The sequence below is a fragment of the Strigops habroptila genome, chromosome 6 (assembly GCF_004027225.2).
Source record: "Strigops habroptila isolate Jane chromosome 6, bStrHab1.2.pri, whole genome shotgun sequence".
Lineage (NCBI taxonomy): Eukaryota > Metazoa > Chordata > Aves > Psittaciformes > Psittacidae > Strigops > Strigops habroptila.
This window is the reverse complement of record NC_044282.2, coordinates 69,390,851-69,535,029: the sequence shown is the minus strand read 5'-3', so window position 1 is coordinate 69,535,029 and position 144,179 is coordinate 69,390,851. Positions and strand designations below refer to the sequence as shown.

The 144,179-nt window shown below is 42.8% G+C and overlaps 1 protein-coding gene and 1 long non-coding RNA gene across 7 annotated transcripts; both read left to right on the top strand.

Moving 5' to 3' along the window:
- Nucleotides 1-48,330: 48,330 nt before the first annotated feature.
- On the top strand, nucleotides 48,331-96,306 carry BTBD3 (BTB domain containing 3). 6 transcript variants are annotated; one of them, XM_030490216.1, is made up of 8 exons: nucleotides 48,331-48,453; nucleotides 48,618-48,739; nucleotides 50,625-50,752; nucleotides 55,254-55,449; nucleotides 86,154-86,418; nucleotides 86,967-87,057; nucleotides 87,531-87,649; nucleotides 91,930-96,306. In XM_030490216.1, the coding sequence occupies exons 4-8, from the start codon at nucleotides 55,419-55,421 to the stop codon at nucleotides 92,960-92,962; spliced, it is 1,539 nt and encodes a 512-aa protein (XP_030346076.1). In that variant the 5' UTR covers nucleotides 48,331-48,453; nucleotides 48,618-48,739; nucleotides 50,625-50,752; nucleotides 55,254-55,418; the 3' UTR covers nucleotides 92,963-96,306. The 6 variants fall into 6 exon arrangements, with proteins under 6 accessions (XP_030346076.1, XP_030346075.1, XP_030346079.1 ...); XM_030490215.1 differs by lacking the exon at nucleotides 48,331-48,453 and having other exon boundaries at nucleotides 48,542-48,739; XM_030490219.1 differs by lacking the exons at nucleotides 48,331-48,453; nucleotides 48,618-48,739; nucleotides 50,625-50,752; nucleotides 55,254-55,449 and adding exons at nucleotides 68,476-68,648; nucleotides 71,737-71,853.
- A 15,987-nt stretch (nucleotides 96,307-112,293) lies between these two features.
- On the top strand, nucleotides 112,294-114,041 carry LOC115609851. Its single transcript, XR_003992011.1, has 2 exons — nucleotides 112,294-112,454; nucleotides 113,735-114,041. It is a non-coding gene; the product is annotated as an uncharacterized LOC115609851 (long non-coding RNA).
- Nucleotides 114,042-144,179: the final 30,138 nt, after the last annotated feature.

The following is a 144,179-nucleotide window of genomic DNA, read 5'->3' as shown; positions in this document are numbered from 1 at the left end:
AGGAAAATGTCTTTCATTATCCTCTGAAGTTGGCTTCCTTCAGAAACAGGGAATTGGATGTATAATATCCTTGTGTCCATTCCCGACTGCCAGTTCTCATGTCCCCCAAGGCTGTAACAGTCCTTGAGGACTAAAGGGCTCCTGGATCCTTCTATTTTGTCTCTTCTTTTGACAGCTTTTGGTCACAGCTCTCAAGAGTCCCCAGGTTCAATTCAGGTGTTTAACATCAAAATGAACTTCCCTGAGAAAATCCCCTCCAGCCCTGGATCCACTGCCAGGGAACAGCCTCCAGATCTCAGACAGGGCTCACAAAGGTGATTTAAGTTCTTGGCAGATGTACATTTGGGCAGAATGGTCCCAACCACACCTCCTGGAAGAACATCAAAGGAATTGTCAGGAAAAGGCAAAGGTCTGCTAAAATATCTTTTGTGATGTTTTGATTTTTAGTTTTGAGCATGACAAACTTAAATTGACTGCAGATTTCTCACCAGCCTGGACACACTGAGGTAATCTTGGAGGAAAATCTGTTCTTTTACCAAATTCCAACTATTTGCAGCCAGGCTTGAAGTCCGAGATCTGAACTTTATGTCCAAGCCTGTGTGATCTATTAGTCAGAACAATTGATTTATTCCTTTGAAACACTGTGCTAAGCTATCACCGACCACATTTTTCTCTGGTTCCTGGGAACCCTGCTTCTCTGGCTGTTCATGGCCATGGCAACTGGAAAACAGACTCCATAGGAGAAAAAGCATCAAAGAATCCCCTCTGCCAGTAAAAGGGAGGGGAAAAAAAATATATATATATGTGATATAGAAAAGTGAGGAGCTATTCATGGTCAGGCCCAAATCCAGTTTTGAGGGAGAGATTTTCCACTCAAGGACAGAGATAGTCTAGGGTAAGAGTTACAACAAAGTCCATAATGTGATTTGCCTTAGCGCTTTCTGCTATAAGCCTTTTTTTCTCCACACTTATCTCCCACCCACAATTTCACATCAGATTTTTGCAGGTACCAGCAAACAGCCGAGATTCCCACTGGGAAGTTCAGTGCCCTGGAATGACCCAGCCTGCACTGGGTGTGTTTATTTCCGCGTAACAGCTTGTCAGTTTAACAAAGACAGTGCTGTAAAATCAGAGAGAAAAATATGTCATATCTAGCCACTGTGTGTATATATCACACAGCGGAGGAATTCATTGCTCTTTTCCATCGACAGTATAGGTTTAGCCCCTAGCTCTATTTTCACACTCCTGAAGCTATGTTAAAATCATCAAGGGGTCAGCCACAAGCATGCACTACTAAGAGAGTTCACCTTTAAATACAGGCTGTCGGCTTCTCTCTATAACATGAGGATGGCAAAAGCATCTCTAACAGCAGACCACTGTTTCTTTATGTATGCATCATATAAAAATAGGCAACAAAAAAAGAGGTTCAAAAAATGAAAATGCACTTTTTGTCGGAGATCATATTGCCACGTTCCAGCCTACAGCTATTTGCAGCTGAGAAATAAAGCTCCAACTATACAGTTTTAATGAAAAAACCTGGCAGACTTTCAATTTTAGCCACTTTCGTTCACCATATAGTGAAGGCATTAATATGTCTAGTCATTTTAGAAAAGGCATTGCCTAAGCCATTTTCTTTCACATATTAAAAGAGAAAAATGTGAGTTTGCAGGGCCTGGCTCAGCGGACCCCAGGCTTTATGCAGCTGTAATTCGGTGTTTCAGCAGATTGCAGCAGCGCTATGTTAAAACCCATCCAGATGGGGATGGAGTTTGGGCTTCAGAGGCTGGGGAGGGGCATGGAGAGAGGGATGGAGGGAGAGGTACCACTATGGGCCTGGTTTAGATGTACATTACCCATACTTTCTGTCCTTTGAAGGGTGCATATATCAAGGACAGGCTGAACTGCTCTCTGTTGAAATCCCTGCATTACTTATGATCCCTCTGCAGTGGCAGTTTGATTTTCTCCTACCAGCCCCACCTCAATGCTTTCATATTTGCCTCAAAGCATCTCACCTGAGTGCCCTTCAGAAGAGATGCATGCTCCATATGGCCAAAAAAGCATCTGAAAGGGCTGTGGAGAACACAGGAATTGTATAAATACAGGGAGAGCCACGTGCAGCCCTCTGGCAGGGGTGCAGGAGGTGACACAGCTATGGCAGACCCCATCGGGCAGCCTTTTATAGCAACTTGGCCTTTAAACAGATGCTGTGCCCAGTGCGGTGGTTCAGTGGCCAATTCACAAGCAGCTCAGGCCTCTGTGAGAGGAGCGTGGTGGGAATGGGACCACTAATCTGAGTGATGTTCGGCTGTCCCTGCTAGCCAGACAGGACCTCAGGCTGTTTGGAGGGGGTCACAAAGTTTAATTAGTGTTTTGGCTTGCTAAGAGAAGAAGAGGGAGCAATTAGCAGAATAAATACTGGAGAGTATCTGTTACAGTTCTGTTTGCTCATGAATGACAGGCGATGCCACTGAACGTCTCATTGTGGCTGCCAGTGCAAAGCCTCAGGAGCAGGGATGGCTGCCTGGCTTCATCAGGCTCCCATCGTTTGTGGATAAGCCCTGCCAGGTCCAGGTTGCAGGACAGGCACAGCAGGGATTTTTCCTGAGCGTTTCAGGATTGACTGTGTTATTACAGCTGAGCACATTTTCTCCTTTCCCACTTGTTTCTTCATAGCCCTTCTAGGAGAAATGTTACCTCTTTTTCACAGGTGGGCAAACTGAGGCACAGAGATTAACCTAATAGCCAAATCACCTGAGGAGCTTATACCACAACAGCCCCACAAGCTGGAACAAGCCTTCAGCAGCATGGCAAGCTCAGAGGTGTGTGGAGCCAGTGACACAAGCATGTGCTTATCGTCTCTTGTATGTGATATTCTACTTTTGCCGAATCAGTTTTCTTTTCCTTCTAATTTTAATTAGAAAGCCTGGTGGGAAACGCTCTACAGCATCTCCAGTCACAGCTGGCCAGGCACCTGGCTTGGTGGGTTTGTAGCTGGCTGAGGTCAGTAACCCCAACACACAGTATCTGCAACCAGCAGCTGCTGAGATTTTGCTGAGAGAGCTTTTCTGGGGACTCTGCTCCTTTCCAGGCTGTATTTTGGCCAGTAAATTAAAGGTAAAAGTTGCTATTTTTCTGTTTTAGGTGTTCTATGTATGTGATCCTTGCCTGTAGATGAGAAAATCTGATTTCATATATTTACTAAAAAAACACCAAAACTAATGTAATACCACCCCCTTCATTAATGTATGTGGTTAACAAAGGCTGCTCCTCTGCTTTTATCAGTGGATATGCTGGGGAGCTGGGTAACGCTGCAGGTTGGGTGCTGGCTGTGCTCAGCACCGTGGAATAGCATGACTATAGTTGTTTAACAGCTCAGGCATGCAGAATTTGTGTAGACTGATGTCTGCACAGCTTCATTGTTGTTTCTAGCTCTAAGGTTTGTCATGTGTCTTCTCCCAGACACCTCACTGCTGTCACAGCTCAGCGTTTGGCATATGTGGCAGTTCAGTTCCCGAAGGTATGTGTTCCTTAGGCTCCCTCGGAACAGGACTAGGCTTGGCTCTGGGCTGGGTGCTATGTTCAGAGACTCGTGTCTTTCCTTGTGAGGGGCTTGGGTAGCTCTCTCCAAGTCACACAGATGAGTTCAGGGTGCTTTTATTCTGAGGAACATCCAGCGCCCCACATTTAGTGATGTGACAACTATAATGAAAATGTCTATTGCTTCTCCTTACACAGCAAAGAAATATTCACCCAAGGAGCCCTAAATTACACCAAACCTGTTGTGTCATTTCACCTGTGAGCAATATTCCTGTTGCTAACAGGAGACTGGACCAAACCCAATAAAAGAGTGCTCGCCCTACCAAAGGCTGCCAAGGTATCAGGGCAGCATAAAGCAGCTGTGGACCTACATATCTTTCTTCTCCCCTGCAGCCAGAATGTTTTACAACCTACTTCCTTCAAAAGAAATAGATATTGGATGTAAGGAAAATTACTTCACCCTCAGGTTAGCAAAATATTTATTTCATAAGTCGAAGTATATACGAAGTCCAGTGAAGTTAATTTCTTTTGTCCTTAATTTTGGAGTTATAGATTCAGTGCAGTGCTTTACAGAAGCACCTCAGGTTTGCTTGTTTTAATGCCAGGAAAAGTGGAGAGGTCAAGCCCCAAAACCCTCTCAATGACCACACCAAGTTTATCCCCATCCCTGTGGCTTCAGCAAGGTCTGAGACTTCTTCCCCTCTTTGTGGAAGGGAAGACTATCTTGTAGTTGAAAGACACAACACAATGTCTTTTGACACAGGTTTTGTGTTCAAAATCAGGCTGCAAAAAGAGTTTGCACAGCAGCATTTTAGATGATAGTTTGGACCCTAACATAGTTTGAGGTCTGTAATAAATTAGAAGCTCAAAGCTCAGGTCTGTGGCTGCACAGCAGGTTTCATGGGAAAACATTTTTAAGTATCTTTGTTTCCTTTTAAAAAGCTTTCTTAGGAAAAAGATACTGTTAATGTTTGTAGGTGAATGGTGCTATGTGGTGCATTGCCTAGACGATTTTAGCTTTTTCTCCAAACTATAGCACTGAGTGGCAGAAAAGCAATAAAAGTAGTTCTTCAGGAAATGCTGATATATGAATCTGCCTGTGAAAGCAACTCTCTGCAGTCACTGCTTTTTTAATGTTAATTTAAAAATGAAGAATCAAACATGTAATTTCCAAGCAGATCTAAGCAAAGGAGAAGCATCTCCAGGTGTCGGCTAGAGTTCACCAGCCTTCTGAGTACATCAGGGTTCCTGTATACTTTTATCTCTATAATTATGTATGCTTTTGATATGAAAGGTGAAACTGAGCAGTTTGACTGAGTTCAGCTTGGGGATCTGGGATTTGTTTGAACTGCTCACCCCAAGTTCAGCTCTGGAGCTGCAAATCTTTGTGGATCTGGAACAAACACAGTGTGAGCAGTTAACAGGCAAACTCTGTTTGTATACCCTTGTGGTCAGCAGCTTGTCTGCATATAATCTATGCAGATACATCAAAAGCAAAACAGTTTTAAAAACAAGTCTCTAAAGAATAAATGAGAGAAGAAACAGTGGAGCCATTCTTCCAGTCCATGTGAATCTCAGTGTGGTTGCTGTGTGTGAAAAGATGTACAGTTTCTTTGCACTGTGTAGTGTGGTCATGAGAGTCATCCTGTTCCCTTGTACCTTGGCAGAGGGAAGGACATTGCTGTTTTGCTGTGGGAGGTACAGCTCCCTCCACGAGACTGAATGCCTGGGATTTAATTTTTCCAGAGATTATTACAAGTGGCTGTGACTTACAGCCATGGTTTCAATCCTGTGAATCCGGGCGAATACACTCTGAGCACACTTTGTCCTGTATGTCTCCCAGTCTTCCAGTCCAAGCTGCTTCATAGTCAGAGCAAAACCTGGCCAGGCTTATCTGGTAACATGTGGAAAGATGTTTTGAAAGGAGCAAGTTGGAGGGAGACAGGTCAGAAGCAGCAGTCCTATGTGGCCAGGATGCTCTAATGTAGCAAGATATTTGGATACTGTCATCAACATTGGTGGCGAAGTGAGTAAAAAAGCATGTAGAAAACAAGGACCAAGGTAATAATACTTGTGTCAGAGTTCATTGCACAAACGACTTAATCTGTTAGTGAAATAAGGGTCTGGAAATGTTGTCCAAATCAAAAGAAATGTACACTTTCATGGGTTTTGGAGGGGATTTTTCCTTCAGAAAGCAGTATGTGGTAAGCGAGTTACTGACATGCCAGTAATTCAAAGGAGAGTTTTGCATCCCTGCTGTGAAGCTGAATGACAACATAATACAGTTATTAAGGGGAAAAAAGGAAGCCTCAGTCCTGGGTCTTCTATGCTTTATATTCTGTAACAACAAGCAATGCCAAAAAAAGCCTCATGCATTTGGCAACCTTGAATTCCTACTGCAGTTCTCCAAGTGGAATGAAAGTGAGCGAGCAAAAGATTTAAGGTGCAAAATTGGCTTGCTTTCCACTTTTAGAAATGGAGTTGTTCCAGAAGAGATTAAGAATAACTTTACATTTATTGGTTTTCAATCTTCTGAAAAATATTCACTTGTAAAGCACTGTAAGAGGAGACTTTGACCTCTTTACTCTTTTTGTTTGTTTTTTCTTCATAGAATCCTAGAATGGTTTGGGTTGGAAGGGACCTTAAAGATCATTCAGTTCCAACCCTCTGCCATGGGCAGGGATACCTTTCACTAGACCAGGTTGCTCAAGGCCTCATCCAACCTGGTTTGTCTTTTTCTTCTTTGTTTCAACTGTCTTCCTTCAGGCAATCATAGGTGCAGAGGAAACTAAAGGTGCAGGGAGAGAACTCCCCAAGCAGTTAAGCAGTGTTTTCACAAATCCAAAAACCCTTTAAAAAGAATACTTTCTTTTCTAAACTTTTCAACCTACTTTATTTGATAAAAATAAATGAGGTGTGAATGCTTGACATGGAACTCAGACTCACAAATAGCACAAGGATAAACTGCACTTAAAGGCATTGGGCCACACTGTCACTCAAGCAGTACAGGATTCACAGTTTGCTCCAACCACTGTGAAGGTCACCTTCAGTCCATTGCTCCTGTTATTAGTGACAACAGAGAATGTGGTATTGGAGGAGGTGTAAGAAAAATTCGCACTCTTTCCCTGGGCACCATGGAATAGCTCAGGAACCCTGGTGTGAATTTATAATCCATCATTTGGTTTTCAGAATGCAATATGTAAGGAAAAGGGAGGGATGCAATGTGAATTTCTTTACTGAGGTTCAAGTATGTTGGGTTATAATCTGCCTTATGCATGTGAGAACACAAAAATGAACAATAATGATGTGGGTGCCTCTCTGCATTCCTACGCTGCTTCTGCCAGACAGAATGGTGTTAAGTGGCACTGAATTTCAGGGGAAAAAATATACTTTATGGTTTTCTTCAAAAATTAAAGTTCATGCAAATGTTGCCAAAATTCAACATCTTAAGTAACAGTATTTCTGGTTTTGCTGTGATTGCCTCATTATTGGAGCCAGTTACTCTCCTCCTCTATTTTTACAATGTATTTCAAAAGTCAAAGAGCAACCAAAGCAGCCACTTTGAAAAAGGATCAACATTTACAGAATGGCAGCCAGCCCTACATCTATATGATTGCTCCTGACATATGGGTTAGGACCTTCAGGCTTTCCCAGAGAACATGTTGTTTCGTGGTATTTCTTGCCTACCCAGTGAGAGTAATGGAAACAGTGTGAGGATAAGCTGTTCAGATAAGTGTTTGCCAGCCATCTAGTTTCATGGTTACTTGGAGCAATCTGCTACATATACATTTTCTTCTCTGTGAGTTATATTTATTCATATAAAGAAAATTTGGTTAAGGCGAATAACTTTTTATTCCACTGTCGGCCCTATTCAACCATGCCTGGAATAAGATATCAGCTGTCTTTGAACATGAGAGGGTCTAATTTCTTATCAGCTTTACTGACATGATCTTTTTCTTATATAGTTTTATCAGAGCTGAGTAATGACTGTGTCCTAACAGAAGTCATAACCCAAATGACGACAGCATATAGGGCTCCAAGCCACAACTATTTGTAGAACATAACCCCAAACTACTAATGTCTGGAGCCACGAGCAGCCCCGTTCAGATATGTTAATCCCATAACTACATGTAATAACATCAGTGAGCAGCAAATCACCTCCCAGGAGTGAGCAGCCATGCAATCAGATGAACATGGGAATCACAGAGTGAGATGTCTCTGGATACTGGAAACATACAGTGGGAGTGTGGCCTTGGAAATCTGCTGCTCCCTCTTGATGGTGACCTGAGAGAAGACCAGAAAGGCAAAATCCAGTGGTCACCATTTGTCCCATTCACTTTGATACAGTGCCCCAAATGATTCCTGGGCACATACCACTCTACATGGTGTCCCTTGTTATATTACTGCCAAGGAATAGCTGGAATTTGTTTTTTCTTACCTCAGCTCTCAACAATAATTTCAGAGCAATGGGAACACCTAAGCTTTTTGGTTGGATTTCTTCATACTGCTTTGCCTGGGGAAATAACGAAACCAAAGTAGCATTTCATTTTAACATTTTCAAAATTAAGTTTTCCATTGCTGTTGAAGTGAAATATACTTTTATTTAGAAATTTACCTCTGCTTTGATTTAGCTTCTCTCCATCCAAAACTAAATGTGCAGTTTGAACTCCAATTTTAGAATAATAAAAATATTGCAGAAGCTGTTTAATACATTGCTTAGAGGTGAGCTGAAGAATTGGGCATCCCAAACTGTGGTTTTGGAGGGGAGTCACTACTTGGGACTATTTGCTGCTGCAAAACTACTCATTTTAAAGACCCTCCACTCTGAGGAGTGCTGATGCCATCAGCCAGCTGGGAGTCCTGGGCAAAGTAATGCTGGTTCAGCATTTCATTGAATTCCAGATGTTGCCAGCCCTAGGAGGATATAATGGTGCAGAACATATAAAGTTCAGATTTACATATATTCTGAATATATATTTAAGTATGTATTCTATATACTGAAAGTGAACCAAGCAACTGCTGTTTCATTCCACCCCATTGATGCAGTAAACTTCACACCATCACAAAAAGTAATAATTAGCTTTTTGTGGCTGTCGTGCACAGTATTATTAAGAGAGAGAAATGTCTTGGCAACTTGGCAACTTGGCAACTTGGCAACTTCAAGCATGGCTGACAGTGTTCTGTAAAAATCCTGATGTGTTTGTGTGGAATTCACCATGGAATACCGGTGAGAGAAATTTGTGTGAGATACATGGTGGGGCTGCAAGGTACAGACGTTTACATTTTAATTACAGTAACTCAGGCAAACATTATTCTTCTGACTTAGGGGTGGATTGATATTCTTATAAAACACTATTCACTGGTAGCATGGACGAACAATGGGAGTAGTGCCTCCCGGTTTGAGAATTGGATCAGGAGATCAGATGTGTGCTATGCTGCTGGTTTCACATGGTCTTGAGCAACTGGCTTTGCAAATTGGTCAGGGTAAATCATGACATGGAGGTGGGGGAAAGCATTGACTTGTTAGCCTAAGGGCTGAGCCCTAAGCACTACCCAAAGCAGCCCACTTTGTGTGTCTCACCTCTGATCTTCATGAATGATCTCAGGTGAATGAGTGCTAGGCCTGCCCATCTCTTGTCCCATGACCTGCAGAAATACCCGCCAAGCATGAGTTCAAACTTAGGCAGGGGAAGTTCAGGTTAGATATACGGAAGAAGTTCTTTACTGTGAGGGTGGTGAGGCACTGGCAGAGGTTGCCCAAAGTAGTAGTAAATGCTCCAACCCTGGCAGTGTTCAAGGCCAGGTGGGACAGAGCCTTGGGCAACATGGTCTAGCGTGAGGTGTCCTTGCCATGGCAGGGTGTTGGAACTGAATGATCTTAAGGTCCTTTCCAACCCAAACCATTCTATGATTCTGCGTCTATGCCATCCATGCTGTGGGCACGTGCGGTAGTGGAGTGCTGAGCCAACTGCTGTGTGCTCACACTTGCAGGCTTTTGCTTCAAGATCAGTCTTAGAAGCTGTTTCCAGGTCTGTAGTCTCCAAAGCCAATATCTGGGCTAGGGGCATCCCTCAAAACTGTGTCTATAAAGTTCTGCACTTGTTTAAGTTCCAGGCTATAGCTCCTTGGCTGAAGGGCTTGGGTTGTGCAGTGCCTCAGCTTTGCTGGTCCATCACGGCTGTATTCTCCTTTCCTCTTTGAACACTACTTCAGACTCTACTGAAAGCCATTATGTGAACCTGCAGCTTGCAGAATACTTTCTTTTCAGTTCCTTTCAAGGCTGTTGACAAAATCTGGTACTCTTGGATATAAACAACCATATTTGCATGGCTTTGACGTGACTGCAGCAAGTAGGGCTGATCTTTAACTTTTAAATTGTTTTCTTATTTTATCCTGGCAATACAATGCCCATAATTAACAGTAATGCTGAGGTGTCTTGTGCATAACTAGAAGCTGTTAGTTAGGCAACTATATGAGAACAATACCTGAAAGTGTAGGAGGGAAGCCAAAGGATCATTATTCATGTTTCGTTGTATTCAAGAACCTCTCAGTAAACAGGTAGAGAAAAAGAAAGAAGACTATCTGAAAAGGGTTTGTTTTCCAGTGGCTGTGTTTGCATCTGTTCAATAGATGGATTTATTTGTACCCTTATGAATGCTACAATAACAACTGCCCTCCTATTTTAGCATGCTAATCACACTAAAAAATGTTAATCTTGCTGAGTACTATAATGCCTAAGGGAAAAGACGAATGAGGTGTCTTGCTGTTAGGTACTATGCAGACCCTGCCCGGATGTGTACGCATCCTGGTTTCAGCTGAGATAGAGTTCATTTTCTTCCTAGTAGCTGGTGCAGTGCTGTGTTTTGGCTTTAATCTGGGAACAACACTGATAACACCGATGTTTTCAGTTGTTGCTAAGTAATGTTTACTCCAATCAAGGACTTTTCAGTCTCATGCTCCGCGAGTGAGCTGGTGCACGGGAAGCCAGGAGGAAGCAGAGACAGGACATCTGACCCAGACTAGCCATAGGGTTATTCCACAGCACGTCATGCCCAGTATATAAACTGGGGGAGTTGGCTGGGAGGCACCAGTCACTGCTCAGGGACAGGCTGGGTATCAGTCAGTGGGTGATGAGCCACTGTGTTGTGCATCACTTGTCTTTCTTAGGTTGTATTCCACTCCCTCTCCTCCTGTTATCTCCCTTTTCATTACTAGTAATAGTAGTAGTATATTTTACTTTACATCAATTATTAAACTGTTCTTATCTCAATGAACAGGTTTTACTTTTTTCCAATTCCCCTCCCTATCCCACTGGGGAGGAAGGGAGTGAGTGAGCAACTGCGTGGTGCTTAGTTGCCAGCTGGGGTTAAACCACTACAGTAAGGCAGACAGAGAGTGTGGAAAATGGATATGGTACAATTCCTGCAGCGAGGTTGTGATGGGAAAACTTCAGCTGCAGGATGGTAGTGGCATGATTAGGACATTTTGGATCAGGGCAAGTGAAAAAGATCAAACTGGAATAATTGTTTTTATCTTTTTGCATAAAAAGCCTTTTGGAGTGGACTGATACCAATCAGAAATTCACATCCAAGTCTTTAAGTCATTTTAAAGGGAGGAAGAGCTCTTGGAAAATTTGAAAAATTCCATTCAGACATTTCTAAGGCAGAACATTTAAAACTTTTCACATAGAAGCAGTATTTGTTTAGAGATGGGCATAGATTGCATTTCTTTTAAAAAGCCACAGTGAAGCCGCTTACTTTTGGGTCATACGAGCCATTTTGTTCAAACAGCCTTTTCTACTTTTCTTTTGTTAAACCTCCTTGTCTTCCTTTGCTCTCTACACTCTTCTTGCCCTCATTTGGAGCTGATTTCAACTTTTTGTTTCAGGTTACTTGCCCCATTCCAGAAACTTCAAGACAATTTACATCATTTTGCTTCACACAGGAGACCTAATTCAGTCCCCAGATGAATGTCTGTTGAATTGTGAATTTTATATATCCCAATCCATTGTTTCAGCCATGCCATGAAGACCTTCTTGAGCCTAGAAGAGGCACAGGGACCGGTGTTTTCTGCCCTGCTCTTGGTGGTGGGAGCTCCATGCACTACGTGGCTACACAGTTGTTCGAACCCCTTGTGTATACGTGTGTGAGTAACATGTACCTTGGTTCAGATAGGAGAAATGTTTCATTTTACCTCTAGTTTATTATAATCTTTAGTTGCAAGCTAACAGAACAATGTCTCATGAGATTGATGATTCAGAATGAAAATAAAACCTCCGGCTGCAAATTACACAAGAATCGTGTTAGAGAAAGCATATTACCCATAACACAGTAATGGATGACACAGACTCTTCAAAAGCAATAACAGAATTGAGTGCATTTTCTCTACTGTTTTCTGCAGTGGATGTTTAGAGACTCACTAATGAAGCATAACTGATGTGATCAAATATATGAAAACTGCTCAGTTGTCAGGCATAAGGTGTCATGGTTTAACTCCAGTTGGCAACTAAGCCCCATGCAGTCACTTGCTCACTCACCCCCAGTGGGATGGGGGAAAGAATTGAGTAAAAATGAGAAAACTCATGGGTTGAGATCAAGGCAGTTTTAACAGGTAAAGCAAAAGCTGCACACACCAGCAAAGCAAAGCAAGGAATTCATTCATCACTTCCATGGTCAGGCAGGTGTTCAGCCATCCCCAGGACTGCAGGGCTCCAAGTAATGGTGACTTGGGAAGACAGACACCATTACTTCGAATTTTCTTCCTTTCTTTAATCTTCCCCTACCTTTTTATTGCCGGGCATGATGCCATATGGTCTGGAATACCTCTTGTGTCAGTTGGGATCAGCTGTCCCAGCCGGGTCCCTTCCCAACTCCTTGTGCACCCCCAGCCTGCTCGCTGGTGGGGTGGGTGAGAGGCAGAAAATGCCTTGGCTCTGTGTAAGCGCTGCTCAGCAGTACCTAGAACATCCCTGTGTTACCAACACTGCTTCCAGCACAAATCCAAAACACAGCCCTGCACCAGCTTCTATGGAGAAAATTAACTCTACCCGCAGCCAAAACCAGCACAATAAGGGTTTTGAAAGCTGATTTAATAATACTTTATTGCGTTTAGGGGTGTTTGGAAATCTAATTTCTTTTTATAAAATGCTCTGCAGTTTTAAGATGAAAGCATTGGATATTCTCAGTGAAAGAATATTGAGAAGATTGTTCCTTGGCAATATTCCATCAGAAGTATCTCAGCTGATGAGCGGGTGGTCATTATCCCCAAGACAAAGTCTGCCTTGGGATCACAAGAGTAGGTACAAGAAGGAGTACATCTTGCCCTAGGCCATCCAATATCCTCCATTCTTCCTTCACCTATGTGGTTCACAGAGCAGATTAAGGTAGGTTTGGATGGACCCTGTTTCAGTTGATGTCTGCTAGTTGCAGCAGAGCAGGGGTAAGGTGAGTCTTGCCTTCCACAAGGGCAACTGGTAGGTACTTATTTTGCTTTGCGTAGGAGTGTTGGACCAAGGTTCAAAACAGGGACAAAGAAAGATGAAAAGTTGGTTTCTCCCCAGCAGGGATTTCTCCTGGGTCAGAAGCAGCTTGGCTTCTCCCTGGAGATCCTGGCTGGCAAGGTCGACGTGCCCTGAAATACTCCTTGTCCCCACAGCCTTTTGCTTTGTTGCTTACCCTTCCCAGCAGCCTACTGCTTGCAGTCACACATGAAACAGCCACATCAGCAGTAGTACATAGGCAACTTCACCAGATACCAGAACTAAGCCAGGTTGGATGGGGTTCTGAGCAACCTGGTCTAGTGGTAGGTGTCCCTGCCCAAGGCAGGGGGTTGGAACTAGATGATCTTTAAGGTCCCTTCCAACCCAAATTGTTCGATGATTGATTCTATGATTCTAATCTGGTGTTTTGACCTTGGTTGAACTTCTTGGCACACAGTGGAGTGAGCAGGTCATAATCAGAGTTTGCATTGATGCAGATACACTGACCATTTATAATCACCCACTTAACTCACTTTTCCTGACACATCTGTTTGTTTGGTACTTTGCTTACGTAGACAAATGAAGCACCAGGTGAGGAATCAGGAAAATGCACAGTGTTACCCTCAGATTCAGCAGTAATTTCTATGATATTTCTCAGTTTGGTTTTCATTCGCATGTTTTCCTTTTAGGAAAAAACCCATTATGATTGCTCTCAAGGAAGGTGAAGTGCATTGCTGAACGTGGCTAGTGGTTCCCTCTGTACTGCTGTGTCTCAGTCATCAGATGGTGTGGACACCCCTGGCCTTCTGAGTTTTGATGTTGTTGTTGTTTGCAGCGTGAGAACAAATGTTCCCTCTTACACATCTTTATTACTGTTTCACTCTTACATAATCCTTGGAAAGAACTGTGGCAAATAATCTTTCCCTACACGTGGAACTGATTTGGGGGAACACAGTGTTTTCTTAGGACTTGATATCCTGCACTGCCTGATATTCCTGGAAGAACGGCTCGCCTCCCTGTGTGTGACTGCCTTTGTTCTGGGGTGGGCTTGTTGGCACGACCGATGCTGCTTGCGGTGTGGGTATACACAGGCTCTGTGCCACTGATTGATTTTCCCCTGAACTGTCTCTGGTTGATCTTTTCTCTTTTAAATTGAGTGCATACACGATATATAGAAATCTGCACTGTTGGTTCCATGAAAGTCATTACAGCATTGCCTGGAGGTTTCTGTAGGGTTTTGGACTCTACCAGTCTATGAGGATTTGTAAGTCTTATGAGGAGCAGCTGAGGGAACTGGGGTTGTTCAGCTTGGAGAAAAGGAGGCTCAGGGGAGACCTTCTCAGTCTCTTCAACTACCTGAAAGGAGGCTGTAGCAAGGTGGGCGACAGTCTCTTCTCCCAAGTAACAAGCAATAGGATGAGAGGAATTGGCCTCAAGTTGCACCAGAAGAGGTTTAAATTGAATATTAGGAACAATTTCTTCACCAAAAGGGTTATCAAACAAGTGACAAGTGATTGAGTCACCATCCCTGGAGGTATTTAAAAGACCTGTAGATGTGGCACTTAGGGACATGGCTTAGTGATGGACTTGGCAGTGCTAGGTTTACAGTTGGACTCAATGATCTTCAAGGTGTTTTCCAGTCTAAATGATTCAATGATTCCGTGCTCTGCTCTAAGCCAAAACTCATGCCAGGCAGCTTCTAGGCAGCCTGAGCACAACAAGAAAGTCTCAAAGTTTTGAAGGTCAATCCCTAAAGTCACTCAGCAAACACTGGCATGTCAGCCAGCCCAAGAGATACAAGACTATCCTATGAGTAAATCACAGAAGAATCAGCTGCACGGGGAATGGCATGGGCAGTGGCAAGAGGGATGCACAGCTTTGGAGGTGACACGAGTCCTTTTTGCTTCCCCTGACCATTTAAAGATGCTCTGTCTCGTTTTGCATCGTAGGGTCAGCTCAGAGAGCAGCTTCCTTCCTCACACTTCTGGGAACAAGAAGGCAAAGCAGCCATGAACAGCAGCTCAAGCTTTGGTGCTGACCACACGAAGCCTGCACGTGTGGTCCACACGAAGCAGTCCAATCCGCCTGCTCTGCAGCGGTTTGGGCAGTGGCCAGGCAGAGCTGCTGTTCTCTGCTTTGTTCTCTATAATAAATGTGCTCTGGCAGTGCACTGACTACCTTATCTTCTTGTAAGGACAGAATCCCTTGGAGAGATAGTCTCCAGGCCCAGCTGGGATTATGTTAACTTCTCCAGGCAAATGGACCTAGTTGCAATGCTGAACACACTAGCTTTGACTTTCTAAGTCTCACTTTGAAATAGAGAGGGCACAAGCAAGTTCAGGGAGCAAATTAGCCAAGGGAAGTCTTCTTCCATCTGTCTTAATTAAGCATTAATAAAATCTGTCATTGACTCTCTCCTGCAGTTATCAGTCAGTCAATGGTATATAGTGTTTCAGTCAATCATCTTTCCCTTCAGGGTCAATGAAGGACTGTCCCAGTCGCACCAAAGGCAGTGGGAACCAGTTCATTCACATCAGTTGGGCTGTGTCTGGTGCGGTCTTGGATATAAAATGCCTTATGATACGGAGACTTAGATAGAGGGCTTAGCCAGCAGTAAATCCCCCTGTGTACTAAGACTGGTCAAAAGGTGTTCATGCATCTGGCCACCCACATACCAAGGGGCATCTGTGCCTAGAAACCAGCCAAGCACACCTCTGTCTGTGTACACAGACCCTGTACTTGGTTCATCTTGCTGATGCTTGAGAAGATTGGTCTCCCCCCTTGGGGAAATAAGGCTGGTTAGGGGTTAAATGAAGTGTGAACATTTGCCCACAAGAGCCAGAGGAAAGCTTCTGTCTTGTCAGTTCTGACACCGGACAGTAAATGCAGACTTGAAGCTCAAGGGGGATGTGGCAGATGGAGGGAAAACCGAAATGAAACATCCACAGACCTGGCGACTTACAAATCAGAATATTTGGACTGCAGCTCCAGGTCCAAAGTGGGAGGCATGTGGCCATTTCCATGGTAGGTTTCTGTGTGGTATAGGCCTCAGCCTATGTTGAACCAGCTTAGGGAGGCAAAACTGCCTGCGCAGAAAAAGCTGGGAGACTGTGATAGTGCTTTTCTGTCTGGGCAGATGCATATTAACAATTAAAAATACATGGACATTTCTCAGTATGCAGCTCAGCCAACATATAGCCAAGTAAATAAATACAGAAAGTAAAGCCAAGTTTTTCGGTGCTGTTTGAAAACAGTGGGTTTTGTACACCGTAAGTTTTATGCAAACGAATTTTTGCACATCCTTGTACCAGTTACATTAAAACATTATGTGAGCTGAGGAAAAAAATCCACTATTAAGGACATATCAGCGTGTGTGTTTGCCACATGCAGAGTGTTTGCAAAACAGTAACTGGAACAACAGCTCTGGGTTTGGTTTCAAGAATCAATGACAGCCTGAAGAAGTTCAATCTCTTTAGTTTCCCACTCTCTGTGCTATGAGACGCAGGAAGGAGCAGCCTGGTCTTTAGGTGAGAGCAGGAGCAGAAAGGGGCTGAAGCCCATGTTTTAGCAGAGATTTTCAAATGGATGCTCACTTCCCTGCCACGGGAGCAAGCACATAAATCAGCCCTGCCTCTGGCTGCCTGTCACTGCTTCCCGCAGCCTCTCTTTATAACATATCTTGGACAGCCCAAGCGCTGTCTATGCTTGGGCTGCGTGTGATTCTGCAGGGTCAGCATTCCTGGCAGACAATGATACTGTACGTGTGATAACAGACCTCCTTTGGTTTGCATAAAAGTAGATTTCATCCAGCAAGCCAGTTGTAATTCAGTTCAAAACTGAAGCTAAAAGCTTTTCCATTACTCTAAGCTGTTTGTTTAATTCTCTGTATTAATGTTCTATTAAAAGTCTCTCTTCTTAAATGCCTATTGAAGCAAGCCAGAAGCATGTAAAACTAATGTAATTAGCAATCAAAATAATTCTAAAACCCAATTACTTCCTGAATACGGAAAGAAGTGCAAATTGCACAGAAGCAAATTTGCTTACAGGTACAAAGCTGGTGCAGCACCACTGATGGTAACAGCCTGTTAAGATCACAGGTAGGGGCTCTTCTTACTCAAACAGGGTCCACATCAGAAGAATGGCATCAGCTTCTGGCAGTGCTTTTGTGCTGGGTTTTATTGCTCTTTTTCTGTTTGTTTGGGTTTTTTTGTTAAAGACTGGTGACATTCACAGGGCCTAAGACTTTTTACTGTTATTTTTAACCAAATCTAGAAGAGTGAAGTACCTGTAACATCCTCCCTTGATGTTATCCATCTTTCCCACCACATTATTGCCTGCTTTGTACCAGCAGTGTCTCCAGGAGATAATTCCTTTCCCCTTTCCTCCCCATAAAGAACAAATTCCTTCTTGTCAACACTGCAAGCAGTGCTTTTCAGCTGTGGCAGCATCCAGTAGCTAAGCAACAAACAGCATCCCCAAACAAGAAATCAAGGTGTGAGGGAGAAAAAAGCCTGCTGTGCACATTAGAGTGCAATCCAGTGAAATTGCTGCATCATGGTTACTTTTGCTTCATGCTAAAAAGGAATCAGGCTGCCACATCTTGAAAACAACCCATGCTCTGAAGTGTAAAGGTGCCTGCTCCCTCTTCTTGCATTAGCCATCGGCAGAGTTGTGGCCCTGACTCAGTCCAGACTGACTTTCATAGGAGCCATCTGGGCACACAGGGCTGAGAATATTGCCTTGATTCCCATCTTCTGCAGGTAGCAGAGAAGAAAATTAGGACATGAGTGGAAATTCCCAGTGGTTCATCCCCACCTTGGCAATGTTGGGAAGGGAGAGCAAGGCTGTGAGAGCCCTGCACCCAAAGCCTGGGATAGTGGTACAGCACTGTGCCTGGAAATACTCAGGGGCTATTGCTCCTCAATACCAACATATTCTATGTAAGAAAAATGTACTTGGTATATTTACAGTCAGGGGTCTTCCTGGGTGGTGGTTGGAAGAGCTTTTGGTTGGTGTTGGTTTTGATCCCTGCACTTCAAAACTACTCTTCACACTGCTTGGTTAAAGCCAAGAGACAATGCCAATCTAAGCAGCTGTGTCTTAAACATCCCCTTCCACTTATTTCTTTGTCCTCCTCCCATTCTCTGTTCCCTCTCTCACATTACAATGCCTTGACTGAACAGACTGAAGAATAATTTCCTTTTAGTAGGCAAGTGACTTTTAGCTGGTGCCTGAGTTATGGCCTAACATGTGTTTCATTATACAAGTCATATTAACCTTTCCATATATTGTACATTTTATTTTTAACACATTTATTAACGAGAAAAGAAAGTTCATGATGTAAACAGAGTAAAAGCACCTAATGGACAGCATCCCTTGCATAACGGACTGGATTGACAGCTCAGCAAGGCTACTATAACAAGCAAATAATAAATGTATAATGGGCTGTTTCTGATTCTCAAATCAGGCTTGTTTGACTTCTTATTCTAGAGAAGAAATTCATATTGTTAGCATGAGCTTGGAGCAGGGCTGTGTAAGAAGAGAATTAGAGCTGAACACTCTTGTGTGGTGTTATATCTAGAACTTCACTAGGAGTATATTATTGACTATAATCAATAAACAGGATGACCAATACGTCAGCAACACTTAAAGAGGATGCTCTGGATCAACAAATAGACTTCACAGTCAGCCAGGGATTATTTGTTCAGTTGTGAACCTGTGTGACAACAAAAATCTTTGCTAAGAAACATGCTTGGGAAGGAGTTCAGTCAACACAGCAAATTAAATACCAATACTCAGAGAGTTAAATACTCACCCAGAGAGTGAAAATGTAAATGTTGTTTGCAAAACTACATCTAATGCCAGTGTGCAGAGAACAGTGAGCACCCGACAGCCACCAGCCCACTGAATGCAGCACTGGTGCATTCAGTGCTACTCCTTTGGCAGCTTTGTGGGGAGGGGAGAGGCAATCCAGAAGATGTAAAGCAGGGAGCAAGGGTCGATCTAGATATCTGTCCTACTCCTGTATGAATTTAGAGGCAGCAAATTTCCATTCCTTCAATTGCTAGGGGCATCTAGACAATCTGTCAGCAGGGACATCCATCGCAACACCACGGTTGCATTCTTGAACCCACAGAGACATGTGACCCTTCGGGCACAATGAGGTGATAAAAAAGGTGGCAGAAAGCTTTTATTGACAGGAATACACACACTCATACCTTCTATAATACTGGTGATGATGATGATAATCCATGGCCTCATTCAAGAGCCACTAGGGTCATAGGAAAGATAGGCTTGCCTTCAGGGATGGAGGTGATCCACACAGCTGTGTTGTCTATTGAATCCTGAAATTAATAATAATAATAAATAATAATAATAGATAAATAGCTGACAACCTTACTGTGAGGATCCCACACACATGTCCTCAGGACACATGTTTGAAAGAAGTTCAAAGCATTTTGTTGCCTTAAGTTATGGGTGGAGGGGACTTCCTCTCCTTTTGAAGCTCAGACTTGGCACCAGTCAGTTCAGCAGTGGAGCTGTGCTGACTTATGCCAGCTTTTCATCTGGCTTCTGTATATGAAACTCTTCAAAAGGAGCTAATTTCACTTTTGTCATCTTTACTTAAGGTTTTTTCCCAGCTCTGGGAAGCTGCCATTCCCAACTTTCCCTCCTCCTCACCAGAGAGATAAGCTCATCTCTCACTTCCCAAGGTGCTAAATAGTGTCTTACAGCAGTATTGTGGAATTCATAAATCCTTTGCATCATCTGACCATTTGGAAGGCCATCTGGGGATGGGCTGAGCCATGTGGATGGCTCTGCCAACCTCATGTTCTTCGTGGCTTGAGCCAAACCACATTGCCTGTGCCTAGACCTGGCCATCACACTCTCATGGTGTTCTCTTGAGACTTTGGTGCCAGCACTTTGCAACTCCATGGTTAAGGGAGCTGCTTGGAGTTAAAAAGGAGAGGGTTAATGCAGAAAATCACAGTGCAATGATAAAATACATAGAAAGAATGGCCATTACTTCACTTGTACAATGCTGTATTTACTTACTTTCATTTTTCTATGTTACCTCTAGCTTGAGTGAAGCTGTTTTTCCTGTTCATGCATGTACTGAGCCCTTTGATTTCTACACCACTGTGATTTCATTCCTTTGCCCTTGGAAGCTTTTCCTTAATTGTTCCCTGCAGCTTAGCAACCTGAAACCACCTGTATAACATGAGTCTCTCTGAGGCATACAATTCTTTCCCCAATCCTCTTGCTCATGTATAACTCACAATGTATGGGGTTTTTAAGTTTAAGCACTGACCACTCCCTTGGAGTGCTCTGAAATTGGCTTTGCCTTGAGATTTACACTGGACTTGATGTACGTCAGGGGGTTAATATGGAAGGCTGTGCTGTGTATAATTTTCCATAGGAGCATAGCTCATTGAAGTCAGACAGATCAGACAGCTGGGGTGGGACCTGCATCACTTACAGCAGGTTACATGGCTGCTGTAGCAGGCAGCCCTCTGGGTTGAGATATTCCTCTCAGGAAGGGAGAATTGCCCTCGGGTGGTCCTGGTATCTCCCAGGGACCATAGAGGGATCCTGGTCTGGGCACCTAATTCCCAGACAGCTAAATTAGGGAGAATGGATCCCATTGCAAGCACCATGGCTAGTTTAAGCAAGATACTCAATTGTGGGTGTGCTATGAGGCACTGAAAGAGCCCTGTTGCCTTCAGTGCTGAAACACCTCATTTCATGCCCTCATTGTGCCCTCAGCAGCAGAAACAAAGTGGGGAGAGGTTTAAGCCAACAGGCTCCAACCTGCAGGTCCAAAATGACAGAATTAGGTATTTATTCTTCAAAGATGTTCCTGGGCCTTCACAGGGGCAGGGATGGCACAACCAGCCATCATGCCTTAGTGTGACTGTGGTAGAAAAGAGGGAGACTTCCCGCTGAGGGCAAGAAAGATTCTGCACATCAGCAAACTCCAGCCACTTGTGCTTGGAAAATCACTGTGCTGTTTCTAAACTTCTCCCCCCTTTCAGTCTGTTTAGACAACAGACACTTCGAAAATGGGCTTCTCTGGGGGGAACACTGGGCTGCGAGGGCCTGACCTCATTTCTAGCACATATCAGGCTCAGCCTGGCAATGCTCTCTGGAGCTTTCTGTGATATATACAGCCATTTTCATGGCTTTTCTCTAAATAATAAGAGCATAACTTGCCTCTAATAATGCCTGATGCAGCTGTCTATGCTTCTGACCCCCAGGACTGCCTTGGCTCTCAAGAGCCTCTGTGGGCAGGGTGAAATGACATATGGATGCATTGTGCCAAGAACAAGGGTCTTTTTCTCTCCAATGTTGTCTTGCTGACCATTTCTCTTTCTTATGAGGAGCATGTGCATGGGGGCAGAAGGGGGGTGATGATGCTGATCTGGCTGGGAGAGCTGCTGCTTCTCCTTTCACCATGGTAACAAGGAGGAATTCATATGCAATGGGGATGGGAAGGTTTGTAGTATTTTACTAAGGAGGATGAAGACTTTTTATTGTGGAAAGTCTTTGGTCAAGGGGAGCAGAGGAGGAAATTGCCTTTTTGGTAGATCCCTGCAATTCCTTGCTTGGCAAAAGTAGGATTGCGTTTCCCTCAGCTGATGCAGGGTCCTGTCAGTGCTCAACTAATAACTCAGAGTCAGTAGCTGCCCCTGTGAGCCAGGGGAAATCCTCTCCCTCCTCTTCATTTGCTGTCTCCAGGTCTTTTGAAGGAGCACACACATGCGTAGGACCAGGGTGGTCAGAACCTATTTAGTGCCCAGTGGGGTTTTCACCTAGTTTCCAGTCTATTCATTCTCCTCATCTTATAATCTTCCACTCTCCCCTTCTCATTTTCCTTCATTAGTTGGAAAGCTGTCCTCCAGCCTGGCCCCGTGCACTGCTGGAGCAAGGTCTGCCACCTGGAAAGGCTGCCAGGGCTGTGTGCCCATGGAAGCAGCTGGGGTAGGAGGCTGCATGGTGGCCTGGGACCCCCCATCCAAGGAAGCTTCACATTGAAGGAGAGAGGGAGGTTGCTCCCAGCATGCCTGGACTGGGATAACTGGGAGGACTGGGCTTGGAGAGCAGCAAGTGGGGCCAGGGTAAAGGCAGCAGGTGGGTTCATAGCTGGGCACTACTGCTTTGGCTTTATTTTCAGTACTAAAAGATGGGGTGCCTGTGGGAGGGAGAATTAAAAGCAACATAACAAATGCTCTGTGGTGATCATCCCACTGGACTATTGCAGAAACAAGTCACTGGTGCCACAACCATCCCATAGTTGTCCTGTAAACACTGGCGGCATCACCTGGGAGCATCGCAGCCAAGGCTGGAGCGCTGCTCACACCAAGTTTGTGCCAAACCAGCAATCCCAGGTGAGTTTACTGCGCAATAAATCACAGCTTCTTTTTTGAGCTATCTTTCCCCACCTTCCCTTTTCCTTCCTTTTGCTTCCATGAATTGTATCCTGCATGGTTCCACTGCACTGGTAGAGTATCCAGCTGCTAAGATTTACCAGCACAAACACCTTCCACCATTAAAGATGCTTCATTGACTGGAACAGGACTCTGTGCTCCGGGGAGAACACTGCCAAGCAGTTAGACATGTTGTTCTGCAAAAATGAGAGCTAAAATATGAAGCAATTTGGGTTTTTACCATTCAGCTGTAATCTCTGCTTTACACTATTTGTCCTTTGGAGCTGGATAGAAATCGACTCTCTCCCTGATCTGCAGCCATTCTTTTGTGTTGGCAGCAGCTCTAATTATCCACCAATTAACCTTAATTAAACCAATTCCTGTGTAACTGCACATGCAGACAATGCACTGAACAAATGGCCTGACAAATATTGTCACTTAAAAGGCATAAAACCACGTCGAATCCATAATTGGAAAGTCAGATTGTAAATTGCTGCAGATTTGTAGCTCTTTGTTCTTAAAATGATTGAATGGGAGTAGTGGCCAAACACCTCGAATGCTCCCAAAACCTTGGCTGAATTCATTTGCTCAGGCTGCTGAGGCCAAAATATGTAATTTGCATAGGAAAAGGGGTCTGATGGAGCATCCTTAGTTGTAGAGGCTGACAGGCTGGTTTAGAGGGCATCAGGATGTGATCCCAAGTAGACAGCCACCAAGTTCCCCTCCTGAGAGCCTGGATTCTTTGGTGATCCCCACTGACCTCTGCCTGGCTGTTTGTCCAGAAAACGCTGCTTAAAGCTGGGTTGTCCATTGTGTCATGCAATGGAGCTGCGATTGTATTGGAAATGGGATGCAGTTTGCACCCTGTAAGCAGTAACAGCCAACAGATGGTGCTCGTACATACAGTTACAACAGGTTTAGTCCGAAAATGCCGTGCAAGTGTTCTTCTTTTCAAAATGCAATGTATATTTGAGGAAGCTGCTGCAAACAGCATAGGTTTTACCTTAATTTTCCTGAGCAGAACGAGCCCCTGGGACTGCTGGTGTGTGGACAGAGTCCTTGCCAAAGGGGTTACATGCCTCCAGTTTAGCCCTTTTTCAAAGTTTGGCATAGGGGAAATAAGTTTGACTGAGAAAAAATCTATAGTTAACTATAGTTAAGTGAACAAAAAAAGATTGCAAGGCCCCAAGACTGGTTTTAAGCATCAAGGGAAAAAAAAAGCCATAACTAGCACTGAATTCAGAATTTAGTCTTCCCTGCTGTTCATAAAATGTGCTTAGTTGGGAAACAAAAAAAAAGCCCTTCAAATCCTTTAATATGTATTGACTTTCTGGTGGTTCAGTTATACGCTACTGAACGCTTTCCTTTCAGTAGTTAATCAAACAGGCTCTAGGCATAGCACTTTGTGGTAAAATATTCTGCCTTGTGAATACTGCAAATAAAAGCAAAGCTAATTAAGCATGTAAATCATGCCCATATAAATTAGTTACTAACACATTCACTTGGCCACTGGCACTGATTGCAGCGGGAAGGGGGATTTGTATGATCCGTGTGCCTCTGCAGAGAGCCTGCTGCAAGGAACTGCTTGGGAAAGGAAGACACGAGTAGGGTGGTGGGATGATGGTGGTGTATTGCAGTCGGACACAGTCATTGACGAGGAGCTGAGGGTGGGATGGATGGCAGCGGATGCTAAAACATCAGGTTGGGGATGGGGACAAAGATTAAGCAGCTACTGCGCAGCTCCGTTTATGAAGTGATGTGACCCCATCCATCACTTACTGAAATCACTGTTGCATAGAATCAACTCGGTTAGAAAAGACCTTTGAGATCATCAAGTCCAACCATTACCCCAGCGCTGCCAAGTCCACCACTAACCCATCACTAAGGGCCTCACCTACATGGTTTTTAAGCACTTCCAGGGATGGTGATTCCACCACTTCACTGGGCAGCCTGTTCCAATGCTGACTATCCTTTCAGTGAAGAAATTGTTCCTAATATCCAATCTAAACCTCCCCTGGCACAGCTTGAGGCCATTTCCTCTTGTCCCGTTACTTGTTACTTTTAATTTAAGTTGAAATAACAAATAAAAAGTGTATGCACCTCTTGCAAGAGCTGCATCCATGAAATTAAACTGCATGTTTTATCACTCCTGCATGTTTGAAAGTAAGAGACTGCAGGTATCTTCTGAGAGCAGGGTTCACTTTTCTGAGTGCCAAGCTGACCTTTGTTGGATCAGGCCCAATGATCTCCTGCTCACCAGCACCTGGGCTCAAGCTCAGAAGGAGCCAGTGCCATGTCCTCTTCTCCCCAGAAAGCACCTTTGCCACCTACAGCAGCAACTCATCCTACTGCTTGGAGCGCACCAGTGGGTAATCACAAACAGGAGTAGCCACAAGATGAAGGAGGGGGAGGCTTGTAATCAAATAGTTGGTGCATTCCCTGACTGGCTCCAGTCTGTGCTGCCTGGACACTTCATTTGTTGTTTTACATTATGCTGGCAGGGGATGAAAATTAATGGTCTTTAGTAGGACATCGATGTGAACACTGGGGACAAACTGTGTGCTATGGCTGCAAGTATAAAACAAGTTTCGTCTCTTGTCTGCCATCAGTGATGTATTTTCCTATGACAAACTCTTAAGTACTAATGGACTGTCTGGTAGCAGTGGAAGGAGTAGCACTGTAATTTCTAATAGCTGGGGGCAAATTCACTTATACTAAAACTAAATAGCCAACGGGAGCTAGTTCACAAATTTTTCCCAACTCAAGCTCAGAAGGCACAAGGAAGAGTCTCCCCAGAAGCTTATTTCAGCCACAGATCCTGATGGTGAGGATCCAGCTGCAGTGACAAGATCCATGCATCTGGTTGGGATTCAAACAGAGCCAACTTAATTGCAAATCAAGTTGTCAGGCAAGTCCCCCAGTATCTCTTTCCCTCCCACAGCACAGCCTCAGCACTGTCATTACTGCAGGCAGTTCTACCATTTGCATCTCCTGCTGCAGTCATTAAAGGAGTAGCAGACGTGCCAGCCTAATGTGTCACCTCGCCCTGCACCTCTTGATGTCCCAAAGGGAATTCCTGGTGCCTTCAGCAGACGAGCAGAGAAAAGCAGCCTGGGGAAGATAATGGCACTGGCTACAGGCTGGTGTTGTGTCCCAAGCCAGGGATCTGCAGCCCACAATTACAAGCTGGAAGAAAACCCTGAGGAGCAAATGCCTCCCACAAATGTACCCGCTGTTCAGAGTGGGAGTGATGGTCCCCTGGCTATGCTGAGACCTGAAATTCTCCGTTCTGGAACAGGTATTTTGGGTCACCTTGAGGAAAATACGTAATCTCCCTGTGTTTCCCAAGCAAAAGATAGAAATAGCAGCACTACCTTCCTTCCAGCAGAGCAAGTGCATTAAAGATTGCAAGGTGGTGGGAGCCCTGGAAGTGCCTTGATGGAAGAGGTTCATCTGAATATATTTGTTGTGCATTACTCACTCAGCCCTGAGTTTTAATCTTCTCCTCCTCTCCATCATTGTAATCTAAATTTCCTTGAGCTCAGTCCCAGTTTAATCCCTGCCTCGTTTGAGTGATTTCTCCATTCTCTCCTTTAGCAAATAGCCAGGCTTATGTAGCTCTCATCTCAAAGTCTACCACAGGAGAGCTGCTAATGCTCCCTTTGCAGGGAGCACCAGCAGTTTATTTGGGAGGTTGCAAACTTCTCTGAATAATTTCTCTTCTGTTTTTCCAGTCCAGTGACTCATGTTTCACAGTCTTTTCCAGACCTGCTGAACCATCTCACGTCTGGGGGGCTGGAAGTCTGCTTTGCATCAAAGCAGCAGCCGCCTGCCCTTCCTCTTCCACCCCATGGGATGTTTTAATCCGGGCAGAGATGCATAGGGCAAGTAGAGGTGGTATCTTGCAGAGGTGCAGCTGGCAAGCATGGAAAGCAGCAGGACCAAGCCCTAGGGCCCCATGTTGCAAGTGGGAAGCTGCACTGCTTTCCACTCCAATTGCCCTTCAGCAGGGATGAGCACTCAGGATGCTCCCGGGGGCAGCGAGTCTACATCTTATTTCTGGGGGTTTGTTACTGCCACTGGGGCTGGGGCAGAGGTTCTGCTTTGCAAAAGGTGATTTTCTTTTAAATTTTTTCTTTTTTATTTTCTTTTACTTTTCTTTTACACCTTTGCTAAAGGTGATTTTCTTTTACATACCCTGTGAGTCACTCTGCAGAAGCCAGTGTTCTCCACAGGAGGTGCCACGTTTGGATATTTTTGGTTTGTTAACTTCCAGCCTTCTCAACTGTTTTTCCAGCAGGATTATTTGTTACTCTATTAGCAAACAGGTCCTCCCTTCCACAGACAGAAATGTGCAGGAGGCATATAATTCCTAATTTATTAGCTTGGTTCATATGATGTTATCAAGAATTGATTGTAATGCTTAGTGGCATTAACAGTACCTTCCTATCACAACAATGGTATTTACTGTCAGGAACACTATTTGTGCAGCAGTTGTGTTACACCACGAATAATTGTATTACTTACATTCAATTTGTATCATTACACATAACACAACTGTGCCTGCTGTATAGTATCATACTTCATTAGCGCCCAAGGCAGAACAGCAGCACATAAATACCCTCCTTGGTACTTTTCATTTGAAATTATATTCTACTAATTATTAAAATGTAGATCAAAAATGGCATATCCCAGCTATTAAAAATATAGAAAGAAAAGGCTCCGCTGTATTAATAGAGAAAGAACACCAACTGAAGTTCATTGCTCTGAAAATGATCGCTCTGTAAAGTTAAGGAGATGCTGCCAAGCTTGGTAAACCCCAGAAATGACAAATCTTATTTTCCTGCATTTCTCTGCAATTCTGTGTGTCCTTGTCATGATAAAATGCTTAAGTGAGTTTTAGAAAGCAGTGAAAATTCAGTTGTTTATACGCAGCCCTACAACACAAGGACAGCACCATGGTGGCCTTGAGGGGCCAGTACCTCTGTTCCATTGTTTGTGTGACCCTGACAGTGTCCCCTGGGCAGGCTGTGAATGGTGCTGCAGAGAGGGAACAGTCCGTTTTTGAGTAACTTAGCCAATTGTCCCTCCAAGAGGATCCTGGATGCCCAGAAATCCCACACAAGCCCTTCCATACTTCCCCCTTGGGGGGGTTGCTAAGCTATTCAATAAGCTTCTGCCCCTGGGAGCGGCTGCTACATGGCTATAGCTGAAATTCCCTTTAGGACTCGTCTAGCTATGTAGGGCTTCTCATAAAGGCTGTTTAGAAAAGGACCTAATCTCCATCTGTGGAAATACCTAAAGGGAGCCTAGAAAAAATCTGCAGAGGGATTTTTTACAAGGGAGTGTAGTGATAGGACAAGGGGGGATGGATTTAAAGTGACAGAGGGAAGATTTAGGTTAGACATTTGGAAGAAATTCTTCATTATGAGGGTGATGAGACACTATCCTCATGAAAATAAATCTACAAGGTGCCAAATTGAAGTGAACTTGTTTTGGAAGCATTTAAGGGCACATTATGTCACCTGTGCCATGCTGTGGGAAGGAAGAGATTTCAAAGAGGCTATTTGTAAAATAAGGAACCAAGAGCTGAGGTCAGTTTTCATGACCTCATGGTCATGATGAGGAACTCCTCTTTGTGTCAGTGGATAGTGAATAGTGTCCAAGCGAACGCGGATAATGAAGTCTAACCCAAAGTCAAGGGTTGAGGATCAAGTCCACTTAGTCTTGTGAGACTGCTGTATCTGGAAGGTTTGGGGTAATTCGGAGGGGAGTGAGATAGATTTAATTAAATTAAAGAACTTTTGAGCATTTCCAGGAAGCAGGAGCATTTTCAACTTTCAGTGTAAGACAAGGTGAAGGGGGCAGAATGCAGATGGAACATAATTGCATATATGATGTTAAAGCACACACAGATTACCTTTATTTGTAAGACAGAACTCAAGTACATAGAGACAAGACATAGCTCAGCTCTAACTTGGGACATAGTTTAAAAATAATAGAGATTTTTAACATATTCCTTGAAGAACTCTCTAAAACTAATGGCAGTTGAAAGCCAGATGAAGTAGCTATATTATCTGGCAAGCTTCCATGCAAAATTTCCTGCTGATGCTGGCTCAGACAGATGGAGATTTGAGGGGGGAAGAACAAAGTGCCATAGGGCTTTATTGGATGAGCCTTGAAAGGTTTCTGCAAGCTTCTATCACAAGATTTATGAACCTTGGGCTTGTTAACTTCAACACAGTTTTGTTCGGTGTTTTAACCCTCCCTCATTTCCTGTGGTCCAGATGACACATATATACATCCTTAGACAATTTAGTGGGATGCTCTTCAAATCAAGTGTGACTGCACAAGTAAGGACAGAAACTTGCTGGGTTTACCTCTCTATATAAAAGGTTTTGAATAATGCTATATAAAGTGCTTTCCTCTTGAAATATCTTCTTTGGTTAGATCATGCAAATTTAGTGCTGGCTGATGCTTCTATGAGATGAAATGCATGAACAACTCATGAATATTTCATCACTTGTTTCTGCACTGGTCAGAAATGGTAATTTGAGCTCCAGACTGTAGAGACTTAGCAAAAAGAGTTGGACACTCAAGAGGATAAAGAGAGAAAAAAGCACTTTTGACAGGATTTTTCTTTGCCAGTGCTGGTATGCTGCCTAAAGGATATGAATCTGGGATAATCTACTGAGGGCACATGTGTGGGCTGTGCTACTGAAGCAATCCTTGGTCTGCAGTGCATTTAACACTACACTATTCTTTTAATTTACCTTTTTTATTTTCCCCTCAGGGAACAACTGAAAGCACCATGTCACCCAAGATCACAGGCAAAGCACCTTACAGAAGAGAGCCTTGGACAGGGTCCTCATGCACCTCTGACTTGACGTGCACCAACATCTCCCTCAGAATGTGAGCACTGCCCTGGAAAGGCTGTGAAGGGGAATGTGTCAGCCAAGGTGTTACACCTAAAGGTACATCATAGAATCATAGAATAGTTAAGGTTGGAAAGGGCCTTGAGATCATCTAGTTCCAGCCTTGATTCTCCTTCTAAGACTTCCTTTACCTTTGCCTGTAATGCCCATAGCCAACTGTTCTGCTCTCTTTTATTCAATTGAACATCCTATGAGAGATCCAGGTGCTAAAATTCAAAGCAATGTTGTTCCTTGTAACCAGTGTGCGCTAATCATTTGTATGCCAGCTTCAACCTTTCATGAATATTAAGGGATGGGGGTTTGGGCCACATTATTTTGGGAGCGGGAAATGCCATTGCCTCATGTTCTGGCCTAGAAATAGCACTTGGAAAATTGCTTTTTTCACAATTTCTCCAAATTCCCAATGGGCTTCCTTTCTCTGGTGCATTCCTCTAGCAACAGGAGATGGGAGAGATTCTGCCATAAGCAGATGAAGCCTCTTTTCAGTAGCTCAGAAGCTGACTCTCCATTTCATTAGCATCCAGAGCAGGCTGTCCGCATTGGACTGGAAGTTGTCTCCTCAGACTTGCATCTCAGCATTGCCACCTGACGTGTTGTGACAAGCTTTTCGCTTTTGAGCGGTGGTGGATGGAAACGTGTCACTGCTGTGGGAGCAGCACAGCACAGGCTGCCAAATACAGTTCATGCTGCAGCAGTGTCAGCCACTCCAAGGCAGACACCTATCCCAGCCATGGCACTCAATGGGTCAAGAAGCCAGGACTCTTCAAGTGGCCTAAACAGACTTGAGGCAAATAATTTTCTGCATGAACTAAAACAAGTAAGAGGTTGGGCATTAAGAAGGGAAGCTGGGAGGCATTTTTCAAGAAAGAGGTGTTTATAGGTTTACAGTACCAAGACTGTCTGTGGTAGAACCCTAAAAGCAGATGCTGGAACTGGAAATTTCTCATGGGAACCAGTTGGTTAATAGGGGCTTGTATGGGCTCTGCTAGTTCACCTGTGCTTATTGCTACTGGTGGTGGAGGGGAAATAAAGCATCAGTCTGAAAACACTCCCAGAGATGAGAGCCTCTCCTTCAGAGGGCTCAGCTGGAGAGAGCCACAGGGCAGGGACTGGTACTGCTTTCATGGTCTCTTAATGCCTTGTTCTGTGTTCAGTTCCTTGCTGCTCTCTATCCATTTAGGCCCACCTGAGTGTCACGGCAAAGAAGGCTTTTCATGAAGGATTGTCCCTGCTTTTGCAGCTGACGGTGTGCTGTGGGTGTTTGTCTGCTGTGATGCTGCAGTGGCTCTATTGTGCTCTGAGGAGATGGTCAGCTCTAAAAGAGCTGGTTCCTGATGTTGCCAGGCACCCCTCAGTGCTGAGCCCACCCTGCTAACATCCCACTGCTGCACTGAAAGAAGTGATGACAGCAGGTAAGAGGCCTTTCAACCAGCTTTGTGAGTTCAGGATGCACTTGGGAGATGCCTTCAGTGTTGATAGTGGCCATACAAGTGTTTAGATACCCAGCTTCTAGAGGCACTGAGCAGTTGAAGTTCTCACTAATTTTCTCTGGAGTAATGAGCACTCAGTGCTTCTGAAAAACCCATTAATTAGCCTGTCTGACACTTTAAACAACCTTTGCCTTGACCTGAGGGTACAGCTACACCAGTAAATACAGCAGGCCAGCTCAGAGCAAACAGCATGACCTGTAGGGAGCTGTGTCCCTACAGCTAAGAACTCCTCACCCCTCAACCAGGGTGGCCTTACTCATGTCCAACCACAGTCTGAAAGTGAGTTGGCACAAGCCAAATCCATACCAGAGAGTGTGCTCAGCACAAATCCAGCATTGGATCATCCCCAGACAGTGCTCGGGCCCTGGGCATGTTCAGCACATGTTCTTGAAGATAAGGATGGGCTATGTGAAATCTGCATGCTGCAAACCCCTCTATCCATGTGCAGCATAAGAAGGGCAGGTTGGTCATGGCCACGTTTCAACAATAAACCATAGGAAAAATCTCACTGCCTTGTTGCTTTCTGAATTTTGAGGAAGGAAAAGGCTACTCTCAGCTGCAGGAGTAAGGCTTGGCATGGGAGCAACTCAGCTACTACAATAGCACCATCCCAGAGCATCTGGGGTTGATCCCAGCTTGCCTGTTGCTGGACCATTTCATGGGCATAGTGGGCAGATAAGATGCTGAAAAAGTAACAAGTGGCTTAGCTGCACCCCACTGGCACTGTCTGCATTGGCTCTCTGGCTCTTGCTGCCCTACTCCCCCATTGTGTGGGCTCCTTGCTGCTCCTTCCTTCAGGCCCTTAGGAGGAAGGGATGGCTGATCTCGCCAGATGGCTTACATGCTTGTGCACCAGGAGCAACGGCTGGTCTTACCCAGGAGGAGAAATCATGTGGACAAAAAGGGAAAATGAATCCCTGGCCTCTTAGTGCTCCCAAAAGCAGCCTGCAGTAAGGGCTGCATTGCTGCAGCACTGCTGGCTTTATCACAGCCAAATGCCAGCAGCTGAGTTATCTTCATTTTTAGCTGTATGATAGGCTTTTCTGTGACTGCATTGTTTTGATTGAATATTCCCTGAGTCTGGTTCAATTTTCTACTGACAACAGGCCCAAGCTGGGGCTTGGAGTCTTCTAATGAGGTCAAAAAGCTACCACAAAATTTAGAGCAAATGAGAAAAAAGAAACATTGGTGACAGGTCACTTAAAATTTGAAAGAGCAAGAGCCAGCCTCCCTGGCAGGCTGCCCTTTTCTATCTGTAATCTGTCCTACAGTGTGGATATAACAGTGAGAGATAACTCATTGGTGGATCCCTCCCCTGTACCGATAAAAGGAGTTTTAATTCACAAGTGTGTTAGCTTGGTGCTGCAGAGCAATATTAGAGTGATGACTCCGCTCATGCTCAATGCACTTCCAAACCCTATTTATAAGCTTTAAAAGAAGGATCTGAGGATTCATTGTCCTTTCAATGAAGGAGAAGAAAAATGGCATACATGTCTTGAAGTTTCCCTTATTTGAATACCCATTTTGTTCTGATGCATTGCCTTCAATCAAAAACAATGTGTAGTTTTCCTGGGGTTAACCTCCTGTTTTCTTAGCATAAAAAAAGGAAAAGAAAATTACCACCTCTGAAGATGGGAAAGCAGAGGCAAAAAGAGGGCAAGAGACCTGTTCTGCAGAGCTGGAAAAAGATCACATCACTGATTATGGGAGTAGTAATTTGATCACACATCCTTTAACTTTGAGGGCAGGTTAGCTAATGATGCAATTAGCAAGGAAAATACCCACACTGCTGCTTGCAATGTGCTGGGCTAATCTGCCACTTGTTTTGTTAAATATGTGCCTACCTACAGCAGGAATCAGCATAGTTTAGAAAACCCTTTTTGTCTACTGGTACCCTTTGAAGTTACAAAAACACTTCACTGGCTCTTTCCCCGAGCCCCTGCATTCAGGGCAGGGCAGGATGGACTTTGTTCTCAGCAGCATGCTACTGTTTAATACCTATGTTAGAAAAATAGACACTTTATAGCCTTATTTCCTGAAAGAAAACAGTTGGCTTTTTACATAAGGTTGTCCTGCCCCTCTGCCTGTCAGATCCTCCTTAAAGACTTCTGCATCCTTTGGCCAGTGTTAACCACACTTGATGGAAGCATTGAGCTCTCAGGAGTGATTACATTCATATGAGTTTTGTGTAGTTTAATTACAAAGCGAGGGGAGGAAGAAGGTGCCTCCTGGAAGGAGATGTGAGCATGACTTGGCAAAAAGCCTTCTGGAAATGTGGAGAAGTTGGGATGGTCTGGGCAAAAAACCCAACAAAACAAACAAACCAACCCCCAAAACATAAGACCTCATGGGCCCAGTACAGCGTCCATGGGTGGCTGGTGCCCTTGCACTTGGGTCAGAAAGGCTGACCAGCAACTCCTGAGCATGGCCTGGTCTATTGGTGGGATATAGCCATCTACCTTTCCACCCATACCAAGTTTAAGAACCCATTAATGTTAGAAATTAGTCAAACTGAGGAAAAGACAAATAAAACAGAAAGTAATCCTTTTGTGTGATCCTGATAGCTCCAATTTCAGAGTTGGAGGTATACAAACCTCCAAAACTTCTGAGGCCACAGAGTTCTTTGTCTCAGCCTCAGTCTATGTCTCCTGCAGGACAGACTGACTGGAGAGAGGAAAGGGTAGTTTTTATTCTTGCTGTTTTGCATTTACCCATAATGAGAGGTAATATGAAGGAGGGTGGAGGCTCTTTGGTTTTGCTTGAAGCTCTCTGAAGGCTGCTAAAAACCCCATAACTGGGGTTTCTAATTGGGCCAGGGAAACAAATGCCTGTGTGCTAATCCTATTAGAGAGTGAAGCTTAAGCCTGGGTATCTCTCAGCATGAACCTGTTCCCCCAGGCCGTGGTAGTGCTGCCTTCTGAGCCAGAGCTTCCTGCTGTGTATAAAGTATTGTATCATTAAGCCTACAGGCAGAGCAAGGCTGCATTAGCTTTTCCCATGGTGCTGCCGAGACGGGTTCGGAGCCGCAGATGACACGATGGCAAACACAGCATCAGGTCGCCGAGGTCACCATCTCATCACTGCCAGCCCAGGTATTAGTACAAGGAGAGAGCTTCACCATGTCATAGAATCATAGAATGGTTTGGGTTGGAAAGGACTTTAAGATTATCCAGTTCCAACTCCCCTGCCATGTGCAGGGACGCCTCACACTAGACCATGTCGCCCAAGGCTCAGTCCAGCCTGGCCTTGAACACTGCCAGGGATGGAGCATTTACCACTTCTCTGGGCAGCCTTCCAGTGCCTCACCACCCTCACAGTAAAGAACTTCTTCCTTATATCTAACCTGAACTTCCCCTGTTTCAGTTTAAACCCATCACCCCTTGTCCTATCGCTACAGCCCCTAGCAAAGAGCCCTTCTCCAGCATCCTTGTAGGCCCCCTTCAGATATTGGAAGGCCCTGCCTTGGACTGATTGACAAAATGGAGCTGTACCATGCATGGCATCTCCTGCATGTCATCCCAGAGAGGACACAAAAACCCACTGCCGAAACTGCCATCTCCTGCTGAAGTTCTGTCTGGAAGCAGGGGCATCAGCAGTCACTTTGAGAAGACCACATTTGATGTCCATCAGCTGCTCTTGGTCTTATGGGAATTGAAATACACTGAATCTGGGCTGATCCTGAGCAGAGTGCAGTAAAGAGAAAGGCAGAAGCTCACATTGCGGGACAGATGGATGCAGGCAAAGCTGATTTTGAGAGCAGACGTGTCTAACAACTACTAGAATTGGATGTCAACAGATTTCAAATATCTTTCTAAGTCCCAGTAGCCTGATTGAAAGTGGTATGTCTTTATCAGACCAGTTATGGCCCTTCTGAAATGTGAGTTTCACTGCCTGCATCCAAATCTTGTGCTTCGAGTACATTCCCAATTAAAGCAGATTGGGCCTTTGGGGAAGGAGAGGCTGCAGAGTATTTCCTAAAGCACTTTCTACTTGAATTTCATTTTGAGAAAATATACCTGAAAGATGGTGCAGGAACTAGGATTGAGACAAATTTGGATTTGGTGGGTCAATTATACTTTCATAGTATGTTTCTGAGGGACACTGGGAATCACAGGAAGCACAAGTGATGAGCCCAAGGTAGCCTAAGGGTTTGACACAGAGGTTTCACTCTCCAGAAATACAAGGCATGAACGTAAAGCTGCTGTTAATTTGCTGACATCTTTTTGTTTTAGGAACCCCTTAGAGCAGTTTTCTTCAATCATTTTGGAATGTGAGCTAGAAAAAGAAAGCCATTCGGGCTAAACCAGAGGGGTAAACTGCCCATCTCCCCGGTAAGATAAATGCCAGTTCAGACAAATGAAATCATCTCTCATCAGACAGGCCCTACAATGTTATGCCATAGACTTTCTGCTGCCACCTACGCAAGAAACCATCAGGCAGGAAATAAGGACACGAAAAACAGGTTTCTGCAGTGGTAAAGCAGAGCTGGTTTGATGGCTGACGCAGGATGATGTGAGCACGAGCTCTGAGGAGGAACGTGTAGATGCATCTGAGTCACCTTCCTCCCGGCGCTATCAGCCTTTGTTTAAACATCAAATAGTCATTTTGTAGTTGTTTCTACTGCTAAAACTCTTTCTCTGCAGAGATCTGGGCACATCTCATGTGCGAATGGTATCAGATGGGTTTGTGCTGCTGCTGGGTAAAGCACAGCCCTTGCCTTCCTCCAGGTGGGGCATTTGGCTTGCCCAGGTGATGCTGCTGATGAATGTGGGGAGAGGGGGTTATAAAGAGGGGATGTAAGTGTTCCCCCAGCAGTCTGGCTTGATGTGGTGGTGGTATGGGGTTTCTGCTCTCCTGTATGGTTTACTTCTACTTGCAAAGGAATTCTTTACAAGTTCCTTTCCCCACCATCTCCAGCTACCTTTCAAAGTGTTTTGTGGTTTTTGAATGCAGCCCTAGAGCTAAGGATCCAGCCCTGTCTTGGGTGAGGCGGGGCTGGTGAAGCTCAAGGTGATGGCCTGTCCTAGCTAATGCCATGGGTGAACTTGGACTTCCCAGCCCTCCCTGCAAACCCACTAGCAGCATGGTCCTGGCACAGCACTTGCTGCCTCAGAGGGGAGCTTTCCAAAGAGTCCTTGGACTCAGAGATAGGGAGTAGCTTGTCTGTTTCATTGCCAGCTTCTTCCATGACTTTTCTTACTTCATTGCCACCTTGGGGAGATTACTGCCTTGGAGAAGTGTGGTGTGCTGGAAAGAGATAAGTCTGTGGTATGCAGTAAATGGCTGGGTAAGTGCTTGCTTTCCCTTTTCTTCACCTTCACTACCTTGGACTTGCCCATGATGCTATAACATAGATGTGCACTGCTAGTTCTACCCCTGAGCACCTCCTCCTGCGTAACAGGAGTCTTGATAAACTGGCTGTATGATCATGTTGGGCCAGCAGCACAAACTTGCCAGGAGGGTGGTTGTGGAAAGGAGGGGAAAGGTGTGGATGGGGCATTGAGCATTCCTGTGTCTTGGTGCTGATATTCCTGAAAAACGAGTGGGGCTCATACAGATTAGCTGCACTAGTCTGAATCAGGCTGAGTGCAGAAGGTGGTGGGAAAGCTAGAAGCCCTTTGGAATAGTCATTAGGGTAAAAACCTCAGTTTAATTGTTTAAATGTGGAGAATTTGCATTGGCAATCTAAAATAACATGTTCATTATGGTTTGGGCTAAATTGAGTGACTAAGGTGCAAAGCAGGTGGTGTAACAAGGTGGAGGATCTCATGCTTATTTGGCCCACTGCAGTAATGATGGACAGGATGAAATGCCGTTTTCCATGCTTCACCTAACCCTGTGTCTTCTGAATGCTTTAGTAGATGCACAGCGAGCAGCTGCAAAGCAAAGCGTGTTCCTACCTGCCAGCAGCAGCAGATTTGTGAAGTTAGTGCTTTATGAATGCCAAATTACCCTGAACCGGAACAATCTGCAGCAGATACAGAGCAGCGTAGAGCAGAAATAAGACTGTGAAGCTCAGGGGTGAACAAACAGTTCTAACAGTAATAACTGTTGAATCGAGTCTGAATTGTTCTCCAGCTCACTGCTTAAATCTTGGCTTTCCTAAGGTATTTTCCACGGGTATTGCCACTGGTGACAGTGTGATGGGATGTGTGTGGTGGGAAGGTTGCATTTCTGAAGGCTCCATTTGATCAAAAAACCCCACATTAATCTTAAGGAAAAGTTAATTGGAACAACACAGTTTGTGCTATTCTGCTTGCAAACTATAACTCGCATCAAGGGCTATCTCCTGCAGTCACTTTAAGGCACGCACTGTGCTAAGCAGACTGTGTTACAGTCCTGACTCTGCAAAGGAGAGAGCTTGACAAAGGGTTTTCATCGTGAAATGAATTTTTCATCTCTGTTGAACAGATCTGGTGATGAGAGAAATGTAATAATCTGAGGTATCAACTGTCTGTCCCTCTCTGCTGCCAACATGACTCATGCCTCTTGCTTGTGATACCTTCTCCCATTGCTTCTCAGGAGGAAGAAAATGTATGTAATGTTTTATTTTGGACAGCATAGTTTTTCTCTAGATTTGAAAAGGCTGTTTCTGGAACGTGTCTTGCTGACTTCTCATTTATTATGAGGTAAGAAGCTAAAAATATCACAGTCGCATCTCCATTGCCTTGGGATCCTTAGTGCTTGTGTATGGATAGAAACGTTGGCAGATGGGGCACGTTTCTACCATACTACCTCAGAGTTGCCCTTGCAACTCAGTCTTACGGGGAATGAATAGGCTTTGCAGTGCTTAACTGTTTATAAAGGCTAGTGCTCCCAAAAATGGTGCATCTCTTGCTTTTGGGCAGGCTTGGGATGGTGCAAAGCTGGCAGTGCCATCTCCAGCTCTTGGAAGTATGTAACAACAGAGTCCATAAGTGACCTTTGTCTGCTGGGTCAGGGAGATGAGCTAGCATGTAGCTGAAATGCAGGGAATGATCCAGAAGCAAGGCTGCTGATATCCTTCCTTGGCCAGCTGCTTTCCAACAACCAGGTGCAGGGATGTCTCATGTGGGTGCTTTGGCTGATAACAAGGGTGTATCTTTCCCAATATTTTCTTTCTGGTGTCATTTCAGGCTCTTCCTCCATCTTGCTGTTTGTAGCTGAATTTCTAGCTCAGGGTCATGGAGAAGCAGATTTTGAGCCCCCAAGATGGTAGCTAATGAGGCAGGTTTGCTCTAACAAAGTCAAACATCCAAGTACTACATCTTCCTTCACCTAACCCTAAATGAACAGCCAATACTCACCAGACCTAAAGAAAGATTATCTTGTGTTGGCTCTTACTAGGTGCCGAACTGAATTGAACTCTCTGGCAGCATTATGCTGTGGGGATGCACGTTGGTCTCATTTCTTGAGCCCCGTGCCTCTCAGGCTGTTTGGTCTGGCAAATATTAAGCTAATCCTACAAATATCCTTGCATTTTAACAAGCAAAGTATGTGGCATCTAGATGGAAATTTAATGAGAGGAGGCTGAGTTGCAAAGCTGACAAAGCAGTGACCTTTCCTCTGTGGTGAGCCAGACCAAGTCCATCCTGAGGTGCTGAGATTAATGAACATCTTGGTTCCAGCCAAGAGAAAATGGGTGTTATTTATATCACAGAGCTATTTTATTGGGATGCAGATCTCATAGTGCTGAACTCTTTGCTCAAGAGAAGCCTTGAGCTGAGCCAGCACAAAGAATTATCATTGAATTATCTGCAATTCCTACTGCAAGCATGCTCCGGGGTCAGGGCTGGAGCAATCTGTTTGAGTGTGGGGTTGCCCATTTGATATGATTTAGCAAATAACTCATTGAAGAGGAATAGAGGTTTTCTGTATATATTTCAGTTTGCAACATGGAGTAATCTGCGTATATTTCAGTCAAAAGAAAGAGATAATATCTTCTTTACTAGTACAGCTTTATTACCAGGAATTCTGAGTCATCCTTGTCCTGAACACTAAAATCTTCCAATTGTAAAACCCTTTTGCCATTGTTATAAAGTCCCAAGGTTTAGCCCTTTCGCCTGCAATTTTGGCCTGTTCTGTGTTTTAAAGGCTGGCTTTTTGTCTGCTAAATTATCTGATCAAGCATGCTGTAACCTAGGAAGCAGAAGATCTCTGTAAAGTTCATTTGATGCTCGCATTTGTTGCAGTGTACTTCTGAACTTGACACTGGGAAATGAGAGCAGGAGATATCTCTGGTGGTTTCAGAGCTGTCTTGGTGGCAGTGGGCTCCCTGCAAGAGGAAGCAATGCCACCAGCAAACAAGGGTTGGGTGGAGAGGGGCACTGCATGGCAAAATTAATTAAAAATTATATGTTTTTTAAATTTATTTATATTAATATATTAAAAAAAAAAAAAAATTGCATCCCAGTCTGGGACATGATTCAGAGCAGCCCTGCGGAGAAGGACTTGGGGGTGTCGGTCAATGAGAAGCTTAACATGAGCCGGCAGTGTGCACTTGCAGCCCAGAAACCAACCGTATCCTGGGCTGCATCAAAAGAAGCGTGACCAGCAGGTCGGAGGAGGTGATCCTGCCCCTCTGCTCTGCTCTCGTGAGACCTCACTTGGAGTACTGTGTGCAGTCTGGTGTCCTCAACATAAGAAGGACATGGAGCTGTTGGAGCGAGTCCAGAGGAGGGCCACGAGGATGATCAGGGGGCTGGAGCACCTCCCGTATGAAGACAGGCTGAGAAAGTTGAGGCTGTTCAGCCTGGAGAAGAGAAGCTTCATGGAGACCGCAGAGCAGCTTCCAGTATCTGAAGGGGGCCTACAAGGGTGCTGGAGAGGGACTCTTCATCAGGGACTGTAGTGATAGGACAAGGAGTGACGGGTTCAAACTAAAACAGGGGAAGTTCAGGTTAGATATAAGGAAGAAGTTCTTTACAGTGAGTGCGCTGAGGCACTGGAACAGCTGCCCAAAGAAATTGTGGCTGCTGCATTCCTGGCTGTTCAAGGCCAGGTTGGACAGGGCCTTGGTCTAGTGTGAGGTGTCCCTGCCCATGGCAGGAGGTTGGAACTAGATGATCTTAAGGTCCTTTCCAACCCAAACCACTCCGTGATTCTATGAATAGGTGTTGAAGGGACAACACTGAAAACAAAAGACAACTCTGAGATTGGGGTAAGGAGATGAGGTATGGTGCTGAAAAAAGAGGGGTGAAGGAGGAAAGCAATGTAGAAACTGGTTTTCATGCACTGACTTAGTCCAGAAAAGTAGTACGGGGCAAAAATGCTTGACTGTCTGTGACAGAAAGGTATTTACCAGAATGAACTCATAATAGCTGAGTCTATGTGCTCTCAGCTACAAGTGCTGCAACTCCGTCAGCAGTCTGGCCTTGGTCCCTGTTGTTCCTGCCTTCTTGTGGCCATTCAATGGCAGTTGGGATTAACTCTTTAAAAACAAAACCTGAATCTATGAAACTGAACTTGATGCATATCAAATGTTGGCTTTTCAAGCCTACTAATATTTTAAAAGAAAATTAAAATGGAGACACTGCTTGTCTGTCACTGACTGCCATCCCTGGGACATCCATACGAGAAAGGATGTGACCCCTTGTCAAGGTCCTGTCTTCTTAGGTCAGTCGTTCTTAGGAGTTTAAGATTAGCCTTTATTTACTGCAGACCGCTCAGACCTTATTGGGAGATGGCAAGAGATCAGACAAGAGGATCAGAATGGTCCCCTTATTTGTCTTCCTGTGTGAGTAGACAGTAATTATCTTCTCCATAAGCTCTTCTTGGCTTTAGACTGGGTTTGAAACCAAGTAAATGGCCAAAGCATCAAAGTTAATGTAATTACCAGTGCATTTAAGAAATAAAACTGCTCAGCATAGGGTCAAGTGAAGTCAGTACTGAGTGTCCTGGTGGATGGGGAGGGAGGGAAGGTGGAGGTGATGCTCTGGCACACTCTCATCCGGGCAATGCCCAGCCACAAATTGCTTCAATATTTCTGAAAGGCACCAAAGTGTGTCTTGTACATGGCCTCATGTTCCCAATGCCTAGTTAAGCACAAGGTCCATGGTTTTGTGGGGGTGATCTATGGGTCTGTATGCATAGTACCACATGTCCGCTTTATTTTAACAAGTTTTAGTTCCATAAATCAAGTCACTCAAGTTTTATAGTTGTTAGGTGCAGCAGGCTTCTGTGGCAGGAGTCAGGGGGTGGTTTTGGGTGTCACAAAGATTAATCTGCTCTTTTAAAGTGCTAATCCTTTCATCTAGGTTGACGTGAGAATCCCAACCACCTTTCTATTACACCCCATTACCCAGATACATAAATCTACCCAGGAAAAATCGGCTTCCAGCAGCTAGAAGTGATTCATTTTTGATGCAAGCAGAGTCCACGCAGGTTTGACGTGAGGTTTCAGCAAGGTAACAGGAATTAAAGGGCACATCTTAAGCTGATGAGACATTTGGATATCGGGATTCTTAATGTTACAGTGTAAATAATCTCTTACCACTCCATTAAATGGGAGGTTTTCAGGGCATGCAGCTATCGTTAATGACTGCCTCCTAATCCTGACTTTTACTATGTGCTAATTCAAGGTCTCCCAGTGCTTCTTGCAGAACGCAACTATTTGCAAGTTAGGACTGCACAGGGGAAAGGATGATAGGCTGAAACGGGAAATGAGAGGTTAGTGAGTGCAATGAGTCCTTGCTGCCAGTGCTCAGTGCTGCTTATTTATCCCACTTGAAGATAAAGCTGCTGCAGAGGGGGAGGAGGGAAAAATAATCCTTTCCCAGCTTTAATGAGAAAGGAAGAACAGATAGATGCTAACAGATAAAAACATCTCCATTATTGACACAAAGCCAAGTCCAGAAAACCTTGATTTTTGGAGAGATGTTGAACTGCTCCTATAAAGGCTTAATTTTAGGCACTCTCAGCACTACCCAGTGAGGTTTTCTTTCTGTGAAGAAAGTAATTATGTAAAAAACAGTTAAACCCAGCAAATATTTGCAGTGCCGTAATGCCTTGGGTGGTGCTGTGACTGAAAGCAGTGCAACACAGGAAGAAAGCTGATAAATAGTATCCATTTAAACTTGCAATGAAAGAAAAAATATCTTTATTTGATGCTTGGGAGGGTTTCACTTCCACACTTGGAAGGGATGGTCAAAACTCAGCACATCCTGAGGGTATTCTCTGCTATACAATGATGATTTTGGGGTGCTTCCTGCTGCAGGAAGGCGAGATAAGTTTATCCCCTTATTGTGCTAAGCTGCAGCACCACTTTTGACCCTTCACCAAACCCAGGTCTTGGTGAGGTCTGATATTAGGGCTGCAAAGCCCTGGTTCCAAAGGTGACCTCCCTGGTGACAGCAGTGCCGGGTCAGATGTGCCTGGGCACTGGGCTTTGCAGGTCTGTGTAAGAAGCTGCTTGCTCCTGAGCCCTGTTACTGGCTGAGAGGTTTTATGTGGATGCTTGTCAGTTAGTTTCTGTGCTTCATGTATTTTAATTACTCAGATGATAAAGCAAAGCTTTTATGATGTTCTAATATGGCAGCTAAAAGCCCTGTTTTAATGTGGAGATAATAGCAATTTGCCAGCCCAGTTGCTGTGGTCCATCTCAGGGCTCGTGTCAATGTGCTTGTGAGGTGTTTTGTTTCTCACTGCTGCCATGGTATTGCTGGCAGAGAGACCCTGTCTTTTGCTGGGCATTTAAAGGAAGCGGACAGAAAAGAGCTCAGAGTCCTTCTTGAATGAAGGTCCTCTTTCATGGATATCAAAGGAAAGAAGTCTTCTGGCTACATCTGCAAAACCTCAGATTGCTGAGGATAAAAATGGATGTTGATGGTTAATGAATGATGAAGATGCAAAACCCATCTCTTTCTGTGCTTTGAACAAGGAGTATCCTGGCTGTACCTGCAAAATGCTAGCTCATCAGTGCAGAAATGAAGCTTATTCAGGCATCTGTGCGAGAGAAAGCTGTACCAAAGCTAACCACTATCACTTACTGCTGTTTTTTTTGGGGGGGGCTTATATTCAGTGTTTCTATTTAAAACATCAGTTGAGCCCAGCTTGCCTGGAGCCTGCAAATCCTGATGGATATACAGGCCCATGTTCAGCTGTTAACTGGCTCCACCACTCTGCCCAGGTCTTGCTTATTCCTCCTCAGTCACGCTGGGGAGGCACAAAACCTACCTTTGTCTACATGGCAACATGGTGAAGTGGGTAGAGATGGTACTCGTGGCTTTTTCCAGCACAAGATGCAGAAATGTCCTCTCATGAACTCCACAAACAGCAAATAGTTGAGGCTGGAGGAGCATTTGCAAGAAGCATAGCTCTATGTTTGCTCTAGTCTTATATTTTTCCCCAAGGCATCTGCTTTTGGCTTTGTTAGAGATTGGTATGTAGGGCTACATGGATGATTAAACAGCTTCAGCTCTTGAAGCCCTTGGAAAGTATCTGCTTTTGGTTTTGCTAAGGATCTGCAGGGCTCTTTGTGCCTTGCCCCAGCTCTGAGCTCTTCATCCTCCCAGAGCAGCCTCAACTGCTGTTTTAGTTTAAACTAAGCCCTGCTGATCAGGAACAGACCTAATGCCTTGTTTGTTCACTAGTGACAAAACAACTGCACATAAATACCCAAATCCCTCTGTAAACAGTTCCTTACGGAGATCTTGTCTTTCAGGTTTTGGTTGTGGGGAGAAGAGTATGTGAAAAGCAAGTAGCTCTGAAGCAGACAAGCTAACCTCTTTGCCTGTTGAAGAGCTGGATAAAGCAAAGCTATGTCTAAGTTGTAACCAGTAACCTTAATTTTCTGTTTACTGAGTGAAGTCTATGGACAAAGACTTTTGAGTAAAGCTTACTAGTCTAATCTGTGTATAAGTGTATATGGAGATTGGCCTAATATAGACTCACTGGGGAGGGGGAAAGAAAACCAGATCCATTGAGACTTATTTCAAGTACTACATAGATGCTTGGGATGCTGCTTGTCTGCTGGTCTTCTGTCCTAATGGGAGAGTCTAACTTGGGGGCCAAAGTGGCCTGGTTGCCTTCTAGGAAGGTCTTGTCTGGGTGACAGAAGTACAGGAATGGACGCCACAGAGACCCCTTTACCCTTTATGGCTCAGTTTGAGGCGCTGCAGTGGGGTGTGCTTGGTCCTAAGGATGCAACCTCGCTGGAAAGAGCAAAAGGTGCCTAAAACTAGTAAGACCTTCAGTGGAACTGTGTGTGTGTCTGTAAATCCACATGGTGTGGTGTTCTACAGTAACCATGGGGACTTTGGTCAGAGACATCACTAAGAAGTGCAGGGCAGCTAGCCCAAGAGAGGGCAGTCTGAAATATGGAGGTGGACAAACACAGCTTGTACCAGGACAGCAGCAGGTGACTGCATCAGCAGTGATGTTAAACGTTAAACCCACAACAGTGTCTTACAATAGCTGCTGTTGAGGGAAGCTGAGCTTTGGCTTGTAGACTCCAAACCTTAGAGTCTGGCTTGGTTTTTATTCTGAGGATGCATGACATTGGACTGTGCCAGGACCCATTTCTTGGTGTCCTTGTTTGGATCAGACCATTGATACTGGCATTGTGTGTGAGGCAGCAAGTCGTATGTTTCCATCCTGTATTTACAGTATATTTGAGTCAAAACTGCAAAATATATGGGGGGTGGGAGGGGTGTTAGAGGGGGAGCCATTGCTGACCAATTTCTCTGCCTTAGTGATGCTCATCTGGAGTGAACAGAAAGTCCAGAGTCAATAAAAAGCTTTATTTAGAAAGCTGAGGAGAGAGAAGGAGCAAATGCTCTGCAAAAGGCAAAAAGGGTTAGACAGAGCAATTACGAAAATGCGGAAAATTACACTCAACCTTTAGAGATGCAAATAGGGTGCTGTGTCAGCGTTTTATCACCCATCCTATTTTCAGCACTGTGTTTGAATTGAAAACCCCCTCAATAGGATGTCCTGGGTAAATCAGGCTGGGTCAGGAGCATATTTTCTGTTCAGCCAGTGAGTTAAATATAGAAACCTGTTTTTCACCTTTTGAGGAGAGCTTTTCCGGAGGGGAGGAGGAGGAGTGGGAGCTCTGATCCCGCTCGCGGGTAGTGCCTGTTGTGCATTTATCTCTCCCTCTGCCTTTTTCTCTCTTTTCTAAAGGATTTTTGAGCTTTGCCATGCCATGCACCTGGATGTGAGGTCTCCTTTCATTAGGGGCTGTGCTGCAGCCTCCAGCTCCTCTGACAGGTTGGGTAACTCATGGCAGCGTACAGGAGGCAAAGGCCAAGTGAGGCTTGAGGGCTTCTAAAATCACCATGAAACGCTTCTCCCCTCACCTCGCAAAATGCCTTCAGGTTTCCAGTTTGACAAAAGAAGGGCAAAATGTTCTCCTGCAATGGGGTGCTGTGCTTTATAGTCAGGAAAAAACACACGTAGGCTGGGAGAGGAGCTGGGTATTGCCCTTCTAAAAGGTGTTCCATGCTCAGGTGCAGCCCTTCGCATGTGAAAGCAAAGCATGAAGTGCTTCGCTGTGGGGCAACTTCATCTTTTGCCTCACAATTCCAGACTGCCGTTCCCTGGCTTAGTAGTGTATATCAAACAGAAATGAAGGGTATCAAAGAGAGCAGACCTGAATCAGCAGTCAGGGTTCTGGACTCTCATTTTGGTAATTGCAGGGTGAGGAACTGTGGTTTTATTAGTACTGTAACATCACAGCACACAATGAACTGGTCAGCAGTCCCTGCAGAGGGGGAGCAGCACTTGTCAGTGCTGACTCAGGGAGAGCATCAGCAACATCGCCTCTCGAAAACTGCTTTTTGTTCTTCCATCTTCCTTAAAGCCCATGTGTATCAGCTCTGCAGAGCTGAAGGAGCTAACCATGGGAATGCATCAAGCAGAAGAACGCAGCACGCAGCTCACTAGGGAAGACTTTCCTCTTGTAGCCCTTGCTGGGGCCCCATCCCTGGCTTACGCTCTGTTATGATCTGGCACCCTTTGGATAGCAGGAGGTTTTATTGACTGGAGTGTAAATCCTCCCCAACTGCTGCAGACATGTGAGATAAACAAAACAGAAGTGGATTTTGTTTAAATGAAATCTCCCAAGTGACTTAAGCTGTCACTCAAATCAGGATCAGCTTTAATTGATCTAAAATAGACATGAAAACTGTGGAGAAATGAAAGCTCAAGAAACGAAGAGCAGTTTGTCTTGAATAATTTGAAACCTAAGTTTCAAAATTAATTTCTTCCTTGATAAGCAGCTGCTCAGTGCAGTAAAACCACTGGGAGTCAGGACACACATAGGTGATTGGTTCCCAAACATGCTCCTCAGTGGTGCTCTTGATGAATATCACAGAAAAGCCTAGTGCAGCCTTTATTGTTTTAGAGGGGACAGGAAGAGGTGCAGAGCCTGGAGGGTCCCCTATGGGGTGGCAGACTGATGGACTTGATGACTAATTTCTAATCATCCTCAGCTTCTGTTCGCTTTGCATCACTCCAGACAAGACACCCCATGAGTTGTGGTAAGTCCAAAGTGCACTTCAGGTGCTGTCAGTAGGGAACAGTTGTGCAAAACTATGTCTCTGCAAGGAACTGTGGGGTGGTGCTACTGAGCCCCAGTCTGCCATTTCTACTGCAGACTCTATGTAACATACAAAAGCCTCAAAGGGTTCTGGAAGAGGCAAGTTTGGCAGAAAACAGATAAGGAGTATATAATAAAGAATAAAAATAAAAAATGAGCATAAAATCCTTAATTTGAATAGACACAACCTGGGCCAAGAGTGAGGCTGTGGACTCAGACAAAGCAATTCAGACCGTGTGGTGTTTGATGCTCTGAACTTTTCCCATCTCATCCATGTCATTTATTTGGTCTGTTCCCTTTTGACTGCTGTTTCACCTTGGATAAATACACAAGGAATGTCTTAATGCACACAAGTAGGTGTTGGTGCCTAAGGATCCATAGGATGCATGCAAGGGCCGAGCACCTGGGGAAATGCTGTCAGCCTCCACCATGTGCCTGAGCAGCAGCTGGGTTACCCCAGGCTATTGTGTCTTGTTTCATTTTTCTTACAGCCTTGACACTGTATTCAGTAAGGAAATGATTGTATTACCTTATATTTTTTCCACTCTATTAATTATAATACCATTACAATTAAAGGAAATGTCAGAGAATCTTATCAAGTCAAATCAAGCTTTGGCACTTTATAGTTACAAATTAGTATGTTATACATTGGGCCCCAATTTGTTTTATTATTAGATCTTTGTGGTTCCTGAACTTTTGAATTTCTTTTGTACATTTCCATTACAATAATACTTTTAAAAATCTAAATTATTGTCTATAGTTGACAGACCTTGTGTTTTGACCACTTTTTGGGTGTTCTGATTTATAAGCTGTATTAAGAGTTCAGTGTATAGGTGTTCTTTCTGTGCAGGTTCTGGCTGACTGCTTTCCTTCAATGGAGTCAACATGTTTTGTAGCTGTAACTACAGCTTGTTGGATGGTGGTTGCTTTCTGTTACAGACCTGGAGAACAGCAGGAACACAAGCAAACAGCAATACTTTGGTATCAAGAGTCTTTCAGACCAAGTTTCTTGTCCAGCTCCTGAGCTGAGACCAGGGACATCATACTTAGGTAGAACAGGCTGAGGTTGGTGGCTTGTTACTTGGGAGACTTGTTGGCCACAGATGTAGAATAGCTCTTGGAGAAGTATCTTCTTGCAATTAATTCTAATTACAAGGGAACAAGCTTGCCTGCCTTTTAAACTAGCTGGAATTTCCAGGAGTTGCTTTGTGGGCATGTACCTCCTTCTAGCTAGCAACAAACCATGTGGCATTGAAATCTCAGTTATGAGCCTTCCTGAACTTGGAGAAGAGTTTTGGTTTGTCTTAGCTGAAGTACTGTAGTGTGAGGCTTTCTCTGCCTTCAGGATCTTCACTTTCTCCTGCTATAGGAATATGTCCTTGGAGAAGGTGAGGTGGGCTGAAGGACAGAGCAAAGCAAAAAGACGTGGTTAAGCCAGGATCAGGGTCAGCAGGTTAAAGTCCATTTCACTGTTAATGCTTTCCTATCCGGGAGTTTAATGATGAAAGGAATAAAATATTCAGGAAAACTAGTATTAGCCAGTGGAGCACTGAAGTGAGCTACTGCTTGTGCTGTCACACAATGTCAGTGTTAAGAAAATTGAGTTACTTCTGTGCTGCAGCCTTTCAGGGTCTGAGCAAGGCTTTCTCATCCCGCTGACCACTGCAGCACCTTCCTACAACAAGCATCTCCCTGATGCTGCCCAACCAGCATCATCCCTTATCACAGTGTAATGTGAATTAGTACCTCACCATGTAGCTGCAAAGCCAAATAGTGCTGGGATTTATAACTCTGCCATGCTGACACCTAGAAGAAGCTGCAGTGGTGGATGGAAGGGTAGCAAATCCCAGAGCATCAGGACTAGCTGTATGGAGTGGTGCTGAGACATTGTGTGGGTCTCATGAGCTGCTTTAATAACAGTATTTTCTTCTTCCACAGAGCACATCCTAAATACTCAACACAGAAATCCTTGCAATGAAAGACAACCAAAAAAAATCTCAACAGCTGTCCCTTTGTTGTTCAACCAACAAAAAAAGAAAATCAAGCTACAAAGCAGCACGTCAAGGTCATGTTATTCATTTACAGCGGGGAAATGAACAGGCATGAAGCCTTTTAGTGAGCTTGAGAATTGACTGTTGGACAATTTGGGATGTGAGGCTTCATGCCTTGAGACAAGAGTCTCGCTAAAAGACATGCAGCTTCACTCTTGCTGTTTGAACTTCTCCATAGGAGTCTAGGAGTTACATCCTGACCCATGCAAGCTGCAGAGGGTTCTACAGCCATGGAGGATCCTGCAGGAGATTCCAGAAAAGGAGGGAATCATCCCCTCTGTCCTCTCTCTGCATACAGCAGTAAGGCTTCTCTTAATTATCTCTTTAAAAATCACTCACAAGCTATTTTTCATGCAAAGCAATAGTGCCTCTTTATCCTATCCATGCCAACGAGGAAATTCAGCCTCCAGATCATGGGAGCAATGGTGTGTGTTCATCTAGACATTTCCTCAGATGGGTGAGAGGTCCAAAAATGTTTCCCAGGTGTTATAAAAACCTATCAGCCTTTCAGTGCCAATTCTGAGGGCGGCCAAAGGGAGAAGCTGCTCCAAGCAGTGGATTATCAAAGTGACAGCATGCACTGTGGGTTTAGTCAGCTCATCAGAAAACACTTCCTTGCAGCGAAGTTGGGGAACTGAGATCTGCAGTTTAACAGTCAGTGTCCAATCCTCCGCTGCCAGTCTGCTTTCCTACCAGCACCAAGGTGCCTCAAGAGATGCAGTGCCCTTGCACATCTCGGTTTGCTCTGCCTGCACCTCCTTCTAGGAGGGAAGGATCTGAGTCTACTGCTGCTCCTGCAGTGAACAAATGGTGCTGTCCCTACCTGATAATTTCCCTGCTGCAGCTGTTTGTGCCTTGTGGCTTTGGGTTTTCATCAGATTAGGGTATCAGGTTGTTTCTGAATAATTTTTATGTTGTGTATTTGCTGCCAACTCCTCTGGGTCATCACGAAGTCAGCCCTCCTAACACTCATTAGTAATAGGGTAAAATCCTCTCTGCCTCTATGGTCTCCTGTAGTTAACGCAGGCGGATAAAAGCACTACTTATTTGGTTTGCACAAATCAGAATTTCTATTTGAGTAGCTGACAAGTTTGGTGGTTTATTGAGATCACAAAGTAAAGGATGCTTTTGGGGTACAGATAGCTTTGAAGCTGCAATGAGCCATGTCTGCAAACCCCAGTGTTTAAAAGAGACATCCTATGCAGTCCTTTAATCCCCCTGGGTTTCAGATGTTGCCCATCCAGGAAGCATTAAAGGCTTTTGTGGTTCAGTGCAGAAGAACTATGAGACACTTATTCTCCTGCTTTTGCCCATGTGTTACTTGAGGATTTGTCATGTCAGAGGAACCCATGTAAAGCTGCAGCTCAGCTCCATGCTCAGTATTAGAATAGCCAAAACCATGTTCAGTACTCCCCAGATATAGAATCTTGCTATTTCCAGAGTAATCCGGGCTCTTCAGGAACCTTTCTGGCACAGAGCAGAGGAGCACACTTTGCTCACTCTTGGACACTAATAGTATAACCACACACATACTTCGAAAGGACATGAAAATGTATGATTGCAAATACAGCTTGTCATGTCAGCTTTGAGGGACGGCCTCAAAGCCTCCTAGTTCTCAAAAGCTTTCTGGGTGAATTAAATTGGTACTAGACGTGAAGGTGAGCATCTCCTAACAAATGTAGCTGGATGGCTGTGGATTTGCATGCAAGTTCTCCATCAAAATAATGGTAGAAAAGGTTGCTGATGTTGCTACCTTAATTGCATTGTCAGTGGTACTTTTTCAGTGTGGCTTGACAGCTCAACTTTTCACCCCTATGGGCTGGGATTCGTAAAAGGGACCTGAGTGCAAAGTTAAGCTGCTGTTAACCTAAGTTAAGTTAGGTTTCTGGATGGGTGGTTGGGACTGCTATTGCACCTATTCACGTTGACTCAAACATTAAAGAGGCTTGGTGGGGAGAGTGAGAAATGCAGGTGCATAGGCTAGATCTTGTTCAGTTATTTCCTATAACTGCACTGACTTTTTGGTCTCTCTTGTCCTGTTCATGAGGTGGAACGTCCTCTTCCCAAATCCCAGCATAAGTGTGCTATACACTGAAATGAGGAGAGACTTATTCATGCTAATTTAGAGCTGTCTTAGGGCTTCTGGACAGAAGAAGTTAGTGTTTTCTCTGTGTGGGTATTGCAGGAACAAACCACACGCAGTAAGTGCAACAAGCCTGAAACTCAACCTGTCCGCAGACCAACTGTGAAATCCCTCCGCAGTGAGCTTGACAGTTCTCAGAAGCAAAGTACCTTGTTTGCTGGAGGCTATTGGTGAGTCTTCACACAGATTTCTGTCCATAATGTGTTAATAAATGTTTTTATCAGCTTGTATGTAATGTCCCTGGACCAACATATATGGATTTGTTAACTTTCTGGGTAAGGATTATCCTTATGAGCCTGTGGGGTCCTTCTGTTTGAGCAGCACTCCTTCTGTTGACCAAATGGTGATACTTTGCACCGCAGAGCTGTGATTTGTGCAGTGATGGGGTCTCATTTCTGAATCTACTTGGGCATAGAGGCTCTTGCTGGAGAGGGCCTAATTGCTAAGAAGATCACGAGGGGTTTACATTTGGAGCAGTGCCTCAGGAACTGACGGGGATCGGCAGAGCTTTACAGGGAAATCTGCCCAGTGCCCGTTTGTGTTTCTCTGCCTTTAGCAAAAGCTATCGAGTTAATGCTAATTTAAATTCTCACTTAGGCATCTGTAGGTATAATTGCATAAAGCACTGTGCATTAAATTGATTCCAAATCCATGCATGGATGTAGAGTCTTCAGAAAGACATATGTTAGCCTATTTCCAAAATACATCGGCCACTGAAGATCCAAAGCTATTATGCACCCCCTTTTTTGCTTGAAAACATAATTTACCAAGGTATCAGTTCAGCTCCCACAGCTGTCCCACCAATGTCATTGGGAATGGGAGCCCTTAATACTTTTATGAACCATTTTACTGATGGTTCCCAAATCCGTGGATTACACAAGTTGATTATGCTGGGTAAATAAAAGCTCACAAATTCAACAGAAGCTACTTAAATCCCAGTTGTAACATGCTGTAATTAATCACTACTGCTGTGTAATGCCTGGAACTAGGCAGGAATCTGAAGGCAAAGCAGGTCAGCCGAAGCCTGCATGGAAAGCAAAGCCAGAGGGCAATTCTCACCTGCATGTAACTTGTTCTTATGGTGCTGGAGCTGGGATTTTTGTTTTATTATGCAAATTGCAGTTTTACAAGTGCTCCTTTGAGCAGAAATGATTCCTGTCACTTAGAGGTGCCGGGGAGGACCCAGTGTGAGCATGTCCCTTGTTGGCACCAGTCACCCAGCCGAGGGGGTGAGGAGCCCCTTCCTACAACTTGCATAGCAGGGGGACACAGCGTGTGTCCACTGGGCCAATTTGCAAGGGGGAGATTGTACTGTCATTGGAAACTTCACAACTTTGTCCTTGAGAAATTACTTATACTTCATTTTGGGTATCACCATAATATCAGTGGCTTTCTGCAAATTCTGTGTTTTCTATTTAAAAGCTTCTTTTCCCATTTTTTCCCTCTCTATCAACAGCCATGTCTAGGGTGCTGCTCTGCCGGAGAAAGCTGTCTCTTGCCAAACAGCAACTGGAGCAGCTCAGCCTGTGTATGCTGCTCTCAGTGCTGAGCTATCTTAACACTGTATTAATTTTTGCTCCTTTGTGCATGGGTATAATTGAAGCTTCTCTTGGGGAGGAAGCTTAGTGCAAATAAGTTCCTAAAAATCAGCTGAAGAAAAACCTGAAATGTTCTTTCACTTGATATAACAATCCCTGCCAAATGCATATGTGTGACGGGTTTTTAGCCTGGTGTCAGAGCTGAGTCTTGAAGAAGGATCTGTCTATAGAATCATAGAATAGCTAGGGTTGGAAAGGGCCTTAAGATCATCTAGTTCCAACCCCCCTGCCATGGGTAGGGAATACGCGGCTCTTGCTTCAGTTTTGGGACCCAGTGCTGATTTCAACTAAGTCTAGCTAGAGAGCAGCAATGATAAATATACCATGGTTGAATGGTTCATGAAGAATAAAAGGCAGGTTTGGCTCAAGGCAGATGCTGTGGTCCCGGTCAGATCCTGCCAGCTGAGCACAGGGACATGTGCTTTTGGATTCTCTAGGGACTCCCTTTGCCTGGGGCAGGAGATCATGGCACCAGCATCTCTTGCTGGGCTTCACTCCCTGCTCCTCCATAGCTCATTTTGAGGCTTACCTGGCTTCACTGGCCAAGGATCCTCTGCTGAGACACCTGCCCATTCAATTTATTCCAGGTCTCATCAGGTTTCACAGCCTTATGTATGTTTAAATTCCTCTGACGTTTGAAACTGTTCCCCCACAAGGCCTTCTCTTAAATCCCATCTCTTCAGAAAGCCCCAAGGGGACTGTGTGTGCCAATGGTGAAGCTCTTCTGGGTTTGTGGGTGATGTTTATTTGGCAATTAGCAGGTCCAGAGTTCCACTCTGCTGGTTCTCCTATTGCTTTCGCAGGGGAGGAGTGAATCAGGATGTGATAAATCACTAAATCTTCACTTCCAAATGCTGCTTGGGGTGGAAACATTGTCCATAAATCCCTAAATGGTATTAGCTTTGTCCCTCTGTATTTCTTCCCTCTCACAACACCACTGCTGCTCTAGAGTATGATCTGTCTTTCAGTAGCTCAATCTCGTTCTATTTGGATATTTACGCTCACTTTTCCCATATCTCTGAGGGTTCTTTTGTTAAATTTTGATACTGAATTATTTCTCCTGAGTTTAATTCTTGGTTAAAAAAGAGGCAGATGGCTACATCCTTTCAGCCCTGCATGGTACATGAAGAGCAATGGGTGGTGCATGCTGCTGGAGAAGGCGCTCTGCAATGCTGAAAGGAGTATGCAGTCTCCATGGGTGGCTTTCTGAATGATTCTGGTACTGTGAGGATCTGGAAAGAGAGCAAGTCCCTCATCCCAGGCTGGATGTCTTGTTCCTTAAAATGTTTCTTTTCAACTCTTCAGAGCATGGTTTTAAATTTATCCTCATGTTCTCCAGTCCTGGTTCTTCTACTGTTTTCATATTAAATCCCTCTTTTTTCCTCCTTTTTCCCCAGCCTTTCCCTGCTAACATTGCCCTGCTGGTATGATGGCTGCAGGCAATGCGATTCAGGTGCTCTTCACCTGAAGATGCAACTCTGACATGACAGCATTAAAACTGGCCATGTCTCTTTCCCTTCTCTGATAACAATGATGCAGAGCAACACACAGGGTGAGACGCATGTCGGGGAGAGGATTTCATCTGCTCACGCAGTTTGATGTTTAATACATGAGGCAGAACCCCAAGCACTTGATCACTACGTCAGGGTAAGCCGCAACGGAGCATGTTGACAGCAACACAGTGGCTACGTGACAACCAGCATCAATCTGATCTATGGAAGGGCTTAATACCTCTAGCAGTGACGCTGCAACTGAGCTGAGCCCCAGCCTGGGCCTAACTTAATCCCTGCTCTGTGTAAAACATTTACGTATGCTTTCCAGAGGCTGGGGCAGTCGGAGAGGTTGCTCTTGACAAGCATGGTGTGTGCTAACAAGTGATGGGTTGATGAGGGATTTAGAAGAAAAATCATTACAATGTCTTTGTTAGCTTTACTTAAATACATCAGAAGAGAGGCTTGCCTAAGCTGGCTGCTGGTGATTTAGGTTTTTTAATAAGAGCAAAATATTTTCGCTTTATAAGTAAATATACCGTGAAAAGGGTTTTAAAGGAAAGATAAATCACCAGTTAATATTTGTCTTTCTGTTGCTAAATTAATAGATGGAAGGTCCACATACTGCTTTGTTTAATGTCGCTTATACCTGATACAGACCATTAAGAAGCCATTTGGTAATCCCTTATCAGCCATCTGCAGTAGGAGTGTATTTGATCAAATGACACCCCCAAAAGCAGGAATGAGAGAAAGGGGTTAAATTGTCGGCAGGAAGGGGAAAGCAGAAACCAAGCAGCAAACAATTGGCACCTGGGCTCCATTGAAGACTAAAAGTGGAAAAAAATGGCTTAATTGAAAAATCTGCCTATTGTGTATGAGTGCTGGGCTCCAAGGGAAACAAACAAAGCCACTCAAAGGAAAAGGGAAAAAATATGGCAAAGGATTGGAAAATCCTGTGCTGCTGTGCAGACTGGAGGTGTTTAACTCTTCCCAGCCCTGCGCTCCACATAGAAATATCTTTCATAACCAAACCACCACCTCCCTTTTAAAAATATTCTCTTCATCAGGGACTGTAGTGATAGGACAAGGGGTGATGGGTTCAAACTAAAACAGGGGAAGTTTAGATTAGATATAAAGAAGAAGTTCTTTACTGTGAGGGTGGTGAGGCACTGGAACAGGCTGCCCAAAGAAGTTGTGGCTGCCACATCCTTGGCTATTCAAGGCCAGGTTGGACAGAGCCTTAGGCGACATGGCCTAGTGTGAGGTGTCTCTGTCCACAGCAGGATGTTGAAACTAGATGATCTTAAGGTCTTTTCCGACCCAAACCATTCTATGATGCAGTTGGATGACTGATTTCTTAACTCCTCCTGGCATCTTCCAGTGAGAGCAGCTGGGGGCTCCTAAGGCAGTGTTGGATGTACGGAAGACCCTGATCACAGCAGGATGAGCAGTGATGGTCCCTGACTTTTCTGTCTCACAGGTGTCATAAAAATATAGATCTCTGTTTTCCCACCCACTTCAGTGTTGATTTGGAGCTCTCCACAGAAGTGTTTTTGATATATTTCTACTTTAACTTTCTGTAGAGTTTGCAGACTGCAGAGGATTTCTGCTGCAGAGCAAGGCAATGGAGGCTTGGTTTGCTTCTCTGCCATCAAGCCCAACCTTCCTCAGTGAAGAGTTGCTGAAACCCACCTGAAGACAGTCTGGGAACCCTCATATGTTATTCCTGGACCTGATTCATAGGGAGGATGGCTCATAGCAACAAGCTGGTGCTTTCTGGTATGTGGCACTTCTCATTTTTTGGATTATTGGCTAGAAAGGAGGCCTTATGTACATGGGGCTTGCCAGAACTGCTGCTTTCATAAATATTGGCTAAGGAAGTCCCAGCTGCTTTGAGACTTTCTTGCACAAAAGCTCCTAATAGTGCTCGGTTGGATGTGAGGTGTAATTTCATTGAATTATCATATCCAATTGTAATTTGCAGAGCACATAGATGCTTCAACCCAGCTGCCTGCCATATGAAATTCCATAACCCTAATGGTAAGTTACCTCCAGCTCTAAAGACTCTGGGCTTCAGTAAGCAAGATGCTATTTGAAATGAGATATAAGCCCCAAGTCCTCAAAGAGGTCGGTTCTTCCCATAACACTACCCATGTCCTTTGTGCTATTTTCTCTGCCTCTTAACTTGCCATTTACACGATTGCTGAACTGTTCCTTGTGCATTTTAATGAAGCTATGTTTGCATGTGGCTGATTTGCAAGCTTTGCAAATGTGACTCTTTAGGTTGTCTCTCCATATTTAACCTTGCTGATGAAAAGAAGTCTAATGTGGACAGTGTCAGAGGCTAAAGATGGAGTTAACTTTAGCCTATTCATAGTTGAAAACAGAAGACTTTCCCTTCCAAATTTGGCAAAATGAACATGAGGCAATTGGGTTTGTGTAAGATATATCCAGTAATGACTTCATTAGGCAGCAAATTCTATTGTTCTTTATTTTCTACAATTCTTTTGAGAGCACGGGGTTTTTTAAATACTTTAATATGCATTTTGGTGGCATGACTTATGGTTTCAGAGACTTTTTATGATACAAACTTAAAAGATTTTTTTTGTTTTCCTCCTTAATTTGTTCTTCACACTACTAAAGCAGTTGTGCTGATTCTGAGGTTTTAGTGCCTGAAATGGTGGTGGAGCGTTCCTATTAAACCAGATTTCTCTAGTTGTATTTGGAGCTGCTGCAGCATTTTTGTGACATTCAGGTATTTGTCTTAATTCTGTTCTATTTAACAGCAAGTAATGCTGTAATTTCAGAGGATCAGAAATCTGTTTAGGTGTATACCCCAAAGTGCTGCTGCCTTCAAGGGACTAAAAAGGGTCCATCCCATGTCTGAGCCCCAACAAGACCTTCATATTTCTGTCCATGGGTGCTGCTGCTACATCCTTTTTTAACTTGTGATCTCCTGAGGTTTAAGCACTCCCCAGAAATTCAGAAGCTCTGGGTCTCAAGTTCGTTTCATGGAAAGCACCTTCATTTTATGCTGTATCATCCTATTTTGGAGCTACCTCTGGTGCCCCAAAGCTGCAATATCTTGTACATATTTTCTGGTCTAACAAACCCTTAATTATGCTATAAATCTTTAATAGGAGAGACTTCTAGCCCAAATGTTCTGCAGGTTGGGGTGATGGATGCAAGTCCCCTGGGGGGTTTCTGCTGGGGCCTCTTCTGCTCTGGTCGATGCCCTGATGGCTGGGCTGGGTTGGGTTGTTGGAGCTTTCTGTCCTCTAAACAGGCTTCTAAAAGTGTCCTGCTTATTGAGGGACCTTGGTCCCTTTGGCTGGAGATCTCCATGCTGCTGAGATGCAGGTGTGGGAGCGGGGAACAAGTGCAGAGGAGGTCTGTAGAAAGCTAAAAAGGCTTTTCCACAGAGAGGAGCTTGGCTAACAAGATGACTGCTGATTCAGAGCACTAGTTGCTGGCAGTCCTACGCCAAGGGGCCTTTTTCTCATCTAGCTGTAATAGAAAGTGCATCCGCCTGAAGTTTGACTCACCACATTACAGAGATAAGTCACCTGCAAGTGACTGCAGTGTTTTTTGCAGACTCGCCTCAGGCCCTGCTCTAACATTATCGTCTTTCATATTGTTAACAAAAATAATAGTGCCAGTGTGTCAGGAGTTTAACCATCTGGCTAAAAGCAGCTCACAGAGCCATGGTGTATGCCTGCCTTCTTACTCTAATCTAAGACTTTTAGCAGCATTGAGTTATGAAAGTACTGCTGGTAAAGGTGGCAATGCAAAGCTGTCATGGAGCTGGAACTAAACATGTGGGTTTAGCTGTCTGCCTTAGCATCTGCCCGCCCTATGCTTTGCTCTAGCTTGTAGCATCAGTCCCTTATCAGCCAAAGTTTTACCTTGAACTTCCAGAAAGGCACCCCATTGGGAGGATGATGTTATTAGAAAGGCTTTTAACTAATTATATTTGAGCTTTAAGATTCCACAAGAAAGAAAAAGGCCATAAATTCACATCTGCTTTGGCGTCAGACACAGCTCGCCCCTGGTGCCACTTCATGAAATTGCTGTCGGTGCTGGCAGGGCAGTGCCACCTCCTGAAGGAGGAGGTCAGCGCAGGACTGAGCTCGGTGTGGAGTCGGCAATGGCACTGTCAGCACAGCAGTCAATGAATATTTCAGAGGACATGAATGAGCAGTGACTTTGTGGCAGATTAAACCAGCCAATGTCCCATGTGCTTCCGTAAATGCTCCTGCATCTGTTTCCTTCGTGCGCCCAAAAGGCAGCTCTAATCCATATTCCTCTCAAAACTGGAACAAATGGGAAAATATATCAATTTGATGTCATACTTATTTGCATTAAAAGTAAAGGATTTCACTGTTAGGATGTGACAGCGGCATGCAGCATACAGTGTGAACATGTATTATTAACACCATCTATTTGGCTACCACTCTAGAAAACATGAAGAGGGAATTAGGGTTGAGCTTACGGGTAAAGCACACCATGGGGATGCTCCAGCCCCAGCAAAATGCACACTCAGGAATTTAAATGCAAACCTGAATTTAAGTTACTAACTTTTTAAAGAGAAGCACAAACATGTTAATATGTAGAAATGTAAAAATAAGCACCCAAGCCACCTTAATTCTGCCCTCAAGTAATGTTACAAGTGGAAATGTTAATTTGGGTTCATTCTCTTTTATTATTTAGCTTCCAACTAAACTGACTTGGTCATGGTTCCTTGTCTAATTCGTGGCAAAGGCAGAATTAAGGCTGTTGGCTTCAATCAGGAAATTAAAACAAAAGTTGTTTCCAGCCTCAAATATCTGAAAACAAGCTCGCTTTCCAGACTGTGGGGCTTGCTTGCTATTGCTCACTCCTCTCCCCAACTTTCTATATCCCTTATGCTCTCTTTCACGATACTCTCTGGTGTGCCAGTACTTATTAAAGAAAACATGAAAAATTCATACGCAGAGGATGGAAACAAAAATGTTGTGGATAATGGTGCAATAGTTGTCTGTTTTTCTGCTTTTGGCATTTTTATAACATTTACAGGCTTAGGGAGCTGTTTTGACTTTAGAGCATACAGTAGATGGTCAGAAGACTTATGTTGCCTTCGCAGAGCCTTTCAATTTGCTCTTTTGTCCTTTCAGTGTAGAATGATGGTCTGTTTGCTCTGCAAGGCCACGGTCTGAAGCATGTCATGGCAAAGTGACCAGTCATAACCCTCCCCAGGCACTCTGCCAAGTGGGCATTGCTGCGCTATCTGCAGTAGAATCGCAGCTGAGGGCAAAAGATGCTCATTTGGTGAGGAAGCAGGCAAGATTCTGCTGTTACTGCTCATACACTGGTGTGGTGCTGGAGCAAGACAATCAAGCTTCAGAAGCCTTTTCTTCCTATATTCATGTTTATAATTCAAGCTGTTACATAGAAAAGTGCCTCTATAGGCAGGGAGCGGATGCGACTGGCTTTTGGACCAGTCAGCATCAATAACACAAGGTGGATATTCAAAGCTTGCTTGGCACAAGAAGGAAGGAGTCTCCTCCCACCTTGCAGTTCACCCCTGCACTGAAGCCTGCAGACAGGAACAAGCTCTCTTTCCCCCTTACTCCTGAGAGGTTTGAAGTGCTTTGCCTGTCCATTAACCCTCTTGGGATTTCCAAGTGCTGCTCCTGAATCAAAGCGAGCACCTGCATCTCAGCATCCTTGGGTAGGGAGGCCCCAGATCTTCTCCCCATCATGTGAAGAACCGTCTCTTCCTGCCCCTTTTTGAATCTGGCTCTTACTAGCCTCATTCAAAGGCACCTCCTTCTTGTGTTAAAAGCAGAGTGAACAACTGATGTCTCTTCACCTGCCACTTGGGGTTGTGATCTTGTAGTTGATGAGGGTTGGAGAAAGACTTAGCACTTGGTGCAGGAAAATGAGCTGCCTTTGCCTTTGACCTTTCTTTGTTCTCCTCGAGGAGCTACAGCTGTGGAAACGAAGAACAGGCACAGCTATAGCATTTCAACAGCTGCTGTTGGCGGGGCTAATAAACATGGTTTTTAACTGCTTCCTGGGAAAAGTAAAGATGTGTTTCATACAGGATGTGATGTGCAGAATGTGGTTTCCCTGCAAAACCCATGGCAGTAATATGGAAGTTAAACTTAGCAATGCAATTGTGAAATGGAAGGGGTTTGCTCATGGTTTAAGTGCAAAACTTCAATACAGAATAAAGCAGGGAACTATTATGGTACCTCCCTGCAACCAGTTACTAAAATAAAGACATCCAAGAGCAAATTCTGGAATTGATTATTTTTTAGATATTTAATAACTTCTGAGTAAGAGAATAGTATTTTAATTCTGAAATAAGGAGTCTAGTATCACTTCATGTCTTCCTCAAGGTAATGGGATGCTGTTACTACAGGTTTTATGAGAGTCTGAACGGAACTTCTATTTTTCCTCCTTTTTTTCCTCTTTTTTTTTTTTTTTTTTTTTTTTTTCCAGGGAATAAAAAAGAAACACAGGTTTTGGGACTTGTGGGTGAAAAAAGCTGAAAATGTGACCCAAACGTACACTTGGAAGACTGAAGCATGTCAGAACAAATAAAAGGCAACTCGATTGATTATTCCTATTTAAGTTGCAGCACTTTTGGAGGCTTGTTTTGGCACGATCAATTAGCTCCTCTGCGCTTTTTCACCTTCCACAGAAGCAGTGGGAGCTTTACAAGTACCGTTTTATAATCCTCAAACAACCTACTAATGCTTTCATTTCCCATCAATTTGTTGCCAGGCACAAAGGGGTTTAATAACAAAATGATTGATGACTTTATTTAAACAGATCATTAGCCTAATGACGTATGAAACTGTAGCGGAGTTGTTAGCTTAGGTACAAATGTATTCCTTAAAGAGCGACTGAATTTGCCTTGTCTGGTGTCCGAATCGCTCCGCTAATCTTTCTGTAGCTTTCTCCTTCGCATTCATCTTCTGCTGGTGAACACTCATCAGGCGCATTGCAAGAGCTCGCTTGGTGCCCATGGCTGTTCCCAGTGTCTTGGGAGAGGGCTGGCAGTGTGAGGAGAGACCTGGATGGAAGGTGATAATGCGATGTCCCCGTTACAGGCTATGGTAAGCCATGCATAGGCTGCACCATCAGTGCAGCCCATGTTGCTCCATATTTTCTCTCCATGCAAGGCTGTTCCATCTCGGAGGTCATGTCTTTGAAGTTTTCCTGAATGTTGTTGTCATTTGAATTGCGGCTTTTATTTCTTCAAAACACTGGTAATTAAGAGCCAAAAGCACAGTGCAAGCATTTCGGAATCTGGTTAGCAGGGCATTCTCTTGTGGATGCCATGCATGCTCTGTATGACCCCAGTGTTCCCAGCAAACCCAGCTTCTGGGGACTGGGCTAAACTTGCTTGCTGCAGCTGGGTTCTGATAAGCCCTGCAGAGCATCTATTTTACACCTAAGACTCAAGTTCTAGATTTTTAACTTTTTTTTCTCCCAAAGGTTCAGGCTGCCAAAAATCATGGAGAGTGAGCAATACATGAAAATAATGGTGAGGCATCTAATACCAGCACTACAATGATCGCAGTGTTGTGCAGTATGATGTAGTCTACTTAAAAGCATGACTTAATTAGTGTTACAGTTGTGTTTTGCATACTTTGGGCTAGGCAATACAATGGATGTCTGTCTCATGGCTATTACCAGTCAGCAGTTACTGGCATATGCCTTGACCCTCCATGAAGCTCTGTTTTTCCCACTGGTCTCAAACACACAGCTATTATCTGGGAAGCAGCAGGATCATGGTGGCACCTTTTACCCTTCCTAGAACTCCCACAGCAGCAAGTTCTTTAGCAAAGGCCTTGGCCACCAGGACCATGCAATTGCTGCAGATGTGTCAAGGGTTGTCTAAGGCTTTGCATTGCGTGCCTGGGCTCTATGTCTGCAGCAACGAGGACGGCAAAAGTTCTGCAGAGCCCAGCATCTGCTCTCTTTAATGGGAGATGTTACATGAAATGCTCCCTGCTGTAATGGAGTTAATCTTTGCCTGAACTAGAACACACCTGACCTCCATTTGAAAGCTCTGGTACTTTTCCATTATCACACACTTAGAGGAAATCAGGGGTTTTTAGCCAGCACGTTTATAAAGATTATGCAGGCTACATCACCATTTTAGAAAGGCTTTTCACTGCACATTTATTTTTCTTCATTCCTTCTAATTAGTATTTGGCCAAGGAAAGCTCCAGCTCCATTTCTAATGCTACTTGTCCCTGGGTGACCATTTAAGAAGTACTTCATATGTCATTAGCGCTTATCCTCTGTCTTCACCCTAAATGTCTTGCTTCTGAATGAAAGGGTCCCTCTTGGTAACTGATCCCCATGCATCCTGACAAGTCCATCAGTCCTGCTCTGCAGAGCATGTGTCCACCCAAGATACCTGCTTATAAATGAACTATGATTGATATTCCCTTTATACCCTGGAACAGCAGCCATTAAACCTGCTGGACTTGTTCTGTCACACTGAAGACTACCAGGAGGATGGTACGCAAGTCTTTTATACCTAAAACACAGCTATTTATAACCTGAATGCTGTACAGGAATGATGGGAAATGAATCATCAAAGATGTTTTGATTATATGAATAAGATTCAATTTCAAGTTTATCCTGATGATGTGAATGTTTTCCCTGGAGATGCACGTCTCCTGCCGTGCTGGCAGCTGTGCACAGTAGGGCTTTGCCCCTTTCAGATATGGCTAATTAAAGAGAAGGACCTGATTAGTAATCTGGGAGGAGACCTCTAAGCCAAATTTGTCATGAGGAAGTGAATAGTCACTTTTACTCACTATGTCACAGACTTCTCCTATTTGAATTCATACTAAACCTGCAGACCACACCATCCAGGAAGGAAATCATGGCTGGCTGGAGCTGTCACTCCTTATGTTGGCGAGGCTTTAGCGCTTCCTTCAGCTCTGCTTCTACCATCTTTTGTCATCTTCCACCTTGGTTTTCCACTCACAAAACACCAGCTGAGCAGCCACAGCCCAGCCTGGGAAGGAAAACTCATGGTGAGGAGTTGGGATGGGGAGCCCTGGGGCTACCCTGAGGTGCACCATGCTACCTTCTGCCTCAGGCACTGGAGATCTGGGTGAGTTTTCTGCAAGATGAGACGTCTCGGCACTGATGCCCTGTTTTAAATATAACTTTAGACAGGTATGTGCTGCCTCACTCCAGTCCTGCTTGCAATGGGAGACGACTTTTCTCCTTATATCGCAGAGTTGCAGAAGCTGATGAGAAGTTGAGATGTTTCAATCTGGAGCTGGTGACTGCAGGCATTGCTCCTGAACAGCAGATCATAGCTGATGGCATTCATTACTATTATTTATTACACTCTTTTCAATGAATTAATGACCCCGCTATCAGAAGAGATCAAAAATAGCCTACTTCAACATGCAGTAGGATGAATACTTGTGGGGAGATCTTGAGGAAAGTGAAAGAGATGCACAAGATTGCTAGAGGAGCTTCTCCTTCCCCCACTACCTATAAATTGGCTCACACTGCGAGCTTCAGGACAGTCTTTAATTAAACACAGTGGTTAATAATATCATAAAAAGCACAAGTCTGGAGATGCTGATGCCCTCATCTGGTATTTCCTGCCATTGTACTGCATCTTGGTCATCTTTAAGCCTTAGAATATTTAAGGTACAGAAAAAAGGAATAGGAGGTAACTCATTTACCATGTGTTCCCAGGTGGGGTGCACACATACCATGCACATATAGGGGAAACTAGCTTGAAATACAGCCTCTTTCATGCAAGGAAAACACTGGTGATGGACCATTTCCTATCAAGTCCCATGCTAGGTCCAAGATACAAATCAATGGCATTTCTACATATAAGGATACATTTCCACTGAATGTGGGTTTTTTCCCTCTTTTAGTTTCACTCCTTTTGTCAGCACTCTTACCTATAGCAAACGCTTGATTTTTATTCTTACAAACAAGCACCACTGTTTTCAAGAGGAACGGATGGTTCCTACAGCACAGCCATCTGCTGCTTGTTGCAGGCTGGTAGTGGCCTACTGTTTTTAAACACAGCTACAGCTATGAGTATGTAATACCTGAAAGCACTTTGACTAGCATCCCATCCCTTTTCCTCTAGCAATTTTTGACATGCTTTTTCAAATCCATGCTTCCCCCTCCCCCCAGTCAGTTTTTCATAGAATCATAGAATTGACTGGAATTCTATGGAAAGGACCTTAACATTGACTAGTTTCAACCTCCCTGCCATGGGCAGGTACACTCTCCACTAGACCAGGCTGCTCAAAGCCATGTTCAACCTGGCCTTGACCACTGCCAGAGATGGAGCATTCACAACTTCCTTGCGCAACCCATTCCAGTGCCTCACCACCCTCACGGTAAAGAATTTCTTCCTTATATATATAAGGAGATTTACCCCTTTGTAGACTAAGAAGGGTTGTCTCAAAATCTGTGCTGTGCTTCTGCAGAGGTGACTTGGCAACAGAGATGCAAAGGATGCAGAGATGCATGTGGTGATGCTTAGGGGGAGACAAAAACAATAGCCCGCTGATTTGGGAGGAGAAATCCTGAACTGCCATGGGTGTTTTTATACCTATTTAGGACATTTGCTGCCCTTCGTTCTTCTGGTTTGTCTCTCTCTCACTGTAACAGCCTGAATGCAAGTAATAATTTATTAAAGAACTATATAATTTCTTCCACTAAACCCTGGCGAGCAAAATAGACTTTTCATCATCTCCTTGAAAAAAACCACATAAAAATATATAATTTGTTATTTCATTTTTGTTAAAAACAAAGCAAAGCAGAACAAATACTCATTTCTGTGGAATCATGTTCTTTACCACACAGGTCGATTAGCCCAGTTTGATGCTAAGAAAAGCTGTGCTGGTGGTAATGCTCTTCTGCCTGCCTGCAAGGAAAAAAAAATAATCCTTTTTGTGTTACTCGGAGGATTGAAAATCGATGTTAGCTTTGCTGGCTGGAGCTCAGCTATAGCAAAGCTTTGGCCAAAATCTCCATAGGTGTAAAGCAGTACAGCTGCTCTGGCTGGAGGGTGCTGGTGCCAGCTGAGCCAGCTGGATTTTATTGCTTATTAGATCAAATTAAAGGATATTTGCGTCTCACATCAGTTCTGACAGAGAGATTTGCAAGCAGGAGCATTAAAGATGGCAAAAAGTCATGCATATGACCACTTATTATTAAATAATATATCACGCTTGTACTGTCAGCACAGCATCCCCAGGCAGTTACTGACCCTAAGACCTGTCCTGCTCCTAATAATGAGATTAAATAGGGTTGTTATTTGTGCAGTGTGAGCAGTGATCACCCTAAAAACTGAGAGGGACCTCACTGTCTGCACCAGTGAAGAGCCTGCTCCACTGCCTCCAGCAGTCCTGTACAATCTTGAGGGCACATCCCTTATGGGGACTGGGTAGTGTAAGTGATGGGAGACCATCCTGAGCAAGGAGGGACATCCCCTTTGGGTATCAGTCCAGTTGAGGACTGTAGGGATCTTTATTCATTCAGTTTCCCATGCCTCTGCAGTAAACCAGCTCAATTTCTTCCACTAAACCCTGATGAGCAAAATAGACTTTTCATCATCTCCTTGAAAAAAAACAAACAAAACTTGCAATATATCTGCCTGCAGGTGATGAGTACAATTACATCCCCCTCCTGCTTTCCCCCCCCCAATAAAGAAAAGCATCTTTCACTGCAGAAATCTCCTTCATTTACCGAAGCCGGCAGCTGTCAGGAGAGAAAAGCTGCAGATTGACAGAGGAAAGAAACAGCAAAAGAGCTCCCAGAGCATTGTACAGAAAAAATAATCTTAAGATGTTGACCTCGCATGGAAGTGTGTGTAGTCACAGAAAAAACAGCAATATAATGTCCTGGTTATTTCCTAGATGGAAGTGCTGTGCACACTGCATGGTATCCCACTCCGAGAGCCTTGCAGTTGTATTTTTCTTGTGGTTTTTTTCCTGCAGAACAGGAAATGTGGCATGTTTAGACGTGGGTCCCCTTATTTCTGAAACCCCTGCACTTGTTTTGTCCCACCTCCTTGATCACATTTTGGTCTGGTTTTATCAAATCACATCAGGGTTGGTAATTTGCAAGGGCACTGGTGCAGTTGCATTAGATTTTTGACCTGTGAGAAATCACTATATTATTAAAACCCAAATTAGGTAAAAAAAGAGTGATTTCTCCCATCTCCTCTCTTTGAGTTCACGTAGTCTTTGATTTTTTCCTCCACTTTAATATTCTGTCTATAAACCAGTTCACTTCCAGATCCTGCTGTTCAGCTGTTACTGAGAAATTGTCTTCAGAAACACCGAGCGGGGAAATGTTGATTTGTTTTGATCTCAGGGGAAATAATGTAACTCAGCAACAAGCCCACCAACAGCAGCTCTCAATACACAGCTAGACAGCTCGCAGAGAAATCACCTTGCTGTTAGGCTGCATACACATATTTAATTGCATTTAATTCTTGAACGCTGATACAACTCGTTTCAGCTGTATGAATAATGGGGGGTTTTATTTGGTTCACTGGCTGAACCAAAGGAGACTAGAGGAAAAAAACCATACAGTGGTTTCATTTTCAGGTTCTTAATCCTCTTTGCTATGTGGCCTTTTAAGACTCTTTTTGTAGCTTTTATTATAAAATGGACAAAAATATGTAGCTTAAAAAAAAAAAACGCTGAAACATTTAATTCCTACAGCTAATTTGGAGGGGGGAAAAAGGTTAGAATGCAGCATTTAGGCATACCTCAGTTAGGTTTTTGGGTAACTTCTGCCCAAACATGCACCATTTCAGCTGTGAGTGTGCATTTTGCCAGGCAGAACTGGGGCAGGTACAAATGCAAGGCCAACACATACCGAAACCACCTTTTTCTCCCATAACTGTATTGCACTTCTCACACTGGTATTCTTAAAAATGCTGGATTTTCAGACTCTAAGAGCTCTCTAATGTGACCTGTGACCATGCTGAAAACAGCTTTCCTATGAGTGATTACTTATTCACAAAACAAGACTATTCTTCCATCATGACTCCTAGAAACACTCAGGGTTTGGCTCGGACTCATGTGCCCTTTTCCAGCTTACCAGGCTACCTGCTGGCCAGCCAGCTTTCCCAAAGCAAAGTATTCATTCAGAACAAAAACATTTCAGAGGAAGAACTATTACAGCAGTGATGCTATTCCTGCCTCGCTCCAGAGGTGGTCACCCTGAGACCCAGCAGGCTGGTGGCACTATCATCCGCCACGCAGTGATGGGACCATCACATCCAAAGCTTTTGCTATCCTGTGGTTTCCTGGATTGGGTCAAAGTATCCTCTGCCATCAGGGGATAAATTTGGTGCTGGCATTATTTCTGCATTTAGGGGATTGTAGTCATTATCCTGTAGTATATTTAGTTGCCATTTGAAGCTTCTTCTAGACTACCTATTGAGCTTGAAAGTTAAGTTGCTAACACAGACATCTCCAGTGATGGTTAATGTCAAAGGCTGAATGCCTCCTGCTTCCACAACACATGTAGCTGAAACATTGGCACTTCAGTATAACATTCCTGAAGTACCCCACAGTGCCAGGGTCTTCCCTGTACCTTACTGTCCCCACACTGCTCCCACTGCAGGCAACAACCCACCCTCCAGTGAGGGGCTGTGGGCTGTCAAGAAGGAGATGCAGGAGCAGAGATGAGTGAAGGGATGGAGGAGAGGAATGTGGGGGGAAATCCAGCGTGGAGGATTTGAAGGGCTGTGTTACAAAGATGTGAGCTGTCAGGCAGGTTCAGGGACCTTGGAGCAGCTTGCTACAAAACAAGCCTAACAAATAAACTCTGGATTTTAATTAACGTGTTCTTTCATTCATGCACAAAATTAAAAACCCATCCAGCCTCAATCATCAGCTTTTTTCTACTTTTTTTTTAAATTGGGAGGTTTTGCTATACTAATTGTTACATTTGTCCGTTTCCATCAAATCAAACTAAAGACAACCAGATGGTTGCAGCTCTCAAGGTGCCTCACTCAGGGCTAATCCATGCTCTCTGCTGTGCAGAAGCAAGGAGTGGGGGGGAGCCTGTCCTCTTCCTCCAGGCACTGAAAGGACAGGATTAAAAAATACAGTCAGCAGGAGGCAAAGCTGGTGAGTGTCGCTGTGACCAGCTCTCCCCATGGAGCTGAGGTTGGATTATCCACCCTGTTCATACACTGTCATCAAAAAACATACACAGGGATGGATGGGGAAGAGTAATCTGTCTCTGGAGCAGAAACAAGGTGCATTTGATCTCTTCAGTCACTCTAATGGATGTGAAGATTCATACATGCCCCCTGCTCGCACATCCCCAGCGTGCTGTTGTAGATGCTGTGTGCATCATCCTTTTGTGCATCACCCTCTACTTCCTGCTTGGTCCATAACCCATGCACAAAAAATTATCAAGGGTGAGATTCGTACCCGCACCTTTTGCTCCACAATAAAAGACTTGAGATGTCGTTCCTGTCAGCTCCTGATAATACATGCATATTAATAATTACAGCAGTTTATTTAAGAAGCAGTGGGTCAAACCTGTTGTGATCACTCGGATGATATGTGAAATTTATTACAGGGTGCATCCATTGTAAGTTAGGATGATTAAGGCTGCTGTTATTAACATTCTGCCCTTCCCTATTGCCAGTTTAATTTTCTCAAACATTTTTACATCCTACTCCTCATCCTGCTTTGGGGTTTTGTAGTAAAATTGAATAACCATTTTCCTTTCTAATTTTTCTATTAAAGCACCATCTTCTTTCACCATCAGAGCTCAGAAGCAAGTAAAGCCTGTGTGCAAAGTCATCTGCTGTTAGCACTTCCCCCTGCTTGGGGGTGATGGCCCAGCCAGAAACCAGGGCAGCTTCTCCAGCTCTTTCATCACATCCCACAAGCTGCTGCTGTCAGAGACCATCCCAGTTAATAGAAGTCTCTGAGGACTTTGAGGTAGGCTTTAACACCCACAGATTGTGGGAGGCTTGACTAGTCAAGCACTGGAGCAGACTTTTCGGAGTCATCTGTTGGCCTATCAGTTTTGCTGGGTATTTTTTCCCTAACTTCACTGGTAGATGCAGCAGGCATGTGCATGCAGAAGATATACCACCCATCCTATACGTTGCCCCTATACAAAGCCAAGATCCTGACTGAGAAGCGCTCGCCTCCCCAGTGCATAAGCACATCACCAACATGGCTTACTGGGATGTGGGTACCCATATACTGGGAAGGGCTCTGCCTGCAGCTGCATTGCACACGTGTCCAACACGGTGCCAGTGCATGGGCATGCAGAGCCAAAAATCTAGGTCACACCTCCACAATGGAAAAGGTTTTACAATTCTCTGTGTTCCCAAGGTCAGGAGGAAACCCACTCATCTAACACACCCACAAGCTGCAACCTGCCTGTAACAGGAAAACATCAGTTTTCCATCTTTCCCTTTTTCAATGGACGATCCTGTTAGGAAGAAAAAACATGACCATGGACTGTGGTTCCTTGATTTTGTCTACAAAAACAACAAAAAAAATGTGGCTCATATTTTTATTTCTATTTTTTACTGATGCAAGCAGAAGCTTCTCACCTGCAGCTGTCAGACAATGCTGTCTTTCTGTAATTTGAATGGTTGAGCCAAAATTTCAAGTTAAGGGAAGTCTTCCTCCATGCCTTTCTGTCTCTGGGGATATTAAGTCTCCCTCTGAGATAACCCATATGCTCTGCCTCCAAAAGGCAATGCTGAAGAGCAGCTTCGGGGGGTTTTGGATCTCTTGGCTTACATCAAATGCCTTGTTCTGGTGTGTTTCAGAAAAGCAGATATTCCTGCAGACACCCCAGGGGCTTCAGCTCCTTCTCAAGCTCTAAAGCTATGGCTAAAGACAGCAGCCTGTTTAAAAGCAGGTATTACTAGGAAGGCTGTGATGGGATTTTAGCTGCATTCAAGCTAGGCTCACTTAGCATCCAACATTAGGAAGGCTCCCTATCACATGTTTTTCCATGTCTGAAACTGTTTTACAAATCACAGTGGCCAACACTTTCACATCCAGGCACCAAAACAAGTGGCACTGCACTCTCAAAATAGAAACAGCCACTGGTATTATCAGCCCTTCTGAGACAGGCGAGGAAGGATTAAAAGGCACCTAGGACTGTTGCACCTGAGGCCTAATGATGACAAGTTCCAGCTATAAAAGGCTGCAGGAGGAGCACAGATTCTTGAAATGGGGACTAGGGGCTGGGTCCTGGTGTTGCCTTGATACATAGAATGCATGTGTCCGGTGGAAAAGGAGGTGTGAGAACTGACTGTGCTGCTGGAAGTAAGTGATTTTTGGGGGGAAAGAGCTGAGGTGCTCGTGGTAGGGTACAGTGTGCATGGTGAGATAAGCTGGGCAGTCCTTGATAGATGTTGGCTTTCAGGTAGGAGTCAAAGATTCCTCTGCTAATAGAACATTTTCCTCCCTTGTGATGGACACTGGTATCTACTTGGATATGTCTTGGAAAGGTTAATAGCCATTTGGTTAAGGCTGAAGGGGGTTTTCTGCCCCAGGTCTTGTCAGAAGGGCAGAAATAGCAGAGATGAGGAAAACAGTCTGCGCCAATACACTGGACTGGGAATCACAGTCTTCTAGCTGCAATTTCATAGCCTGTGTGACCTAACCTTATGGATCAAGGGGCAGACAAAATTCAACACCATATGCTATTAGTTAGTTAATATTTAACCTAAAAGTTGGGGTTGGCAGCCTCAATGAGTGACAACTGTGCTGGAGATAATGGATTTAGCTTTGGGAGGCATCCAAAGCCTGTTTAAACCCTGGGGATATTTGGGATGGTGCTGAGCTGACCCCCCCTATTTCCACTTCACATGAACCTTCCACAGCTTTGGGATGCTGATGCATCTCCCTCTGACTGGTCCCAGTTTGGGTGCTTGGTTTACAGCCTCTGAGCTGCAGAATACCTGAGTGTTTTTAACATGTGTTTCAAGGATCTTGTCCTGCCTGCCAAAAGCTTGCAGCAGCTGCCCAGGCTAATTTTACAAGTCAGGTGTTTGCTCCTGACAGGCAACTCCTCATATCTTTATGACTAGACATTATTATATTGTTCTTTCATTTGATAACTGTTTCAGTAATGGCTTCCATTTGCAGTAAATCTCTTGCGCTGTCTTTTTTCCCCCCTATTAAACACAAGATGATAACCTTTGCGGGAGGTTGTGTGCAGCAATTCAGTGAAGCTTTAAGAGGCTGGGGAAGAGGAGGGGAGATGTGGAAGGGAAATGTGGTCAGCACTAGCAAAGTGCCTCGTGGGAAGATGCTTTTGGAGAAACTAATTATACCCTGGAGCACTTGGAAGAGCCTTCCCAGCATGCAAGTTGAACTGGAAAATTAATATTTAAATGGTTCTTCAAGTTAATATGTCTTTGGGAAGCACTGCTCAACACCTGGAAAATATGCCTGTGACACGAGAACAGATGAGTCTGAATCTGACTCAACACACATTTGGCCACCACCATGGAGCAGAACATATACCAGTTAAATGGCTTTGCAGACAGCAACTAAAAGACTTTAATCAGCTCTCCTCAACACACAGCCAGTTCAGCTTTAGTTTCCCCAGTAGTGCAGCCCTTGGTTTGCAATAGGAGCAGGTTTCTGCTCCTATTGCAGAATCCATGGAGGAGCATCCCCAAAGGCCTTTGCAGCTGCTCTTGGGCTATGGCTCCTCTTCCTCATGAGCCTTTTTAATATGTACTTTATAGATAGTCCCCCTGGAGGGTGACAGCACAAGGCGAGAGGACATCCCAGGAGCTTTGCACTTTTTGTCCCCTGTTGCAAGATGGCTTTGGTGGCCCAGTACTGCAGCTCTGGCCAGGTCTGGCTTATCTGATGGCTCATTTGCTCTGCAGTTGAGCTGAAATTTGTCACCAAACCGCAGTGCTGGGCAACGAAACACATCCCTGACAAATGCAGCGAGCTGCATGAAGGTCTGCTTAACTCCAACAGGTAACCACATGTCTGTGTGCTTCAAAGCAGGTAACTAATACTGGCTGTGCAATTGCAGGAGCAAGAAGAGAGACTACAGCTCTGAACGCCAGTGTTTTGGTGCCAAGCAGCTGTGCTGAGAGCATGTGTTTGAGCTGGACCATGCAGGCGAGGTGTAACCCATCATCCCATGTCTGTAAGTGCCCATAAGCGAAGAGGGCTGAGGGTGAGGTGGGATGGGACTGATGCTCCAGTGCTGTGTGTGGCCTCCTGCATCACCGGCTGCAGTGGAGTAACTTCAGCTGGGTGTGAAACATCTGCTGCAGGGTGGTGGTCAGTGCTTCAGTTTAATTCTGTGTTGATATATGAAGATCTTTGGGGGATAAAAGGTGGTCATGGTCCGAACCCCTGTGCAGAACTGAACGAGCTGGGCTGGAAATGAAGGAGAGCTCAAAGGAGCTCAAAACCCCCAAACCAAATGTTGAGTGGCGCCTCCAATTTGGGCAGCCCCTGCTGCGCCTCAGTCAGAAGTGCATGTGTGGGAAATACCAGAGGACTTGATCTTCTAACTCCTGGATGTGCTGGGGTTCTGTCCAGGTGATTTCCCAATATGAGATTTCAAATTCAGGTTACAAAACAACCTCCTCAGAACTGGAGGAAAGGGCTTCTCCCCACCACTTGCCCATCTAAATTACCCCAGTGGCAAAAGGGCCTTTTACCTTCAGTCTGAGAATAGGATGGAAAATTACAGTGGTTGTCTACAACATGTTGTAAGTTCCCTCAGACAATGAGTATTTTGTTGGCTTCCCAAGTCCCAATTAAATCATCATTTATATGCTACAATTTAAAGCATGTACTCTGCCGGTAAAATCTGTAAGAGCTATAAAGTGTGTGTTGTGTATACAGTCATTATTGTTGCTATTTAGTCCCTTATCTATTTTAATAGCTAAAATATTAAAATGGGAAAAGCAAAGTACTGATTATCCACAGATACGCCTAATTTAATGCTGTGAAGGTATCTGCTAAAATAACATGTACATAATATAGGTAAATGAATGTTCATGGGAGGCTAAATCTGGAACACGGCAATGATTCCAGAAATAATTGTTTCTTCAGGGGAGAAGAAAAACCAAACAACTCACCCTAAAGCTTCAAATAAAGCCTTTTGCTACGCTTTTAAAAATAAATGCTAGCAATGCATTTTAATTTCCCACGTGGTTCGATATACCAGCATTACGAGAAATCCCTTATTTATGAAGCTCCTAGATAAAACTGGGTGCTGATCCTGGAAGTGCCTCTATCCCTGTTGATTATTTCTTCAACAGTAAGAAGTATTTTGACTTTAATGCTGCAGGATGGGAACAGCTCATACAAGGAAGGATGTACAGCATTAATGTCTTATTGTGTGATTGTGTTTATTTCCAAATAAACTCAAAAAAACGTGAGGGGGGACGGGTAGCTCACCCCCCAGGCTGCATGTTGCTGGCCTTGGGATGAAACATGGACACTGTGCATAGAGAAATTTCTGCTGTAGGCTTTACTTTTATTATTTTTCCTTGCTTAGAGGTGGGAGGATTAAGAGTGGATGAGCAAATGCAGTGTTTTATAAGGAAAAACATTTGGTTATTGTAATTTAACAAATCATAGAATGGGTCTGGGTTGGAAAGGACCTTAAGATCATCCAGTTCCAACCCCCTGCCATGGGCAGGGACACCTCGCACTAGACCATGTCACTCAAGGCTCTGTCCAACCTGGCTTTGAACACTGCCAGGGATGGAGCATTTACCACTTCTTTGGGCAACCCATTCCAGTGCCTCACCACCCTCACAGTAAAGAACTTCTTCCTTTTATCTAATCTAAACTTCCCCTGTTTAAGTTTGAACCCATCACCCCTTGTTCTATCACTACAGTCCCTGATGAAGAGTCCCTCCCCAGCATCCCTGTAGGCCCCCTTCAGCCATTGAAATCAAAAACCTGTTGTCTAAAAGAGCAGCCAACTATTGCTGCACGTAAATACTTTTTTTTCTTTTTTTCTTTTAGATGGCAAATCCTCCAACAGGTTGCATGTGGCAAGTCAAGGACATGCTTCCATTTCATAGACTCATAGAACAATCAGGCTTGGAAAGGACCTTGAAATCTTCTAGTTCCACCTCCCTGCCATGGGCATTTTGGGCACTAACGTGATTTTTAACTAAAGAAAAAGGCGATGGTTTGTCTCCCACGTTTTCTAAACTTTCTCTTGGTGCCAAAGGCCTGTTTTGGGTGGTGAATTCCAGCATTCGCTGCCGCAGGTGCCTCCCTTGCCCCAACACCGCACTGGGGCCAAGCTCCGCTGGGGCAATGGCCGGCGGTGCCCTCTACTGTGTGTGTGGGGGAGGGGGGCTTGTTTCTGAGGTAAAAACCCCACCCGACCGGCGGAAAGCGGCTGGCGGGGCCCATTGCCAGCACCATGGCACACGACTGGCCCACGGGAGGCGTGAACGGTGGGGCGCTGTGAATGAGGGGCGGTTTAGCCCCGTCCTCCTGCCCCACGGCTCGGTGCCTCCGCCATGCCCGCGGGCCGCGGCCGCGGTGCTCGAGGGCTCAGCCCGCGCGCGCGCGCAGAGGGCGGGAAGGTGGCGGGTGGGGGGGGTGGTGTTTGAAGGCCGTGCGCGCGTGCGCGTCTGCGGGGCGGGGCCGCGCGTGGCGCTGCGAGGGGCCGCGCCGCCCCGGGAGCGGGGGCGCCCTCAGGTCAGTGAGGGGAGAGGAGGGGAGCAGCGGGGCGTGAGGCGGCTCTTACCGGGCGGGGAAAGGAACGGGGGAGAAGGAGGGGGTGTGGGTGTGGGTGTGGGTGTCGGTGTCGGTGTCGGTGAGGGGCGCCCGAGCGGCCCCGCTGGGCCCCCGGGTGAGGGAGCTGCCGCTGAGCCGGGTGAAGGGGCGCGTCCGGGGCGGTGGCAGCAGTTGCCGGCGGGAGGGCCGCGCTGTGGTGGCGTCGGCGGGGTAAGCCGGGCCGAGGCGGGCAGGCGGGCGCTGGTCCCCAGCCACCCTGCGGGGACGCCTCCGTGAGGGGCGGAGCGGAGCGGCCGCACCTGAGCGCTGCCCGCCGCGAAACTTGGGAAGAGCGAGTGAGAGCCGGGAGAGTTCGTGTGGGGAGCGGTGCCCCGGCACAAAGAGCCCTTTGGGTCAAAGTCCTTGTTTGTGCCTGCAGCCGCTTCGAGAGGTTTCATTCTCGCCTCCCTCCCTTCCTGCAGTGTATGCAGCTGCCTTTTGTGCAGGAGAGGGTTGGCTTCGTCGCGGTACCGGCGGTGATAAACCGCTCTGATAGTGTGGTGGTTTGAGGTCCGACATGAGGTGCGAGGAACGCCGGAGTTGGGACCGGGCAGTGCCAAGGCGGCTGAGGGGGGTGTGTGCGGGAGCGCTGCCTCTTGGAACCATTCGGAGTTATGCAAAGCTAAAAATTGGGGTTTGGGGTTTTTTCCCTGCCTCAAGTAATGGTTCTTTTAAAGAATAAGTGATTTAAGTACCAATTCAATAAACTTGTTAGAGGGACAATTAATAATTGCGCTCGGTTTCACATAAATACCACCTTGTCTTCCCCACGTTGTTGACCAAACTTCCTTCTGGAGTCTGAGTAGTTGAAGATAATGGCCCACACCTTTATAATGTTTGGTTTGAGAAAGTCCACCTGTAGTAACCTTCAGGTTTATAAGTTCATTTGCCTATACTTTTCCCTGAGAGGACATGCGTTTAAAATCAGCAAGGAGTAGTGGGTTGTTCTCACTTGAAGTGAGAAAAAGTTTGAATTAAAGTTATGCTATTTGAGTGTTCCTAAAATGATGGTTACTAACATACCTAGTTAAAATGACAGACTGTGTCTCACCTGAAGAGTGCTGGTGCAGGTTCTCTACGGTGTTGTCGGTCTTCACCATACTTTGTTATCAGTGTGTAGTCTATATGTTAAACTTTAGTCCCTGCCCAGGGCTTTTTATTTGCGTTTTGTAAAGAGAGGTGATGATGGGTTATAGGTATACAGTGCTATGTTTGATGCTACTTTAACATTTATGCTAGAGTCAGGCTCAAAATGGCTTTATTTTGGTGGGAAGGAACTGGTCTTAACATTTCGTACAGAAAGTATATGCATACGTTGCAATGTATAGTATCTTGGGTAATTTAACTTTGCAAATCAAATGCCTTGGGACCTTATTCATTTGAAATAAGTTCTGCAGGATTGCCAAAGTTGAATGCAGTGTGCAGTACTTTTCCTTTTTTTTTTTTTTTTCTTTAAATCCCCAGCAGTCAGTACCCTGCAGCTAAGTGCACAATAACTTTCCTTGTGTTTCCCCTCCAGAGATCCTCAGCTCTGCCCTGGAGGAAACACCTTTCAGAAGCAATATCTAATTCCTTTAGCTTGCCCTTTAAGGCTGAGAAAAAAGGTGCAAGTTGCAACAGTAATTTTTATTATTTGGACACTTACTCATTAGAGCTTGTAAGCAAATACTTGTTTTTGAAGTTACCAAATAGTTGTTACGCGTCTGATGAAAGCATCAGTGCTAGGGTAGGGTCAGTGAGAACAGGGGTCTGATGATGATGGGCTGTATGTTATGTTGTCAGAAGAAGTTCAGGTCTTCCCCTGTTGTGTGAACTTGTGCAAATGACAATAGTTTTGCAGCAGAATATCATTCAGGCCCAGCATTAACTTTCTCTGGTAATTCAAGGTAGTTCGTGATACTCCCTCTGTTAGCTCCCAAACCTTGCTGGCTATTGCTTTGTTTCACATGAGCAAATGTTCAGATACCTGAGCTGGCATGGAAGCCCTATCTTGTGAGACACTATATAAATGAGTGATAAGCTATAGTTTCTATCTCAAAGAGCTGATAGGTAAGGAAAAGGAAGGAAATTAGAGAGGGGAATCGTGGAAGGGAAAGATTAAAAGGTTTGTGTGGTGGAAGTTGTCTTCTATTTTCTGCCATAAAGTTGAATTCCAATCCCATGCCTTAATGACAAAACCACACTATATGTATGTGTGTCAGAGAACAGAGGGGGGAAGCTGAAGTGAAAGGTCATGTCACTCAGATTTGCACACTTCCCATTTGCAAGGCCTGGCTTGTCTGTTTTCTGATCCTGCTGCCCTGTCTGAGTTTGATAACTCCACAAGCTAGAGTAAAAGAAAACCAAGCGAGTCCAGCATCTGGAAAGTGCGTTTTAGAACACTGGTGAATGGTTGGTGATCTGTGAATGAGTGCTGGCTGTCCTGGACATGAAGGGTGTAGAATCGCAGAAAACAGATTTGGAAAGTATCTTGAGACATTACCTTGTCCAGCTCTGTTACCTGTATCCTGAGATTACCTGATATCCTGAATAAATATTTCACTGGAGGATCATGTACCACATCAGTACAGGGCTGAATGACTTGTTGATAACATCCTCCTGGGTCAGGATATTTACATACCAGGTTACACTCTGTATCCACCCTAGCTGCAGTTTCTCCTCTTTGTATCCAAAGCAATTTAAAAGAGTAATTTTCTTCAAAAACAACACTCTGGAATTACAGCTTTGTTGCCTCCCTATTTGTTCAGAGTGTACAAGGGGTTTCTGAAAGTATGAAAAGAAAGCAACTCTTCAGTCACCTAGTGTGTTTGCTTGTGCTTAGTAGGCGCGATGTTTTATATGTAGGCTTGCAATAGCTGATGGAACAAAATCCCTTTAAAACCTGATCCGTAATATGCCACATATCATTTAACGGTTTGTCACTTTGCCTACTTAGCATGGGAGGGAAGTGCAAGCCATACTCTTTAATGCTGGGGAGGAGATGAAGCTAGCTGTGTATTGCTTACAACAGAAATGTATACAGTAGCTTACACTACCCCTTTGTTGCCGTATTCGCCTGCCTTTGGAGTCCTTAGCATACAGTTCAACTCAAAGATGAAAGAAAGCTCTGCCCTATTAGACAGCTTGCTCAGTTTCTGTTGAGGAACGTAGCACAGAGGAATACTGTGTGATGTTAGGGTGATACAATGCACTTATACATGTACAAAGTGCGCCAAGGGGCATTCAATTTCCTAGTGCTATTCGATTCTTGTCTTCAGTAATACTCTCCTATCAGACCAAGGTGATACTACTCCATGTATACCAAGAAAAAGTAAAAGGATTTCATACTAGATAAAACTTTAGAATACACAACACTAATGTGTATGTATGCTTACCTTGCCCAGTCCCTTTATTATGCTTTTATGTTTAATTACTTGCACCTTCCTTAATTATTTTCTTTTTCTCTACAAAAGTTCTGGCATATCCTAGGGTCTCTGAAACAGAATTATTGTGAAGGAGAGCAGGCGTGTAGGATATCTTAACATTGCTAGACAACTACATCTTAATGCTTAAAATCGTATTCTGAAGGCAGAATTTCAGAAGTGTTTGTATGTTCATCTTGAAAATTTATTCCTGCAAAGTAACTGCCATTCACTCGTAGAGAGGAGGAGAAACTGGTTGAAATACTAAAGCATAACTGATCTAATAGGCAAGTGTGACTGAAATATCTTCAGCAAAGTAAATCTGTTTGTAAAACAGTTGATAAGATAAAAATTTGGCAACATCTTTATTCCCCTGTGGAACGGCCATTCAAACAGAGGCTGCATGTGCTGTGAGAGTCTGGAAACAAAGTTAAGGGCAAGTAACAAGATGCACAGCTTCCAAGGTGTGGCAAAGGAAGATTAACTCAGACCGGTGCCATTTAATGGATGTATGTTTGGTTCCTTTCCCTGAGTTATTTGGATGCAGCTTAGCTGAGCAGCAATCAGTCTCTCATGTCTAAAAATTGTCGTTAGTAAACAATTGTAAAAGCACTGCAAGGGTTGTTACTCAAGGGTTTTGATTCTCACTTTTAGAGAAGTGAAAGCCACTGTGTTTGAGAATGCATTTCTTATCAAATGCTTGGTTTGCCAACAGACTGATCCGTTCCTGTTTCACTGACTGGGGTCACCTTCCTCTTTTGTCATTTAAAATGCAGTGGGAGCAAGAAGTTGTACCAGTTTTTCCCCGTTTAAGACGCTAACTGCTTCAAGGTATGTTCCTCTGCTGTAAACACAAGGGTGTCAAGCTGCTGATCTGCTTTGGGTTTTCAAGCCACATGTTCCCTAAACTTTACTAGATGTAAAACTGCAGATTAGCACAATGTACTTTTCCCATGACAGACCTTAAGGACATTTAGATTACAACACCTAACCAAGCTTTCCAGTAGTCCCCTCTGTTTTTCTTAACCTTGTCTGAAGGGGTTGGTAGCATGGCCCTCCTAGAGGACTGAAGTTTGCAGACCACAGAAGAGGCATGGTGTGGGTTGTAGGAACATCTTCTCCCGCTACTTTGTGCCACAGGGTGCCTCAACACTCTGATGGTGAATGTAGATCATCTACACATGAAAAATGTAGTCCTTGAATTATATGCCAACATATTCAACTGTAATGCAGTCTCCCTGTAGATTCTCATGGGGTAGTTGCTCTTATACTGTCATTGGCTCTCACAAGTGAGGACTCACTGAGAAAGTGTCTTGTCTTTATGCGCGTTAGCATTTGCATTTTGCAGACTTACTGTGTGTACGGGAAAAAAAAAGACTTTTGGGAGCAGGACCAGATTTTATAGACCCTTTAAAAAGAATAGTTTCTGAGCCAGGTTAGGATTAGGATAAAGGTTTGACTACACAGGCAAGATCTGTCTGTAAGATAGGAAGTTCTGTCCGTAGTCATCCGATCCTGATCTCTCCCTTGAAATAGGCAGCATGTGAGTACTAATTGTAGCAGTGTTTTTTCAGAAGTGCACTAAGATCACTAGCTTCTTTCTCACAGGGCACTGAACGATCATTAAATGCTAATGACTTTTGATTACTGTTGACCTTGGTCAATTTAGAATTAGTGACCTAGAGACGAAAACCACTGTATCTCTTTACCAATTTCCTGAGCTATCTGATCTTTCCTTTGTAAGTCAGTTTTGGTAAGAGGCAAAGTAGAATTAAAGCTGACCTCTGTCTTTGAAAAAGGATTGAATGCTTTCAGGTTTGCAATATCATGTTTAGAAATAAATTTGAAAAAAATAGCAGACACTAAGAAAGAACTTATTTTTTGACCCTACAGATTGTCAAGAGCAAAACTCAACTGAAATGAAATGGACAAGCAGGAGTAGTAGTGGTGGGGAAGAAATGCATAATTTGTCGCTTTTGAATGACTAGAAAAACAGTTTCTCTCTTGTAACCTTGAATTGAATTCTCATTTTGTAGTTGCAGGTTTTCTCATCTCAGAGTTCGCTCATAATTCTTGGTTTTACTTTGAACTATCAAGAAGCAAATATATGCTTATAGAATAAATTGCAAATTCGACTCTGGGATATTTTCTACCTGCAGTTCACAAACTTATGATATTGGAGAATATGTCTCAGCAGGCTGATCAAATCGTATATTTCATATGATAATGAAGCATTTCACATTATTTCTTTCCATACACACAGAAAGGAATGTTTGTGTGATAATTCACTGTAATGGGATCAAATATGTTGTTCACTGTAGGCTGTTAAAACATAAGCCTTTCTTTATACGGTTGTGGTTTATCTGGACTGTTATTCGTGCAGCAAGCATGGTATTGAAATCATAATGAAAATACAAGGTCATTTTAAATTATTTTTTTTTATTTCTCACTTTACTGCATTAGTTATATTTATTTTAACCCAGATGGGAACAAAACCTTTAACTTCAATAGCAGAACTCAACAATGTAAAGGAGTCTTTTGTGTTACATTGTGTTTGGGGCATAAATAGAAAGTTACCAAACTCACTGGGGAAAAAAATGACAGTGGGAGTTGTTGCAGTTGGTGTAGGAGCAGGTTTGTGGAGAGCCAATTGAAATCCACACAAAAGGAAAGTGGATGTTTATTTGCAAGTAAACGTAGGGCTAAATGTTACCCTTAAATATAATGTTTTGTTTTGGTTGCTTTGTCTCAAAAAGGATACTGCAGTAAAAAAAACAAAGTGAAAATGACTGCAGATACAAAAAGGACATACTAAAAAGATTAAGGCTGTTTTGGTAGGGAGACCAAAAAACAGTGCCATGCAGAGACAGAAAATAATACAAGAATGAAAGAGTAAAAGACATCTGAATACTCATTCTTTAAGCTTCTATTTTATATAAGTTTTTATTTACCTGTTGACTTGGGCTATTTAGGGCTTTCTGCTTTTATTTTCTTTAAAGCATTAAGGACATTTAGGAAAAAAATGTAAAAATTATCTTAGTGGATAGTATGATACAAAGTGTTTAAATCCTCATAGTTAAAAAACTAAGTTAAAAATATTTGCCAACAAGTGTGTTGCTAGTATAGCATAAGACCTGTAGCAATATCCAATTTAGCAAAGTTGGACTTTGGCTTAAAGCCTCTAGTGTCAGTTCAAGGTGCAATTCTACTCCGATTCCCTGCTTTTGGCTCTTCTGGGAAAGAAATGCTCTGGGTTTTTACCCTATATTCTGGCTTGTCTGAGAGTATTTACAATTTTGCCCCACTTTCTCCCTGCTTTTAGTTGTCTCTGGTTTTTTGGTGGTTGGTTGGTTTTTTGTTGCTGTTTGCTGTTGTTGTTTAGGGTAGTTTTTGTTGCTTTTGTTTGTTTCTTTTTGGTTTCCCCTATAGAAGACCTTACTGAGTAAGACTTCAGGGCAAGCTTTTCCATGCAACAGCCAGAAGTGGATGCATTCTAAGTTACTTTCAGTGCTGTCAATCAGGCTGGAAGATTTTGTCAGCTGTAACGGATTTTTTACTTGAGGAAATCAAGAGTAGAGCTATCAGCCCCCTTTCCAAATGAGTGTTTTGATAAACAGCAGGGTTGGAATGGTGATTGAGGATTCTTCCAAGTGACTAAATAATTCATATATAGGTAAACAGAACTAAGCTCAGTTGTGTGGGTTGGGTTTGTTGAGGGATTTGTTTGTTTATTTGTTTTTTGAACTTGTATTTTCCATTTTTAAATGAGTGTTTAACATCAAATTCAATGAAAATTAGCAGTGGACAGGTACATTTGTTAAACAGTAATGTGGTGTGTTTATTTTGGTTAATCAAGTTGTATCATCTGAAATTTGCTTCCTTGTAAGGGGAAATTCAGAGTTTAAACAAAGAATTTTAATAATGCATAGGCATAATAACTGCCAAGGGAGAGACTTGGCAACTTTACAAAAAAGAAATATATGCATTTTCTCATTGCCTGCTTGGAATTTATTCTTTTATTCGTGATCTGGTTGTAACAGACAATTGGGAATTTTGATGAAAACTTGTTGTCTATGGAATTGTCCAGTTCACATTACCACAAGAACAACTGACCTGTAAATGAGAGATAGAGAAAACCACAACTTATTAGAAGGAAAAAAAATCAAATAAAAACTTGGGTATACTTGCTTTTGCAGCAGGAGAGGCTGATGTAGAATGAGGAAGAGTACCCCATCAACATGGAAATTCAATGAGTTCTCAGTTGGAACTTGCCTTTAGAAAGGTGTAATTATAGTAGTACCATACTACTAAAAGTTGTACTAAGAATTGGGCTATAATACCTATGACAACCCTCACAGTGGTGTCAAGATATGTTCTGGTCTTAAAGATTAAATGAAACAGGGATCACAGGTACACTGCACACATTTGGATTTGAACAGCAACAGTCACGCTTCAGTTGTTACCAGTGTTCAGTAAGGAGCTGGTTTCCAAGGACTTGTAACTTGCTCCTGATAATTTGAAAGGGGTGTGTAACTTAACGCATAGTATCTCAGCCTCAGAATGTAGCCCTTTGCTTAATTCTTCACCTCTGTCATTTTGGATTTTCATTAGGCCACTGTTAAGCATGGAATTTCCTACACCTTTTAAGTTGAAATATTTCTGGTTCGACTACATTGCTTATGAAATAAAGATTGATGTTCCTTTGAAGAGCTATTTCCCTTTATCTAAGTTGTGTATATCAAGTTTGGTTCTATTAATATATAATTCATGAAGAAAAATGAGAATTGCTGAAGAAGATAAGGAACACGTAATAAGCTTTCAGAAATGGATATTGGGTGAGAGAAGGTCAATTTCCTTGGTCTTGCCGGGGACAGACTGATTGGAACTTGGGATTTTGACTAGTCTTTCATCAAGGAGTAGTTCATAGGTTGCTTTTACTTTACATTTGACTGCTAACGTATTGATTTGTAAATTCATTAACAGTGTTTGTATAGTAAAAGAAGAAAACTATGTAGTAAGAAAATTAATGGAAGTTGCTTCCAAAACAGAAAGAATAGTGAGTGCAACCAGCACTGTTTCTTTGGGGTTTTCTTCCATTTCACACACGTCTAAAGATTGGTTTAGGAGACGTGGTTTCTGAGCTGATGAAGTGCAGTGAAAGATGGTGGTATAAAGCCTGTTACAGATTTGTAGCTTTTCAAACGAACTTTCAGAGTATGTTGTGGAATTGACACTATTTTCAGTTTTGACAGACCACAGATTTTGGTGGGTGGCTTAAGAACAGGCAAAGATGGCAGTCAGGCTTGTTATTTATTGGGGTGATTTTTAGCCTGTCACACAGATACTTCTTGTCTATTGGGGTCTGTCTGACTTCCAGATTCAGGCAGAACATGCTTCAGCTGCAGCTTCTCCCTCCCTTCCTTTCCCAGGAAAGCACTACATGTTATGCATGCATTGTGTTTCACAAAAGTCAAAGGAATGGTGGACTCCTACAAGTTCATGTTTACAATCTCTTTGCCAGACTGAGTTGACCAGTCAGTCCATCTGTCGTTCTCTTCTAGCCTCCCAGTGATCTTTATGTGCTGTATGTATCATCTTCTGTTTTGTACTGGTCAAACGATTTGAAAAAGTGTTCAAGGACCTTGATTTTTATGTTCTTTGGTAGTCTATAAAATGGATTTATGGAATGAAAATCAAATCTCTCATATGAATCTCCTAACCCCTGTTATCTTTCACCTTCTGCCAACTGCAATGCTGAGAATCAGATTTTCTGAAGAGTGCATGGATTTTTGTATCTATAAGGGTTTTTTTACACCTTCTTCCTTTTGAAACGTCTGTCCTGTACAGTGGCAAAAGGGTTATTTTTGTAACTAGAAGAGCTGGGAAATTTACATAAGGAGAGGAAAAAAAGCTTATGCAAACTCAAACTCAGATTTTGTGCAGAGAATACCTGCTGTGTCCCTATTCTAAACTCTCAGCTACAAGCATTTATAAACATCCCATCTGTGGGATGAGTGTTTTCTCCTTTACCCCTTACTTTACCTCTCTGCAGTTCAATATGGCTGAGGTTGTTAGTTTCCCTTCCAAATCAATCTGTTACAGATAAAGAAGAAAAGAGGAGGGTGTGAGGGGAGCAAAGCTTGCTAGAAATTACTTCTCTGGAAATTACATAACCTGCCTCTCAATGTGTTTAGGAATGTATCTCTGCCTTTCAGCAACACCAGGCATAACCCACCATTTCCTATTAAATTACTAGCGAAGGAGATTCTGCACTAAGATGTTGGGTTGTGAAGTGTAGCAGCTGAGGCTTGGATGCATATTCTTCTGTTTCCCCCTTCCAAAAGCAGCGACTTCAGACAGAGAGGACAGATGTGTGTCTGGAAATGGTATCATCTCAAACCACTGCAGCAAAGTCTCTAGATGGCCAACTGCCAGGGTGTTGTGTTAGTGCTTAATACAGAGCGTCTCCCGAGGAGACCTAATAGTCTTTGAAATACCTGCAACAGTTTCATTTAAAGTTAAAGGCATTCTGAGATTGCATTACAAAGCCACAGCAATTGCTGATTCAAGCCATTGTGATGGTGTTTCAGTAAATAGCCCCAGTAACATTTCTGTGCTTCTGTTGAAGTCGGGAGCAGATTTCTGTCAGGGATTTCAGCAAGGTCAGCCATTTCTTCACCAATCTTTGATCACTTTAGTTTCACTGTTGTAGTCTTGTCCAGCAAAACTAATTGTGGTTAAAAGTGGTTAAATTTGCTTTAAAAGTAAAGAGGATTTTTTCTTAAGGACTTGAAGATAATTATGAATTTGCATTTTAATTATCTCCCTCTGATATTTTAAGGTGTGAAATATTGACACCAAATACCTAATATTTTTATTTCTCTGCTATGCTTGCTTGGGTTTTTTTATACACTTGACCTACTATTAAGGAAATCTGATCTAAATATAAGTTCAGAGTAAATTGATGGCTGAAAATTAGTCTTCTTTCCTATTTACATGGTTTGGTTGGCATAGCTTATATCCTGTTTATTTCAGAAAGTGTGAATAAAATCAGAGTGTGTTTGCATGGCAAGGAGTGATTTCTGTCTGAGACTAAATCATTCCGACTTCTTCGTTTAATGCTCTGAAATATTGATTAAATATATTCACTCGGGTTTGCTTTAATCTGATTGTACATCTCGAAGTTTTCTTCTGATGTGGTGCAGCCATGGCTGGTGTAAGCTGGTTTAATTAGCACTGCTTAGTGATTTGGGACCCCTGTCAAAGGCGGTTACGTTATCTAGAAGCATAAGGAGTTAAAGCTAAAGCTGTGACCTCATCTCTATTCATGTTACACTGGAGTAGAAGCCGTGCTGAAAGGGATTGTTTAACTGCCTCGCTGTCTTTACTGCTGCTAGCTGATTGCTTTAATTTGGTTCTGATATCTGTAGCATGCTTTTGCTGAACTGTTACGGTAGGGATTTGTGGGAATACTAGAAACAAATGAAGTCATGCTAATACCGACTGCCTGTGGAAATAGCTCCCACGGAATTATTTAGACTCAAATACGTCTTTCTACCCCATTTCAACTTCTTATTGCTTCCCCCGTGAAAATCCAAGGCAGCATCAAGGAGACCTAAAACACACGCTTCTGGCCAGTCATGCACTTACGCAACTGTGCATGCCATTTGTTACTTTATTACTCAGCGCTGCGTATGAAATGAGGAGTGCAATTGCTGTCGCTTTAATGTCAGAGTGGCGTACGTTACAATAGGTGTCACTGTGCGGCTGGCTCCAATCCTTATCGGTGACTTCAGCTATTGGCTCCCAACGAGCGCTGCCTGACTCCATCTGCAGGGCTGCAATACCTACTCTGCTCTGAGCCGTACAACGCACAAGTTCAGCTTGCCGAGCAGACTAGCAGTGCTGTCGTGCACGTCTGGCTTAGTCCCCTTCAGAAAGCTGGTGCTGCAGCCACGCACGAACCCTCTTCACACGCTATAGCTCTTTCCTGATCAGGAAATCTGGAAAGAAATAAAACTGGCTGGAATGATGGGGATGTATTTAACGATTCAAGTACTGGATCAAACTTAAAGCCAGTTTCTTACTCGGTGCGCTGAAAAGGTCACCTTGTCTTGCTGGAAAAGAAGCAAACTCTGAGCTCTGCTGGTCTCTGTTTAACAGCTTCCATGTGCATTTCTTACTGTTCTTAGCTAGTTAGGCTGTCTAGCTTTACAGACAAGTATACTCATGGTAGATGAGAAAGGAAAGAACATGAAATGTCTCACCTTCTTCTTGATGCTTCCAGAGACGGTCAAGAACAGGTCCAAGAAGAGCTCTAAGAAGGGAAATAGCAGCAGCAGTAGCAGCAGCAAATTGCCTCCAGTTTGCTATGAAATCATTACCTTGAAGACCAAAAAGAAGAAGAAGATGGCTGCTGATATTTTCCCCCGAAAGAAACCAGCCAACACTAATACAACTGCTGTCCAGCAGTACCACCAGCAAAATCTCAATAACAACAACACTATTCCAGCACCTAATTGGCAAGGACTTTATCCAACCATCAGAGAGAGGTAAGTGCAGGGCAGTTGATTTTTGCTGTTTAAATGGAGTGGTGAAGAAGTAGCAAAATGTTTGTAATGCAAATGTTTAGTTATTCATTTATTTACTGAAGAAAACACAGTTCTCTCTCTTTTTTTTTTCCTGTGTATGTGAAACAAGTGTTTTGGTAATGGAAAATATTTTAATATCTCTTTTCCAGACAGTGCAGCTGTTTGTCTTGAGTAGATAAAAATGCTGCTGGAAGCTGCAGCAGATTTGCTTTTAGACCTTAGTAGGGATTTTCAGTGATACGTGCTCCTGACTTTGAAAAGTTCTCATAAGTTTGGGTTCTTTGGATTTTTTTTATTGCACTCACATACAACATGCATTCCCCACCCTGCCTTAGTTCTTTTCTCTGGTATATTGGTGTGATGATATGTAAAGGACCTTAAAACAAAGCATAACCTGCTTCTCTTTACTAACATGCAACTTTAAGTTGTTCAGAATTTCAGTTTCGTGGGTCTGGGGCAAGCACAAAGTTACTGGATGCCATAAATTAACACGCTACCTCTGTTTGTAGAAATGCAGTGATGTTCAACAATGACTTGATGGCAGATGTTCATTTTGTCGTCGGGCCACCAGGTGGGACCCAGCGGCTGCCAGGACACAAAGTAAGCAACAGCTGCATTATCAGCTTGGGCAGGGATAGCAGGGAAGAGCTCCCACGGTTACACCAGGACATAGCATGGAAGTCTGGCTCAGCCATAATTCTGTGTTTTAAAAGGCTATATGCAGTTGGAATAGTCTGTCCCTTGCTTTTCTTTGTGTTTTCGATTAAACAGTATGCTTGTTGGGCTGATGTAGTCATTTTAAAGTTAGGGGTACTGCTTTGTGCTGTTGATTTATATTACTCCTGACATTTTCTATAAATAGTTAACTTCTGTGGTGTATATGACTGTTTTCCAGTAGCTAATGCAGGGAAAACGTGTAATTCTCTGCTCAACTTTGCCTTCATTACTTACTGAACTGTGTCTATAGAGTCTGTCAGTGAAGCCCCAGTATGCTCAATGTGGCTCTCCCACGTTGTTTTTGTTGGCAGTGCTTTCAGTTTAAAGCATGAAATAAGATTTCCCTTTCTCAACAGTATGTCCTGGCTGTTGGGAGCTCTGTATTCCACGCGATGTTTTACGGGGAGCTTGCTGAGGACAAAGATGAAATCCGTATACCAGATGTTGAGCCTGCTGCTTTTCTCGCAATGCTGAAGTAAGCATCATTCATCTACTGGATATGTTTTCCTTTCTGATGTATACATGCACTGGTTAATGTCATAGTTAAAGTATTAGATTTGCATGTAAACAGAAAGCAAGCAGTTGTGTTAAAAGATTCCTCTTTTTGTGTTTGAAGTATTTAAACTTCTACCTCATTTTGCTCTCCCCCTCTACTTCCAGGCACGCATATATTAGACTAATGTAGGCAGTTATAAATAATGACTTTGACAGGGGATCTTTGGGCACATTGTATACTGTAATGCCTATTGATCTGATTTGTCACTACACATGTTACACAAAGGAATGGAATTACTAAAAAGAATTGTCAGCTGTAACAAAAAAAACACCCTGTTCTACTTTGCAAGTATAGGGAGAAGTTAAAAACACACCAAAAAACCCTCTCCAAACCCAGAATTGCTGGGTTTGTCTGTTGACATCGTTCCAGCTCTTTTATAAACTTGCTGTGTGCAGGTCTTGTCTTAGAAAAATGACCCTAAGTTATTGAATGTAGCCTCTGCAAATTAAATTTCTCCTCATCTATCATATTGATGCATTTGGAAGATGATAAAAAGGCTGTTTATATGAATAGGGTTTTTATTCTAATGGAAAAAGAACAGTCAGTTTACGTGATCATTATTTTTCTTCTTGCAAACATAAGAAATGCCATCATTTTCCTAAATGAGCATAATGAAGCAGCTCCCCTGCTGAATTGTCTTTGAATGTATCTATAAATTGATTATTAAAGTGAAATGCCCCATCACAGAAATGCTGTGGCTTTGAGAGTTTTTTCCCTTCAGCTTTAGTAACTGCCATTGCTTTCTGATAAAGAGTATACATTAGTATCTAATAATGATCCTTTTAATATGCTGCAGATTTTCTTGCAGGTAAAGGTGTAATCACTATCTAGCAATTTAATGTATTTCATAGATTGTTTTGACTAGCTTGTGATTACAGAATGGTGTCTTTTTTTTTCTTTTACATTTCAGTGGCACTGTAGATGAATGCTCAAAGTTGCATATAGAGTTCGTTGCATAGAGTTTTTATAGATTACTATGAACATCAGAAATGTTCTGTGCAAATGTCAGTAACTGCCATGAAAAGCTGAAGTCAGACAGATGTTCTGTAGACCTGGAATATAAAGTTAAGATAGGACATTATGTAGGTAGCTGTGTTATCAATCCTTGCTTTGGGCCTTTCTGGTTTTGGAGGTATTTTCTGCAGAACTCAGACTTGAGCTTTACTTTCATGCAGAATTTTACAAGGCACAAATGTAAGATACTTAGATTGCCTTGACTCCCCTTTCTTTTTGAACAGCAAATCTATTTCACTGTAGCTAAACATGATTTGCCATAGAAAACGTGAATGCTTTCTAAATTTATCATTAAAAAATGTGTTCAGAGAGCAAACCTAGAAAATCGAGTATCAGTACTGACATCTAGGTCTTGGCATGCTATTTAGCCCATGGCAATTTAGGAAACTATCTTTGAGAGCATGGCTGGAACCATGGAAATTTTCACCTTCTCAGCTTTTATTTAACACACACACACACACACACACACACACCCAAATTAAGAAAAAACACAAAAAGTCTGTGGTCTGTGTGGATGTTGAGCTGACCTTGCCAGTGCTAACTTCCACTGGTGCAGTGTGCCTGAACCTGCAGAGTGCTCCTGTGTCTGCGAACGCCAGGGATGTCTGCATTCGCCAGGGATGGTGCAGGGAAGGGAAAGGGATGTTGCTCAGCAGTGCAGCATTCCTTTCATCACAAGAGCCAGTGCATGTGCTGCATTTGGGGGGAACCATGGTCCTTTTCACTTCTCTCCTCCTCAGCCCCATGAGTGTTGCTTGCAACTGCTGTAAGCAGTGGATGGCAGAAAGCTCCTGATAGTCCTGCTACAGAAAGAAAAGACTTTGTACCTATCCCAAAGCAGCCCTGTCCTTCATATGCACCTTTCCTCAGTCAGGAGGGATGCATCATAATCTTTGTCAGAAGACATTCTGAGTTTGGTTTTGGGTTAAGTGTCCTTCATATGCACCTTTCCTCAGTCAGGAAGGATGCATCATAATCTTTGTCAGAAGACATTTTGAGTTTGGTTTTGGGGGTTTGCTTTCGAGGTTTTTTGTTTGGTTTCCCTGGACAGTAAATTCTTTTAACATAAATATTTTTTGACTTGTTCTTTGTAGTGAGCAGGCTGCCAGCAAGCATCAGATGAGGTATTGCCACATTTAACATAGGAAACTGGTAGATACTTGTTATTCTCCCAGTAAAATTGCTTTGGCTGTTCTCTCCAGTTTTGAAAATAGGGTTAAAGTCACAGTCTAGCTGACACACTGAATTACTGTCTTTAATGTATTACATTTTACTCTAATCTTGGCTGTTCAGGTTAGAACCATGGTCTCATCTCAGGATGAATGCGTTACTAAACCATCAAACCCTGTGGTCTGGCAGAATCTCCTTTAAGAACAGGGTGAAACTGGGATATCAGTAATTGCAGACCAGAGTGGAGGTGCACTGGCAGAGTGAGAAGTGTGGAGTAGTGCTGACAGCCAATCTGTGCTGTGTCTGTTGTAAATCAGTGATATTAGTTCTTTGCTTTCATGAATATTAAACTAGCAACTTTTGTACTATTTCAGTTTAAAACAGATGTCATCATTCTCCACTGTACTAGCAGGCAAAGAGAAGCAATAGAGAGGAGAAAATAGCTGGAGAACAGAGAGGAGAATCATAAAAACAAATGAATTGTTACATTGAAATTTTTTTGGACTGAGGAGCTAAGCCTGTAACCAGTGATACATAGATGTGCTCTTTGTTGTTACAATAGCCCAGCTGAAACCAAGTAATAAAGGAAAAAAAGAAGGTTTGGGTCTGTGCAAGTATTCTTTTTCTCTGAAACCTCTTAGATGTTATTATATTGCTTGAGCAGTACCTGCTCTGAGCATGATTGCGAAGTGTGGCTTGGAGGATAGTACCCTACCCCTACAAAAATACAAATAAAGATATGTACAACTATAATAATAGAATTGTAGAATCAGCCAGGTTGGAAAAGACCTTTAAGATTATCAAGTCCAACCATTCCCCAGCATTGCCAAGGCCACCGCTAAACCATGTCACTGAAGCCCTCGTCTGCACGGTTTGTGAACACTTCCACGGATCAGATCAATGCAGGTACTAATTCCACTTTATAAGCACATTTGTTCTGCAAAAAATTCATTGTGTTGGGAAACCTGCTATCTAGAAAAATTTCATTAGTACAGGGTTGCATACAACTTCAGCTTTACTGGAGGAAGACACTTTATCAACCATAACCATCAAGACTTGCTTATCCCTGTGAAGAGTAAAATTGCATTTGGCATGGTTTTAGCACATTGCATTCACCAGCTGCAGAGGGGCCCTGGAGCATGAGATATTAAAAAGAACAAACTGTACAATGCTTCATTTCTCTGAGCAGGAATCCCAGCAGTTTAGTCACATAAATAGAATTTCACCTTCATCTCTTCCACCACAGTAGCGTAGCAGTAAAGCTTTTTTCCTCCTTATGCAATGAGATTGAGAGCACTCGGTCTCTGGACTGAGTGCTCTCAGACTCTAGCTCCACTCTGCTAATGAAGCTAGGATGCTGTAAGCATCAAGAAACCTAAAATTAGATTTCTGCCTTTTCTTGTATGCTTCATCACCCTGTTTAAACCCTACCCAATCTTAAAAAACCTCAAGCCAGTAGTTATGGAAAATAAATAGCACCTGATATACTTCGATGGCATTTCTTTTCTTAAACTACCTAATTATTCCCAACAACCTTGTTTTCATTTATGTATTTATCTATACACCTCAATAAATCACCATTAACCATCGCAGGACACCCATTCAAGTACTCTTTGTAACACATGTTATAGACTGTTGTGTTAGTCAAGTGAGGTAGCCCTTGAGGAGCTACTGCCTGGGGCAGGTAGCCTCTCATTAGCCAAAGCATGCATGGAAGGAATGCAGAGCTGGAGGGGGCATAGTTTGTAAACATAACCATTGTCTACATAGCATGTACCCCAAATGTGGAGTGTTATTCACTGTCGAGTGTTCTCTTCCATGGTCTTACTGGTCCTAACATGAGTGATGAATTTGGTTTGTACTTCCTTTGTGGATTTAATCAATATTTTCCAAAAGCACTGCTTAGTTTTCGTGTGGAGCCATTTAAATATTCTTTGTTCCTAATTTTCAGATGTTGTTGACAAATTACGTGTTTGCATTAAGCAGCAGTGTTACACCCATGTGTTTTATTTCAGATACATATATTGTGATGAAATTGATTTGGCTGCAGATACCGTACTGGCCACTCTTTATGCTGCCAAGAAATATATCGTCCCTCATCTTGCCCGCGCCTGCGTCAACTTTCTAGAGACAAGTCTAAGCGCAAAGAATGCCTGTGTGCTGCTTTCCCAGAGTTGCTTATTCGAGGAACCTGACCTGACCCAGCGCTGTTGGGAAGTGATTGATGCCCAAGCCGAGCTAGCTTTGAAGTCTGAGGGATTCTGTGACATTGATTTTCAGACACTTGAAAGCATTCTCCGACGGGAGACTCTGAATGCCAAAGAAATTGTTGTTTTCGAAGCAGCTCTAAACTGGGCTGAAGTGGAGTGTCAGAGACAAGAGCTAACAGCTACCATAGAGAACAAGCGCAAAGTCCTTGGGAAGGCTCTATACTTGATACGCATCCCTACCATGGCACTCGATGACTTCGCTAACGGCGCTGCTCAGTCTGGGATTCTGACTCTCAATGAAACCAATGATATCTTCCTCTGGTACACGGCTGCCAAAAAGCCAGAGTTACAGTTTGTGAGCAAGCCCCGGAAAGGCCTCGTTCCTCAGCGGTGCCACCGTTTCCAGTCCTGCGCTTACCGCAGCAACCAGTGGCGCTACCGGGGCCGGTGCGACAGCATCCAGTTTGCTGTTGATAAGAGAGTGTTTATTGCTGGCTTTGGGCTGTATGGCTCCAGCTGTGGATCGGCAGAGTACAGTGCCAAGATTGAACTCAAACGACAAGGAGTTATCCTAGGCCAGAACTTGAGTAAATACTTCTCGGACGGTTCTAGTAACACTTTTCCTGTGTGGTTTGAATATCCAGTGCAGATTGAGCCCGACACCTTTTACACAGCTAGCGTGATTCTGGATGGTAATGAACTCAGCTATTTTGGACAAGAAGGAATGACAGAAGTTCAGTGTGGGAAGGTGACTGTTCAGTTTCAGTGCTCTTCGGACAGTACAAATGGCACTGGGGTACAGGGAGGGCAAATTCCCGAACTCATATTTTATGCTTGAATGAAAGGAAAAAGCATTTTGCTATGAAGAACCTGTCCGGTTCAGGCCTACTGACGCTTAGCTTTTTATCTGCAGATATGTGATCAGTACAGGTAATACGTAACTAAACTCTGTGGGCAAGTTACTGGCTTGCTTTACTTGTAGCATTGTTGGTGATAAAGTTTAAGTGTAATATTAAAACTGGAAGCTCTTAGGACAAGCAAGTTTTAAAGGCTTTATAAGAGGGATGCTTGTTTGCTGGTGGTGCTGATCCTTTCTTCGATGCACCTGTGAATCACCAGAGGATGTCCCCCTCTTGTATCTCACTAAACATGGTCTTCATTGATCCATTTTCTTTTTCTCCATTTTCTGCTTTCTGCTTGTAATTATTTGGGGAAGTAGGGGTAGAAAATTAAGAGCCTTGTTTTATAGCTCACTTTTCTGTCTGCCTTTCAGACTTAAGAGATCCCAATAAACTGAGCTGCTTTTGATCATGGGAGCTGAAAGAAGTGCTTCAGTTGTACGCAGTAAAAGCATAGGTTTAAACCTTCATCCTGTGAGATTCTCCTGTAGCCAGCTGTTTGGGATGGCTGCAGGGGAAGATGGAGAGAAGCAAACAACTTTCAGGAAGCTATGCAGCATGTTGACCATGTCCACAGTGCACAGGTGTGTTTACAGTGCGGTGGGGATGTGGGCTTGGCAAATTCCCTGAGAGCTTATTTTCTAGGAATCCCACCTCACAGGCAAGGAAGTACTTGCACATGTTCAAATTGTACATGCAGCTCTTGAAATTCTACTCCTGTGACCTAGTTTTTGCTACATTTAAGTTGATTTGCTATTTAAATGGCTTTTCTTTGAACCCTTGCTAAATAAATAAGAATTAATAGCTATCTTCTGATGCAGGGTAATTTTTTGTTTGTTTTGGGTGGGTTATTCTTCCTCCTAAACATGGTAGAGGCAGATTATAGAGGAACAAAAGAAGGCACCAATCCTGACTTGGGTTTTTTTCTGTAATATGAGATTTCTTCTTTTTATTACCATGCATTATGAGTGGAAATTTAGACAAAGACAGAAGATTCCCAACTGTGGTCATACTACACTTAATGTATCATCAGATAAAAGTGAGGAGGAGGAAGTCTTCTCTAATGTGTTAATGTTGGATCTCTTGCAACTGCTTATGGTTACACGTCAATCAGAGGATTATGTGGTACAGAACCTTTTCCTATTTTCTTTTATTTTTCCCAAACTTCTTGTTATATGTGTGTATCATTTTTGGAAAAGTATTAGGGATCATGACTCCTTTTATCAGGGAAGGAAACCAGTATAAATAAGAAGTATAGGTACTATTAAAACATAAGAAATTCCTTCACCATTGCATTGGGACAGTTGCCTCTCAGAGAGAGGCACATTACCTGTTGTAAAGCATCTCATTCTTATTTCACCTCTGAAGTGGGTTCTGTTTGTTACATATGTTTTAATGAAATGAGAGGACCAAATGATTCTTTAGTCAGACTGAAGATTAATGTAATAGTATATCAACACATTAATGTAGCATAACCCTAAATTCACTTGTCAGTTTTGTAATAAAAATGTTTTTCTCATATGATTTCTTACCATTTTAATACTATTACTCTAAGTGTTTCTTGACAGTTGGAATCCTGGCCCCTGGCCATTGTAAAGTGCCAGTACATCTTTGCAGTGTCCCAAATGCCATCTGAAGTAAGGAAAACTGGAGCGTAGACATCAAACACTTCATGGCCAAAGCCCAGATCTTCTCTCTAGGTAATAAAAGGAGAGCCAGGTAAAAAACTTCCCTGCAAGATCTATGCTTTTCACCCGTGTTAGTGTTTAATGTTTTATACACATACGTAACATACATGTGTGTGTATAAGCGACATTCTTTCTGAAATGTAAATACCCTCAAAATATATAGAAAAATGTTTTGTTTTTTCGTAACAGATGTACATAATCCAGACTGTTAGTGAAATCTAAACAGAATGCTCCATGGAAAATTCCCAGAGAGAGAGAGATTTAAAAAAACCTCCAGTTAATTATATTTAGATCTGCAGCCTAAAATAGACAAGAGTATAAATTGTATGGACTGGAGGAAGAGTTGCTGAAGAGACTGCAAAAAGGAATCTAAGATTGTGATGAGGTAACGGTCATCTACTTTTAAGACCTCTTGAGCAGCAGTTCCATTTATTTAAATACGTTTGAAAGCAGAAAAAGATGCTAATCAGCTGATTAAGTTTTCTTACAGCGAGCAGTTGATGTAGATGTAATTACCCTGAGTGATGATCAGATTGACAAGTTGCTTGCAGTAGCAAGCTGCATTCTGAATTGTTTGGAAAAAAATCAGGTGCCTCAGCTGGTGGGACGAATTGGAGAGTACTGCATGCTAGAACTAGGCTTGGGTTCTCACTTTTAATTTCTCTTTTGGTTTTTACTTCTCTGCAAATAAAGGTGAGGTATCCACTGCATTCACTGGCTGGAAATAGAAGTTGGGAGATCACAATCCTGTGTAGCTGTAATATGTAGAAAATGAGCTGTTACTTAATTATTATTTTATCCGCTACTTTTCTGAAATCTTTTTGACGAAGTAGGATGAAAGCAATTCCTCTGAATCCATTCCAGGTTTTAGGAGCTGGTGCGTATAAAGTTTTTCAATATGGGTGAATAAATGTAAGCCCCCAAAACACCTTTCGATGTTTATAGCGTGGCTTGATTCTGAGCACTGCTTGATGCTAACAAGTACTGGTATATAAGAAGGTGCTAGCACCAGTCACCTTGGCACATGAGGGCACTTAAGTAGGTGTCTAAATGTGGATTTGGTTGGTTTAGCATCAGCATCCAAGCTTGAATATGTTGATTGACATTTTGAAAGCATCAGCCATATCAGCCTGGAATGTAAGCATAATGTCAATAGAGATCCTTTCATAGATTCTGTCTTAAACTGTACCTGGCCATCTTTGCTACTTGTATGTTTGATTTTCCTGGTGAGGGGAATCTGTGAAAAGAGAGTATAATGTAATATACTTTCTGCCTATCTAAAATAGTATTTAAGTAAACATTTTAATTTCTACATACTTATTGCACTGAACTGTTTGGGGGGTTTGTTTTTTGTTGGGGGTTTTTTGTGATAAACTCAGCTAACTTCAGGTCCCAGCACCCATTTGTGCTGGAGCGGTGTTTGACCATAGCAGGCTTACAGCATTATTTATAAAGGACAGATATATATAAATATGAAGTACCTCATGTTGAATGTTATTGTACTGTATCTTTAATGTCACAGTGCAGATCTTGTTGGACTCATGAATGTGTATAATTGCATTAAACATACAAATAAAAATGGTTCTTAAGTGGTTGTTTTCTGCAGTATCTTTGAAGCATGAACTGTGAAAGCCTTTACTTCGTTTCATCTGATTTCTATTGTTGTACAGTTGTGCACAGATATTTGTTGAGCTTGTGTATTCAGAGCTCTTTTGATCCCCAAAGAAGTAAAAGTCTAAGGAAAAAACAAGGAAGAACAATGAAAATGTTAATCAGTTACATTGTAAAAAGGTTGGCGATTAAGCTAATGAGCTAGAGTGAATGAGTTCATTTATGTGCTTTATGAAAGACCTTGTCTGCGAGCATTAATATTTCAATGTTCTATTAATATTATTAAGTATGTGGAGATGAAGGGGGAGGGTCTCATGTTTATTCCAAAAGACAGTTGGCACGGGAAGGGCCATGGTTTTCAGTCTCTGATAGATCAGAATAAAGGACATGGTTAGTGCCAAGAGCCTGTTCTGTGCTGAAAAGCTAATTATGTAATATTATTCAGAATCCTGACTATTCTCTTACTTAATGATTTTCTTCCAGGGGATTTGAAACTTCATTTTAAATATACTTTATGGTCAGTGAAACTGAAGCCACACTTCCATGATGTCCATCTCCAAGACCTTTTGGATATTACTAGCTAATGATAAGAAATACTTCACAGTGTGATATAGAGACATGGAAATTTAATTGAGGAAGTCTTTCCCAGTACAAACAGTACCTTCAGACTTCATCCAAAATTCTGATTAAAGTATGTTTACAGGCATCAAACTTGTCACTTCTGGTAAGTTGTTCTTACAGAATTCTTACTGTAATACTTGGTACCACACTGCTACATTCTTGATCTAATTTCTCTTATGTGTCCAGTGCTTCTCATTAGTTGGAACTGGCTTGAAACAGGAGCTGTCTATGCCTTGCTCTGTGCTAGTGATACCAGAAATGTGTGGTAGCTACCAGTGTGGTTTGGTGCAGGAAGGATCACATTGGCAGTAGTCTTGCTAGGTATCTTGGAGATGATCGGTGCTGCTAGAGCCTCTTACCTCTGGTAAACAGGTAAGAACTAAGTGGACAAGATTAATAAAGGATGGCAAATCTCATCCAAAGAGACATTCTCTATTTCTGGCTGAAATCTGACAGAAGTGCTAAGACACTTCTTCTGGAAATTGATGTTAGGTAGAGCTGTGTCTCTTGCGCTTTGTTCAGTGATGCAGAGAAGCATGTGTGTATTCACACCAGAAAAAAAAAAAAGGAGTTTGAAGTGGAAGGAAAAAGTAATAGCATATATCTGGGTTTGGGAGGAAGCTGAATTCAGCTCCAACAGCTGAATTCAGTTGTTTGTCAGGTAAAATCCTGCTTGGTGGAGAAGGACTCTCTGTTCCCACTTAGTTGGAAAATCCTCAGGAGCTGATAGCCACTGCCTCCACAAAGGCAAGGACCCATCTGAAACAGGCTTCTTGCAAGTGCTCAGCTCTTGGGAGTAGGAACCCAAGATTTCTTGGCCTCTGATAGGCAAAACTACTTATCCTGCAGCCCAGGACAAGCCTGTACCTCCTTAAAGGAGCTGACTGGGACTGCTGTAAACAGGAGCGTCTTTTTGGACCTCCCAAGCTCTGCATTCCACAGAAGATCATGGCACTGAGGTGAGATGGGGGCTTGAGCCCACCTGCAGGATTTGGCCACTAAAAAGCAGCAGCTTTTCAGCCAGCCTATTATACCATGCATGTAAGCAATCAGTGGGAGCAGGAATACCTGCTGGTTTCCTGAAGGCAATGAAAGGAGCTGCTTTCTCATATGGCAGTGTGACCATGTTCAAAATAAAATTAAAAAGCCTTTTGGCATGCTGCTCTGTTTCCAGAAGTCTGGATTTATATTCTCCCCAAGACTTCCCCATAAAGTGAGGCCCTGGCCCAATTGAAATCAGTAGGAGTTGCCCTAGTGACCTCGGTAAACCCAGGATTTTCATTTGCAGTGTTCCATTTGTGTGATTATTCCCAAAACACAACATAAAACTGCCCAAGAAAGGGAAATTAATTTTGAAATCCCACTGTAATCTGATTATCTAAAATACAGGTAGAAACCTTTCTATTAAATCTTACAAAACTCCTGCTCATCAGATTTTATATGCCTTCCCCTCAGCTTTTCTCCTAGTATGCTTTATCTTCAGCCATGAATCTATAGGGAGAACAGTAAATCTGTGTGAGGTTTTATGTAGATTTTTACAGTCTGTGTATGGAATTCATAGCACATAAGATGCATAGCATGGATAAAGTATTTTTAAGATTAGAAAGTGTGTGTAAATTGCCCATTGTCTGTTCAGCACAAAGGAAAAACAGGCACAGCTATTTTGCTTGAAGGCGCTGGTATTTTGAAAGAGCTTCTTGAAGTCTTCGAGCTTGTTGATAGCATCAGAAATGCATTTATATTAAGCCTTTAATTGTAGCATTTGAAAATTGGCTTTCTAATTGTTTTCTATAGACTAAGATAACATAGTTGGCCTTCAGGGATCCTCTATCCTGCTCCGAAGGGGTTTGCATTTCAACAGATACTAGCAAATGCAATTTTCTAGATCTCATTTTAAAGCTTCACAGCGATGTTAAGTGCTGCTTGGGGAGCATCAGCATTTCAAAAATAACTGTGGCTGGTTTTAGCCTAACAACAGACAAGGGCTTGCATGGGGAGATGTTGTCAGTGGTGATGCTGTGGTTGAGTACAGAGGAAGGGTTTCCATTTCCTTGAGGGGGAAACACCTTGTGTTGCCTTATGCTGACAGCAACCACATGCTGAACATCATGTCTAACAATTCAGGCCCCATGTAGAATCAGAAGGCATAAAATGCAGTGGGGGACCACTGCATGAAGGCAGCAGTGGAAGCTTCCAAGGCTGTTATGAGTAAGCTGATTTCATGAGCCAAAGAACTGGGGTCCTGTGTCGTAATGCTCTCAGTGATGGAAGGTTATAGCTGGGCTGCTGAGTGGCATGTGATTTTTCACAACTGTGAATCCCATTTTGCCTTTTATTGTTCTGTGAGACTGTCCAGCTCTCCTGTGCCCTGAGCTGTTTATTCTTGCTCTGTGCCAGAGGGTTTCATGTGATCAAAACAATCCCCTGTGAGCTGGGACTGGGGGTACTGGGAGCACGTCATGGAAAGGGCTGGCTGAGTGAGGGTGGGACATCTCAGTGCTTTGGTGAGCTGCTTGCAAGCTCTCCTGGACGTGCTGGATGTTCCCTAGCCTCACTTTCTCCAGCCAATTGCTGGTTGTGCTTAAAAGGGAAAATAAGCATTAATTCACTTTTTTAGGGCATAAGAACTGAGATTCTGCAAAGGCTAGTTCATGCTTCTATCTTTGTAAAGTCAACAGTCCCAGTGGGTTCAGGGGAGGTGGTGGGGAACAGGACTCAACATCTACCTGAAAAGCGTACATGCAAATACCTGTTAGAGAAGAAATTCTCTAGCACCTTGTTCTTAGGAAGTTGTGATGCAATAAAATAAATTCATAGGGAGATGGAGCCTGGCATATCTGGCTTGTTTCTGTAAAGAGGCTTTTTATGAATAAAAGAACCAAAGAACTGCATTTAGTTTAGAAATACTAAATCCTGCAGAATGTCCAGAGCGTGGAGGTATCACAATACAAAGACACTTCCAGATTACCCTTTGGTTGCAGTCTTAAGCTAAGGTGTGACATGTTCTTGCTCTTCTTCTTACCCACCAGGGCATGCTAGTAGTGGTACTTGCATGAGACACCATTAGTGCTTAGGGAGAAGTGATGCTGAGGGAGAGAAAGGAGTGTCGGAGACCTGGAATACAGAGGAAAAGTATCTAATCAGAAATAACAGCTCCCATCAGGCGCAGACAATAGACAGTAAACTGGCTTCAGGAGAACTATTCAGTCATCGTGGGTGACAAATCAACAGACTTAAGGTAAGAATACAGTCATGACAACTATTTAAATGATTTTTTTAAATTTGCTTATGCTTGAGACTTTCCTCAACCCTACAAAGGGAGAAGTTGTTTTGCTGCCTTAGAATAAAGCCTGTACATGTTTTTCCCTTTGTCCTCCATGCTTCGTATAGTAGTTTCTTTATCGTATGTGCTACATAAGCTGTTTTTCCTCCTCAGTGCCATGGCATGAGCAGGCTGACTGACCCTGCTTAGGAGAACAGTTTTCCAATGTAACCTGTAATTGTCATATCAAGCACTCTTCTTCACCCCTCTACGCACTGTCTTTGTTGGCTTGTAATAAGGTGGCAAAGAGCAGGAGTCCTGAGACACAGTTGGGAGAAGAAGCTTTTCCTGTACTCCTGTGTTTCCAAGGGTGGCAGTAGCAGGGTGCTGTGTTCACTTATCAAGTACTCATACAGATTTAATGTGAATTGAGCGTGGGCTCAACATGATGCCTTTCTGATGAATTAGCCTGGAGTACACAGGATGGCCTTTGCAAGTTCTGTGATTTCTGTGTCACCTTTCTGGCAGCTGTGGGGGGATGGATGATCCCAGATCTGGCATAAAGCCTGCTATATTCTGAACAAATATGAACTGGCAGGGTGAGTTCATACTGGGTCAGCATTTTAGAGCATTTCTGAGCTGGTATTGGGAGCTTTGAAAATCATTGAAGTGCAATATGAGATATTTAAAAGTTGGGGTTCCTACCAGCTCATGGCAGTCACTTTTCTTTCCATTTTTACAAGGAATGCTCCCCAACAGAGCAGTCACAGTGATCATGGGTATAAGTAGCTCTGGGGTACTGGGTAAAGGCAGAGGCTTAAAACTTGAGCCCTAAGGGTGAGTTGTGGAATGGCCAGTAAAATCAGCTGAAAGATTACTGTGTTGTTCTGATTCCTTCCTAGCATTTTCCAGCAGTGCAATCTGCACTGGCAGGCTTGTTGTCACTGGTTGAAGGAGTTTTTTCACATAATGAAGTATGACTCCCAACGTTAGCATGGCTGAAAGCAAACACCTCCTGTTTCCCATCAAGGAAAGCTGGCATTCAGTACTCCATGTCTGCCTTTGTAAGAAGGAGAGTTTCTTTTCAGCAACTCCAAAAAAAGTGAAATTAAGCGACCTAAAGCTCAGAACGAAATATGTGAGTTGGTCTGGGAGGCAGATTGACTCCAGACTGCAGTTTAAAAATAGACAACACAGGAAGGAACTAGTGCATTGGGTTACAGTAGGATTGATGAATTAGTAAGGATAATCTATCCATAATTTCAATGTGCTGGCACAGACAGGTAGGAGAGAGGAAGATGTGCTGTTAGGGCACCATAGTAAGAGAAAGGAACGACCCCAGAAGGCCAGAGTGAGGTCGTTCAAAGGTCATTATCAGAACTGGTTTCTCATCAATATACTACTTGATCGGAGGAAAAGACTCCAAATTGCAGGGCTTTGATTGCTGAGGGGGAAGCTTTTAACTGCTTCCTGCTGCTCTGTCATTTTGTGCTAACCCCAAATGGCCCCGTTAAATTGATGTCCTGTTTCCCATTCACTGCCCACAAATCACTCTTCTCCTGTTAATATAGGAAACATTTGCACGATAGGAATTGGAGTGGCTAAACAGTAAATCTTAAAGCCAGTGAGGAACTCAAAAGCATTTACCTAGTGATCAAGGTGTTGATTCCCCTCTCCAAGCTCTTCATAGCATTCAGAACTTCATTCAAAAATATAGAACCTCATATCTGCCTTAAGAGAATCTTTGCACAAATAATGTTCCCAAACAATGTGATGTGAATCAGTCTGATTTCTGTGTGACAGCTGATTTCTTGCAGCTAATCAGAAGATAAAACAAAGGCTAGGAGTGATGCAGCTGTTCAGGCAATGGGGTGTCATCGCTGACACTGTGTGACACCGAGTGTTGCTGCTCTGGGTTAGATCAGCAACGAAAACAGCACAACAGCTCTGTTTTCTCAGGACAGCAGCCGTGTGTGTGCCTGGAGCCTGGAAGCTCTGTGGCCTGAAGAGGAGCTGGTGGCTGAGCCCCAGAATGGTTTTCTTTCACTTTGATGTATGTCTGAATTTACACAGTCTTACAGATTTGCACATACATACACTTTTCCATCCAGAATTGAATTGTGCTTGGTCCTTCCATTGGCAGCATTTTACTGAAGTCCATTTTTATTGTCAGACTAAACTAAAAGATGCTGACTGTGCACTGTGGTGATGTGTAGTCCCCTTTTATACCTGTCTGCTGCAGAGTTCCTCCAGCAGCAAAGGGAACTGTACGTAACTGGACAGTGAGTCCTGAAACAAGGCGAAGTAATGAACAAATACCTTAATAATGGTTCTCAAAGTACTTTGACATGACTGGAGAGGACAGTGACCGAGCACTTTGTAATCCATGGTGTTTGTTTTGTGAGTAAAAAAGAAAAACAAATACCCATTCTTCTGCTCCCCTTCAAACAATACTTTTCCCTTCTCTCCTCCATATCTACATCTCCCCTGCTGCAAAAATGGGATGATAAAATCAAGTGCCTCTGCAAAGTGCTTTGATATCTGCGCATCAAAACTGCTCTATAGGCAGCAGGTATCACGACAAGCTCAGTGAAGCCCTGCTTTCCTCAGGCAGCTGAGATTGCTGGTGTGCTCTGTCACTGAAAGACTTCCAATACTCTTAAATGTCACTGAACTGAGAAAAGTGGCATCACTGAAAATCAGGATGAAAGTGGCCTCAGATGTAAATGCTTTCTAAAATCTTTGTAATCCTCAACTGCTTTAGTTCCAACAGATCTTCCCATAAAATGAACTGCCAGCCAAAAGGTAAATATAAATGCAAAATATCCCAAAAGCAAACATGTTACTGTCTTTTAAAACAAGTCCATTTAAATAATGTGAAACTATATTAAAGAAACAAAATCTATTCCACTTTATGTTTAAAGATGAATTAAGGCAAATATCACAGGTTTATCCTGCGTTACTCCCTTGAGAGGAGTCACTGGGGAGGCAATTTGTTTCTTGTTAGCGAAGACAGGGAGCTTTGAAGTTAGTGAGTTGTCTGTCTGCGAATAGCCTATTTAATCTTGAGGAAAGGTGTCAAATCTGAGTTGAAGTGATGTCTATGCATTGTTTAGAGCTCTGGCAAGAAGAGTTCTTCAGCATGCCACCAACCAGCACTATGAGGGACAGTGGAAATGGCACAAAGAATTCCTGGAAGAAATTTTGTATTGGCTATTAATGATGGACATGCAGCCCTGAAGAGTGAGTGTCATGAGGAGGGCCTCTATTATGCCTTTTCTTTGGGTTTTTTCCTTCTTTTAAATTGATTACTACTAGGCTGATGGCTCTCATCAATTGCTTTTTGGTGGTAGCAGGTGAGGATGATTTCAGTGAGGACTGGTTGCTGGGAAAACCACCCAAAGTGGATTTTCCCCCAAAGAGAGCCTGTAACTGGATTAAGTAAATTACCTAGAATTAATTTCTTTTAATTTCAGCTTGGTTCATTTTACTGATTTCATGAATAGGATCAGTCTATGATACTGTTGGGTGGCCCAACCTTGTAGGCAGTGAGTTGTGACTGGTTACGTGATGGAACATATACCTCTTCCAGATGCTGTCCTGCATAAAAAATGTTAAAAGCTGTTGTCTGAAAGTCCAGAGCCATGGAGTTCATCACAGACTACACCTTCATCCCAGAACTGTTTTCAGAAGGCAAGTTTTCTACTCTTTAATTACAAATCAGACTCTCAGCGACCAGTCAGCACAGCTCCACTGAGCTGCTATACTTGAGCTCTATGCAGTGTCAGCTTTTAGCCTGAAGATACCAGCCGTGGGGTATCAGCTGCAAAGAAAACCTCTGCAGTGTGAACAGCCTATAAAGCGATTCAAAGAGGTCGGTATGTGTCTGAAGGTAGCTCAAAACAACACCTAGAGGGGGAATATAAACTGTTTACTACAATTGGATTTGCACTGAAAGCTACTGATGCAAAATTCATAGCCAACATGAATTAATTTGCTCCTGATCATTCCTTACAAAAACCTCCACCTTCTTCCCCCTTTCCCTAATGACTTGTATTTGACAGCTATGGATTTGCAAAGCAAACTGCAGTAGCAGAGTAGATATTAATGTTTTGAAACAACACTAAAAAACTGAATTGAATTGCTTTTGAAACTTTAAAGTTGCTGCCAATTTATACCAAATTAAACTTGTCATGTTGTTATGGACTATACATAATCTTTGAGATCTTTCATCTCGTTATCACCTATGTGTGAGGGAGAAGTATTAGCCCGATTTCAGAGATAGAGAAATGAGGCACACGACATCTAAGACAGTCCTGGAAATAACTGCTACATAGCACAGTCTTACTCACAAGAAGGCACTCCCTCAGCTTTTCATGTTAGTCAGATCAGCTGCAAGATCTCAAATTGGTTTTCCTGGTGTGCCACAGAATTTAGGTCAAGTTCCCACTGGGGACCAGGCAGTGAGTGACATGTGCAATGTTTCTCCTGATTTGCACCAGTGTCTCTGCAGGAGAGTAAGGTGTTGCTGTTTCAGGATTTCATCCCTGTTCCTCCTCTGAAGGGTGAGCAGAAGGCTCTAGCCGAGTTAATGGCCTCTGCAAATGCAATATAAAGTCAGTTTATGTAATGACCTGGAATTTATACCTTTGGTCATGAAACAGGACCTGGTGGTCGTTTTAATGACTAGCATGTAGTGTAAATACTATACCGAGGTGAATTCTTTACTTGGATAGTCCATGCATGCTGGTGAAATCAAGGAGAACTGGACTGCTATCCAAGGGCAGAAGCTGGTTGCTTTTCTATTTAGGATACATTGAAAACATTAGATATGAGATGTGAGAAGAATAAATAAGCCTGTTCACCATGTGGAAGGGAGCTGCCTTACAGAAGGTTTAGCTGCAAAATGGCTGGTTAAGGGCTGCAGTCCATTGCCCCTCCCAAAATTGCAGGCTCACCTGCCTTCTCTTCCCTTATCAACCCAGGAGCGAGCCCTAAGAAATACCTTAAAAGGACAACTCTGTAGTAATATCTAGTCCAATGTACTCTGTTGAAAAGGTCCCTTCTTTCTGAGAAGCTAGAAAGTATGAATGGTGATATTTGTGCAAAAAAAATTGCAGTAAGAAAAATGCTATAACAATATTCTATAGCTGAAATAAACGAGGATTAAACAGCTCATAATGTTTGCTGGAGAAACCTCTAAAACAAGTCAGAACGAAATGAGGTAAGAAGATGTTTTACTGGTATGGATTTTTATGTTCTTATAGCCTGCCTTGCTGTGTTAGCTTATGTAAGCAGTCAGTGTAGTAGAGGATCCTGGCTTTAAGCTCTGACTTTGGTTTGGCTTCTCTGGTTCTACCGCAAGAGGACCAGCTGGATTCACTAGTGAATTCGGGAAGCTGAAAAGAAATCCCATATCTGGCTGTAAGGCCTGCAAGATGAGGATGAGAAAGCAGGGAATGTCAGTGGTTCCATGCTTCTGTGCAGGATGTGAGCAAAAATGAGGGCTGGCTCTTCTCAGGCTAATTGCAAAGAGTCAGTGCAGAGGAAGATCACCTGCAAACAGGACTAGAGTTGAGGAGGATGTATAATACCATATAGAATCTTATACCCTAAAAATAAGGTATCAGATATGAAGTAAGTTATGAGGCTAGTTCGAGACTGATAATTGTCTACAAAGCCCATGGGATTTAATACAAATTGTCACTAGTGACAGAAGGCTAATTCAGGTTAAGAAATCTGTGCAGCATGAATTGTGTAGCTGCAGTTTACCCTGTAATAGTTAGAGAGCTGCTACAGGAATAGTATAAATCAGGGACTGTGCAGACTGGGTGAAAAGAGAGCTCATTTCTCTTGCCTAAAAGAGATTCCTCAAAAAGTGAGATTATGGTAACTGTGAGGGGAAGAAAGGAGAGCAGTACAGAGCCACAGCTGGGTGGAAGGCCTTGTTAGCCAAAGTAGCATCTTCTGTAAGTAAGGCCTTTGCAGCAGAATTACAAATACATCAGGTCTAAGACCTTAATAAGTGGTGTCTGAAGAAGATGTGGCAAAAAGATCTCAACAGAGCAGGCAGATCCTGCTGGCGCAGGTGGTTGTAAGCCTGGACTTGGGGGGGAGCATGGGTCTGCGCTTCTGCTGGAAAATTACAAATACAGGAACAGTGGGAAAGGGAAGGTGTAGGTCAGGAAACAGCCAGAATTTGTTTAATGTTTCTCAGGATTTAAAGCTAATCACAGGCTAAGTTTACCCACATCATTCCTCCTCCCACCCCACACCTCCAGGATCTTCTAATTTATATCCTACCAGATTCCTGTCCTTCTCATGTACGTGAATGGAGCAGTCTAATATCTCAGTGGCTCCAGAAGCCTGACAGTGTTTTCACATTGCTTCTCACTCCAATAAATCAAAGTGTTCAGAACTACAGACTGCATACCCAATGAAAGTCCTGTGGTAGGGAACAGCGTCTGTTTATGCATTTTTACAGCTGTGAATCTCCTAGATGGCATTCCTGCTGACTGGAATGCCTTGCAGCACTTATATAATTGCAAGTAAAAATCTCACTGGTTTGCCAAATTACTGAACCAGAAGGCTTTGCTTACTAAAGGACTGGAGGGAGCAAACTGGAAAGGAGACATAAAGGCAAGAGGCTGGGTAAACTGTTGGGCTGTGAGCAGCATTTTGATCATTTTAGGAATTTGTCAAAAGGGAGAGGGAGAAACTTGTGTGGTGAGAGATGGGTGAATAATTAACCACGTATAATATAGTCAATGTATTTTGCTGACTGGGGATTATCTACAAATAGTTGCATGTGTGTGTGTCAAATGCTATTCAACAGCTCTTTGCAGTGAATCAGTTTTGAGTTGTAGCTTTATCCTGAGGAGTTCATTTGGGTATTTGATAATTAAATACTAAGGAAGAAGTGAGAGTACTAGCACCCCCAAGAGTTATCCCATAAATGGTGTGTGTACAGTCTCATTGACTTCTTAAGATGTAAGACTGGGAAAGCCTGTTAGATCTGATGTTCCATCACTGTCTAGTCTCTGAAGAGGTCACTTTAAATCTTGAGAGCAATGAAATTTTAGTCATTTGGAGTGAATTACCTAGTCCTATCATTATTGGATAAATCCAGCTTTTGGGGATCTGAATGCCTATCTGCCTGCATGTGATTATATGTATGAAACACTCATCTGCATGTCTTCTACAGACAACTAAGCCTATTTCATTGACTTGTTACTACTGTTACTTCCTTCCTATCCCTTCATTAAACTGTGCTCCTCCTGGATTGCCTTAGAGCTTATTCAAAAAGGGCAGTTTCCTATAACATGTTTGCAACAGAGCCAAAGCATCATTCTCATATTTAAAGATCTTAATAATGATCTTTAATATTAATTTCCAATTGAGGAAGATGCTGATACTCTTTAACCTCCCCACCTTGTATTACCTTGGGCAGATCAATTGCTTAGAGAAGTTTTGCTATTTCCATCTTAAAGCTAAAGTCTGTTTGGATGATAAAAATCACTTGTAGTCATGAAGTGAACCTCTGGACAGCCCCATGGAGCTTGAGCCAGGGCAGAAATAGTCCTGAATTCAGAGCACTTAGCTTTGCTTTCTTTTATTAACAATAAAATAGATGGTATATCCATTTATGAAGGCAGTTTAAAATAAACTAGAATTCTATGTTCTAATTCTATATTGCCATGTAGATTTCTCCTCCAGAGTTCACACTCCAAGTAGCATGACTGGCCTTTCGGAAAAACATGTGCTCTGCTCAGCTTCGGTGCATGTGTTTGCAACTCACAAGCAGATTGCTAATGTTCTTTTTTTGTTTGTTTCGGTGCTTTCTCTTAGTAGGCAATGCTCATGAAAGTTTGATTATTTGGAATTTGAGGTGAAAATGCCCAGCCAAAGAGATTAGTTGAGAGAGTGAAAAATCAGCACTTTAAAATAAGAGAATTGGGCTTTTTGCAAAGAACACAATTGCTTGTTCACAATTGTTGCTGAAATGCAAAGGTACTTTTAATAACTCTTTAAACCTCAGCTTTTTATTTAATAATCTCCATAATCCTCCCCTAGGATTGCCAGGGAGTAATTTGTGGTTGCAGTGTGTGTGACAGGGAGAAAAGCAAAGCTGCTTGACAGAGCATCAAAGGTTTGTGCCACTGAAGTTTTATGCAGCCATTGCTAAATCTTTCATGCTCAAAACAATGATGAAAAATGATTGTCAGCTATGAAACCAAAATTATATCAATCTACTTCAGGGTTGTGGGTTTTTTGTCTTCATTTGAAAACATGACCCAGCCTAGCACAGTTCACTTGCCAACCTCAAGTGTTCTGTCAGGATCGAAAAAGAATAGAAGTGAGTCAGGAGGGGTGAATGCATTTCATGCTTCACGAATGTATGTTGGAGGTGGAAAGGAGAGAATGCCAAAAAATAATTAGGCAGGTCAGTGCCCAAATTTCTCATTCTGATTGTCTCTATATAACACGTGTAACAGACAATGTAGCTGTTCTCTGAATTTCCGAAGGGAATAGTCGATGTAGAGTAGCTGAAATGGAAACTAAATGTTACTGTAGGCTTTAGTTCTCCAGCAATACTGCTGCAGGTAATTTTCCTACCTGTAAATAAAGTGATTCTAAAGCTGAATGCTGAGACACAGAAGTTTGAGGGTGATTTGGCTTGTCATCTCCATCAAAATCTGGTCTTAATGAATATCTTATTAGCAACTTCCACACCTGCTCTTTCCTATGCAGAGGCCTCCAGGCTGTATATCAAAGAAAGAGAGCAAGTGGAGAGAACCAATGTGAGGTTTAAATTATCGTCATCAGCTCTGTTTGTGTCATGTAAGGCATGCACGTGTGAGAGAGGCTGCATATAGCTGCTGCTGCAAATAGAGCCTGGACAACATGTGTGTGCTTGATCTGTGTGGTTGCCTGCCCATGGCACGATGGGTTGATGGAGGAGTCGTGTGAAAGAGAAGTCCCCAGGCTTAGAGGGGGTGAAAACACATTGGTGCCACCCTGTTAGGACTGAAGCATGCTGCCCTGCTGTTGCTGTACAGAAGAGCTAAGCCACTCAGCACCTTGCTGCTCTCTGAGGCTACTTGTATGGTTCAGTATAATCCTCACCAGATGTGGCAAGGGGACTTTAGACAACATCCATTCTGCATTGCAGGTAATTCTTTGCATTGTTGGAGAGAAACAGGAGAAACACAGCCTGGCTACTACACTCCTCGAACTTGAGGGAAACTGCCTTCAGTGGTCCCCGTGCAAGGGCTCTTTCCCTCCCCAGGCTGTGTGCTGATCAGCCAGAAGCTGATACGAATCAGATTCTCTCCTTCAAAGCTCTGTTTTCTTCTCACTGAGGAATATTTGCTGATCTTCTCAGCCATTTGCTTGGCAAAGTTGTGTTCTAATACCTTGATTATCATTTGAAGCTGATTAGCATACATGCACACAGTCAGCCTCAAACATATGGGAACCTTTCAGAGATTATGTTAATTCTGAAGAGATGCTGCTCAGCAGTTAGTCACAAAGTCTGTGGTATAAATTGTTAACTTCTCTCTGCCTCTGCTCTCTTTCTCATTGCTGCTGCTTATTTTCTGTCAGAGGAGTTGGAGGTCAGTCAAAGAAAGAAATGAAATACAGTCTAGCAAGAAAAGGTTATAAAGATAAATGGTACCATTGAAATGTGGTGTACTTGCAAGTGTGCCGCATGGTAAGAAGTGCTGCATGTTGATGAGTTCTGTCACCTTACTTGGTTACGATGCTTTTTTTATCTTCCATTGTTTTGCTGTAGAGCCAACAACAAAGATGACATTGAGCCATTCTATCTCCAAAACCCAAATTCTTAATTTACACAAGGGTTGGTTTGCTATTCAGCTAAAGAGGACAACCCTGTGCCAGAGCCTCACAGAATTCCTCTTTGAGAAGGAGAATCACTTCAAGCAGTTAGATAGGTGGATATCATCCATGTTAACCTATTTGTTCATGAAAAAAACCCCAAACCGACAATACCCTCTACATTATCAGATGATCTCTTTGCTCAGGAGGCAAAGATCTGGCCCTATGAAGACCTACTGCTCCTTCAGGGGCTTTGCATCTTGGATGTTAGGCAGAAAAGAATCAGCTAATCAGCTTGTTCCTGCAGCCAGTGTCCTTCAAAGGTGGTGCCCATGCAGAGGGGGTGTGCTGGATAGCATGGGGAGAAGTAGAGGGATAAAGCAACATGACAAGATCAGAAGCCAGCAGCTGGTATTGTTTTACGTGTGCATCTGTATTATAAGATTTTATATGATTAAATTGCTCCACAAGGTAGCTGTAATGAAGTTATAAAAAGTCTCATCAATGTTCCAGCTGGTAGGCAGCAGAATGTGAGATGCAACTGATTGTCAAATGTACCCTCTAATCAGTCATGAAAAATTATATTTAATTCACTTAAGTTTACTTGAGAGAGACTTTAAAGTAAAGGTTCGGTCAAAATACCCTCTAATCTTGAAACTTTCTTTTGGCCAGATTCCTAATATCTGAATACTCAAGACTTCACATCTGACCTTTCTAGCCAGAACATAGCTGATCCTCCTGTCTTAAACTTCTAATTATATAAATGAACTAATAAAATTCTCTTCTACAGCATTACTCCTTTTATCTCCACAGCTTTCCTTGGAAAGTACCACAACTTTAACTAAGAAAAGCCTCAGCATAAGCTTCTGGTTTAAGTCTCAAGAGGATTTTTTTTTTCTTTAGTAAGCTTTTATTAAAGATGTGACTCTGAGAGTCGATTTATTTATTTTTTTTATTTATTTATTTAATGTTCCTTACAAGAAGGCTTATTTTTAGAGATGTCCTACTTCTGTATCACTGAAGATTGGTGTTTTGGACAGCTTAGTCTGCTGAATTTACTCTTAGAAATAGGTTCTCTCTATTGGCACCATATTATGTATGTTGTACAGTGCCTGAAAGGAACCTAAATGGTTCAGTGAATAAAAGGTAGGGGGTTTGGGAGTGTTTTTTGGTAGGGTGAAGCATCCACAGGAATAGTTGTCCTACAGAATCTCAGTTTACCATGTTGTAATTTGTACTTATCTCCTAATGGTTTTAAAGGAACTTGCATTCTCCCCTCCCCGAATGTATTGCATCCCCCTGATTGCTTCCCCTTATCCCTGCAGTTCAAGACCTGGTGTTCACAGTTGCCTTTATGCCAAATATACAAAGGTGGTGGAGCAGCTTTGAGGCATGTGAGGAAGAACTGGTCTCCCCCTCATTCTTGGTGGAAGCAATAAATTGTGGAGAAGGTGCATTTCTCGCTGTTAGTTTCCTCTTTATCTGAATTTGGTTTTGCTGCAGTGGAAATCAGGGTGAGGGCAGAAGAGTGCACCTAGAGATGTGATCCAACTTAATTTTGAATCAAGATATTGCTCTGAACATCCTAATATTACCTGGATAGCAATGATATAAGTCCTTCAATACTGTGAGTTTCAAGCCACTCAGCAGTGATGAAAGAAAGGAGTGGGGGGAAAACCACAACAATCCCACACCTAAAGAATAAGCACAAGGTTGCCTTGTGGATTTTCTGATTGTGTTAAATTCTGTGGGGCTGGGATGTCCCATCTTCAGCTTTCTCTCCTGTCTGCCCCTACCATGGAAACTCCTTACTCACCTTTGGCTGTGCCCAGCAAGTCCTGAGATGCAGCAGAAGTGGAGTGAGACGACGCCAGTGCTGGGAACCCCATGTCCGTGATGCTGGGATTTTAAGTGGTTTCCTATAGACTGCTTGGTGTCTTGCATTGAATGTCTGTTCACAGTTGGGGCACATTAGCCACTCTAGTGGAATGTGCCAGGAAAAACTCCCATTGATTTATTCTTCACCAAAAATTGTTTTCTTTATAATGCTTTTTATTTTTGGAAAGAGCTACATTTAAAAAAAAGTTCAAGTTTGCAGAGAAAATCAAACTTATTTTTCATTTTCTCCTTTATTTTTCAGCACTCATGCAAAAAGTACTAAGTTTTCTATCCTAACAAAAATACAAGGACAAAGTAACGTAACAGAATATGTGCATGGTGCAGTATCTGTGAACACCATCAACATCCATCGTCATCAGAATGGTCAGATACTTTCCATGTTTAAAAGTGTATTTTCTTTGTTACTTGCACAGGAATGAACTTCCAGATCTTAGGTCTTCTCATACTGCTGGACAGTAAAACATGCCTGAAGTGATTGTGCAGAACACTTCATAAAATGAAAAAAATGAGGTAATCTGTCCTCCATCGAGTCTTGTCCTGAATGCATTGTCAAGTCCTTCCATGAAACAAGTTTTCTTTCCTTTCCATTGTACTTCTCTTTATCACTGGCTATTGTAACTAAATGTTGTTTCTTTTATAAAGCCAAGACCTCCTTCAAATCTAGCTGAGTCTTAGGCCACAATTACATTGCAGCAATGAGTTCCACTCGGAGTTTCTCCCTCAAATTTTTTTTTCTTTAATCACCAAAAATACCTTCTTTTTAAAAAGAAAAGTTAGTCTTTTAAAACAGCTTTTTTCATTTAAGAAAAATGGATTGAAAATTCCAGGATGGGCTCTTCCCATTCTATCTTTTCAAATAAACTCACATTTGGGAAAGGCTTAGTTTGGAAGATGCCATACAGAAAGATAAATGTTTGAAGAGCTACTGGCCTTTTTATTAGAAACTTAGGTTGTTAGAGAAGCAAACAAAAATAAATCTCCAAAGACAAAGCTTCCTTCTTGGAGACGTGTTGTGGTTTAAGCCCAGGCAGTAAGTTGGAACCACGCAGCAGCTTGCTCATTCCCCACTTTTTTTCTCACTCTGTTCCCAGAGGGATGGGGAGGAGAATCGGAAGAATGTAACTCCCACGGGTTGAGATAAGAGCAGTCCAGTAACTAAGGTATAATACAAAACCACTACTGCTACCACTAATAATAATAATGATAAGGGAAATAACAAGTGGAGAGGATACAATTGCTCACCACCCACCGACTGATACCCAGCCCGACCCAAGCAGTGATCTGGGCCTTCTGGGTAACTCCTCCCAGTTTATACACTGGGCATGATGTGCTGTGGTATGGAATAGCCCTTTGGCTAGTTTGGGTCAGGTGTCCTGTCTCTGCTTCCTCCTGGCTTCCCCTCCTCCCTGGCAGAGCATGAGACTGAGAAAATCCTTGGTTGGAGTAAACATTATTTAGCAACAACTAAAAACATCGGTGTTATCAGCGTTGTTCCCAGGCTGAAAGTCAAAAACACAGCACTGCACCAACTACTAAGAAGGAGAAAAATGACTGCTACAGCTGAACCCAGGACAAGACCTCATCATCAAAGTTGCCAAACTGGGGTAGCAACAAAATATATTGCCCCATCACTGTTGCATCCGATTCAAGGTCAATGTTCTTCAAAGGAATTACAGTAATAAGGAAAACTATCTCAAAGCAAGGAAATTGGCAACAGAGGGTACAGAAAGACTGGAAGCTCCATATCAGATAGACCTGTGGATTTTCTAATTCATTATTTCCTCTTTTAGCAGGGTCCATTCCAGCCGTATCAGAAGATGGTTCAAGAAACTTTACAGCAGGGTGATCTATAGAAAAATGTGCCTGCACAGACTTTATGGCCCTTATCCTATAAAGCTTGCTTTCTGCTGTTCTACCTGTTATATTAGATTACATATGCGTGTGCACACACATACAAAACCCCCTCTAGGTGTTTTGGTTTGCAGTACACTACTGGGGGTTTTTTCAGGCTTTTTGGAAGACAGCTAAGCTGCTGACCTGTTTGCTACTGTGCAGCATAAAATCCTCAGGCTAATAATAAACACACTGTTGAAAAGAGCCTTTCCTTCAGTGTTCTCTAAAGCAGTTGCCTTTCATTTTATTGAGTGCCTTCTACTTACTGTAGTAGAGGATGGCTAGACCTGCTTGCGTGACCTTCATGAAATTTTCATATTTGCTTCTATTTCCAAGCCATTTTAAGAAATCTTTCTTTTACTGTAAGTTTTTCACTTTCAAATTTTCTGTCTTAAGTACTTCAGCTGATTGATTGAAATTTTATTGAGAGGCAGGGAAGGAAGAAAACAAACCTGATTTATTCGTATCAAGGAGAAGCAAGTTCATTTTCTCAACCCAGAGAACTGCCTTCAAGCTCACCCATGGTGGAAGGCCCATGAGTTTCAGCACTGCAGGTGAGTGCTTCTGGCCCAGAATTATTTCATCCATCTGAAAAGGGAGTAAAGTGTGTGTCAATTGTGTCTAAACTGCCAGGTTTTCCTTTAAATAGTGTTCCAGGTTTTCATAAGCCTCGAGACATTTTTGTCATTTCAACCTCGTTTAGCTTATTATATCCTGCCAACCATGTCTAGATAAACTGCAATGAAGGGTGCTGCCTCCATTATAAGCCACATCTACTGTATCAACAGGCCTTCAGTACCATGACCATTATAAAAGCCCTAAAATCTGATCTGCCATTGATGATAGGCAAGTTTCAATTTGTGATTGCTAGCCTGCAAAAATGATCTATAAATGGCATGTTGCAGGCTGTTATTTTGTATCCTGCATGATGGTGTTCAAGTCCTCTCTCTTCGCTTCAATGTGAAGGTCATTCCTCCAGATCAGAAATTACTATCACTCTAAGTGACACGTGCAACCATACCAGAAGCTTTATTTAGAGTAAAAATACAGGCAGTAGAATAATGTTTCATGTCAATTCCTTTTCTGTGATGTTAATTTCTCACTGAGCTGGAGTTACAATCAGTTCTTAAGAAAACTGCGTGTTTGGGAATATGTTTCTTTATTGTTCAAATTGGTCGATCAGTCCTCAAATGATTTTTGCTGTATTTTTAGTAGGAACTGTTCTCTCATTTCTTCCACTGCCTTTTTTAAAGCAGCAAAATGCTTACCAACCACCTTTTTACAGCTTTTATTTTCACCAAGCTTTCCCGAGGCTGTAACTGTTCAATATTACAAATCCATGTTTCCTAGTATTGATGAATCTGGCTCTTGGAAAGTGTGAGTTACCATGATTAGCTATCTGATTAAAGCAAGAAAAAGAGCTGCCTTGAGGGTTTGAAAGAGGTGCCCTTTGCAAGATTTAATTTCATGATCTCCCTAATCAGTGTTTTGTAAGTTCAGTGTACATCCTATGCACATCTTTTAAATCAGTGCAGATTGCATATTGGTTTATATTGTTATCACAAATTAGCAGTACAATATCACTTCCTCTGATGTGGGAAACTCTGAACAGGAATCGTTTGCATTTTTATTTGAGCATCCTGGCGACAAATATAATGAAATGAATAGCCTTTTAATTTAATTGGCTTCCAATGTGAGCTTGAGAATAGAAAGCACAATACATTGTGCAGTTACTGTAGAAACGGCTGAGGTCAAAAGCTCAGCAGGCAGACCCTACATCAGTTACCACTGCTCTTGTGCAGTCATTTTTTTTTATTCTTCTTGCATCTCCATCACGCCCCAGGAAGCCAGATAATTCGGTGTTAGTATTCCAAGGGGAAGTGCTGGGTCATTTCTCACTGGTCAGATCATGCTATGGAATCCATCTTTAAAACGGCGCCCAAATGAAAAACCACATTGTATCAGTGCTTTTACATATCAGCTACAAGAAGAAGATCAGGCCAAAAAGAAAAAAGAAAGGGAAAAATCTCTGTTTCCTTCTCATAGAACTAAAATGAGACAGAGCAAGGCAAGAAAAAGTGATACAAAATGGATCGTAGTCTGCCAAGGAACCATTTTCGAAAACATCTTTCTATTACAGATTACAGACAATTAAGATTTATGTGCTATTTAGTGGAGCCAGCCTTGCTGAATTCAATGAAAGCAAGAAGGGAGATAATATCATGCTAATATTCAAAACTCTTACATCCTTTTGACTGTAGAAATAAAGAGCTATAGCTCTTATGAAAGTTTAGCTAGCCCAGGAGCTCCTTGATGAACACACAAACTCTTCCGCACAGTGGTAAATGTAGAAAAGGGATTTCTTTACTATTTTTGGACTGGCTAGTGCAAGATCTGTGCTGCTGCTTCAGCTTGAATTCAATCATCTGTCTGCAGGAAAGTTCAGAACTCCTCATCTGTGTCTGGTCCCATATGCTTATGCTGCTGCAGAAAGCTGACACAGAGCACTTGCATATGTAGCAAACTCAACTGCACAGAGAGGACCACATTAACCTCCCATTTAACTTTGGGATTGTTGATTTTTAAAAGCACAGAAGTTCTTTTTAGGAGGTCTTATGTGAACAGTGGTTTGCATTTTTAATGTTTCCTATTACAACACTAAATTATTACATATAACTGGATTATTATTTGCTGAGGATGATGGAGGAGGTAGTACTTTCCAAGTAAAAATATCCCAGTGCTCAGTCTCATTTCCAAGGAGGCAGAGGACTTGGGTTCAGCCCCCTTCCTATCTAGAGGAACTTCAGTCTCTTGCCTTACGCCTGCAAGTCAGGTGCCAAGGCTGTGTGCAGGCTCTATTACTGTACAGGAAAGCCAGGTATGCCAGGCCAAAACTAGGGCACAAGCTGGTGAGTGATTTTGTAACCTGGCAGCGAAGACACTTCCTTGGGAAGGACAGGATCTGTAAGCAGTCTGCTTGTGTTGTCTGCATTGCTCAGCACTAGCTGAAAGCCAGGTTCCCCAGGTAAGTACACAATCGATGGGCTGTTTGTAACGGGGGTGTCTGCAAAGAGCAGCTCCAGTGGGCAGGGATGAAGCCTCCCCAGTAAAGGGAAAAAGGGGTGATGGTTGGAAGACTCTTTATATGTCTTCATGAGCTCACATGATGCTCATATGGTCATCATATGAGCAACCTAGTCTAGTGGGAGGTGTCCCTGCCCATGGCAGGGTGGTTGGAAGTAGATGATCTTAAAGGTCCCTTCCAACCCAAACCATTCTATAATCTCTGGCACTGGAATGTCTCAAAAGCAGAAGTGTGCAGGAGAGCTTTAGATAGTGCATGTTATTTAGGTTCCCCTGTGCAAATAATGGAGTGACATTTGAAACAGTTTGTGAGGGGGTTTTTTGTGGTCAAGGAAAACAGACCAGCAGCTTAAATCTCTCCTTTAAAACACATACACACACATATTTCCCTTCTTACCCCTGTCAATCCAAGAGGACAGTGAACTTTAGATCAGCTTGTGCTCACAGCCTGTGTTCTTGCTTAGGAGAATGAGAAGCAGCAGTTTGTAACCCAGCTGCTCCTGATCACATTAGGTAGTGACACCTGAGAGCACAGCCTGGCTGCTCAGAGATGCTTTGTCTGAATTAAATCTTAGACTGTAGAAAACCAGTGCTCCATGTAGATGTTCATTGGGAACTAAAGTAATTGCAGTTTGATTTAGGTATAGAAGTAATTGAAGTGAGTGCCTGCATCGAGTGCACAAACCAGTGGTTGGGGGGGGTGGTGTTATCATGGGAAGGATGTCCTGAGCAAACATGCTATTTCAGGTTTCATGGAAGTTTGACAGCTAATGCACCCAGACAAATTGAATGCGTCCTACACACACAGCCTACATTGTCCACTGTGGAAAAAATCTCTGCTTAATTGTGGTCAGACTGCTGTGAGCAGGTATCCATAAGGTGGACTCATGCAGGCTGACTCTGCTGCCTTCAATTTAAACCCTTAATTAGTTTGATTTGATTGCTCTCAAGTACCCTCATGTAGACAACCCTCAAATCAAAGGGGTTAGCCTTCAGTTTAACTCTATTGAAAAAGCTAATTGGGGAGCAAATGAAAGGAAAACATGAAAAAGTGGGTTTTGAAGGGGAAGGCTTCTGTGCCATGGTGAAAAAGAAATGACATCTAAGGTGAATTTGGCGCGGCTGGAGTAATACTATGCCTGCTTAGTAACATTGCGTAGTATCACCCACCATTCAAATGGTTTCTATATCTGCTATGTTTCACCAGTCCCTCCTCCCACCAAAAAAAAGAGAAGTATTTGTCACTTTAAAGCACATTATCACTCCTGGTAAAACTGTGTATTTCTCCCTCTTTGATGACTGGTATTCCTCAGATAATGTTGGAACTGGAAGCAAAGCTTTTCCTTTTCTCAATGTTCAGCTCTATTGAGAAATTCTGATCTTCTGTTGAAGAAGCCAAACTTCACATATGACTCTTTCCCCTAATCTTGACTAGTGCCCCATTTCTAAGCACTCTGCCTTTTAGAGGAAATCCTGGTGTGGTGACCTTTGAATATTTATCAAGTGACATAAGGTAAGTGAATGTTGTAGCCTATGTGTGGAGAAAAGCTCTCTGTAGAAGCAGATTTGGTAATTATACAGCAAAGAGAACTTGTTTTCCTGCAATGTCAAATGATTCACACCTGGCCTATCCTCACTCTGCAGTATGCTAAATAATGCATGCATTTTTGAAAGGATATTAAAAAATGGCTGTATAAAAATGAAACTGAGAAAGGAGCTCATATAATGCAGTACATCAGGGGGAAAACTATCAGTAAGTATACATGGAAAAAATGGCTGTGTCAGCCCTCATGGAAATAACACATTTTCTTCATAATCTCCTGATACATGGAACAGTCAGTTCCAAAGAGCAGCTGTCCTGATACTGCCTTGGAAATTAAAAGAGGCTGAAAAACAGTAGAGCCTGCTAGCTGTAATCTGCACAATACCTAAGCACTAGGAGATTATTTCAAAGCATGAAACACGCTGTGTGTGTGTTAGGGTGGTGAAGCAGCCAGCAAGGAGATGGCACCAAGTGGGCCTGGGGGAGTGCTGGTGCTGCAAGGGTTAAGAGCAGAGTGGTGCATTTCTACAAGGACCTGCTGCAGAGTAATGGGTCCAAACCTCCCTTCACCACCACCTGAGTGATTCAAGAATTCTTCCCCACCCCTTTCTTTAAGTCACTGGGAGGTGGGTTTGCCTTGTGATTTCAGACCTGTAACTCCAGTAAAACTACCTCTCTTGGGAAAATGTATGGGCAGAGAAATACTTCCTTCTTCCAAAATCAGCTTTAAACTGGAAGGCAGCACATCTGCTTTATTGTGGTAAGTCTCAAAGCAATGGGTGGCATGGCAAAAATTATAGTGGGATCTCTTTCAGGCAGTGTGATGTATACCTCCAAAATCTTTGCTTTACATGTTGATACTTATTTTTGCTTTTTCCCCTTCTCAGCATTCCCCTTGCTAAGTGTCTCCATCTCTTGGCTTACCAAGCCGTGTTTGTAGGATGTCTCTGTGGCATCATGGGCCTTGGGATGATTTGCCCTTCTCATTTCCCAGGGAGTAAGGAGGCTCCCCAGGGATGCTCTTGTCTTTGCAGCAAGTTTAATACAGGCTGACTGGCCTTGCTAGGAGGTGTTGTGATGATAGTGCTTGATTGTCGAGGACTGTAATGGCTACATGGAAGTGGGGCTGCAGCAGAAGATATTAAGATTAGGGCTTTGAAGGGCAGGTAAGGTGGAGAATGCTTGTAAATAGGGCAGTACATAGGTGGCTGTGTCAAGAATAGCTGTTTTAGGAGGCTGGATCAATGAATGTAGTGAATAACTGCTATGCATCTTTTATGAGCGATGCCTTCCAGCTAACAGGTAGGTTTATAGGCTACTGTTTCACTTTTTTAGGAAACTTGGCTATTCTGTCAGGTGTGTCCCTTTCATACATGGAGCTGTAAAAACATGATCATACCAGCTCATAAGAGTCTCTGGTTATGCTCTGTCTCACAGCAGGACTGTGAGAGAAGGAACAATAAAAAGAGAAAGAGGGCACCTCAGCCTCCAAACACACCACCCTGTAACACTGAGGCTGCCTCTCAGAGTTCCAACATAATGATTTGCTGAAAAGGACAAATTCTGCCTTCCTGGTTTTGATACCAATCCTGGGAACAGCTGCTGCTCTCCACTGAATGAATGAATGCCAGTGTTCATATTTGCTAAGTATCCCATATTCTGTATGGCATATATGCATTCTATAGAGTTTATCCTAGAAGGGAGTTGAAAAATGTAACTGGTCTAGTCTGTAGTGTAATCAAAGATTTATAAGTAGCCGTGCATTTTTAATGCATGTAAAGTAATAAGAGCTGTGCAGTAGAGGCAAAAACATGACATTTAGTGGTTGCTCTTGCCCATTTTCCACAAGGTATTATCAAAGCACCATTTCTGCAGCAGGGTTGCAAGACTGCATCTTTAAATAGGAAGACAATGATTTGTCAGGCCATGAGCATCCTGTGCTTGAGGGCCTGCCCAGCTTCTCTTACATAATTTTAAAAGAAGCTCAGCTGGTCAGACCAAATGTCTAATCACGAGATGTTTTGTAACATATCCTTTTATTTCATTCCCATAGCCAACAAATTCAAAGCCAGTATTTAAAAATAAGTAAAAAAATCAAGGTGGTTGTGTTCAAAGCAGAAAGGAAGCATTAGCACAGGAGGGATCTGTAACCCTCTGGCCTGGGGTACTGCTTGGTAGAGAAGAATTCTTCTGCCCCTTCTCTTCATAGATAGCTTCTAGTGTGTTAATCTTTTTTTCAGAGTTTTCTTTTTCCTGGGCATCCCACTTTCTCCTTATGTAGTTATTTGCTAGAGAGATGACTCTTCCCTTACTAGCTGCATCAGAATCCCCTAAGGTTAGGGAAACTGGTGCTTCTGGGGAATTATTGAATTCCAGTTATTTGATGATGCATCTTCCTGCTTCTGCAAGCCTTGCAGGATGGCTAAGGCATATATTGCTTCATTTTCTAGAACATTGAGGTCACTGATTTTCCTGCTAGCCTGGCAGTGTTTTACTTTCAAATTGTATGTGAACAAGTGCAAAGATCTGCGAGTATAATAAAATCAGTGTGAAAGAGACTAAGGTTCATCACAGGATTTCTTGCAAGTTAATTGTTGGAAGCATTGGCATACAATCTGGCTTGCTTATCAAATTAAAATGGTTGGAACAAGAGACAGCATTGTATCTAAATTCAGTCAGATTTGTCTTAAGAAAAAGTTTGTGTTAGAAATGTAAGTAGAAAGATGTAAATGCAAACAGCTGGTATCTTGCCATTTTGTGACCTGCGTCAAATGATCTGTTTGGAGAATCCTGTTGATGGGAAAGGTCTGGTATGTGCTGCTTTGTTGAATCCTGCTTGATGCATCCCTTGTGATGCCTCCTGTGGCCTAAATGAAGTTTTAGTTCAGCAGTTACAATTTGGGGAACAAATATTGATTACTTGGTGCCCAAAACATGCCAGATACTTTCTAGTTTTGCACTGATTTCTACTATTCTATTCTTTGCCTTTATGTATTCAGTGATACGTGTTTCGGAGTAGCTGCAGTATCAAAACTGTTAATTTTCTGCCACTCAGCACGTGTGCTGATATACTCTCCAGCTTCTCCCCTTTGGAGCCCTGGCATCCTGCTTCACTCAAGTGTTTCCTGTGAGAGAACTAAGCCTGCCTGCGTGGCCCTGGCTTGTTTCTATTTGGCTTGAGAAGCTAATCTTCACCATTATTGTCACCAATTCAAGCCCATCCAAGTAGCTGGCTTTGAGAATATTTGAAATACTGCTGCCACTGTTTCAGAGACCCAGATGTACTAGCTTGAAACATTTATGCTATTAAAAGAGCTGTGAGAAATTCTGTATGAGGCTCGTGTTGACTTTGCAGCCAAGATTTCACCCTTTCATTATGAGACTAGCTTTCAAACTTCTGATCAAACCATGAACTAACAGATTTATTTCCCCCACCCCCCAAAATCTAATTTGCAAATATAATATTCAACCCAAGACCCAAACTGTAATTGCTGCTGATTGGAGTGGTGTGAGGGAAATCAGGCGATATCATTCTTTTTTTAATATCATTAAATGAAATGCCAGTATTAGTTAAAATAGCCACCAAATGCCACAGGTTTATACCTTAAGTGTGTTATTCACTAACTGTTCCTCGGTGTTTCCCTGAGGGTGGAAAGGACTTTAGTCAGAGGAGAAGAAACAATGGTCTGATCAATCACAGACTTCTTGAATTGCAAATAAGAATCAGCAACCAGCTCAGAAAATATGTTCCCACAAACCTCTAATGCTGATCTGTTGAGCCTTCTGCAGCCCTCAAATGTCATTCTCATATGACTCTTTACATAACATACATGCTGAAATCTTTCTCACAGTTTTTGTTGGGTTGTTTTTTACACTACTGGTAAGCAAATGTAAGAATGTGTGAAATCTTATGTAATTCATCCAGTAAAATGGTGCCTTTTGACTTGTAGAGGCTCTTTAAACAGATGCTCTACCTTCCTATCAGCACAGTCACTAACTGAAAGTCTCCATTGCACCTGAGTACAAGCAGTTATTATCTTTTATTATGATAAGAAACTAGTAGTGGTCTGAGAAATGGTGCTAAGCTGCTGGTGTAGTCAAATGCCTAGCGTTTTTACAATTATCTTATGAGAACATGAGTATGCAGCTGGGTATCATCACCTCACATCTACTGGTGAACACCAGTGCAGCTCAACTAGGATCTTAACACTTCACTATTACTGAGGCCTCTGTGACATAGCTGTCATGCTGGGAGCTGCCAGAAGGGACTGCCTTTGCTGCTACAGAGAGGTGCTGCTGGGAACATCTGCAGCTCCCCATGGTCTCCTCTTCCATTATAGGGAATTCTTAGATGTTCCAGGCACAGAACAACAAATAATGCCTTGATCCCCCAAGGTTTTCTTTTTGCCATCTGAGAAATCATTTAACAAGTTTCTGCCATGCATTTGAAACGAAAGCATCCAGCGAGTTGTGCGAATGTTTCCCCCTTGGCCTCACTCTCATCATCACACCGAGACTGAGTGCCATCTTTGAAAATAGGCTTCAGACAAACCAAAGCCATTGAAGTTCTACCTGGATTCCTGGTGGAAATGTAAAGGACTGGAAGAGACAGGATAGCCTAATCTTTTCTCCTGTCTGTAAGCTGAAAAACTTGATGTAATGCTGTGTGAGCTACTGCTCCTGAGCAGGGCAAGCTTTGTTCGATGGTGCTTTTTAGTTAGATGTGCTGCTGATGATTTTGATTCTGTTGAGATCTGGCTGTTGGAAAGGGCTAAAATGTTGTATTATCCTGGCCTGGAGAAGAGCATTCCTAAATAGGAAACCATTTGGGAAAGGACTGTCCCCTGTCATTTATTTTTTGTTTAAAATGTTTGACAAAATTGGATTTTATTATTGACTCAGCAATAAATAAAGAATATAATGAGATAGCAGCAAGTAAGTTATGTGTAAAGCAATTGTAGTTGCCTGTCTTTAAGACTGTTTTCATACAGGTGTCTGCTGTATGCAAACACAGAAGAACTTGGAAGCTGTTAAGCTTTCCAAAATGTTAATGTAAACGTGTTACATATGTAGGACTAGTGGACATTTTCCAGGCCTAATGCATATCTAAATGTGATTAACTGATTAATTAGCTAACAGTTAATTACTATTGGTCTTAGGCAAGCCTGTGCCATGTGGGTTGGGTTTGCAGGGGATATTTTGGCATGGCACTTCTACCCTCTGTATGGAAGTATCTCCATCTGAACTGGTAGGTGGTGTTCTATTTTCAGAAATGGGCAACAAGCACTTCGAAGGAACAATTTCCCTGATCAATTTTAGGCAATTTCCTTAGAAAAACACTCCATGATCTACTAGCACCTATCTCTACATAAAGCAAACCCAGACTTCCAGTTCACACAGCAAAACCTGCGTGGATGAATTCTGCCTCTGACATCTGCTAAGTAGTTTTAATCTTTTGCCCAAGAGCACAGGAGATTGTGCTCAGGGAAGGCTTCCACAGGAGTCAGGTTCCCAAGGAATGTGGTTTTTATATGGAAATAGCAACAATGCTGGTGCCAAGAGGCTTGTTTCAGGCTGGGTTAACTTGCTTTTTTTCCCTAGTTCATTCATGGTTGAGACCAAAAATGGTGATATCTGGGATGGTTTCGTGTAGTTTGAGCTCTGTCCCTCTTATCCATCTTGCTTAAATGTCAAACTGTGCAGCAGTTCTTTCTGAGTGGGAGAAAGGCATCTGGTTGTGTTGTGTATAGTGATCGCTTGACACTTAGCTCCTTGCCAAGTAATGTAATCAGTCATCACAAGCAAAGCTGCATTGGTATGTGCTCATTCATCCAGTTTACTTCAGTGTTGAGTTGAAGAAAACAAAGGGTAATATGCTATTAGGGAAATTGTATAACCTGACAGTTAATGCTGTTGCTCATACAGACTATCTTGTGTCTCCAACTTAATATGTCTTTTAGATTATATAGCTAGCCCCAAACTTTGAGTTTTATTTTAATGGTCTTTAACCCTCTTGTGTAAATACAACTCTTAAATGATCACAATAAGAACATACTGAGAGAGGATTGAAATTTCCGCATTAATATCAACTTTTGGTACAACACAGTCTAGTATTAATGTCATTTATGATCATGCACTGTAGTCATGGCCCTGACATATCTGGACATAACAGCATGACTTTTATAACCTTGTTACAAAAAGCAATTAGGGGCAACATCCAGCTCTGCCATTATGTATCACATGGAGATGTAAGGAGCTTCCAACAGTGAATTTAATTAGCAGCAAACGTGGAGTACTCGGTGACCTGCAGTGCAGATAACACAGTTCCTGTCCAGCAATATTGGTCTCTTTCTATGAAAGGGTGCCTAAACTGCTGCAGTGCTGGACCCATGCATAACTGACAGGCTTCCAAGAGGCTGTGGTTGGAAACTTCCAACCTGGAAGGCTGAATCGGGAAATGTAACGCTGGTAAATCCAACTTTGTACCAAACGGCACCATGGGCAGCTTTAAAAATGCTGAGGAATAATCCAGAAGGAATATTACTGGAGTTTTCTCAAGAATGTACAGAACAGATTTGGGTAGTCAAAGCTACATTGCACAGGGTAATATAATGAGCTGATGCTTCATATGTGTTAGTGCATAAGGGTAAAGAGAGTCATGACATACAACTTTGTATGAAAGGGAGCCGTGAGGACTTGTGTTGGCTGCAATGAAGGAATTCCTTATTTGGCATAGAGGGGATATTAAAAATGAATTAAGCCAGGCCTGGTTTTGTTAAAGTTTGCAGGGCTAAATTCCAATCCTCTGAAGTGTCTGAGGTTACAGAAGAAAGCTTGCTAATAACCCTGCACCTCTCAAACCAAAAGAGCTAATAATTGAAGCTATGCTCAACTGTGAAGTAAATGAAGAGGTGAGACATGCTTTTGCAGGATGGGAAAAGTGTGAGCATCAGTAATAGAGTGTTATAGCAGCTGGCCTTCACTGCAGACACGGAACTGGTGCAAGTGCATTAAGCATAAACTCTTGGCCTAGCTGAGGTGGAAGAGCCCCAAGCTTTTCCCAGCTGAGTGTCCCCAACTAGCACAAACCCAACTGAAAACATCTGGGACACTGATCAGGCACCATCTTCTAACAGGTGGGGTGTCAGGAATTGTAGGTTATGTTTTGTATCCCTAGGCTCTGGGGCTGCTTTGGAGAGCCTCATGGCATCTCCACTGCATAAAGCAGCCTACTGGTGTTAGCCCTGCTCCGCAAGGGGCTGGGCAGCCACACAAGAAAATGTCTCTTGGTGTTTTTGTGGTCCTATAGAAGAGCAATACCCCTCTCAGGAGAAAGGCAGCTTTCATTTTGCTGCTGGCTTTCTCTCCTACTATGTGCTATACGTTTGTACTGAATACTTGTTGGGTTTCACAGTGTTTTCTACCTAGTTAAATCTGCTTCCATCCGTTTCCCCACCTGACTGTGCCTAGTGCCTGACCTAAAGAACAATTTCTGCTATGATGATCTTGAGACACTTGCAGGGGATTACTTGCAGGTAGTTAGCGTTAACCTGAGTTTGACTTAGAATAAAAGCACAGATTTTGAGGATTGTTCTTGAGTGTAACTAAAAATCTTCAAGCAAGAGGTACTGGAGAAGCTAGAACTGAGCTACATGTGCACGGAAACAAAAGGAACAGGTTTTCAAACAATTTGCTGTTAATTTATTATTTAATGAATAATTTGGTAATAAGGGGGTTCCCTAATTCTCATCTAAGATGACTTTCAAAAGAATTACTACCAAGAATAGCTACCTCTCAGGAACGTAATTCAGCTCACTCATATCATGATGTTCAGATATTCTGAGGCTTGGACCTCTCCATCAGCCTGAGAGCAAAGCAGCTGTATTTGAGACCATAGCCTGTTTTAGAGCACTTCAGATCTATCAGTTCACCTCCAATCTTTTTATGCCATGTCAGGAAAACAGAACAATTACAACCTTCTCAGTGTAATTTTTAGCTCTGCGCTGCAGCCAGCAAGTGAAAAGTACGAGACAGCCTTGCAGGCTGCTGCCAGGTCCAAAAGTTAAACTTGGGAACTATATACAAGGAGAAGGGGACCAGCAGGGTTATACAAGCTTTCTCTTCGAGTCTTTGTCCCAGAGTAGGTTTGTTCTGTGATGTTGAGCAAGTAACTTCAGTTCTTTGGCTTCATATTCATCTGTAAAGGGGCAGTTGCAAGCCTTCATCTGCTTAACGTGATGAATACTGGGGTGAATACTGCTGTTCTTAAAGCTTGCTCTGTGCTCAGAACCGCCTTTAGGGAAGACGTATGGGTGCCTGACAGGAGAAATGGGCAGCGAGGCATCTCTTGTTTGGTTTTAGTAGCACTTGGCTGGACTCATCTGTCTCCCAGTGGCAGGAGGTGTTTGCAAATACATATGCGGGTGAGTGCTGGGATAAGGTGTGTCCTGCACCATATGGTATGTGCAGATGTATGTTGGCAGGTGTGAACTGTGTAACTATATTTGTGCACATTGAGGATGGGTTTGGAAGAAGAAGGAGGCTGCTGAGAACTCTGGCTAGGAACTCGCTTTTCTTGTAATATATTACTTTAATTTAAATTCACTTTACAGTCAGTGCACATGAGAATTATTTTGAAGGTTTAATTTGCTAGCTGCTGAAAGCAATAAGGTGGCTATCAACATAGAAGAAATAGCTTGGCTGTTTGTTAATGCTCTTGGGCTGTAGTGTAAGTACTCCGGACAGCTGTAATGCTAGAGGAGCAAATAAAGCATTGTTGCTTTTAGAATAGTTTTATTGTATCAATAGTTTTCTGTTTCTAGATATTTACACAAAAGGTATTTTCTGCAGCAGATAGGTGGGGGAATTGCTGGGGTTTCTCAAACATTCAGGCTGAAAAGCAGTTAAACCACCTAGAAAACATAACATTTGGTCTCTTATTAATGTCAAATACTTTGTTACATTTATTATGTTTGGATTAGTGATAATTTTCTGGCCATTTTGGTCAGCAGAAACTGTACTCAATTGCCTATATTTGTACTGGGAATTTAATTTCTTAGGATGGCAAGATTTGATTTTATCTGCTCTAAGCAACCATCTGGAGTAAGTTTATTTGTGTTACGTGGCTTGCATGTATTTATACTTCAGCCTGAGATCCCTTGAATCCTCTGAATTTTTACATATCGTATAAATGACATTTGCTTGCAACACAGTGGAGTGATTACAGCGAATACTAAAATGGCAACATTCTGCAGTAAAAAAAATTACAATATAAAATGAACATTCATTTCTAACAAAGTGCAAATTTATACTATTTAATGAAAAGCATTCACTGTGCAGCGAAATATTTCTTGTGCCTATTGAAATACAATTACGAAGCACTGAAACTTATAATATTTAACAGAGACATTCTGTTACACAGTAAAAATTGTGTCATGTTTGTTAAAATGATATTTGATAGAGTGAAATAAACATGGTCTGTGCATATGTTTATTTCTCTATACAGATAAAATTAAAAAATGATATCATGACATCAATCTGCTATAGACCAGAAGTCCCATACCTGGGCTTACTCAGTATCAGACATGTTCCACCATGCAGCAGTGTGTCATTAACTGTTTCCCTGTGGCTGAGAAGCTGCCTTCCTCAGGAGGGGTGTGAGGGGACATGGCTTGTCAGGGACTGTGATTTGGGATAGTAATTTCTGGAGCAGATCCCATGTGGCAGATGAGCAAATGCTTTTAGCTGGTAGGTTCACTTTCTTACCCATCAGCATGAGGTTGGTGGGGCCAGGAGACATTGATGCATCTATTGCAGGGAGAAAGAGAGGTTGACCAAGAGAGTGCTTTACAAGCAAAGTGGCCCCTGTGTGAACAGTTATGCACAAGTTGTCTCTAAGCAGTAACAGAAATCTCTGGATAGACATTATTTTGCTGGTATCTGAATAGAATGTATTCATGGTGCTTGGCAATAGAACGTTATTGCCCCCATGCTGGACTTGTTTCAGGAAGGGACTCTTCCAGCTCTTGCAGAAAGGGCTGCATCAAGGAATGCTTGTGGTGAAATTATAGCTGGGAACTATGATATTCACACATATATAGCTGGAGATGGTGAAAGCAGAAGAAAAAGCATTTGTTCCAAGCCCAGTACCATTCCCTGCCATGAGAGAAGGCTGGTGACACAAATGCATTTGTTGTCTCACAACAATGAGGGACATATACTTTATGCTTTCTGTGGACATATATTGAGAAAATGTATATTTTTATTTTTTTGGACAGATTCGGGAATATTTTTAATAGTATTATGCCTGGCAATTGCATTGATTCATTAGGCCATCATTGTGCTAATGAAATACAGGGTTTCTGGCTTGGAGTTGTTCTGAACAGCCATCAACCATATCAGAAGTAATTTTCCCTTCGTTTGCATGCCGTTTTCCTTTGACTGTCCTCAGCTCTCCTGTAAAGTTTAGGGATATAGCCCCAGCTATCAGGCTGTGCTGGCACCACAGCTCTACCACCCATCCCATGCTGGTGCTGAGGCTTCCTGGTGCAATCTGGGGGCTTTCTGGAGGAGGCATGAATTACTGCAATCCTAGGGCCATTCTGGCTGATTGCAAAACCTGAACACCTCAGCGAATTGCACCTCATGAGAGCACTGGAGGGTGATTTAAGGTCTCATTAGCAGATGGTGGTAGGCAGACATTTACTCATGTTGTTGGGGCGAAGGGCTGTGCTCTGGAATTGCTGGTGTTAAATTAACATGTTTATTTGCTGATATCAGTGTGACAATCCTCACCCTTCCACAGACCCCAAAGAACAGGCAGGCTCTCCAAGAAAAAAGATTAAACACCCCAGATTATGGTGCTGATCACCAAATAGTGCAAGATGCCTTTCATCAGTGCAGACTCTGACCTGCTTTTGCTTTGTAGCTGGCTGAAGATGATAACCACTTATCATGGTTTACATGCCTGTTTCTATTCCATAAACGTAAGGAGACATGACTCTCTTGGGCTAATAATCAATCTGTCCATTTCTGTCTTCATCTCAGCCAAGGAAGTTGTTACATAAATGCAGTAAAGATGAAGCTGGCCATTCCCTCTCTCCTTTTTGAAGGCCATGAGCTCATTATGTTGACAAATAAAATGTTAAGGCTTGATATTATGAAATAACAAAAACTGATTTCCAGTTGCCCTTTTCATTTCAAAAGAGGAAAACTTGCTATTTATTCCAACCAAAATGATGGTTCAAATTGAACGGGCAAGAGGTTCATAAAGTTGCCTGGGTTAACTTGTGGATTTGCCATTACTGATTTTCTCCAAGCTGCCTGTATGCTGCACAGAGCAGCTTGCCAAGGCTCCCCCAGGTTGTCTTTAGTCCCGGATGCAGAAAGATATTTGCTTTCTGCTTTCAGTTAATTTTCCATTTCATCTCAGCCGTTTTCCTGGGTGGCTCTGGCATATATATTCATTATATATTCTCAATAGCACTGGTCTTAAGGCTCGGTGACTTTGTTGGCTTTCTCCTTGTATAGAGCATGAGCAATGCATAGTGAGGGAGAAGTGGGGTTCTCTGAGGAGGCAACTAGGATAGAGCCGATAAATGGAAATGGACGGGTCTGGGGGAAAGCAACAGAAAGTGGATGAGTGAAGGAGCTGTGCCCAAGGAGGAGCACGGCAGGGGAGGAAAGAGGGTGGGCTGGGAGGAGGGTACAGGGTGCCAAAGGAAGATGAGAGACACTGAGAGGGTGTATGGCATCCAGGGAATTGGGAGCTGGGAAGAGGAAGGGAATGGAGAGGAACAAAAACACACGTGAAAAAGCTAATTTGAAGAAAGGCAAATCTATGAGGAAAGTGGGAAGAAGAGAGGAAGAGAAACTGATGACAGAGGCTGGATTTGGCATTTCCAACCTGAATGTCTGCAGCTGGCAAAGACAAGGCTGCAGAAGGAGGGCAGGGCCATGATGAAACCTGCTCACAGAGCAATGGGAGAACAGCGGCACCATTGCAGAGCCCCCCTCTGCTTTACCCTCTCTGGCTCTGCCGTCCCCCACCCTGCTTGCAGCTAAATTTATTCTGTTCCTAGTACTGTTTCTGTGCTGAACAAACCAGCACTGTACAAATTAAGAGGACAAGATGTTCAGAAGTGGCAAATTCACACTTTTTTTTTGTTGTTTTCCTAGCACATAAAAGCAAATTTAGATTGGTGGTGGGGAGGGCAACCAAACTTGGGGGGGAACTGCACAAAAAAGCATTTCAGTACTCAAAGAGCCGAGCGCAGCATATCAAAGCGGCTTATAAATGAATCCTAGAATTAACAAGGTGGGCTGCAGCAGTACTGATGCTAATAATAAATGGCAAGTTTCTTCCTGTAGAGATCTGAGCAAAAACGCACATTGTCTTGGGACAGGTCCCTTTTTTTATTAAGATGATTGCTATTTCTGCAAATACAGAACAGAATTTACTAACAATATTTGACCACCGTGTCCTCAGTTCTTCTGGGTCAGACGACATTTAGCACCGTCTCTATCCCTGTTGTTTTGGTCCTCTGTTGAAATGGGTTTTCTGGCATGGGGTGCAATAGCTGCCAAAGAGAAGCAATACAGAAGATCAGCCTGGGAAACCTGACAGCAACTCAGGGCTTGGTGGTTGCTTTTCAAACCAGGGAGCTGGCACTCGTTTGTGAGCAGTTCTGTGGAAATGAAGAACAGAAGAAAATGTGTTCCTTAACCTAAGCTCTCCTCAAAGAAATGCCAAGGAGAACACATCTGGTTGTTTTCTATAAGGCACTCACAGGGCCCAGATTTCTAAAGTTATGCAAGATCCCCAAGATACATATTGGAAAGAAAATCTCCCCTAGGCTGGAAGCGCCTGGTTTCCTTATTCCTCAAGCCAGAAGGACTTCTGCAGCTAACTGCTGCTGTAAATTCAGGCTTTGAGGTTAGTCTCCTGCAGCTGTGCCGTAGCTGTGGAGGGGTCTGCTCCCCCCTTCCCTTCTCTGTGCCTCAGTAAGGGTTGGTTTTGTGTTTTTCTGGTGCAATGGTTAACAATTCAAAGAGAGGAGAAACAAGCCTGAATATGCTATTGCCAATTGCTAGGTTTAATAAAAAAGTTCTTTTGACCTTATTTTTCCAAGGGAAGTGGCTTTTCGGAGGAAATGGTTTAGAGTTCTTTTAAGGGGGAGGAAGAGAGCAGAAACCCAAACCCATTTACCATGTCAAATCCAGAGAGGTTCACTGATGTAAGGGGGGGAAAATTGAAACCTCGAAGTTTCACATTAAGACGTGAAATTCAATATTTTGTTTAAACTGGAAGCACTACCTTTTTTACGCCCATTCCAAACACATGCAAGAGTTGACCTTGCATTTCCAAGGTGTCTTTCTCTTGGCTTTCCCTGCCATCTCCAGTGACATATTTCCTTTTATCAAAAAGAAGCTAAGAAGAAAGGGAACCTGGAATTAGAATTTCAAGTCCCCTCTCCTTCAGGTTTTTCCATCCAAGGGTAGTGGTGAGCATTGACACTCCTTGTGACGAACAAAATCTCTCCTGTGGATGTAGTAAGTTCAGAGATGCAATACAGTGTCAGAAACCCAGCCCCAGACTCTCCTGCAAAATAATTACACTTCAAGAAAATGTTAATCTCATGTTAAGGAGACCCCCTACAATCTTTGCGCTCTCAGTCATATTAGAAACTGATTTATAATTAATGACAACTGTAATGCACTGCCTTTGCATAAGAGAGATCTTTAGCTAACTCCTAAGAAGGGTGTGAAAAAAATGAGAGACAGGTTTAATGGCTGCTTTGCCGTGTTAATAATAAGTGCCTCTCACTTGTAAGTACCTGGAAGCATAGAATATATGAGCAAGAAAATAATCTTTGTACATAGAACATTCATATTAAACCAGAAAAGATCTTATTTGTGTAAAACCAAGAGTGTATTCCAGGTGGCATAATGTTTAATAACTGTATTTTGCCTTTAGAGAGGTACTGAAGTTAATACTTTGACCAGGATTTGACAGTTTACAGAGTTCATATTTAATATAGGGATGTTTGCAGGATGGATGTTGTTAAAGAGCCTGTTAGATGTAGGTTAGTTTAACATAAAATTTTTTTGTTGTTATTCTTGTTGCCTTCTGCTATTTTTTTCCCTTCGAGATTTACCAAATAAATAGGTCCCGAATGTATCTCCTTTCTTCAACAGCATTAAAAAATCTGGGCCTGATTAATTAAAATCTCATTATCCATCATAATTGCAGTAGGTATGCAAAACTCTAAGATTTATTATTCAAGGAATTAATGCATTTCTAGAACTCTTTGGGGTTCATACAAGAGTTGGAAATGAGCACTGTATAATAATTTGTTTCAGGAGAGCTAATTAAGCCAGTTCATTTATTCAGTTATCTAAGCCTGGTCTAATCCATTATACCGCTAAAACCCTGCGATGCTCCCAACTTCATTACTGATTTCAATTCATATGAAGACACAACGGAAAATGTTCCTTCCATTTAGTAATGCATGGGAGGTGCCAGGCCTGAGGTCCACAAGGGTAAATCTGTAGCCTGCCAAACTGCCCTTTGCTTCCAAAGAGCGGTTTGGACTCCTTATAATAGGAAAGCACCTTTGGTCCTGCTGGAGTCTCTTTTAGGATAAACACAACTAAAGCTACCTATATTGCAGCTTGCTTTTGAGCCCCAAGGGGTCTAGGAGGGAAGAAGAGGGTTTGCAGGCAAGCTGCGATCACAACTGTTGTTACAGTTGGCATTTACTTTGCACAAAGGGTCTGTGTTATGGGAAAAGAATGGTCCTTGTGGTCATCTTTATCCCTTTCTGCTTCTCTGCCTCATGCCAAACGTTGGTGAGTATACACAAACAAGAAAAGATTCCACTTGTCAATAATCAAAGGGTATTTGTTTAAGATGAGGATTAAATTTGAGTCCATCTGACAGCTCTCTGTTTGAGGATGCTTACTGTGAGGGTGGGGAAAAGGCCATGAGATCTGTTGTCTTGCGGTCTCTTGTTGAAAAGGCTATTGGTTTCTTCTGAAACATAAAATGGTTTTTTAAAAAACAATGAAACAAATGATTCTGATTGTCTCACTCTAATTCTGGGGACTGTTTTGCTGTGTGGATATTCTGAGGTAATATATTAGTAAAGAAGAGAAGGTGACTACTTGGTGTTTGCAAGACAAAAACAGTGTTGTCCACTGTGGACCACAATCTTATGCAGCGAGTGAAATGGCTGGATTTATTGGGGGTTTTTAGGTCAGCTGTTTTAATAAGCTGGTTTAGTAGATCTGAGAATTATGTACAGCACACATGAGTTTTTATTTCTTCCTTTATGGTCCAATCTGTTTTCCCCGAAAACATTCTACTCCAATATAGGCAGTTGAATAAGGGCTAAATTCTCCTAGCCTGGCAGTGCCACCAACAGACTGGCAGCTTCCCTGTGCCTGCAGACTTGTTTAACTGCCCACTTGGAAATGGAGGTCTACTGAAATTGAGCTTCAGGAAACCAGTCTTGGTATATACCATTTGGAGTTGGTAACAGGTATCTGAGTTGAACACCTATGGGGAAAGCTCCGAAGACCTCAGACCTCATGCAAATACTGGCCATACTAAGCACCCATTTGATTTCTTTCCATGAAAACATGCCATAAGACTAATACTCAGGTCTATAGCTTTTTTAAGTGTGTTGTATGGTGCCGCTTAAGGAAATCAAAGGGAAAAACAAGTAGCAGTTCTGGAGAAATAGCAGGAATATATTGCATTAGGTAAAGGAAATCTACAGGAAGCTTCCGTTTTGCCAAGGAGGACTGAAAAAGTATTTCAGTCCTTGTGTTGGTGTAGTAAGGGAATTGTCTATTAGCAAGCTGATATAGCAGAGCAGTTGGTGTTCTGAGTAAACTGAGTTATCATTTTATGGTTTGCATGTGAGTCTGCAGACCTCCTTTCTGAAGGCACTGCCTCACCAGGTAGACAAAGTGATGATGGCCTTCTAAAATTCTTAGTATTTCTTTTTGGCTGTGCACACCTTCTTCATAAACTCTACATTCAGTTTCTTTTTTGCAGCCCTGGATGCTATAGCTTTTGATGAACCAGATTTTGGGTTTTTCTCTTCCATTTTGTAAAGAACCTCCATTATTAGATGCTGACACCAATTGATTAACCTGCTTTATTGCATCTTCTAAGAATACACAGCCAATTAATCCCCTCTGCCTTTCTAAGGGTGAACAAGCCGTGTAGACTCCTAATAGTCCCACCACAGCGTGTTGTTCCTTTGTTACTAAGGCAGCAATTAACAAGTTTTTAATGGAACAAAAGCTCCCAGAGACAAGCACAGCATGATAATAGGAAGGTGTCTACTTTTTTTCATCTCAACGTGGCAAGATCTTCTAAACCCTTCTTCCCTCCCCCCCTTGGGTTGAACAGCCCTGTCAAGGCACTGTGGCGTTTTTATTCCTTCACTATCTGCTGCAGTGCATTAAAAATCATTATATTTACACATGTTCAGTTATGATTCGGGTTCCAAAACATAAATCTGAGCTGCAGTCCTGTTAAAAGCAAGAGATGTTTTAATGTTAGTGAAGAGGAAAAATCATCTCTTCTTACCAGGATGATCTCTGTGGTGCCATTGAATTCTGCACTGTCAGGTTTTGCTGATGGAGTAATCATTTTATAAAGTGATTCTTTCAGTTTTTAATGTCATGTTTATGAACATTAAAACCCAGCAAGAGAAAGGGAGGCCAAGAAGGAGACTTGTCATCTTTCCAAAATAATCTATATGACTATTTTCTTAAATAAAGGTCTCAGTTGGAAAATAATTGCATCTGTGCAGAAGATTAATAATAACTGAGTAATTTGCTATTGGTTTTCATTAAGAGAGCTGGTTTTCAGTCAAGCTGTTAAAAAATCTAAAAAGGTGCCTCCTGAAATCCTGTCTATTTTAAAGGTAAATGAGGTGTCCTTTGTTGTGTTATGGAATGCAAAACACATCTTTTCCCCCAGTGGACTCAGTGGACTTCAGCCTTTCTGGGCTTAGTTTTGTGCTTTGGTGCATGCTAGGTATTTTTAGATCTGAAAGAAGCAGGGCTTGAATCTGCATTACCAGGAAGCCCTAGTGTCCTGGTCTACTCTTAAATACCCCTTCTGCATGGGGAAAAGATGGGCTGGTAGATGGCTGGCTGTGAGAAAGGCTGGTACAGGGGTTAGTTCTCCAAAGTGATGGAACAACCCTAGGGTAGATCACCAAACTCCTCTGTATAAACCATGAAAGATAATACTGTTGTCCCTTGTCCTTTTAGAAAATGCAAACTTTGGAAGGCTCTATCTGTCTCCCACTGAGTGGCTGGACAGTGTCTGCCTTGATCTCAGGAAGTAAGACTAAGAAGGAAGAGAGCTTGCCAGTTTGGAGAAAATGGTTGTATTTATGGTCATTAACTTTCACAGTGGAAAGTAATGTTTCTGTCTAGAAAATGCTGTGTTTTAATTTTTAAGGATAAGATGTCACAGGAGATGCATGTAGGTGTTTGTGGTATAGCCCATAATCTGTGTCCTTCGGAAGAGCCTGTAACTGTGAAAGACCTACACTAAAACTGGAAACCACGTCAAATGTGACTGATTTCAGGCTGTGCTGAACTTAGATCATGTTGGGAGGTTGTGAAGAGAATCTGTCCTGAGCTTTGAGGAGAGATTTCAGATTAAAGGTTCGCATGAACGTGTGCTGAATTCATGCATCTCCACTTATACCTGCATCTGAAAAGGTGCTGCTTTGGTGGTTTCTGGTTTATTTCGCAAGGAAGTCCTGTTGGGTGCTAGTGTAGATCCTCAGTACTGGTGTACCCATGGTTTCTTTTCTTTTTTTTTAATTAATATTTTAAGCTAGAAAATAGTAATTGACTCTAAAGAATTTGGCAAAAACTTTGGCTTGCAAACTTTGGCAAAATTTAGGTTTGTTATAGAAGCTTGTGACTTGAAACTCATTTCTTACAGTTCATTAAAAATGTAATGGGTAAGCTGGTATCTTCAATTCAACTAGTCCAGGGTGCGGGGAAAACAGGGACTCATTTCTTTTGGATAGTAATGTCCCCTGTGTTGGACTCTTGTCTTCATAAGCAAGTGCTTTATCAGTATGTAGGGAAAAAAGGGTGTTGCACTTAAGTGCTATCACTTTGGAGTGATGCTTGAAATGCTTTAGCAGTCATGTAGCTGCAGCAAACAAAATGTTAGTACAGCGAGAGACTAGAAGAAAACAGAAGGTATAATCACACCCGTGTAAAACAACTGATAATACATCTTCATTGGGAACTCAAGCTGTATTATCTCTAAAATAGTAGAGTACTACAGAATGAGAGAGAATCTGGAGATGTGAATTTTAAATGGAAATTTTCTGCTTGTCTTTAGCCTTAGGGATGAAAAAGTCAATTTTAAGCAGGAGGTGTATCAGAGGGTGTGGGTAGAAATATGAGTAATGGAGAACATGGACTTCTGCCTGCCCTTGCTCATAAGGTATTAAGAGGGAGTCAATTATACTGGAGGACAACAAATTGAAATTGAGAGGAACAGTCTGCACCATTAATCAGTGTGACTCTCCAGGGCTCTGTATGCAAGTCTAGAGAAACTCTGAGGGGGAATAACCTTTTATACAGGTGAGCAGATTTATCTGGCAGTATAAACTGATTATTTTGTGATGCTGCATACCCATGTTTCTCACCCCAAAGAACTCTCTTTCCCTGCAGTAATTGAGTCTTCTTGTTCCTGTGCTGGTTTAGAGTATAAAGTGGCAGTATAACTTCAGACCATCATGGTGACAGGGCAGCGAGAGCCTGTGTCAGGCTCGCCTTCCCGTTATGTATGGATGTGGGATGTATGGAAGTCAAGCAAGCTAACTTGCCATGAAACATGCATGCCAACACATGCTCTGCAGCTAAACACATCTCCTTGAGTGTCTCCTTGAGCATCCCTTGTCATGGATTAGCCCTAGTCTCCTGTGCAAGGAGAATTGAATTGGGTCCCACAACCACAAATCCAACAGACCTTTGCTGACCTCCTGAGTTATGCAGGTGGGAGGTGTGAGCCCATGGGTCATTTGAATCAGATGTTTCCCTTGCAGTAGCAGTGTTTGAGGTCATTTCAGTAGCTTGACACACCTGCGCTTTCCTTAATAGGCTGTTAAACCATTTCAAACTGTCCAACTCTCCCTGTGTATAATGGGAAATACAAAATCATGGTAACGCCATTTCTGAGGGGAACAAACTGCTGTCAGATTCCCCTCCATATTCTCAAAGAACGAGTGTACAATTGCAGATCCATTGAACTGCACTCCATTATCTCTTATTAATGGGAAATTGTCCGTAAATTGCTGAGGCGTGACTGTTTTTTCTGCCCAACACAGCTGCAGTCTCTTTATCCTGTGATATTCCAGCCTCTCACAAATAAAAAGAGAAAGTGGTGTGTAGGGGTGGGAGAGATGGGAAGAGGGGGGGCTTGAAACCACTCGTGGCAGCATCTTCCAGCAGGCACTGGCAAGAGGAACTTCTTCCTGGCTGCTGAGCTGGCCAAGCATAGGACCATGGCTGGGAATGGCTTCCCAGTAAAAGGGTGGAAAAGGAAGGTGAGCAACTAGCAGGGAGATAAAAAAGTAGAAGCAGGACAAAGGAAAGAATTTACTGTGGACTGGCGAATGTGAGGTAATGTGGAGAGACACTGTTCTGTTCACAGCTCTGTTGTGGACCACAAATACATTGGTGGGATGCCCTTTTGGTAAGACCATCTTCCCCTCTTCCTCCTCGCAACTGACCTTCTCTGCAAGAGGAGTAATGGGTGTGGATGAACTCAGAGAGTGACCCAGTGCTTGCCATGGGCTGTGGAAAGTTCCCTCTCAGCTTTTATATCAGATCTTGTAGCAGCTGGGAATGAGAAACCAGTTTTGAGGGTTGGATTTTGAAAAGGACTCAGTGCTCCTTGGTACAGAACAAAAATCTGCCACAAACATCACAGAAAGAGATGCTGAAAACTGAGAGTATCTAAATCTAGCCCAGGGCTGCTTGAAGGGGGAGGATCTTGGAAGGTACAGTAGAGGGCTCTTAAATTGGAACTGCAGCACCAAGATATGTTGAAGTTGGGTTTTACAGTGATCATCTTTGCAATCCCAGTTCCTTCTTTTCATTTTTAAGCCCCATGAGTTATCTGTCCAGACATTGTGCGTTTAAACAAGCAACAAAAAAGTCTGTGAATACCAGGAGTCATGGGACGGGACAGTGGTCAGTGGTTGCCCCATCTGCATGGTCCCTTTCCTCCTGTCCCATTAGGATGAGGAAATGAGCTACCTTGTGTAGCAAGTTACAAAAGGCCATGCCATTTTCCTTGTGTTAATTATACTACAGACTGCTTAATTCTGTAAACGAGCTGCTTGGCAGGCTTTCAGAACAATTACACAACTCCTTCTCCTCCTCTCTGGGATACTGTCAAGAGCAGCTCTGCTGTGAAGCCGATGAGTCTCAACAGCATCCACCTCATGGTGGATGTCTGATGAGAGACTCTGTCCTGCCAGTGTGGAAAGCAGGGGCACCCTACAGGGCCCCTGAGCTTATGCACCATGTTGGTAGGACTAAATTGTGTGGAGGAGGGAGAAGAGAGGGGAGCTGTGCAATGCAGGCCATAGTCAAGTTAGGGAAGAAATAGGATCTGATTAATGGGGTGCATGGGGTAGACATTTTTAAAACGAGATGTTTAATTGCCCTATCGCTGGCAGTGTTCAAGGCCAGGTTGGATGGGGCTTGCAACAACCTGGTCTAGTGGAAGGTGTCCCTGACTATGGCAGGGGGTTGGAACTAGGTGATCTTTAAGGTGCCTCCCAACCCAAACCAAACCATTTTATGAGTCTATAATTAAAGGCATGCTTGCTGAAGCCATTGGAGAAAGTCTCTGTCATTGTCCCGATGGCCTTTGGGGTGGATATCTAAATCTTTGAGGGACCTGAGTTCCTCATCTCCCTTGGTCATCAGCATGTGGCAAGACACAGGCAAGTCATCTGTTTGTGACTCCGCTTCTTCACACGTGGAAAGGAAATAATGATCCCAGCCTCCTTGCAGAGTGCTTTGAGATCAGCTACAGAGAAGACCAGCAGGTATCATCAAGATTAAGCAGGGAGAAAAGGCAGCAGCCTCTGGGAGTAACACATTAAGAAGCTCAGGTCTTGACCAGGCTTGATAGGGAATGACCTCTCTTAAATAACAGGTCTGTGCTGTTGAAGGCTAGAGCCAACACAGCAAATTAGCATTTGTGTAATTGTATAGTGAAATATGTTCGGGATGTGAGCAGGAGTATTACCTCCAGGTTCCCGTGATGACTTTTCACCACAATGAATGTTACAGAGCACAAGGTACTGTAAGCGCAAGGTTGCTCACCCACTAATTGCTGTGCTCAGAACTTCTTACCTGAGGTCTGCAATGCAAAACATGCTGGAAAAAGTGTCTTTAATTTTTCTTTTTAAGTGACAAATACAATTCTATCTACACTGAGCACTAGATCTTCTTCCTGCCAGGAAGGTCCAATGCAGTTTGTGAGCTAGCAAAATAGATCCAGTCATCCAAAGTGTGGTAGAGAATCTTAGTCTTTTATGAGGATGCTCAATAGCAATGAAAGGATTCTAGAATTTGTTGAAGAAAATTATGGCCTTGAAGAGAGAAGTGGCTTTTAGTCTTTTGATACATAAGGGTTTATAATGTAGTGTAATAGAGGCCTTTTTCCCCAAAGGATACATGAATTCTTATTACTGCCATAAATTTAATACAAGAAGTCCTTTATTTAGAATGATATGTAGAGATGGATATTTGTGAACCAGATTCTTGAGTGATTTATATCAACATTGCAGCAGCTGGAAGTTAGGCCCTTAAGTGCTACCTATTGATTTATTTATTTCTTATTATCATTTGCCCCTCATTGTCCGTTGTCTTTCATATTACATATATATATGTCCTCCAAGTCTGACTGGAGGCTGATTGTAGGGAGATACTAAATAATTTCGTGCCTGTGAATCTGGAAATGGGGGCTTGGGCTCAGCCCCGCCTTTCAAAGACAACTGTCACTTCCCGCTTGCGTTTTGTGACATATTATAGAACACTACTTCTCTGTGCAGCAATTTTGTCATTATTCAAGATAGAAAGAAAATGGGAAATCCATTACAAGTCAGACTTTGTTATGACACAAGGGAAGAATCCCCTGGGAAGTTAGATTAAATTCTCTTTGAAAATAAAATAAAAATGCCACCATGCTTGACAACATTAGATTTATTATATATTTATATCAGAAACTCTAGGTATGTTCCTTGTCAAAGCTTCTTTAGATGCTGAGATATGTGAGACAAAGCAAATCATTCCTGGAGTCATTGAAAGGGAAGTTTATTGCTGAACTGGAATTAAAAGATTTGAATAAGAACAGAAATCAGCAGTTTTATCACCTAGTTGGAGGCTGACTGCTTGCTGCCTATGTGAGCCATTTAAAACTGCTCAGCTGTGAAGTTGGTGTATACAGGCAGAGGTGAATGCTATGAACTTGTGTTTTACAGTTGTTTAAGCACAGATGCTTTATTACACAACTGGAGCAAACTCGAAGGACAGCTCAGTTAGCAGGTACGGCTCATCTACAGGTGGTGACTTGCTACACGTTACTAACTAAATTGGTCTGGATTGTATACCCATATCTTGAAGCAGAAAAATGCCACTTTGTGTGATTACATCCCAGGGACATCGTGCATGTTGAAAGATGTTTCTACAGGTAATCCCAGTTGTACAAGGAGCTGGGCATGCTCACCTCTGATTAACTCGTGTCATAGGTACTTAGCATATTGTAAGATTACAATGCAGGCCTGAGAAATTGAAATTAATGTAAAGGCCTTACTTTCCTCAACTGTGCATTGTCCTAGAGTGCGTCTCGGAAGTACTGGCTCTTTCATCTTCCATGATCTGTTCCCAGAGGTTAGGTGTATGAGGAAGCTGAAGTCATTGTCATCATGAATGACTGAATTTCCTGCAGGAAAACCTGCAGAAGGAGTGGGGAATGAATTGCAAATGGTATTGGGTTAGAAAGGCTGCCCAGAGAAGTGGTAAATGCTCCATCCCTGGCAGTGTTCAAAGCCAGATTGGATGGAGTCTTGGGTGACATGGTTTAGTGAGAGGTGTCCCAGCCCATGACAGGGGAGTTGGAACTAAATGATCTTAAGGTCCTTTCCGACCCATTCTATGATTCTAAGATAGTCTAAGAGGAGTAGACACCATCTGGAGAAGATTCATTCATGTTGGATACTTGGTCTTTCCCAGGATCCTGGGCATGGTGGGGACGGATGTGCAGAAAGCATCTGCCTACGTAAAGTATACCTACAAAAAATGAGGATGTTTGTAACAAACACACAAATAAATGCTGGCTGCTAGGAGTGTCTTTGTAGTCAGCAGTATTAGAGCAGATCATGTCTTTAGACCTGTGGGAAATCTTTGTGAGATTGTCAATCTGACTTGCTTCAGGGTAGTTAGTTGTGAGCCTCAGAAAGCAGGGGAGCAAGAAGGTTTTTCTTGCTTTTATGGCATTTCCACTATTCAGGGCAATAATGCCAGAAAACAAGACCATGTTATTTTATGATTCCCAGATGTGTCAATAAAAGGCCTGTGAGGGAATACAAGACATGAAAATACACAAACGGTAAGCTCCAGAGAGACAGCTCTGAAAGAGGAGAGGAAGAAAACTCTGTACGTTCATGGCAGGAGCTGGTATACTGGCCAGAAGGGAAGAGGAATAGGGGGAAAGGAGGAGGAGAGTAAGGAGGTTTAAGAGAAACTTGGAGACAGAGAAAACTGAGGAGAGGTGAAAGAGGCTACCTGTGTAAATAAAAGAAGAAAGGAGACTTCAAGCTTGTTAAAATAAAATACTTCTATCCCCAAAGTTTTCCTTCTGTACATTAAAAGCTTATGAAAGATTCTGGTTCTAGCTGTGAATTTAGCTTGAAGTCCCTGACTCTAGCACTTTGCAAGAGCATTAAGATTCATTTAAAATCTTTTATTCCTTTTGATGCAATAAAACCTATATACTGCTTTCCTAAATGAGTACCCATTAAAGGGACAAAGCTATGAAAGAGTCATTTCCCACAAGATATGAAATCCAATAAGGTTTATTACCTACCATTTAGTGAATGGCAGAAGCCTGTGAAGTGTATGAATAAGTTTCCTATCACCAATTCATTTGTATCCTAGAAGATGTACAGCATGAGGTATATCCAGCTCTTCCCCTCCTCCACAGGTCAAGCATAGCATCAGATTTGTTTATACGCCACTTAACTTTCTTATATCTTATACGACATTGTAACTTTGCCTTTTATCTTCCCACCACTACTGAAAGATAAATTCAAAATGCAGCTTGACCCTGTGATGCACTTGACAACCAAACCTCCCTATGTGGTCTCTAGCTCCATAGGCACTCAAGGGGGGCAGCAAGCCAGTTTTTTCCTCTCTTGCTTCTGTTTATTCAGCACTGTTGATTAAAAAGCTATTTCATGTTTACAAAGATCTGCAGGAATTGGCAAATATGAAATATTAACAAATTCTATATGTAGAGTGTATCAAATCATACAAAGGAAGGGGAGCTGCCAAGGTGGCGGTTGGTGGGATGGCTGCCACGCCACAGCTTGGCTGACTTGTTCAAGATGGGTGCTCACAGGGATGGATCAGAGGAAGGCCATGGATTTCTGCTAGAGGCAGTTCTCCTCCTAGTCCTGCTCAGGTGGAGATGGTCCCTGTTGAAAGACTGATGCCAATGGCTGAAGCCCAAAGAATATGACGCACGCCTGCGGCCAGGGTCGGTTGCAGGAGGAGGGGGTGAGGGGATAAGAGTGGTGGTGTGACTCCCTCAGCCAAGCTCAGTTTCTAACACATTTCTGTTCGGATGGTGGAGGCAAGAGTTTTGAGAAACAGAGGAATCTCTGCTTTTGGTGGCTAAATTCCTTGTAGGCTTTATCAAAAGTGTGAAGCAGATAACTACTGGTGCACTTCGCTTTTGTCTTCTAAAACAGGGAGAATATTACATCCCTGACCTGTATCACTGTGGTGAAGATACGCGCATGAGAGAGACTGTAAGGTCTGAGATACTATAGTTTCAAGGAGATCTACACAAAACTTGCTTGGGGCAAGCCATTTTAAGAACAGCCTGTTGGTGCAGCCAGTGGGATATTTCCCATGGCACTTAGCACTAGAAGCTGTATTCCTGGGAAACCAATCCCACTTTTTAGCTGCTTTTATGGTGTAGAAAGTGGAAAGTAGTGTAGGATTGGCTCTTTCTGTCATCTTGAATGAGATTAAGTGTGAAATTAAAAGCTTCTTTCTTTAGACTGAAATTTGTCCATATTCTTTTGGGTCTCAAGTAATGGCAAAGAGTAGGACAACTCTAAACCATGAAAAAGTAACAGTAGCTTTCTTTAAAAGAAAGGCAGAGGATCTCTAGGGTTTGTTTTATGTAATATTTGATTGATGGGGGTTAATGTTGACAGGCATTCCTTAATTTGCTCTTAACAAGGAAAGAAGCTATAAAGACTTCTGGATAGAAAGAAAGAAATAGACCACAAATAGCCTTTATCTCTGAAGCTACTTGGAGTTGACTCTGATTTAAATACAGAACTTGGAAGAAATCTGGTTCATGCAAGATTGTACTGGAGGAAAGGATTTGAAATTTTTCATCAGGA

Bases quoted from the DNA above. Each gene is read 5' to 3' on its own strand.
- BTBD3 (XM_030490214.1), top strand. From the start codon at position 86,096: ATGGTAGATGAGAAAGGAAAGAACATGAAATGTCTCACCTTCTTCTTG. The intron at 87,058-87,530 runs GTAAGCAACAGC...CTTTCTCAACAG, and splicing joins AGCGGCTGCCAGGACACAAA to TATGTCCTGGCTGTTGGGAG. The intron at 87,650-91,929 runs GTAAGCATCATT...GTTTTATTTCAG, and splicing joins GCTTTTCTCGCAATGCTGAA to ATACATATATTGTGATGAAA.